Source organism: Dermochelys coriacea, chromosome 6, assembly GCF_009764565.3.
Source record: "Dermochelys coriacea isolate rDerCor1 chromosome 6, rDerCor1.pri.v4, whole genome shotgun sequence".
NCBI classification, from domain to species: domain Eukaryota; kingdom Metazoa; phylum Chordata; order Testudines; family Dermochelyidae; genus Dermochelys; species Dermochelys coriacea.
The window spans coordinates 68490426-68634604 of NC_050073.1; the positions used below are offsets into that span (position 1 = coordinate 68490426).

General features: G+C 43.6%; 2 protein-coding genes across 6 annotated transcripts; both read right to left on the reverse strand.

The window, feature by feature from the left end:
• Positions 1–2093: 2093 nt before the first annotated feature.
• Positions 2094–62825, reverse strand: PAK6 (p21 (RAC1) activated kinase 6). 4 transcript variants are annotated; one of them, XM_038405938.2, is made up of 11 exons: positions 62758–62825; positions 30484–30801; positions 29300–29374; positions 15619–15827; positions 12144–12767; positions 7665–8156; positions 7212–7345; positions 5867–5993; positions 5440–5565; positions 4542–4676; positions 2094–3322 (listed from the first exon to the last, which is right to left on the reverse strand). In XM_038405938.2, the coding sequence occupies exons 4-11, from the start codon at positions 15820–15822 to the stop codon at positions 3155–3157; spliced, it is 2010 nt and encodes a 669-aa protein (XP_038261866.1). In that variant the 5' UTR covers positions 15823–15827; positions 29300–29374; positions 30484–30801; positions 62758–62825; the 3' UTR covers positions 2094–3154. The 4 variants fall into 4 exon arrangements, with proteins under 4 accessions (XP_038261866.1, XP_038261867.1, XP_043373301.1 ...); XM_038405939.2 differs by lacking the exon at positions 62758–62825 and adding an exon at positions 49154–49442; XM_043517366.1 differs by lacking the exons at positions 30484–30801; positions 62758–62825 and adding an exon at positions 49154–49443.
• A 1304-nt stretch (positions 62826–64129) lies between these two features.
• BUB1B (BUB1 mitotic checkpoint serine/threonine kinase B) lies at positions 64130–108911 on the reverse strand. Of its 2 annotated transcripts, none has more exons than XM_038405941.1 (23): positions 108667–108911; positions 107152–107302; positions 106000–106059; positions 105593–105737; positions 103138–103334; positions 102863–103035; positions 101568–101767; positions 98264–98358; positions 95439–95665; positions 93141–93253; positions 91807–91952; positions 91402–91454; positions 90513–90597; positions 89988–90090; positions 86325–86611; positions 85636–85814; positions 81102–81245; positions 80058–80170; positions 79625–79786; positions 78417–78559; positions 70588–70759; positions 69903–70009; positions 64130–64721 (listed from the first exon to the last, which is right to left on the reverse strand). In XM_038405941.1, the coding sequence occupies exons 2-23, from the start codon at positions 107289–107291 to the stop codon at positions 64544–64546; spliced, it is 3222 nt and encodes a 1073-aa protein (XP_038261869.1). In that variant the 5' UTR covers positions 107292–107302; positions 108667–108911; the 3' UTR covers positions 64130–64543. The 2 variants fall into 2 exon arrangements, with proteins under 2 accessions (XP_038261869.1, XP_038261870.1); XM_038405942.2 differs by lacking the exon at positions 108667–108911 and adding an exon at positions 108208–108422.
• Positions 108912–144179: the final 35268 nt, after the last annotated feature.

Consider the following 144179-nt stretch of genomic DNA (forward strand, 5'->3'; position numbering starts at 1 on the left):
GGTTGGGCAACAGAATTTGGCTTGCAGGCAGCCATGGTAAGGCAAAGAGTTTCGGCTTCTTCAACCTTCATAACGTGGGAACGGTTTCAAACAGCAGCACCCTCCTTTCCCATATCAAGCAAAACCTGTTGGGTTGGCCATTTAAAAGAAGGGGCTGTGGTTTTAGGGTGAATGTGCAGCACATTTCAACCCAAACCCCCCCCCCCCCCATTCTCTGGGATGATCGCCTCACCACCACATGGCTAGTATCAGGGAAGATCCCTGTCAGCCAAACAGGAACAGCTCAGCATGAACGAGCCTCCCCACACTATGTGGCTAACAGCAGGGATGATTTCTTTTCAGCCAAAGGCAAACAGCCCAGCAGGAACGGGCACCTCTGAATGTCCCCTTAAACAGATTTGCCGTATTTCATGACCAGTGGTGGGGAAGTGGTAGGAGCTCCTCCTAGAATTGCATGCAGCTCATCATAGAAGCAGCATATATAGGGCTCTGACTCGGAGCGACCGTTTGCATCCTTTGGTTTTTGGTAGGCTTGCCTCAGCTCCTTAACATTCACATGGCACTGCTGTGTGTCCCTTTTGTAGCCTCTGTCCATCATGCCCTTGGAGACTTTGGCAAATATATTGGCATTTCATCTTTTGGAACGGAGTTCTGCCTGCACAGATTCTTCTCCCCATACAGTGATCAGATCCAGTACCTCCCATTCAGTCCATGCTGGAGCTCTTTTGCAATTCTGGGACTCCATGGTCACCTGTACTGATGAGCTCTGCATGGTCACCTGTGCTGATCAGCTCGCCACACTGGCCAAACAGGAAATGAAATTCAAAAGTTCCCGGAGCTTTTCCTGTCTACCTGGCCAGTGCATCTGAGTTGAGAGTGCTGTCCAGAGCTGTCACAATGGAGCACTCTGGGATAGCTCCTGGAGGCCAGTACCGTCGAATTGTGTCCACACTACCCTAAATTCGACCTAGTGAGGTCCATTTTAGCGCTACTCCCCTCGCCGGGGAGGAGTACAGAAATCAATTTTAAGAGCCCTTTAAGTTGATAAAACAGGCTTGGTCGTGCAGACAAATGCAGGGTTAAATCGACCTAACGCTGCTAAATTCGACCTGAACTTGTAGTGTAGACCAGGGCTCAGAGTTCAGCCTCTGTTCCCCTCTACCTTTTTTAGACAGTATTGGGCTGAAGCTCAAATCCTACTATTGAATTTGAACTCTCCAACCTGTATCCAATCAAGCCCTCCTTTCAAGGTCCAGTTTTCTTGCTGTAGTCCCCCCAATTATGAAATCATCCCCTCTAAAGTAGGTGAGTGTATTAGAACACATGTGGGTCATTCACTTATCTGCCTCCTTCCATCTCAAAACTCTAAGCACATTTTAAAAGATCTCAAAAGTGCAACTGCTTAATGAATAGATCAAGATCTACTTTAATTTAAAACACAAGTGCAACCAATTAACAAACAGACGGTGTTTCAAATTATAGGCCTCTTTAAAAAGGCTCTGCTCTTTTGCATAAAAAGACAGGATACTTGGAAGTAGAAATTTTTTGCATCGAAGTTTCATCCAGGCGGCTAGATGATTTCAGGTTATTTATTACAGCTAAAAGTCTATTGCAAAATCTGTAACAGGGAAGGTGCTAGAGGGAAAGAGGGGGATAAAAAACATCCTAAAGAAAATTCAATAATTAGGTTAATTTTTTAGGCAGTTGGGGTGCCCTAAAAAAATCCAAATTTCTATGATTTTTATAATTTGGCTGCAAAATGATATCCCAGTTTCACAGATAAGACTAAAGTCATGCAGATATCTGGAACTTAAACACATTACTGTACATGTAAAAACCTGACCTAGGAGTCAAAATGACCGTGACTATCTCACTGATCAATGAGCTTATACAAAAATTCTAAATTTACTTTAAAAAAAGATTGAAGGGGCTCCTTACACAAACAGAAACCTTCAGACATATCAAGGATGGGGGACATGCCAATTACAAACTACACACAACCGCTCCCTCCCCTCATCACCCTTCACTGTAACAAAACATGGGAGGTGGAAGCCAAACATTCTCACCAGGAAAACAAACATCTTCCAATGGGATAGACAGGACATCTTCAATTTTTTATTGAGCCTTGTTACAGAATTCACAATGGTACAAAGTCCTACCTAACAGCTGTTTCAAGGCAGCATTTCTTGATATGAATCCAATGTACCCAGGGGGACCTAGACCCTGGGACAAGCTTTCTTAAACCCTTTCTGCTGAGAACACCATTTTGCCTCCCATTCGAGTCAGTGTTGGAAAAGGCAGTGGTGTTACCTGTTATGAAGCTTCAGCCATAGGATTCTGGTGGCAGGCAGTACTTTCTCCATAGAGCAGAGAGAGAGAGAGAGAGACACTTAGAGAAGGCCTGTGCCAAGGATTGTCATCCCTCCACATATCTAGGATCATGCGGTCGAGTCAAGACAGACCACCTTTTTGTCCTGTTAAACCACATATATTCTCCATAAAAATGAAGCAGTTTGATGCAAAGGAGGAAGTTGGAAAGCAACCAAACATATATTACATCTGTCCACCAGGTAGCTTTTTCCAGGCCCAATGATGTTCACACTTGTGGAATGAGATAAAATAATAAGAGAAAAGTCTCAAAAAAAAGTGTTGAAATCCTTGTGCATTGTTTAAGATAGGATTTTTTAGAAGGTTGGTGCCCCAAAGTGCATCTCTTTTGGGTCAGCTCAGGACTCCAGTGTACAACTAACATTAAAAAACAAAGATCACATTTTTGTTTGGGGAATACAGTTCCAATTTGATAGCCAGTAGTTAAAATTTTCCAGAGTTTGCAGACACTTCAATATACAAATTCAAACATCTTAAAAATGCCATTCTTGTAAGAGAAATATGAGATTCCAGAAGCCATGCAATGCCTCTGTTTTGTTCTTGAGAGATACTGGGTTCTGACTTGATTGTCTTCAGCAAAAGGGAAGCAGCTAAAGGTCTTGGGGGAATTTTCACATTCATCCTTTAAAAAAAAAAAAATACTGACAAGTTCTAAGCACTGTTCGCAGAGTGACACTGCTTGAGTCTTGGTCAAGTACAACCAATGTTTCCAACAGAGAACTTGCATTTCTAGTGCTGGGATACTGGCTTTTCCCCATGCTCAGATTCAGCAGGTGGAGGTGCACTTCCTGTACTGCTGAATAAGGGGGACCAGGCACTCTGGAAATCCAGTCTGGAGCAAGAAGGGGTGATCCAGAAGCTCTTGTGCTGTTGCTCTTTCTAGGGGATCTTGTGTCAACATCCGTTCCAAGAAGTCTCTCAGAACTGGAGAAGTCTGTGGAAAAAGAACCAATCAGGTCAAGCAACTTACGGAATCAGGTCAAAGTTTATACAATAGTGGGTTTAAAAAAAAAAAAAAAGATTCCTGCATCTGATTAACTATAGGTGAAAAATCAGATGTTCCCAAACAAAAATTTAATGGGGGAAGGATTCCTTATGGATATTCTGCAGTACTTCATGTTAACACTAGGTGCTATATTTTCACATTTGTGTAGGTCATGATTTTTATTGGAGTTGGCAAATGGGGAGCATGGGATTGTCTCTCATTGTCCCCAGATTTATGTTAGTTTTTGCCTCTCTGTTCTTTGCTCTACTGTGTGTGGATTGCAAGGAAAAACTCATTAGAACTCTTGTTTTCTGAAGTGACAATATATATCCCTTCAGAAATTAGGATTTTAGTAAATTAAGCCTTGTTCCTGCTGGTCACAGAAAGGAACTGGGGGAAATGGCACAAGGTAGCAAAAAAACAATTCAGAATCTGGAGTGGAAATCTGATACAGCTGGTATTTGAAGATAAATACATCTGCACACACTTAAAAACATTAGATCTGAACACCATTGCAATGTTTTAATAATTTCTAATAGGGGGACATGTTGATATGTACAATTCCCATTAACAACAGGAACTGGATGTCTAATGTCACGTGTTGGACATTTACTTCTCTATATCAACATCAAAAGTAGGTAACAAATAATCACACAGCAGGATTTTTGATCTTGACTTTGCCAGGACCAGGATTTGGTCTAATCATATAAGGCAAGCAGTGCTACAGTAACCAAAGATATTTTACTAGGGATAGGTTTCAGAGTGGTAGCCATGTTAGTCTGTATCAGCAAAAAGGGAGTCCTTGAGGCCCCTTAGAGACTCCCCCAAATAAATTCCTTAGTCTCTAAGGTGCCACAAGACTCCTCGTTGTTTTTACTAGGGATAGTAGCCACTAGGTGTCAGTACCTTGCCATGGCATTGAGAGCTGAAAGAGACCCTTGAGTAGTGTCTATTGAGCTGGGCAGAAGCGCTGAGATAAATCCACCAGCCTGTGGCCTCCACAGAACAGGAATGAAAGTGCCTCCCAAGAAACAATGTCCTGGTGGGATTGGGATTCCATGGCCAGATGTGATATATTAATAAACAGTCTATCCGGACCTCAGCTACCCAGTCCCCACATGGCAATCAGGGATTCATCAGATGCCAAAGTGCCCGCAGACATACTGACCGTGTGAGAATTTTTCAGTTTGGGAGGAGAACTGTCACGGAGTCTCTTCATTGCTTGGACTGGGGAGTCACTGAAATAGGGGGGTTCTCCATCCACCATCTCTATCACCATGATCCCTAGAGACCAGATATCCACCTGCAGCAGCAGAGTATTACATCTGTGAACACATCAATAGCAATAGCCAGCTGCTCTCTATTCTTGATCGCTTTGGGGGTGAAGAAAAGATTGCATCTCTAAAGCAAGTGCTGTAACATCTCAGATAGCTCTCTGATCTTACTGAAAAAGTGAAATATTAACCCAGATTCACACTAACTGGACCCCTTGCGTGCTGTTTTAGCATAGATTGTGAAGACTGAATGGACTATGGAGACTGATCCTCCCAAGAGGCTGCTCCTCCCAGGCTGGGACTGAGCCACAGTGACGATGTAGTTTGGAGATAGTCTGAGCAATGACTATGCAGTTATCTGTTCCATGGATAAATAAGAGCTTATCAGTTTGGAATTTGTCACCTGCAGTGCTGTTTCATAAAACGTGTGTGCATGTTTGTGCATGTTTCCTTTCCCTCATCTCTCCTGGAAAATAGGATAAATTAATTCAGTGATTCCAATTCATGTCCCAAGCTTCTCCTTGCTAGAATCTGTCCACACATGCAGGGTTGTAGCAAGATTCAGTAACAGTTAAAATTTAGTTACACCCTGTTTACATTACCAGACTGAACCAGGTTTTAACCATGTCAGGGAATAACTATGTTGTAACCAAGTTTTCTGTCATAGGTGTTTATGTTGGTATGGGCCCTAACTGTCTCCTGAGAAGAGGAATAGATTGTTATCTCAGTGAGTCCCTGTAATATCTCAGACTGTTATTTACTAGCTCTTGCATTAGGAAAGCGGTAGATTACCTCAGTAGCATATGGAGCCCTTGAAATAACCTCCGGAGCCATCCAGTATGGAGTTCCTACCAAGGACTTCCTTTTTGGTACATCTTTACTGATCTGAGCACAGAAGCCAAAATCTGAGAGTTTCACCTGTGTGAGAGGGGGAAGAAGGAAGATCACTGGAATCTTTAAACAAAGGAGGGAGTTGACAATGGGACAAAGATAAAGACCAAGTGGACAGAGACAAGATGACTGGATAAGAAAGAGAAAAGCAAAAGAGTAGAAAAACAGTAAGAAGGGTAGGAGACTAAATAAGGTTACAGCAGCAGAAGATAAAAGAGAAGGTAAGACTAGGAAAAGATGAGAAAGGGAAGGAGAGGCTGATGGGAAAGGTCAAAGGAAAGAACCTGGGTGAGTTGGACACGGAGGAAGTTAAACAGAGGAAGCCTACCCTTCCATCAAGGGTCAGGAGAATGGAGTCGCTCTTAATGTCTCTGTGAATCACACCCTGGGAATGCAAGTATGCAAGGGCTTGCAGCACCGACTCACACACTGTTGCAATTTGTTCCTCGTTTAGCCTGAAATAAAACCCAGAATTGTAAAGCTGCCTCACATTTGACCACACAGGTTAAATCAATGAAAATCTCCTAAAAGTGCAGTGTGACCCTTCAATCAACTTCCCTTTCTGTTATCAATTTTTCAAGATGTTTACTTTTAGTTCACAATGATCAAGTGTCCATATCACAAAAAACATGAGCGCAATCGGAAGTGGTACTGTTATGGGTAATTTTTTGGGGGAAAAAAAAAAAAGCCAAGAAGCAGATGAGCCAGAAGCTTGAACTACTTTATAATTTCACCCCTATATGGTTCCTCCAGCTCAGGGTTGAAGCAGGGCAATGTGGGAAAGCTAGTATTACCAGTGCCCTGTGAATCCCTCTTGTATCGATAAGTAGATTTTTGTCTCAAGGGCTATCAATTCAGAATCTTTCACAAGCATTAAATTCGGACAAATCATGTTTGTAAAACAGATTTTAGATTTAAACAAGAGCCGTGTCCCCAAATTCATATTCCAAGCTGGTATGCTAAGCCGGTATGCTAAGCCAGTGGTTCTCAACCTGTGGCCCAGTCAGAACACAGCTGCGGCCCAGGCAACATCCTCAGTGTGTGTACACACGTACACACGTGTACACACATACAGAAAATTTCCTTACCTTGTCAAATCTTTTTTTAAACTTTCCCTTTATTTTTTAGTTGTTTGTGTTTAACATAGTACTGTACTGAACAGCATTTGTTTGTTTTTTTTGTCTCTGCTACCTGATTGCTTACTTCCAGTTCCAAATGAGGTATGTGGTTGACCAATCAGTTTGCAACTCTGAGGTTCTACTATATTATGCTCAAATCTAATTAAAACACAGAGTTTTTGTATTTGCAATATTTCAAATACTGGGTCACCAGCAGAGCCAGCTTTGGGTCTTATGAACCTAGGTGCTTCCCACTTCCTAGATCAGAGGAGCCACCACTTATTTCAAAAGAATTGGTGGCTTCAGTTATAAAATTTTATAATTACAGGGCATTGCAATCCGAACCGAACAAAAAGAAAGTTCTCCAAATGAATTTCATGACACAGGCCTATTGCCCATTGGGTAGCATTCGATGAAGTGAGCTGTAGCTCAAGAAAGCTTATGCTCAAATAAATTTGTTAGTCTCTAAGGTGCCACAAGTACTCCTTTTCTTTTTGCGAATACAGACTAATTCGGCTGCTACTCTGAAACCATTCTTTTCTTTGTAGTTCATACCTGATTTGAGACACAATGTCTGTGAGAGCTCCTCCTTGCAAAAATTCCATGAGCACCCAGAGTTCCTCTCCCACCAGGTAGCTTTTATACATCTCCACCACATTGATGTGCTGATAGTCTCTCATTATCACCACCTGAGAAAGTAGGAAATATGTTTCACCACACAACTACATCACCCATAACCATAAAGCAAAAACCTCCCCCCAAAGATCTAGGTGGGCTCCATTTGTCTGTCTCACATGTGACGTAGGCTCACTGAAGCACTCTTATGCCCCCTCTCATTCTTATTACCAGACTCACTTCATTAAAAAGGAAGATGGTCCTTCTCTTTCCTCCTTTTATTATCCTCATCTCCTTACCATTTTCCCTCCATGAAAATTAAAGATGAGCCTATCGCTGTGCTTGCTTCATTACAGAAAGAACAGTCCACTGCTCGCCTATTACCATTCTCACCTCATTAAAAAGAAGTTCCCGTCGCTGCTGCTTTCTCAGATCCATCATCTTTACTGCCACCTGTCGCCCAGAGTGCTTCTCACAAGCGATGCAGACAATGCCTGTGGACCCTTCGCCAATCTTCACATAGTTCTCCAGCAATGTCCGGGGATCACCCTGGTCCACCACCATTCTGAGGGCGGCCTTGAATTGCTCATGAGTCACGATCACAGGGTCTTCATTGGCCAACTGTCCTTTAGCAGAAGAGTCTTGGGACAGGTGAAGGTTGCTGGAACTGGTCTGAGTGTGTCTGTTTCGGGGGGATCCTGCTGGTGATGGCCTGCCCTGTGGCAATGTAGTTGCCTTCTCAGTTGCTGGGCTCTTTTGGGGGGTACCAGCTCCTGAAATCATCCTGGTTAAATCTGGTGCTGGCTGATCAGGCGGAAGAGACTGGGCTTTGTTTGCAGGACTGCGTGGAGAACCCCACTGCTGGGGCCTGAAGAAAGCATTAGACTGAGAAGTGTGGATTAAAAAAATGTTGATTAGATTAGTAAGAAACAGAAGGCTGCAGAGATCAGAAGTATGTTATGCCAGTGTGGTCTAGTGGATAGTGCACCAGACTAGGAGTCAGGAGAGCTGGGTACTATTCCCTGTTCTGCCATTGACTTATGAGATGACTTGGGACAAGTCACACAGGCCAACAATTTCAAAAGTAACTAGGGATTTGGGTGTCCATCTTGAGACACCTTCAAGGGGCTGACTTTAAGAGGGTAGGAGCTAAGCACATTCTGAAAAAAATCAGGCGCCTAGAAAGTGTCTCAAATTGGACACCCAAATATGGAGGCACCCAAAATCACTAGGCACTTTTGAAAAATATGGTTTGCTCTGTGCCTCATTTTTTTTTTCAGTCTGTAAAAATGGGGGATAATGAGTCGTACATACTTTGTAAATCACTTGAGGTAGATAGATAAAAAGTGCTATGTAAGTATTCAGTTACAGGTGCAGGGAGAGTTTTAAGTAGGCAGAATGTAATTCCCCAAATTGGAATTTGGCTAAGACATCAGAGTTAACACGCTTTGTTTTGGGAAAAGTGCCATGGGATTTTTAATAGTGTAAATGGGTAGCGTCTTATTGGAAAGATCAGACCTCCAGCAGCACAGAGTCATGTGACACCTTATTATGCCACTGGTTCAGGTCTGACTCAAAAGGAATCTGAATTACCAACACTCTTTCCTGCAGTACTCGGGGCTCTCTCTGGAGACCTTTCACTCAAGTCCTAAATAGGCACAACCCTATTCAGGTTATGAGAGCTAATAAGATCACAGCTTGCAGTGATATGGCTTCAGAATACACACACTCTCACTCACACTAATAAAATGGATAGATCTCCAGAAAGGATAAATTCTATAGGATTTAAGATGTCTAAGCATCAGCGGTCACCCAGGCGATGTTGACTAATTGAAATTCAACATAAAGTTTGGTCAGCTGCAAAATGAGAGAGCCTGTTCCAGCTATTCTTCACAGTATCAGCTTCACCGGAAAGTGCTTAATCAAAACACTTTCCATTGCCCATCAATAGCAAATCAATCATTTATAATTTATAGGTAAACAAATATTCAGTGGCAACAAATCTTTATTTGTCATTATTTAGTTGGAGAGTTGAAAGCTGATGGTACAGGCATAGAGGGAAATGCAGATAATAGTTACTGCTATAGAGAGAATTCTTCACTTTAGAAATCTTCTTAAGACACTCAGAGAGAGACTAAACTAGATCTTAACTATATAAGCCTGAATTTTTATTAAGGATTTCTGTTGATAATAAAAACTACAGAAGTGTAACCTTTCCATTCGCTCACTCTTTTCAGGCACTCATATACAGACACCCATGTGTGCAGCCATGGCTGTGAAGTCACAGGCACACAGAGAGCACAAATACACACAAAAGTAACTGCCTGTTAGCAATGACTTCCTGCTCCCATAGCAGCTCTACCCCTGCATTCCAGCGCAGACATGCTCCTGACAGGAAGGTATTTATTTGTGAACTCTTGTTTTGTTGCACAAAAATCGGGGTGTGGTTTTTTTTTTTTTTTATAACATAAAGCACACAAAAGACCTTTATATGCACACAGGCTCATACATGTCTGTCTAACCACATGCACATGCATTTCCTGCTCCAGCCTTCTATCACCCCACGTATACAAACATTTGTAGGTCGGTAACTGTGGGTGTTCCCTAGGTCCATCTATCTGGAGGCTCACAAGCCCACACTATTCCATCCTTACATACTGTTCCCTGTCTGTCTGTCTGTCTAGGCATACCCATTCCCATTTTTATCCAACTGTATTCCCATGTCAATCTGTCCACAGTTGCACATTTCCCTAGGTGTACATGCTATTTTTCCCCATTTCTGCACACACTTACACTTCTGTGAGAATATAGAGCAAGGTATCTCAGACAGGTCCTTTTTCTTTCTACAGGGGCGGGCAGAAATGGTCATTCCTTACAGAGGCTTAGAGCCAGATCTTCAGCTGATGTAAATCAGCATAGTTCTATTTACTTCAGTGGAGCTAGGTTGACTTACACCAGATGAGGATCTGTTTTTCTTTCAGTGCCACTCACAGACAGGCAGATAGATTTGTGCACAAAATGAGAAAGAAATAGGCCCAGAGAGAGAGAGAGTTCTGTAAAGAGACAGAGTGAAGGACAGAGAAAGCAAGAGACACAGAGCTGTATTTGAAAATTAAGTGTCCGTTCTTTAAGAAAATGGAAGAACGTTCCTGTGATCGTTCTCATTTGATTGAAGGGCACCACCTTCCAGCATGTTATAGCAAATCAGTTCTGCTGGGTCAGAGATTCCAGTCCCCATCTGCCTTTGTCACCTTCCTCAGAATAAAAGAACATACCAATAACTCAGAACTGACCTGCAGGGAACCAACCCATCTTACAGAAGGCACCAAACAGTTATTAGATGGTAATGACTTTTGAAATGACCTCAGTTGAATTGAAAACAGTCATCTAGAGGTTTTCTATTCTATAGCCATTATCAGTGCCTTGAGCCATTGCACCAGTTGCTTTTTATTCTAGTCATACACTCAAAACAAAGAGGCTTCCAGGGAATGGAATAGTTGTGAATCATCCCATCCCCATCAACAGTATTGCTTAAATAGATTAAAGTCAGAGTTTAAAGTCAGAAGACACCACTAAATCTTCCAGTCTGACCTCCTGTCTATCAAAGGCACCAGCATTATCCAGCACCCACACACTAAACCCAGCAATGGAAATGAGACCAAAGTAAGAGAGACCCCAGGAGACTAGACTATTATGTGCCACAGGCAGAGAAATGGAGGGACCAAGGTGCACCAGTGCCTAAGGCCCCTGCAATGGCAGGGAGATGATTAAATGACATATACCATATAATCCTGGTAAGTGACCCACACCCTCCAGAGGAAGGTGAAAAACCCCCAAGCTCACTGCCAATTTGACACCAGGGAAAATTCCTTCCAGACCCCACATATAGCCATCAGTTAGACTCTGAGGAAGGGACACCAACCAGCCAAACGCCTGAGAGAACCCTGGCCCACCACATCCAGTGTCCCATCTTCAGCCATGGCCATCACTGATTCTTCAGAGGAAGGAGATAAAAAAACCCTCCCGGAATACACTGCAGGGGAATCCCTTCCTGATCCCTGGTGGTGGCGGCTGGCTGACACCCTGAAGCCTGAACTACAGGAACAAAAGATATGAACCTGATGTGAGCCCCAGCCCTGCCCAGTACTCTTGCCAGAAAGGGTCGGTTTGCATCTGTAGGCCTAGTCTACGTTTATGGCTTGTCTATATCAACCGTGTGTGAAAAGCTGGGGTATAAATCTATCTTGCATTAGTCTGCTGTGCACTAAGTGTCCAAATGGCCCCTACTGCCATGTGCTAAAAGTTCTCTAGTATGCTTTAATCTACTCCCATTTCAAAATGGAGTAAATTAAAGCACACTAGAGAACTTCCAGTATTTGGTAGCAGGGTCCACTCAGACATTGGTGGGCATACTAGTGCAAGGTTAATTTGTACCCCAGCTTCCTGCACACTAACTGTTCAATTAGACAAGCCCTGAGAAAAGGTTTGCCAGTATAGATATACCAACATAGCTATCCTAGTAAGTCCTCCTTGTAGATATAGCTCCCAGGAGAGTGCTTTTGCCAGTATAAGTTATGCCCCATCAAACTAAGTAATACCGGGCAAATGCACTTTATACCTGGCATACCTGGCTGTAGTTTTGAGCTATGCTCAGCAGCCTATTTTCTGAGGAACATCATCATTTGTTTTTTCATGGACTAAAAACTCTCCTTCCACTTTGGTTCTGTATTTTTGGCCAGGACTTCTTTGACTCCATCATTAACCTAACTGGAGGGATGTTGTTTTTCTTCAGAATTGTTTGAAGGTGAAAGTAAACCGCAGCACTATAAAAAGTCATCAGTGTATTTAGGTATAAGCAGTAAATAAATGTACCTTTATCTGCAGGGTGGGACCGGACTTATTTGAGTCGCCAGATGATGGTAACACACTTCGTAACAACCTCCGTTTCAAGCTGTTTTCCCTTGATTTGGGGCAAGGGCTTCCCACCCCAGAAGGCCTGGGATTCACTTGTGCCACCAGGCAAGGCTGGGGCCAGCATTCTGAGCTGCTTCTTTCTGCCTTGTCACTCTTCCCAGCCAGAACACAGGTGCGCTGTTGGTGCTGCAAAACTGAAGTGAGCTGGATGCAGCGCCCACCCTCACCTTGGAATTCTAAAGGCCCAAGGGACTTTGCTTTCATTACCATAACATTGGGATGAGATTGCCCATCCATCCTGGGTTTATAATCTGGCCACATAGTCTGCCTTCGGGCTGCTTTGCTTCCACCATTGCAGTTGAGGTAGTTTCCATATTTGTCTTCCCAGTCAACCTCGGGGCTCTGAAGATACATGTCTGGGAGCCTGTCTTCTCCCAAAAGTCCAAGTGACTGGGCTCTCCTCCTGCTGGTCGGGCTCTTTCCCCTTAGAGTATTGGAACTGATGACAGAAAGTTTCTGAATATCATTCAGTATCCCAGAGATATATCCCTCCACTTTGATGCTGCTGCCCCTCACCACAGTCTGTCAAACACACAGAAACAAAAGGCAAAGTTAGAGCTTTAACCCCTGAGGCTCAGGACGTCAAGGGCAGGGGTTGAACTTTGTGTCTGGCTCGTCACTGAAGTTCAGGGTAGGGGGGAATGTTTGGCTTCTCCTTTGTTTTTACTTTCTTAAAGTTTGATGAACCATATATTGCTGTGATAAAGAGTGGCACTAGCTAAAATAACAGAGCAGGGAGGCACCGTGTTCCTCACACTGCTTTTCTAATGCATCTCAATCCTGACTTGCCACACTCCTACTAGTTCCAGGAGTGGGCATCTACTTCAGTCCTGAATTTTCTATTCCTGCTGCTATTCTGGGCTCCACTTCATTCTGTAACCACACCTCACTTGTGAACTGCAGCCAAAGAAGCTATGAACACACACACACTTTTAAGATATCCTTGTTGGCAAAATTTTGCATTGAACTAGCAATGAGTCCTGAGAGTTGGGTGTTAAGAACTTTGATTTTGAATGCACTGGACAAAGGTTTGCTCTTTATTTATTGGGGCACTACTTCCAAAACTGAGTCTCAACAAATCTCAGTGCATCTTAATCTCTACCTACAAATCTTTTTTCAGTTCCAATACAAGGTTCTCCTCTTCCCCTACAGGTCTGTCAATGCACACATAGCTTAGTACCCACCAGCAGCCAAGCTGCCCCCCCGCCCAGCACCTCCTGCCTGCCAGCGGCCCGCCAATTAGCTCCTCCCTCTCCCTCCCAGTGCCTCCTGCCTACTACAGATCAGCTGTTCTACAGTGTGCAGGAGGCGCTGGAAGAGAGGTGAAGGAGTGGGGATGGTGCGCATTCAGGGGTGGGGGCAGGGAAGAGGTGGAGAAGGGGTGGGAAGAAGCAGGGCAGGGATGGGGCTTTGGGGGAAGGGCTGGGGGGTGGAGCAGGGTGGGAATGAGGGGGTGGAGGGGGCTTTGGGTGGAGTGAGGGTGGGGATTGAGGCTGAGCAGAGGTTGAGTGCCCCCGGGAAAAATTGGAAGCACATTCATTGAATGCACATTCAAATCCTGCCTTTCTTAGTCTGCTTCTAATTCTGGTTCCTCACAATTTTTGCCAATGTTTCTTAATCCTGACCTGTAAAACCCATGCTGTTCCATTTCTGGGTCCCTCCTCTGTTCTGCCAAGCCACTGCAATTATAAATGGTGAACACACTACTGGAAATAAAAGGATTGCAGCAGTTCATAACTGCCTTGTAGGCAAATGAAGGATAAGGCATCCATCCAAACAACCACAATACTGTACGAGTGTCACGCCCTATACACTCAAAACAGCAGCCTAGCCAACTTATTTATTTTGGAAGTGAAAAGCTTAAGTACTAGGAACTCAAACCATCTATTCTCCACAAGAAGACATAGTATAATATCACTCCTACCCCTTGTGTGAATCTCAGTCTGTATGAGGAAATCTTCCCATGGAGTGAGAGGTAATCTCCTGTTTGTTATCTCAACTCGGGTTCCTCCAACCATGCTGAATTAATTACACTGGGCCAGATCTTCAGTTGGTGTAAACTGACACCGCTCCAATGGAGCAAAACTGACTTGCAGCGAGCCTGATTCTCAGCTGGTGCGAGTTAAGGAAGGAAATACAGGAGAGAAAGATCCTATCAATTACAGGCAAGTTGAGGCCACTCAGACTCGTTTAATTGTGTATCCAATAGCTCAGACGCAGGCAAATTCATCTCTCCACTCCCTGCTATGGTAATACATCTTCTCATGTGTATACATGCATCTCTTGTTCTGCCTTCAGTTTGAACTGCTCTGTCAATCACCACTTTGATTGGGACATTGACTGCAAACTGGTTCCACCACCTTTACACAAAAATAAGGAAAAGGAAAAGCCCCACCTCCATGCAAAAAAAAAAAAAAAAAAAAAAAAAAAAGGGTCAGGAACCCAGCTTCAGGAGTCTATTCAGTAGGGTGAATAAGCCTAAATTACCATTTTAGTTCACTCCTAAACCTCAGCAGTCTGTGTTTATAGTTTACCTCAGCAATGCAAACTTGGATAATAGTAATAGTTTCTAAATGATCCACTAGCTTAAGCTAATGACAGGCTTCAGAGTAGCAGCCATGTTAGTCTGTATTCACAAAAAGAAAAGGAGTACTTGTGGCACCTTAGAAACTAACAAATTTATTTGAGCATAAGCTTTCGTGAGCTACAGCTCACTTCATCGGATGCATTCCATGATGTATATAAATCTCCCCTCTGTTTTTTCCACCAAATGCATCCGATGAAGTGAACTGTAGCTCACAAAAGCTTATGCTTTAATAAATTTGTTAGTCTCTAAGGTGCCACAAGTACTCCTTTTCTTCATGTTTATTTTTGCCAGTCTCAGTGTTCTGATTGAGCTGCAGTTCAATGTAGCTCTTCAGCTGCTGAACAATCAAGCCCTCTAATGTTGTCTCAGTCCAAGGAATGGCCTTAGGGAAAATGGCACTCTGGGCAAACTTCTATTTTGTCACCCTTCTTTTGGAGCCAGAGACCTGCCATGCGCGGGGCTGACAGCCTGTGACCCCCACGTAATAACCTCATGACCCCCAGTTTGAGAACCCCGGGTTAGTTTAACTGCAGTAGTGAGTTGTTATAGTTATCGCTGAGGTTCTACTGCTGACCCCGTTTTTTCTTTAAAACAAGAGAGGTTTTACTCTGCCTTCACAGAAGATAAAACTTGATCAAAACCTATACCTTGACCTTCCCTGGACTCCTTACAGATCACCCTGTAACATTAACAGGACATTTTTATTCTGAAGAACATAGGAGGCATTGCTTCACTTGGGCTGCACTGCATTTGAGAGAATGGGAAGGATTAACTTTCCTCTCTCACCTTCATAGGTTGAAGCTGCATCCTGGTGATTCTTGAAGGGTCTACGACTGGCTTTGGGCGTTTCAGGGTGTCTAGAATGTTCTGCCATTGAGGGGGCAGGCCAATGAATTTACCCTCCTTTGGATCGAACGAGGTGTGGACCCGATGCTGGAAGTTCTGCGGAGCAGAGATCTCCGGTCGTTTCTTTTTCTTTTTGCGGAACATGATGCCTGAATCAGAGAGATCAAATACATTAGATCTAGTCATTTATATGGTCTTCACAGTAGTTATTGTACTGCTCCAATTAGGGTTGCTAATTGTGGTTGGACATATTCCTGGAGGTTTCATCACATGCATAATCTTTAATTCCTGGAAACTCCAGGACGATCCTGGAGGGTTGGCAACCACACCTACAGTAATAGCTGCATTCTAATTTCCAGTCTAACCCTTCTTTTTCCATTGCTCATACAAATTCCTTTTAGCCTGAGTTTTTCCAACCTTGGTCTTTTAGCCTAACTAGCTGAGCTTACACTAGGATCCATAAATCACCACTGATGTAGCTACCCTGTTGGGAGTAACGGGGGAGAATGTAGATAGCCGTTTTTTATGACTTTGCATTTAAATCTACTCAGAATAAGGTTAGATAACAGAGAAAAAGAGCCTGAGCCCTATCTATAGCTAGCTAGGGCAGCTCCACTGCCATCACCAGAGGAGCTGCATAGGCAGTGAGTTATTGCTCCTATTCTCCCTAGAGCAGAGAAGACCAAAGAGATTTTTTTTTTTAATTTAAGCAATGTAAATTGAGCCAAATTTTTATCTGCAGGTAACTTTAAAAGTTGATATAGGCCTGAACCAAAAGCTCAGTTTTATTTGTATTTTTAAAGGGGCTTTTTTTGGATGTGGGGAGGAAGGGTATTAAATCCAGAGCTGGATTTGATTTTTGTGAATGGCCCCTATTTTTTATAATAGGCTGAGAATAAAGCCACAAGTCCAATACTTTTGAACTTTGAGGTGTTCAAAAGCTGAATCCCAAACTTGCAGCTCATGACCACCTCAATACAAATAGCTAGCAAGGTCAAACTTGCTGAGGAGATTTTATCAAGTCTGGAAAAAATTAGTGAAAAATTGGTTCTTTTGGTTTCAAAGTTATAAATGTTTAAAGTCAGCAATTTCATGTGTCTGACCTAGAATGTTTTCTGTTTGGGGCTTTAAGGGCATGTTAAGCAGGGACACTTTACTGTCCTCCTAAAGCTGCTTGAGCCTGTAAGTTCCATAAATCTAGTATCTCCAGTTCAAGAAAGTTACAAACTGTCAAGAATGCCACTGTTAGAATGATACTATTAGAAATGCAGCTTGTGAAAGGTCATTACGAGAGAAACAGCTGGGGAGCGTTCAGCAGAGGCCTCGCATTTTAGATAGCTCAGTCTAGGTAAAATGCTTCAGCAGAGGCTCAGAGCTAAAGCTCTGTAGCATAAACTGAGCAGCCCTAGTTTAAGCAATTTATAATCCCCACTGAAGAAAATCCCTGGTTTTTGTGCCCCTTCCTCTGTCTACTTGGCTATCTGTCCTTAAATTGTGAGTTCTTTGAGGGCTGGGACCGTCACTTCCTGAATGTCTAAAAAAGGCCTCACACACAGTAGACTCTGTCATGAACAAATAATAAATGGGTGAAATTTCTGCCGGGTTCCTCAACAAAGTTCCTGAGGGTTACTCACCAAAACACAAACTTGAGCCTAAACTTTCTCTCCAAGCTTCACTGTCCCTAGGGTTTCCTGGCAGGACTTCCTCTGTCCTGGTCCTCTGCCTTTTTCCCCTCAGAAAGACACCCCAATCACTCTTGTATCCCATTTAGAGCTAACAAGCATGAGTCAGAAGTAATTATTCTGTTCCTTTATTCAAGGTATTATCACCTGAGGTTAGGGTGCCTCAGCAAAGGAACACTGCATTCTGATGCTGAGTTCTAGAAACTGACACACAATTAGTTTCTTAAGCCAAAGAACTCCAGATCTAGTTATTTTATTATTTCTTCATTTTTCTAAATTCTTAACTATGTTAAGGTGGAAGAATCAAGCACTCAAAAAGACATCAGTCCTGCAAATTAAAGTTATTCCCAGAAGTTTATTATGTTGCATACATAGAATTTTCTTTATCTCTTTCTCTTGTTCAATTTAAACCTTAATATATTATTGTTTGTTGATAATACATACCGGAAATACATAGGATGGGCAGTTACCATCTTTTACTTATGTGTTTGTATAGTGCCTAGCACATGACTCGGGCACCTAGATGCTACTGAATTACAATAAATACATCATAATATTATTAACATTGTGGGAGAAAGTAGAGATTCTGGATTTTCCTAAATTTGCGGTTCAATTTCCAAACCTTAATATTACATTAATGCTGGATGCACTATTGTATTATCTGTACAGAACCACTGGCGTACATAGACACTTCCTAATCTTTCCCTCCATCCAACAGCAGATTTTGGACCCCCCCCCAAGCTCTTACACTTCAGAAAGATCTTTCTCCCAGTATCTCAGCTTTAGATTATTTTGAGGGAAAAGTATTTCATGGGTCAAAGACAACAGTGAATACAGTGAAAATAATTTGTTTCACAGTAGAGAGACAAACATTTCTGGTGATATTTTCTTTACATGCTATACACTTCAATATCATGCTCTCTTAATGGTATAATGCTGTACATAATTCACATTGTTACATTTAGAGCTACGTTTAAAGCAGTGTACAGTGGTTAAAAAATGATTATTTAACATACTGCTGTATTTCCTGTACTTAGTGCAAAAACGTATGCACATGCTTAACTTTACTACCATGCATAGTTCCCTTGAAACAGTAGGGAGGGGATGGAATCAATCAACTTACAGTAGTAAAGTTAATCATGTGCATTAAGCATTTGCAGGATCGGGGCCTTACATTGTATATCACAGCAAGACATTTATACAGACTTTTCAAATGCAAACACAGCATTACTGTGCTGCATCAAAATGCTCACAAGAGACCCCAGACTTATTATTCCATCTGAAAAACAGTGAAGCAATGTAGAGAAAAGCCAGACAAATAAAAGCCCATTTAGAGAAGCACTGTGAGGCCACACTTCTGCACCTGGGAGGGTGTGCTGCCAGAACCATCTTTGCTTTGGAGGTAGTTCCAATGGCACCCAGGGCACATATGCTCTAACGGTGAGCTCACTGGGGCAGTGATCGTCTTTGTTCTGTATCTGTATAGAGCCCAGCACAGTGGCATCCTGGTCCATGACTGGGGCGCCTAAATACTACTGCAATTCAGATAATAAATAATGAGAAATAATCATGGAGACAATTCTTGAAGGAGAAGAACTACAGAAGATTTCCTTGAAAAGGGAAGTGACCTGCTAACTACTCGTTTTGGCACTGTTCAAAGGACAGGTGGGGCTACTAGAGAGGCTCCACAGCATTTGACATACATCAGGAAGTGGGAAGCACTGGATAAAGTGCTGTAAATCTCAACTCTCTGCTGGGACAAGACGTGTGTCAATAATTATTAAATAAAACCTCTTCACTGAGCCATGAGGAAGGAAACATACATTCCTAAACTGAGTAACCAAGTGATCTTATTGTTTTAACCCTTGTTCTTCCTCATCTACCCTCTCCCTACTCTTTGTAGCCTCCCTCATTGCATCCATCCATAATTATACTTTGGGCCCTACCAAATTCACAGCCATGAAAAACGTGTCACGGAGTGTGAAATCTGGTCTTGTGTGTGCTTTTACCCTATACTATACCGATTTCATAGGGGAGACCAGTGTTTCTCAAGTTGGGGGCCCTGACCCAAAAGGGAGTTGCAGGGGGGTCACAAGGTTATTTTAGGGGGGTTTCAATATTGCCACCATTACTTCTCCACTGCCTTCAGAACTGGGCGGCCAGAGTGTGGCAGCCATTCGCCAGGCACCCAGCTCTGAAGGCAGTGCCCCGCCAGCAGTAGCGCAGAAGTAAGAGTGGCGACACCATACCATGCCACCCTTTACCGCTGCACCGCTGCCTTCAGAAATGAGTGGCCAGAGAGTGGAGGCTGCGGAGGCCCAGCTATGCAGTCAGCCGTGCAGAAGTAAGGATGGCAATTCCATACCATGCCATCCTTACTTCTGCGCTGGTGCTGGCAGTGGCTCTGCCTTCAGAGCTGGGATCCTAGCCAGCAGCTGCCGCTCTCCAGCGGCTTGCCCAGCTCTGAAGGCAGAGCCGCCATCAGCAGTAGTGCAGAAGTAAGGGCAGCAGTAGTGCAACCCCCCCTTCAATAACCTTGCCCCCCCATACACACACATTATTCCTTTTTGGGTCAGGACCCCAACAATTATAACATCATGAAATCTCAGATTGAAATAGCTGAAATCATGAAATTTACTATTTTTTAAATCCTATGACTGTGAAATTGACCAAAATGGGCTGTGAATTTGGTAGGGCCCTAATTATACTGTAAGATCTACAGGGCAGGGACAATGACTTTCTATTTGTTTGTAAAGCCCCTAGCACACTTTGGGGTGCTGTAAAAATAAATCCATAAATAATAACTAGTTGCATTCCTTTATGATTCAGTATGATTGGATTTTATATGTGAATTACTGAATAAAAATGTCCACTTTTCCATTTGGGGCGAAATTTTCAACCAGGTTTCAAAAGTAGATCTACCCCAGCATATCACTTTGCATGTACATAAACAAAACATTGGTGCATTCACATTAGATAATTGTGCCTGCAAATCACCCTTTTGAAAGAACTTACTGCATTGGTATACACAAAAGTATAGTTCACATATGCAGAAACATATATCCATTAAGTTCATGGTCACATTTACAGCAGCTGTCTGAAAATTTGGCCTTTGTGTCTTTTTGGCTAGTAGTATGAGTATTATAATGATAAAATGCATCCAACCCTGTACACCTACGTGTACCTCTGGGTTTCCAATGACATTTGCTTTACATTGATTGCTTTGATTATAAATACAGTCTGATATTGGACAGGTGATTATAGTTTAAATGAACACAGGATAAAAAATCATATATTAAAAATAGGTATTTAAATTCCCATCATCTTTAATAATCCTTTAGGTTTTCCATTTCACTCAGCTTGGGCAGTGAAATGAGAGTGGTCAATTACACTTGTTGTTCTTCTGTATTGGCTATAATATTTGAGTTTCCATCAGGAGAATGTTTAAATAAGAAAAACTAAAACATGCCCTTTGTTATCCAAAAACAAATTAATAAGAATATTTTTATCATATAAGACTTAGATTTTGTAAATAAACACAAAACCAAACTTTAGCCTTAAACTATTAGACAACATCCCCTTAATCTGCCATACATATCCTAGGACACTGACACCATAGTAACCTACTAGACTCTAGTCTTTTAATTCACTCCTGATAGCCCTACTGGTAGAAATGTCATAAACATAAATAATAAAAGTCACTACCCTGAGACAAAAGCAGCTGGAGATTTAAATTCTCTCAATGATCCATTTCTGCTGCCTGGGAAACCACGTCAGATTTTTTAACGCCAGATATAGCTTTTCACAGATAAGATAGTTCCAAAAGCTGTCACATCTGCTAGCGAGCAGGAGAAAAAAATCACAGACGGCAGATTCAGAGCAGTGGGAGGGATCAGCTGGAAAGAAGGGGCAAGGAGAGAGAAGGGTTAGGCTCGGATGAGAGGAAGGGGGAATTGGGTTGGAAGAAGGAAAGGAAATCAGAGTTGTAAGAAGGGATTGGGAGACATCAGAGAAACAGAGGGGCATAGAAAATGATCAGCTGGTCAGAAGAAAGAAGGAAGTAAATGGTAGCAGGAATTGTTCCTTGTTATCACACAGTATTTCAGATACTAAAGCAAATTTGCTCTTGTGCTTTGTTATTTCATCAGCTTCCCTGATATAATTATAATTTCACTGGTGCATAGGGCAGGTATATAAGCTATGACTGTCATTGTGTGTGTGCGTGTGTGTATACACACACACACACACACACACACACACTCTCTCTCTCTCTCTCTCTCTATGCGAGTGAGAGAGATAGGTAGCAGAGTGTCTGAGGCTTACTTTGTTATTTTTTATTTAAAACAATTTCTTACAGCAACTGAAACACCGTTCTGGCTGAGAAGTTCTACCCTGTGGGCATCACCATTCTGCTCCCAAGCTTGGTGGGTCATGCCCTCCCTGGACCAAGAACACAGCACTCTTAGATATTGGATGGGAAAAAGTATCAACCCAGTGTCCCCAAGCGACTCCTCAGTTGTTGCTCTGAAAAGTGTTGAAGGACTACAAAGAGGGGCTGTGGGAGTTCATCCAGTCCAGCCAGGCTGCAGGCAGAGTCACTGTGATGGAGGGAGGAGAGAGTTGAAGTTGGAGCCAGAAAGCACAGGGAGGGATCCCAGAGAACCCCCCAAACAAAAGGAAAACCCCATTAAAACTCACTGAGATGCAAGTCACAATAGTGCAATACATTTCAAGTATGGTGTATGCTAACTAGATAATTACCCATGTGTTTGGGTATGTATAATACACACAAAATATTTTATTGCATTCCAAGCCCTATAGTATCCTAATGTTTACTGTCCTGACATGATCATTATTTACCCCATGTCATAGCACTTTGCAGACAAACAAAACTGTCAGGTTCCTTCCCTAAGAGTTTTCAAATCTAAATGAAACTTTATACAGCCAGGGATAACAACTAGTAAAGAGTGGGTGGAGGGGAAAAGGTGGGGGTTAATGGCAGGAGGCCAGACGACCTCTCGAGGTCATTTCTCACCCTACATCTCTATGATTCTATATTTGAAATGGGATCTGAGAGTGCGGTGTCCTGCCATGATCCCTCTCTGCACTTTGATCTGAGGCCCTGGGCTTAGGAAATGTTGGTTTACGTGCTTTGCTTCCCTAAAGGCAGAGATTATGTTTGCTGCTGCACTATAACTTTCAGTGTTTCAAGTCCTTCATTTTTTTCTGATAATAAAGCTGTATGTCTGGCAAGATGGGTGCACCATGCAACCTAACAGCACTGCAGACTGATGTAATGCTCTAAATCCTGTGTGAACACGTACCCAGGAGTACAGATTAATATTCTGTTAGAAATAAGATTAGGAGAGATTTATCTGTTATGTTGCAGATGAGAAAGGAAATGCAAACTCCCAACATTTGATGCATGGCTTTTACCAAAAGGATAGGAAGGACCATGAAACTAAATCGTTTTTTTTCTTTTCTTTTCTCATCCATTAAGAGCAAAAATAGGCCACATAATAAATAAGTCTTTCCTGAGCTTATTGTGAACAGTATTTATTGTCATGCTCCTCTGTGGTTTTTAGACATACTGGGCCAAATTTACATCTGATGACATAAAAGCTCTTCGAAAGGAAGGAGCTTTTGCACTGTGTGAATCTAATACTATCACAACCCAAATGTTAACGAGCTTCTTTCTTTATGAAATAATAAGGCTGTATTTGACTGACAAAAGTTGGGAGAAGGGGAACTACTATCATCCTCATCTACAGCTGAGACAGAGATTAAATGACTTATTCAAGTTCACACAGGAAGTCTGTAGCACAGCCAGGAACTGAACTTTGATCTCCCGAGTCGCAGCCCAGTACTTTAGCTGCAAGATCTAGAAGAGTAGCCTCATTGGGTACACCTACACAGGGATAAAAGACCTGCATTGGTGCAGGTCAGTTGACGCAGGCTGGAAGGGTTTGGGCTGCAGGGCTACAAATCACCATGGAGACCTTTGAGCTCAGGCTCACGCTGCAGGGCTAAAAATCACTGTGTATATGTAGATGTTCAGGCTCAGGCTGAAGCTGAGTTCTGGGACTCTCAACCCTTGCATCTACACATCGACTTTTTAGCCCCTGAGCCCAAGCACCGCGAGCCCAGTCAGCTCACCCAGGCCAGCCACAGGCTTTTTATCCCTGTGTAGATGTAGCCTTTCTGTTCCTCTTATTAGATCTACTGGAGGATTAGGGTTAGCAAATACCAATGTAGCACCAGCAGCAGCACTGCTTTTCCCCGGCTCAGACTCAGAGATCGATTCACAGGACTCACTCTCAACTGGCTCTGCTTTCAGAGCAGGGCACCTTTCAGCCACCTCTCTCACTTGCCTCTAATCACAGATGGACACTTCCCTACATTCACAGTCCCATTCCATTCACAGTGGACACTCCAGGCACCACACAGCCCACCTGTAGATTCCCTGAGGTGCATCCAAAAATGAAGATGGATTGTTTTCATTTTTAAAATATCATGTTTTTTCACATGCTCTCCACTGGCCATCATAACAGACTGCTCATTAATTCAAGACACTGTGGAGACATTTGCTAAGCTTGCCCTTCCTTGGGACTCACTATAAAAGGGCAGGAAGATCCCAAGCCCTGATTCTCCATTGTCCTGCACCTTGCAAAGTCATCTACATCTGTGCAAAGGGGGTGAAAAATGCTACCAAATCAAAATGGTAGCATTTTACACTCACTGGGCCTAGATGTAACTGCCCACACAATGACGACTCAGGCCTCAGGATTCTTGCCTTAGCAATGTGGTGGAAATGTGCTGAGATGGCAGGAGCATGCCACCTGATCATGACGACACCAGCAGCTAGGCTAGCAAGGTTTTGGAGACTATTTTAACTACTTCCAAACAATAATAAAGACAAGTTGATTCCCCGCTTGTCATGATGTAGGTAACAACACATTGCTTTGCAGTCACACAGTTCAAAGTGCTCTATGAAAACACTAAACCTGCCACCAGCCTGTGACACTGGTCAATTGTATTATCCCCATTTTACAGATGGAGAAACTGAGGCACAGAGCTGTAAAGTGACTTACCCCAAACCTAGGGTGACCAGGTGTCTGGTTTTTGACTGGCATGCCCAGTAGAAAAGGGACCCTGGTGGCTCCGGTCAGCACCACTGATCAGACCGTTAAAAGTCCTGTCAGCGGTGCTGCGGCGCTAAGGCAAGTTAGTCCCTACTTGTCCTGGCTGAAACCGCACTGCGCCCCAGAAGCAGTCAGCAGGTCTGTCTCCTAGGTCCACAGACCCCCCTCCGCCCCTGAGCACTGGCTCCACACTCTCATTGGCCAGTGGGAGCTGGGGTGGTGGTGATGCCTGCGGGTGAGAGCAGTGCGTGGAGCCTCCTGCCCGTGCCCCCTCCCCTCCCCTCCGCCTAGGACCCGGACCTGCTGGCTGCTTCCGGGGCATGCACAGTGTAGTGCCAGGACAGGCAGGCAGTCTGCCTTAGCCCCCGCACTGTACCACTGACTGGGAGCTGCCCGAGGTAAGCCCACGCCCCAAGCCCCTGCCTCAAACTGCAGCCCCTTCCCGCACTCCAAATCCCCCTGCTCCACCCCCCAGCCTGGAGCCTCCTCCTGCACCCCAAACCCTTCATCCCCACCCCCACCCCAGAGCCCGCACCCCCAGCTAGAGTCCTCACCCCCTCCCACATCCCCACTCTCTACCCTGAACCCTCATTTCTGGCCCCACCCCAGAGCCCTCACCCCCAGTTAGAGTCCTCACCCCACTCCTGCACCCCAACCCCTGCCCCAGCCCAGTGAAAATGAGTGAGGGTGGAGGAGAGGGAGCCACCGAGGGAGAGGGAATGTAGTGAGCAGGGGATGGGGGCCTGAGGGGAGGGGCAGGTCTAGGATTTTTTTTTTGTGTGACTAGAAAATTGGCAACCCTACCCAAACCATACAGTGAGTCATATAAACTGAGCTTAGAACCTAGACCCCGACTGATCCCCAGCCCCCTGCTGTATCCACTACACTAAAATGACCCTGCAGCCACAATTCAGACCACACCTCCTCTCAGGTATCGATTATTTTGTCACCCAGTTCTCAGACTGTAGAAGGGATGGGAAGGGAAGGAGCCTCTGATTTGCAAGGGCAACATCATCATCATCATATATAGGGCGAAGACACATTTCTTATAAAGGGTTTTGAAGGGAACAGGAGCCTGATTTTTATTTTATCCAACTATGTTAATGTTTGATTCTTATGTAAGACCAAGGCAATCAATCTAAAAACAAAAGTAGTATCAATACTGCTCAAGGGTTAATTCAGCAATGTAGCTGCAACAAACATGCTGCCACCCAGGAACCCGAGTTTGTCCTTTAGATACCATACAAGAGCTACATTAAATGGATATGGCCTGATTCTCCCCTCCATTACACCTGGCTTACACTGTAACCAAAAGGATAGTTTGGATTAAGAAGCTAAGTAGAAGTTAGGCTAACGTGGGTCCAAAACCTAGGTGTAGAGGAGTAGGGGAAATTGAAGTTGCTAGTGTGAGAAAAGGCAAAGATAAGTTGGAGACAGTGTGTTATGGGAAAGTAAGAGTTAGCAAGGACGTGACCCAGGGCTTTGTTACCATTATGTTTGGATCATAACTGGTTTAAGCAACGTTTTTAATAAGTGTTTATGAAAATTGTGAATGGTTTATTAAAATGTTATCTATATTGCTAGTATGCGAAGGACATTGGTGCAGATGTCAATTTAAATAATATGCAGTGTAAAGAGCCAATAAGAAGTGGAAGAAATATAATTATGGTAAAAGGACAGTTTAATGTTAATGAGTACTATAATAGAGTATAAAAGGAGTAGTTTTGCTAAATTGCAAGGGAGAGCTGCAGTTAACATCCAAAGGGTACCATTATGCCAGCAGCGAGTGGAGGGGGGATGTCCAGTGGCCGACGATGGGGGTGGGTGTGCAAGGCTGATGGTGGAGTGAAGATGCAGCACACAGGGTTGGCCGCTCCTCATGCTGGTCCATCAGCGCAGCCCCCACTGCAAGCCAGCTCTCAGCTAGCAGGGCCCTGCCCTGCATCCTGTTTCTGGCCAGCACTGGCTGCACACTGCGAGCTCTGGTGGCTGGTGAGAATGGGCAGGTGCCAGGCAGCAGCCATTACGTGTTGCCTCTGTTGCCCACCCATCAGCCCTTTACGTGCTCCCCCTCTTGCTGTCCTCTCCCTGCTTTGTCCCTGCACCGCAGTCCCGCTGTTCCCTCATAACCCCCTAGCGGGGCATTTCCCGCTCCCAGAGCTGTGCAGAGAACCAGCCTCTGGTCAGAGCGCTCAGCTCACCAGCAGCCTGGCTGGCAGGCTCCTTCCTTCCCCCACTGCCTCTGACTGGGCCGGCACCCTGAGAAAGCCCAAGACCCTCTGGCCTGGGATGCTGGCCAGGAGGAGCCGAGCCTTGCATGTGCCAAAGCCCCACACAGCGCTGGTACGGGGAAGCCTCTCCGCCCTTCAGCTAAGCTCTGGAGTGGGGCAGGGGAAGCAATTTCCAGCCTGTTCACACCCTGAACCTGCTGACTCCACAGCAGCCCCGGGGCAGGAGCTTAGCACACTCTTCACCCCCCTTCCCCTGCCCTGGGTCCTGCCCCGAGGGAGCGCGGGGCTGCTCCATCCCCTAGGCACCCTTCCCTACTGAGCCACCTCTCTGGCCCGTTTTCTGAAGTTCCTGCAGTCAGGTTCCCTGAGCTCTGGTATACAATGCAGCCTTAGGGCTTAATCCCTTCCTGCCCCTTCCTTCTTGTAGCCAGTGGGGAGGTGGTGGCGACAGGAGGAAGCTGAGTTATGTCGGTGGCCAGCAGCAACCTGGAGGTGTTAGCTGCCTTTTGACACTGTATGGGCAGGAAGGAACATGCTGTTTGCAGCCGGAGGTGGACGGGGGAGAAGAAGAGATGAGCTCTGCAAAGACACAAGCCAGGTCATCCCTTCCTCCTCTCCTCCTCCCCAGCGGCTGGAAGCAGCTCCCATCCCTTCCCTCCTGAACAGTGCCAAAAGGCTGCTGCTGGCCACATTCTGGTGTAAACCCTGGTAGAATTTGGGGGCCTTCTCCCCCCTCCCACGTTGCCTTGGGAAGATGCAATGCCAGGTACCAGGAGAGGCAGGTCCATCCCAGGGTCCCAGCCAGGCATGGAGGGCAGAGAGCGCCAGGCAGAGAAGATCGGGTCGGTGGCCCCCCCGTGTGAGAGAGGTGTACGGGAGTGTGTGTGTGTGTGTGTGTGTGTGTGCGTGCGTGCCTGTCACCTCTCCCCATGGAGGGGGAGGAGGTTTGTGTGTCACCCCTCCCTTTGTGAACCCTAAAGACTTAAAGGTAAGAAGGTAAATAAAAAGAATCTACCTATGCAGTATTTCTTTTTAATGGGGGCTCAGTCAACTTCATGTTAATTTTAACATTTGTACTGCATAGTTCTGATTGATTGCCGTTGAACTCACTTGAATACGAGTAATTTTACCAGGTGTCCCATATTCAGCAGAGGGAAATATGGTCACTCTACTTTTTAATAAAGTTTGGTTGTATCATTCAAAGTGTTGCCTAGTGATCCTACTAAACAGTTTTTCTTAAACCAACCTAGAAGCTTGAATCTGAAAAACAAGCTGGGTTTTCTTGGATCTTTATGTTTAACAAGTCAGTATTAATTGGGAACATTTCAGCATAAAGGTTAACAAATGTTTACAGCATTGGTATAACCCATTCATATCAACAGAGATGCACAGGACCAAAGTTATGTGATAGAGTGGAGAATTGGTCCCATGGTTTAGATCCTGACCTGGCAGGGTCTGAGATTGCTGTGATGATAAATGTGCTCTCCCCTAACCTTTGGGGCTGAGGAGGGTAGCATCTTATGTTAACCACCAGAGATTCTGTCACTGACTGAAGAGGAGTGTTAACTAGATTCCCAGGGCATTATGTCTGGGCCAGATCAAGGGAGCGTCATGGTGATATGGGGCCTTAGATACCATCCTTCTACAAAGATAGATAAACCTTGATTATCAGGAACAAAAATCATGGACTCTAGGTCTGAAAATAAAATATTCTATGAGCCAGGGGAATGGGATGTATGTAGTTAAATGCATTTTTACTTACAATTAGAGCTAATCTGTCTAATTGTTTCAAACAGTTTACTCAACATATTTAGCCCTTTCTCTCTGCTCATGAATTGTCTTTGAACCGATTGTGATTTTTACGAACACATAAAATAGTTTTGACAAACATGTTTGACCTGTGGGTTATTCACAAACTGTTCACAGCAAATATCCATTTAGGAATGGATACTGAGAATTCGTTATTTGACGTTTGGGACTGGTCACCCCGCTCGCATGCTATTGTTTCTATTCCATGGTAGGATGCTGAACTTTTACCAAGTACATACGCTTCCCTCTGGAAGGAATTTTGTTTAGTCACAAAACAAATTGTTTCTCAGTTAACTGAATCTCACCTACTGGGCCCCAAATTCTCTCTCATGAACATTCTTACACACAAAATGTTTTTCACATGGATGTTCACAGGGAGCACACCACAGAGGGGCACTTACAAGCTGCTTTGAAGCCCAGTTGCTAATATCACAAACAGATCTTTATACTAGTTGATCAGCTCTATTTACTATTAGCTTATTTATAAGCCATTGTTCTTACAAATCAATATGCTGCACAATGTGAGCATCAATACACAGTCTTACCACTTGATTACTGACTTGACTGCTTAGGAGAGAGAGAATTTATACAATGCCAGTACAGCAGCACCCCTTTCACAAGCAGCGATTTAGGGATTCAGCTGCACTGGGCATTGTCTTATGGATGGGCTTCAGAAAGGGGGACTGGCCATTTATCTTTTCAGCAAATGCCTCATTTTGTACATATTCCCAAGCCCCACCTTTGAGTACTCACTTACCAGCTATGTGCTTCTCTTCTTCTTCTCAGACTACTTCACTGTTCGGTCCTCCAGTACATTAAGTCATTTAATATCCTGGCAAACAAGAGGAGAAATGGATCAGTAAATATTACTGGACAATTGCCACACACACCTACCTTTTCCGTGTGTGTGTGCGCGCGTGTGAGAGAGAGAGATCACTTGGTTAAAAGAGATTGTGTGTACATTGCCAATGTAAATTTGACAAATGGTTTTCAAATAGTATGAAGTTAGCCAGTTTCCTGATACTTCAGATATACATAGTGTTACAACACAATATGTCAGCAGCTGTGCTGAAAGGGTCTTAGCTGACATAGCAAGGAAGAAATCCAGGGATACGGTCATGAGGCGTTTTAGCTGGTGAATCAATAAGTATCTCCGATAGGTATGGTGAGGGTCCCTGCAGATATAAGGGGCTTCCTGGAGATATTGTTACATCTTGCATACAGACAGCAAATAGGCATGTTCCTGACATGGGCTGTCTGCTTTCCCAAGCATCATCAGGGGTGACTTTAACCTTCCTTACTAACTGCCAAGTCTAGCAAGGCATTTTCATTCCATGCTCCATGTTGTTGACAGCTTACACTAACAGGTCCAAATGCCACGTCCCCGTAAGAGACACACATTCTTGCTTGTCTAAAGGGGACGGGGAGGTGAAAGAAAGGAGATCTCACTGACTGTCCCACTGTGAGAATGCCAGCAGAGGACAATTCTGAGAAGAAAAAGGGCTGCAGGGAAACTACCACTGCCATCCAGCAAACCTGACTGGTGGACGGTGTTGCTGGGCTATAGGAGCAAAGATGGAGTAAATTCCTTCCCAAAGGAGCCCAGCTCCCAGTTTTCTTTCCCTTCCAGAACCAGACCTGAAGGGAAAAGCTCCACAACCCCCACTGCTTTCCTCTCACATTGCCCTAAAGTGGTATTGCCAACACACAAGAGCTCAGCACATGCATTCCTGGCACTGCTAAGATTGAAAATGCAGCTCTGAAGAGAAGGGGTTAACCCATAGAAGCACAGCCACTGAGAGATTAGTTTAAACTGACAAACCTAGTCCTCTGTAAACAGAGGAAACAAATCACATGAAACAGCAGCCATTAGAATGTTGTTGTTTTAAATACAGAAAGCAAACCCAGTGACCGTCCCCAGACCTGCGATCTGAAGCTTACCCCAGATTTCTCACTGCTCCGGAACCAGTGGTGAGGTAGAAATATTCTCACGCTGGAATCCGTTGACTCTCCGAGAAACTTGAGAGAGAAAGGAGAAGACAAGAGAGAGCGGGAGAGAAGGGGGCGGAGGCAGCTCTGACATGTTTGTACAGTGCCTGGTTCACCTAGCTGTGAATTTGATTTCAGGGTGTGGTGGTAGATGAGACACAGAAATGTTCAGCGCTGGAAAGTTTCAGGCTTTCATTGCAAAGAGCATGATGAATGTTGACACTGGGGCCTCATGAGATCCTCCTTCTCATCACCATCTCCCTTTGGACTCTGGAAGAGACAGAAGAGAGAAGGTGCTCAGAGTCAAACTAGAGCAATGAGGTTTGCTGGGTCTCAGACAAGAACCTCTGCAAGGTCGCCACCTTGCAGCCCTCCTCACTGGCTGACCTGTTAATGCTCTGACTTGCTGTTACCGCACTTCTCTCATTTCTATTGCCTTGGGGCCTAGAGCTGCTGCAGTTCCTAATGAATCCCGATGTCTCCTGCTGTGTTGTGAATTTCAGGACTTGCCACAAATTCCTAGTCATTCCTGCCAGGGGGAGCTTTGATCATTTGATACTTGTCTGGATAGATGATAATTAATTTGCATTGCAGATGTGCAGCACATGACCTGGTGCCAATACTTTTCCTCTGTAGCTTGCCACGAGTCAGTGCTGTGTGGTTTACTGTTTAGTATCACCCTATAATCCTGTTGCTGATTGTGCTGTGGCTTGGGGCTTATTGACTCCTGGAAATGTACATTTCTGCATCAGTGACTTCTGTCTGCTGGAACATCAGTCAGCAGAGGGGGAGGGGAAGAGGTGGAACGTGGATGAGGAACAGGAGGAGGTCAGAATACATGTCTGCCAAAGCCATCAACAGCTCTTTCCCTAGAGCAAATAAAGGGGAATCTTGCCTTATTGCAACAGTCTATTGCAAACAATACCAGTCTAAACACTAAGATGATTAGGTCCAAAGAGCAAAGATAAAAATACCCCCAGCCCACACTGTGTAATTTACTCCCTTTTGTGTGTGTGTGTGTGTGTGTGTGGGTTTTTTTGCTCACATGGTATTAAATTAAAAAAAAAAATCCATGATGTAAGTAACCCTGATTAATTAAACTGACATGGGTACCACAGACAGATATTATGGCCCAGTAGATGGGGCAGAGAAGTGGCACTCAGGAGACCTGGGTCCTAATTCTGACCCTGCCACTGACTGGCTGTGTCCCCTTGGGTAAGTCACCTCCAATTGCCTCAGTTTCCCCTCCCACTACTTCACTTGTCTATTTAGATTACAAGCTCTTCAGGCAGGGTGTCTTTTACTATGTGTATGTACAGTACCCAGCACAATGGGCCCAGGATCTCAGCTGGGATCTATAGGAACTACTGTAGTACAGAGAATCATGATGATAATACTGAAAGCAGGTCTACATTAGAAGCACTACATTGGTGCAACTGCATCATTGCAGCTGTGCTGCTGCAGCGCGTCTGGTGAAGACACTCTATGCTGACAGGAAAGCGCTCTCCCGTTGGCATAATTACTCCCCCTCCATGAGAAGCGGAAGCTATGTTGGCGGGAGAGCATCTCCGCTGATACAGCACGGGTATGGACAGCGCTTAGGTCGCTGTAACTCCTATCGCTCAGGGGGGTGTCTTTATCACACCCCTGAGCGATGTAAGTTAGATCAACTAAAGTGGTAGCGTCAACCTGCCCTTAGACAGAGTGAGGACATGTACGTAGGGACTGTGGTCCGTACTGGAATAAAGTTTGATGTTGTATTACAATGACTGGGATCAATATTCTCTCCTCTTCTTTTCACAGCTTCTAGCAGTCTGCCAAGAACTCATAAGGAGGTTTTCTGCTGGAGACTGGAAGTGCAGTCACTGCTTCCCTACATTTTTCTACAGGTCCTTGTCTGCTGAGGCCTGCCGAGGAGATTTCCTACTGGTTCCCTACAGCAGCCTCTCTGGTGTCTAGGAAGTGAAGTTAGCCAAGACTCTTTCTATTTGGGGATTAGCCTGCCTGCTCCTATTGGGGCATGTAAAGTTGGAGTCCTGTGAGCCATTGTATCCAAGAAAGGGAACTTTTTTTTTTTTTTTAATGATAGCAAACACCAAACAGGGCTCAGAAGAGAGAAGGGCCAGCATTAGCCTCCCAGCAGCTCTCCCTTCAGAAGATAATAGCTCATCTTAATTAATTAGCCTTTTACAGTTTGTATGGCAAATTCCACCTTCTCGGTATGTATATACATATCTTCTTACTATACGTTCCATTCAATGCATCCGATGAAGTGGGCTGTAGCCCACGAAAGCTTATGCTCTAATAAATTTGTTAGTTTCTAAGGTGCCACAAGTACTCCTGGTTTTTTTTCAGAAGACTGCAATTTGAGCTGCAAAGTGCTGCCATGTGAAGGATCAGAGCTTGATCCCTTATTTGCCAGGTTGGCAAGGGATGTGCCTGCTGCTGAGATACGTCTGTTACACTCTTGCATACTCTCAATAGCATCTGCTACTTCTATGCATCTCCACTGTGCCAGGCTGTGAGCGTCGGTCTATGTGGGTAAGTTTGGGAGAGTAGCACAAAGAAATCTCACTTATACTGGACAGGGAGTCACGCAGGTTTGGGACTGGCTTTAAATCGACACAAGACTCGTCCCCCATGGCTTTAAGTGTTTCGGGAGCATTGCACAAAGCCCTTTAAAACAAGAGGCACCTCTTAGTCATGGAGACAGGCTTTGCCACAGATGGAAGGGCCTGGCTTTCCTTTCCAGAATGAGGACTTTGGATGGAGCCAGACAAGCCTGCCGACAGCAATTCTGAGCCCAGGACAGAACAGTCAATGGGCCCCACGCACGCACAAGCCACGCCCATGCAGACGTGGTCCGCCTGACATTTGGGCGGTGCTTCGCCTGTGCTGGCTGGTGCCCTAACAAGCTGCCAGCTGCGCTGCTGGGCGCACTGTTCCCCCACGGCCAGGGCTTCCACGTGCCCGCCTGGTACGGTTGCCAACTCTCTAATCGTGCAAACCCAAAGACCCTTGCACCTGCCCGGCCCCTGAGACCACGCCCCGTCCCACCCCTTCTTTGGAGGCCCCTCCCCTGCTCCCTCCATCCCCACTTCCTCCTCCATTGCTCACTCTCCCCCACCCTCACTCACTTTCACCAGACTGAGGCAGAGGGTTGGGGTGCAAGTTCTGGGAGGGAGTTTGGGTGAGGGCTCTAGGCTGGAGCTGGGGTGCAGGAAGGGGTGTGGGCTCTGGGAGGGAGTTTGGGTGCAGGAGGGAGTGCAGGCTCTGGGCTGGGACAGGGGTGCAGGAAGGAGTGCGGGGTGCGGGCTCTGGGCTGGTGCAGGAGTGGGTCAGTGCTTACCTCAGGCGGCTCCCACAAGCAACTGGCACACCCCTCTGGCAGCAGCTCCTAGGCGGAGGGCCCAGAGGGTCTCCGCACACTGCTGCCTGCAGGCACTGCCCCCACAGCTCTCATTGGCCAGTGCGGAGTCAGCACTCAGGGCAGGCACAGCACACGGAGACCCCTTCCCCAGGGGCCACAGGGACATGCCAGCTGCTTCCAGGAGCGGTGCGGAGCGAGGGCAGGCAGGAAGCCTTTTAAATTACCCGGGCCCCTGGCCAATTGCCCTCCCCTGTCGGCAGGCCTGGAGCCAGAGCAGCTCAAAGCCTGAAGTGAACCTCAGCAGTCTTGGATCTTAAATGAAGACCAGGAGCGTCTTTTAGGGTGGGCTGGGGGCGGCTCTAGCCCTCCTCTGAGTTTTGTACCTCCTCACAATGCATGCCCTACCTCAGCCAGGAGCTCTTAATTGCAACACATCTTGAATCACAGAATCACAGGGTTGGAAGGGACCTCAGGAGATCATCTAGTCCAACCTCCTGCTCAAAGCAGGGCCAATCCCCAATTTTTGCCCCAAATCCCTAAATGGCCCCCTCAAGGATTGAACTCACAACCCTGGGTTTAGCAAGCCAATGCTCAAACCACTGAGCTATCCCTCCACCCCGATATTGAGTGTGATATGTGATGAATTCTGTACTGCTCCCAGCTTCTGCCTTTGGGGCAGGGAGTTTGTTTATAAACAGAAGCAGGGTGATTAAGATAACAAAAGCCTTGTCATTAAATTAAGGATCGTTAGATGATCCTGAAAGCATTGCCAGGCACTCCAGTTAAAAGATAGGAAACAAAGGGTAGGAATAAATGGTCAGAGTGGAGAGAGGTAAATAGTGGTATCCCACAGGGCTCTGTACGGGGACTGGTGCTGTTCAACATATTCATAAATGATCTGGAAAAAAGGGTAAACAGTGAGGTGGCAAAATTTGCCAATGATACAAAATTACTCAAGATAGTTAAGTCCAAAGCAAACTGACAATGGTTATAAAGAGATATCACAAAATTGGGTGACTGGGCAACACAATGGCAGATGAAATTCAGTGTTGATAAATGCAAAGTAATGCACATGGCAAAATATAATCCCAACTACGCATACAAAATGATGGGGTCTAAATTAGCTGTTGCCCATCAAGAAAGAGATCTTAGAGTCATTGTGGATAGTTCTCTGAAAACACCCACTTAATGTGCATTGACAATAAAAAAAAGCTAACAGAATATTGGGAATCATTAGGAAGGGGATAGATAATAAGATGGAAAATATCATATCACCTCTTGTGACAGGGCAAGGCCAGATGGCTATAGAAAAGTAATGGGAGGTAGATATAGTAGCTCCAGGCTAAACAAATCCCTGGTACCAGGTCAAGTGAAATGGAAGCTGCTCCAGGTCAATTAAGACACCTGGGGCCAATTAAGAACTATCCAGAAGGCAGGGAGAATGCTATGTTGATTGGCATACGTGAAGCCAATCAGGGGCTGGCTGAAACTATTTAAAAGCCTCCCAGTCAGTCAGGTAGGTGTGCATGTGAGGAGCTGTGGGAAGAAGTTGTGCTGTTGGAGAGGCTGAGTAGTACACACCATATCAGGCACAAGGAAGGAAGTCCTGAGGAAGGGTGAAGTGGAGCTGGAGGAAGTGAGGGCTGCTGTGGGGGAAGTAGCCCAGGGAATTGTACATGTCATGCTTCTAAAAGGTGAGCTACCATAGCTGATACTATTAGGGTCCCTGGGCTGGAGCCCGGAGTAGAGAGTGGGTCTGGGCTCCACCCCCCCCCCCTTTGCCCCCTGTCTAATCACTGAGACTGGGAGACAACAGAGACTGTGCAAAGAAGGATAATTTCTCCTCACTGGCTTATGTTGAAAATGGCTCAGTAGACTGTGACCCTTGTCTCTAGAGAAAGAAGGGTTACGTGGAGGGTCACAGTGAGTCTCTGAGGCTAGCGAAATCCACCAGGAAACGCGGGACCCACGGAGGCAAGGACAGAGCTTTGTCACACTCTATAAATCCATGGTATGCCCATATATTGAATACTGCTTGCAGATTTGGTCACCCCATCTCAAAAAAGATATACTGGATTTGGAAAAGGTACAGAGAAGAGCAACAGAAATGATTAGGGGTATGGAACACCTACTGTATAGAGAAAGATTAAAAAGACTGGGACTTCTCAGCTTGGAAAAGAGATGACAAAGGGGAAATATGACAGAGGTCTATAAAATCATGAATGGTGTGAAAAAATTGAATAAGGAAATGTTGTTTACTCCGTCACAACACAAGAACTAGGGGTCACCCAATGAAATTTATAGGCAGCAAACTTAAAACAAATAAAATAATGTATTTCTTCAGTTAACCTGTGGAACTCTTTGCCAGGGGATGTTCTGAAGACCAAAACTATAACAGGGTTCCAATAAAAGCTAGATAAGTTCATGGAGGATAGGTCCATCAATGACTATTAGCCAGGATGGGCAGGAATCCGACACCATATTCTGCATGTCCCTAGCCTCTGTCAGAAGTTGGGAGTGGATGACAGGGGACAGATCATTTGATGATTGCCTGTTCTGTTCATTCCCTCTGAAGCACCTGGAATTGGCCACAGTCAGAAGATAGGATACTGGGCTAGATGGACCATTGGTCTTATGTAGTATGGCAGAATGGCCATTCTAATGTCCTTGTATAGAACCCAGATGTATCTGCCCCCCGCTGTAACCCACTAGACCCCACTCCTCTCCCAGAGCCCAGGAGTCCTGATGGGGGTCTCTCTCTCTCTCTCTCTCTCTTCACAGAGAGAGTAGCAAAGTAAGTTGGTCTTTAAGGTGCCACAGGACTCCTCATTGTTTCTGTGGATACAAACTAACACTGCTACCCCTCTGATACTTAGCAAAGTAAGAATATACATTAAAATTTTAAACCTAACCAGTGTCCCATAAGTGATTTGCTACAAGATGTCAGAACATGTTAGTATTAAAGCTGAGTGGGTCTAATATTTATTTCATTTTCTTTTATATAGGAATTAGATATAATGTGCCCGTCCGCTAATTGTTATGTTATCTGCCAAAAAACTACAGTTTTCAAGCGCCTAAGTAGTCCCTGGAATCATGGTTAAGGTTGCCCCTCCCCCACACCAAAATCTGAAGTGGTGCCCCTGCTGAAAACTAGGACATTTTCCAGGCTTTGTAGGTAAGACTTGGATTCCTAGCAGCCCATGCACTTTTGAAAATAGACGTTCCCTGGGATTGAAGTTATCTATATTTTCCCTCCAATTACAATTTGTTCCTTTGCCTCTTTCCAGCACATTGCTGCTGCTCCCCAGTCAACTGCTTCTTGTTGGGGAGAATTACACAAGGGGAAAACAAAAATCACTCTTCCCGCAGTTGCTCTTTCAGACTGCTTCTCCCAACCCCAGGACTGCCTCCCCTATGGCAGCCATAACTGGGGAACAAGACTGCAGGGTATTGGTTACCCTCACTGGCTCAGCCTGGTTATTTGATTTATAAATACAGCAAATTATCTGAATCACTTCATACCATGTCTCCAAAAGAGATAAACTCATTGCCTTATTTCAATCGGATGCTGTGGGTCTCCTTTCTATCTCTCTCCCTGCATAGCCCAGCACAAAAACCAGCACCAGTACTCACCACCTGCTGCCGCCCCCACGCTCTCTTTGGTGGATCAGACTCAAGGACCTTTCTATTGGAGCAGGTCCAAGATATGTGCTGGAGACTGGGAGAGGCAATCCAACAGCAGGTTTGGAGCTCAGGTGCAATTTAGATAAGCATTCTAAAGTTTCAGAGTAGCAGCTGTGTTAGTCTGTATTCACAAAAAGAAAAGGAGTACTTGTGGCACCTTAGAGACGAACAAATTCTAAAGTTGAGGTGCTTACCCAAGACTTATCTGAACCATGCAGACCTTGAATCTGTACAGCTGGCCGGGAATCTCACAAGAAGAGCCTCTCACAGTGTTCTCATTTATTTTACTTAATTATATTATTTTTTGCAAGTTTGCTTTCAGTTCTAGCTAGAAATAGTGTAAGAACAGCCTCTCCTGGGCTATTTCAGCACTTGCATCTAGCTAAGCAAGACAATCCACACCTAATTCTTTGCTATTTGTATTACAGTAGTGCCCTGGAGTCCCAAGCAGGACAGGGCCCTATTTGTGCTTGGTAAAGTAAAAACACACAGAACAAGGCAGGGACTGTGGCTAAGAGTTTACACTTTAATCCTGCTTCCATTTCTTGAAATGCAGAAGGATGTAAGGATATGGGTTGTTTTAGTCTAGCAGAGTTTGCTCATCCCTGTTGGAGAACCGAGTTCTGTCTGGAGACCACAAGACATCCACATTCAGCTGTCTCATGGGCTGGGGGCCCCCCCAAAGTTATTTACAGAGGAGCTGAAGCACCTGACTACTGAGAGTTTTTCAGGCTTGGGCCCTTGTACTCACACAGCAGGACCCCCATCAGGAGCACAAAGAATTTAGATAAGGAGACAGATTTGCTTCAGAAGGGACAAGAAAGTAACCAGCTTTACTTTAGAGCTGTTACTCCATCCAGCCTGGACATGACACTCAAGCAAAAGCTTGAGACCATCACTAGGACAGCATACATGGCATTTTGCTATTGGTAAAATGCCAGTAGCTCAGCAAATGGTTCCTGTACATAAAATTGCCCCAGTTTGGTTCTAAATCACTTCCATACACTCGTTCAACATCTTTTTCCTTAAAATAAACTCGAAGGCTGGTTGAATTGCAATAGAAATAATGTAATATTTAGTCCCAAAAATGTTCCAATAGGTTTAACCACATCAATGCTGCCTTACACGCCAGATATGGGTGGCAGGAGTTACACTAAAGGCATATCTGATGCTTCCCTCGACTATCAGATAAATCATCCTTTCACTGCCAAAGTTACTACAGAGGGTCAGTACGTTCTAGCTCTCCCATAGTCTCATTGTGCCACCTTGGGCAAATCCCTTCTACTCTGTTGCTCAGTGTGCAGATGTGTAAAATGATTCTATTAACACCTACCTCACCCAGATACTAGACTTCATGTTAATTCATGTTGAATTCATGTTTCTTGAAGTGCTTTGAGATCCTTAAAGGTGCTACAGAAGTACAGACTGAAATCTTTCGCAAAGGAAACAGGGACACAGATTATAGTAACCTCTGTTCAGAGCATCTATTCTAGGTCAATCATCTGAAGTAGAGATATTAATCAAATTCAGATACAGTATAATCTATCTACTTTATTAGCCAGCAAAATGGTAACACTCTGCTAATAGCTATAACATATTAGTTATTATTCAACCTCCAGCTTCAACTTCTACTTAAACCCTAATTTCTTCAAAAAGAAAAGGAGTACTTGTGGCACCTTAGAGACTAACAAATTTATTTGAGCATAAGCTTTCGTGAGCTACAGCTCACTTCATCGGGTGCATTTGGTGGAAAATACAGAGGGGAGATTTTTATATACACACACAGAGAACATGAAACAATGGGTTTTATCATACACACTGTAAGGAGAGTGATCACTTAAGATGAGCCATCACCAGCAGCGGGGGGGGGGGGGGGGGGAGAGGAGGAAAACCTTTCACGGTGACAAGCAAGGTAGGCTATTTCCAGCAGTTAACAAGAACATCTGAGGAACAGTGGGGGGTAGGGTGGGGGGCAGAAATAACATGGGGAAATAGTTTTACTTTGTGTAATGACTCATCCATTCCCAGTCTCTATTCAAGCCTAAGTTAATTGTATCCAGTTTGCAAATTAATTCCAATTCAGCAGTCTCTCGGTGGAGTCTGTTTTTGAAGCTTTTTTGTTGAAGGATAGCCACCCTCAGGTCTGTAATCAAGTGACCGGAGAGATTGAAGTGTTCTGCGACTGGTTTTTGAATGTTTAATTCTTGACATCTGATTTGTGTCCATTTATGCTTTTACGTAGAGACTGTCCAGTTTGACCAATGTACATGGCAGAGGGGCATTGCTGGCACATGATGGCATATATCACATTGGTAGATGCGCAGGTGAACGAGCCTCTGATAGTGTGGCTGATGTGATTGGGCCTATGATGGTGTCCCCCGAATAGATATGTGGACAGAGTTGGCAATGGGCTTTGTTGCAAGGATAAGTTCCTGGGTTAGTGGTTCTGTTGTGTGGTATGTGGTTGCTGGTGAGTATTTGCTTCAGATTGGGGGGCTGTCTGTAAGCAAGGACTGGCCTGTCTCCGAAGATCTGTGAGAGTGATGGGTCGTCCTTCAGGATAGGTTGTAGATCCTTGATGATGCGTTGGAGAGGTTTTAGTTGGGGCCTGAAGGTGATGGCTAGTGGTGTTCTGTTATTTTCTTTGTTGGGCCTGTCCTGTAGTAGGTGACTTCTGGGTACTCTTCTGGCTCTGTCAATCTGTTTCTTCACTTCAGCAGGTGGGTATTGTAGTTGTAGGAATGCATGATGGAGATCTTGTAGGTGTTTGTCTCTGTCTGAGGGGTTGGAGCAAATGCAGTTATATCGTAGAGCTTGGCAGTAGACAATGGATCGTATGGTATGATTTGGATGGAAGCTAGAGGCATGTAGGTAGGAATAGCGGTCAGTAGGTTTCAGATATAGGGTGGTGTTTATGTGACCATCGCTTATTAGCACAGTAGTGTACAGGAAGTGGATCTCTTGTGTGGACTGGTCCAGGCTGAGGTTAATGGTGGGATGGAAATTGTTGAAATCATGGTGGAATTCCTCAAGGGCTTCATTTCCATGGGTCCCGATGATGAAGATATCAATGTAGCTCAAGTAGAGTAGGGATATTAGGAGACGAGAGCTGAGGAAGCATTGTTCTAAGTCAGCCATAAAAATGTTGGCATACTGTGGGGCCATGCGGGTACCCATCGCAGTGCCGCTGATTTGAAGGTATACATTGTCCCCAAATGTGAAATAGTTATGGGTGAGGACAAAGTCAAAGTTCAGCCACCAGGTTAGCCGTGACATTATCGGGGATACTGTTCCTGACGGCTTGTAGCCCATCTTTGTGTGGAATGTTGGTGTAGAGGGCTTCTACATCCATAGTGGCTAGGATGGTGTGTTTAGGAAGATCACCAATGGACTGTAGCTTCCTCAGGAAGTCAGTGGTGTCTCGAAGATAGCTGGGAGTGCTGATAACGTAGGGCCTGAGGAGGGAGTCTACATAGCCAGACAATCCTGCTGTCAGGGTGCCAATGCCTGAGATGATGGGGCGTCCAGGATTTCCAGGTTTATGGATCTTGGGTAGCAGATAGAATACCCCAGGTTGGGGTTCTAGGGGTGTGTCTGTGAGGATTTGTTCTTGTGCTTTTTCAGGGAGTTTCTTGAGCAAATGCTGTAGTTTCTTTTGGTAACTCTCAGTGGGATCAGAGGGTAATGGCTTGTAGAAAGTGGTGTTGGAGAGCTGCCTAGTAGCCTCTAATCTTCGTTGCTTTTTAAGACTCATCTGAGAGCTTTTGCTCATGTATATGATTGGCCTACACCTTTCCCTAGTACATATAAAACATTACAGGGGCTGCGGGACAGTTACATCTGCTTATGAAATATTCCTGCTGGCCATATTTCAAACATCTACATTCAACGTTTAATGCCAAGTCAACCCCACTCTGTCTCTTAGGGCACCACTACACTGGCAGAGTTACAGCGCCACTCAGAGCACAGAAGGGAAACAGTTGTTGTGTGTTCACACTGACAGCTGCCTGCGCAGTAGCGTGTTCACACTTGTGGCACTTGCAGTGGTATTCGGAGCGGTGCACTCTGAGCAGCTATCCCACAGAGCACCTCTTTCTCTACCACAGAGACTTGCGGGGGTTGTGGGGCATCCTGGGTCCTGTCCCAATGCCCCATGATGCATTGCTTCACATCCCAGAAAACCCTGTGCTTCCATCTGTATTTGGTGCCATCTTTCAACGGTTTGTGCCCTGCACGCCCTGCCTCTTTCAGGCTGCAGGAATGGATCCCAAACTGCTGACCAGTATGCTGCTCACTCTGAGAACACGTCATGAATGGCAGTCGAGTTATTCCTTAAACTACAAAGTCAAGAGGAGTGCAACGTTGATCTCATCACACATAGTGGCTATGACATGAGATCGCTTGTGGCTTTCATGGAGGTGCTGACCACAATGGAACACGGCTTTTGGGGTCGGGAGACAAGCACTGAGTCGTGGGATCACATCACGATGCATGTCTGGGATGATGAGCAGTGGCTGCAGAACTTTTTCACGAGGAAAGCCACGTTCATGGGACTGCGTGATGAGCTCGCTCCAGCCCTGCGGCACAAGGACACAAGAATGAGCACTGCCCTGTCACTGGAGAAGCGCGTGGCAATTGCACCGTAGAAACTGGATACTCCAGGTTGCTACCTGTTGGTTGCAAACCAGTTTGGAGTGGGAAAGTTGACCGTTGGAGTTGTGTTGATGGAAGTGTGCAGGACCATTAATCACATCCTGCTCCAAAAGACCGTGACTCTGGGCAACGTGCCTGACATTGTGGATGGCTTTGCACAAATGGGCTTCCCTAACTGCAGAGGGGTGATGTTCCAATTCTGGCACCAGACCACCTACCCACCGACTACATTAATCACAAGGAGTATTTCTCAATGGTTCTCCAGGCACTTGTGGATCACCGTGCGCATTTCACAGACATTAACGCAGGCTGGCCCGGAAAGGTGCATGACGCAGGCATCTTTCGGAACACTGGCCTGTTCAAGAAGTTGCAAGCAGGGACTTTCTTCCCGGACCAGAAGATCACCGTAGGGGAAGTTGAAATGCCCCTTGTGATCCCGGGAGATCTCGCCTATCCCTTAATGCCGTGGCTTATGAAGCCATACATGGGGCAACTTGACAGCAGCAAGGAGTGGTTCAACAATAGGCTGAGCAAGTGCAGAATGACTGTTGAGTGTGCAGTTGGCCGTTTAAAAGCCCACTGGCGATGCCTGTATGGGAAGCTTGACCTTGCAGATGACAATATTCCTATGCTTATAGCTGCGTGCTGAACACTCCATAATATTTGTGAAGGGAAGGGTGAAAGTTTCACTCAGGGCTGGGCAGCAGAGGCTCAGCACCTGGAGGCTGAGTTTGAACAGCCAGAGACCAGGACTATTAGAAGGGCACATCGCAGGGCCATAAGGATCAGGGATGCCTTGAGGCATCAACTTGAAGCTGAAAGCCACTAATATTGGCTGCTATGCTTGGGATTGCAGTACTTGTAATGCTAGGAGGTGATTGGTGCACATGATGCAAGAAGGGGCCTTAACATAATTGTATGTTACTTTGAAGTGCTCTTTTTGCTTTCACTTAATAGAATAAAGATTGCTTTCAAACCAACACAATTCTTTTAATAAAAGACAACCACCCGAAGAGAGTCACACAAAAAAATTCATCAGTAGGGAGGGGAATGAGAGAAGGGGGAAGGGAAGGTCTCAAGGGGAGGAGGAGGGGTTCCGGGACAGTTACAGATTTGTGTAGGTCCAGGGATCATACTCAACCTTCTCCTTTGGAAGACAATGCAGCGGGTGCTGTACTTCAGCAGGGCCAAACTGCAGAGGGACGGGTGTTGAGTGCATTGGGTAGTGTTGGACTATGAAGAGGGAGGAGTGGAATGCTGCAGGTAGAGAGTGGAGCCAGGAGGTTGATAAGAGTGTGTTGGCAATGTGTAGGGAGCGCATGGGAAAGAGTTTTCCGACAGTGGCTGCAGGGGAGGGCAGGTGTGGAGCTGCTTGGTTTGAAGAGCTAGTATCACCTGGAGCATGCTCACTTGGCGCTCCATAACATTTAAGAGCTGCACCATGGCTTCTTTCCAGTGTGCCGCATTCTCCTTTCGGTCCCTCTTCTCGCTATCCTGCCACTCCTTCAATTCCTGTTTCTGAGCGGCGGAATGCATCATAACCTCACAGAGAAAGTCCTCCTTAGTTCTTCGTGGCCGCTTTCTAATTCTGCACAGCGATTCTGCTGCCGATAACAAAGAGGGAGGCTGGGCGTCCAAGATAATCTTTGTGAAGTTTAAATGCAGCATTTTACAGAAGCAATATTGTTTGCAACACAGACAACACTGATTCAATGCTTCAAAACATAGCCAATACTCTCATACTTGTCACTAACTGGCTGACCCCAGACAAGTACACATGAGCCACAAAACCTCCAAAATGGTGAGTAGCTGCAGGGGCAGGGTAAATCACTCTTCCTGGACCTTGCTGTACACTAGTCACGTGGCTCTTAGGGAGAGCCAGCACTGTAGGGGGGACCTGATAATCTCCACACTTTCCACAGGATGTGATCATTATGGAAGATCTCTCACTGCTGAGGGTGAACAGGGAATCCAGGGAGGGTCTTCTCCAAGCCTGCAGTTTCTGCCCTGGCCCCTATGAGGCTCACCTGTGTGCAGCAATGGTTCTTCCCGTCCCCCGGCCCATGATGGCAAAGTGGCGTGGGAAAGTTACCATTAACGGGGCAAGAAACAAAGCAGCTCTGCCAAGGAACCTGCGGTAGCGGATTGCCCAGTATATCCACAAGAGTTTCCAGGAGATCTCTGAGGGAGATTGCCATGAAGTGAGGGAGTCTATCAACAGCCTGTTCTGCCGCTCAGACTAGGCATGGCAGTGGGAGACCAGCCTGCTTTCTGCAACCCTCCTGCCCCCAACGATTCGCTTCAGCAATTCCCAAAATCAGATCCACTTACTAGCGGCCTCCTCTCCTGTTTGCGCTTCACCAAGATCTGACTGCTGTGACTGGATAGGCTCCTCTGGGGTAGAAAAGAGCTCCTGCATGCATCTCTGGCTCCGAGTCATCCTCTGCTTCTGGTTCCCCCTCCCGCTCTTCGTCCAATACTTCCTCCTCTTGGTTCTGTCCACTCTCAGCTGGTGAGCCAATGAAGTATCCACAGTGGCCTTCACAGTGGAGGTGGGGTCACCACTGAGTATCGTGTCCAGCTCTTTGTAGAACCGGCAGCTTGTAGACACAGCACTGGCGCGGCAGTTTGTCTCCCTCACCTTGTGGTAGACGTTCCGCAGCTCCTTCACTTTGACCCTGCACTGCAACTTGTCCTGGTCATGGCCCCTTTCTGTCATACATTGTGAAATCTGTCCGTAGGTATCATAATTCTTAGGACTGGAGCGCAGCTGGGACTGATCAGCCTCCTCTCCCCAAATGCTGATGCGGTCCAGCAGCTTGGCTTTGCTCCAAGCAGGGGATCACCTGGTGCGTGGAGCAGGCATGGCCATCTAGAAGATGCACTGAGACTACTATATACATCACCGAGCAAACAGGAAGGGGACTTTCAAATTTGCAAAGTAATGTACAGGGTGGGACTGATGGTTGGACACCTGAGGTCAGGGCGGTAGAGTTCAAACTGATGACCAGAGAGGTGAGAACAGGCATTGTGAGACACTTCCTGGAGGCCAGTCGCAGCACTGTAATCACCACAGTCTACAATGGACCGTAGCACTGTAGCCCCAGCGCAGAAAGCTCTACGCCCCTTATCAGGGTGGTTTTTTTAGAGCACTACAACTGCACAGTTTCTGTGCACTAAGTGGCTTGGCAGTGTGTACACCTCAGGAGTTACAGCGCAGAAAGCTGCTTTACTGTGCAGAAACTTGCCAGTGTAGACAAGGCCTTACTCGATTTGACATCACTCCACATATTTCTAAGAGAATACATTTTAATTCAGTAAGGGTAGGCTTGCAAAGGATGCATTGGTTGCACTCATCACTTAAAGATTTGTATATACAATTACATTTCAAGGGGCTTTTGTACACATCTTTTGTCTGCTCTGGAAACTGCTACATAAGATCTACGTAAAACCTAGGTTCTTTATATGAAGTTTTGGTCCTTCCAGCAAATATTTTCTCCTCCATTGCCACTAAGGAGTTCTCTGTCTCACTTTGGAGCTCTGAGAATCCCTTTGCTTGCTTTTTACCCTCTCCCTTCCTTTCTTCTCCAACTCCGATCCAAGCTACCAACTGTGAAGTTTAAATCCTGGAATACAGCAAACACTGCTTGCTCCAGGGCCCATTACTTTAGCACAATACTGGTTGTTGCATGGTCGAGTTCTAACCTAACCTACGCCAAGGCAAACAGACTCTCTGGCACCTTCACCTAAGATGCATGTATTGTCAGATTCCATAGATATAGTAAGTGCATACAGGTTATACAGAGTATGTCTAGATGTTGTCCCCAATTGGTATGGCCCAGAATAAAGTATGTGTATTCATGAGCATAGCATTCTGCTGAGCGGGACAAGACTGAATGCACCCATGCTAGTTGTTTAGCTATTAGGTTGTTGCAATCACTGTTTAATGCCTTTAGTTGCTCCTTCCCCCAAGAAGCAAAGTATTCTTCCTTTGCAGCAATTCTGGACCCTGTTGGCCTACTGTGGGAAGAGAGGTTAGGTACAGGAATTGAACCAGTATCTCCTTCAGCACAGTACAGAGCATGACCGTTAATCCCCTTTGGATTCTCTCCAGGTAAATATTTATATTACAAGAACATAATCAGGTTCAGAATAAATCACATTTGAAAACACCTGTGGCAGCTTTGAAAATGTCATCAGTTTGAGTTATGAATGGGAACACCTGCAACATGTTCTGCTGATCTAGAAGTTCTCATTGTGGCTAATTTGTGGCTAACTAAATATTAATTTAGTTAGGAGAGTGATAGTGTTTCACCTAATAAGTATGTAACCATTTTTTAAAATTCATGTTAATTTGTATATCCTCAGTAGCACTGAATATTATAAAATTATATTCACAAAAATTAGTTTAAATTAATAACATGAATTTGCCTCAGTGGTATTTATGACACTTTTAGATTTGTTTGTCACTGACATTCATAACAAGTGAGAGTGTTTTTGTTCTGCAGAATGTTCATGGGAAGTGAAAATCTGGCAAATCATCATGGATTATATCCAAGTATTGAGCAAAGATTCCCTCTAGAAATATTTGGGTGGCCATCTTGAACAAACCATGTTTGAAATTAGCCGTGAAAAGCTCCGTCCCATTTCTATTCCTCTGAGCCACTGCACACACACCCCTTTTATTACATTTGTGTAACCGTGTTTGATATTTGAGAGGTATTCATGTCCTGTTATTATTTACTTTAACTACCGGACTGCCTAGTTTTTAGTGGCAGTTTTCATTAAGGAGGACGATCAGTATTTAATTAAAGGACACTTTTCCAGGCTTACCACAATTTATATTCCCTAGAAATAAGATTCTTTTCCTTTTAATTACTCTAGCTCTTTCAGGACCTGCAATAGGCCGGAAATAAAAGCTGGCACCAAAAACAAAAATGTAGAGAGAATTTTGCTGAATAAGGGAAATCTCACCTGCAACATAATGCTGGTGCTGAAAATTATTTATGCAGAATTCAAGTAGGTTTAAAAGATGTCAAGTAATAGAGTTAGTGGTGGTGTCTATACCTTCTATACTGTCCCTCTGACTGACTGCAATTGTCAGTGCTCCCTTGCCTGGCCACAAGTATGCTCCTGATGGGTCCATCTGCAGAATATCCTATTATAAATTAAGTAAAAAGATTACCAGGGCAGAATTCCTTTAAATGTTCCAAGCACACCCAACAAGGAGATACCCTGAACATCTCTGCTTTTCTGAAATCTCAGCTGCCTTATGCCATCATTCTGCCCTGGTTTATTTCTAACCAGTCTTCAAGTGAACAGGATACTTGGAAGCTGCCCTGGATTAATGCTTAAGCGTATACATTCATTCAATCTCCCCCAAATAGACTCTTCCTGATTCTAAGGTTGGCAGTAATTACAATGTCTTAACTATGGGCACACAGTGGACTCAAACTGGCAAGCAACAGCAAACAAACGGGCATCAGACTCCCTACCAGAAAGCTGGGCACAAGATCCCTTCCCTGGGCAATCTCACCCAACACCCTCATACCGCCATATACAACGTGACTGCACAGAACCTTGTCTCTGGGCAGTATTCCCTCCCTCACCACAAACAAGCTGGGGGAAGAGAAGTGGCAACAAAGAAAGACTGACATTGCCCCACAGAAAGCGGACTACAAAGCTGTCTCTGAGGATGTCCTTTTTTAGCCAGTTTCTTCCATCCTAACTTAAACTACTGTAATTTGCCAATTATACTAACTTCTTTGGATCCAAACAGATCCATGTTCCTTACTGTGTCCAAGAGTGAAATTGGTTCTGTTTGCAGATGTGTGTGTGCGCACGCATACGGATCAAGTCCACAGACAGGAAAAACAGAATGCTCCTACACTCTGCTCTCTTTCCAGGCTCAGCAAGTGTATTCCTTAATGGCCCTGGCACCTTGAAAAAGTGCAGCAGAACATGATGTCTCATGCAGGATTATAATTTATGAAAAGGCAGCAATCAACCACAGCATACATTTCCCAGCCTCTCTTCTGTTGTAGGAGAGCTTTCAGCTTTACTTTTTTTTTTTTGGATATGAACTACAAAACATGCTTTTAGGAAAGGTATTTTAGAGGTAAAGTACCATTGCTTACTGATTCTTCTTTGAGAGTTACCTTTGTGCATTCAAATCCCATTTTGTTCCATCTTGAAATAAGGATATGGGATAGTAAAACAAACTGTCCCCACAAAAGCCCCCTTCTGCTGACAGAGAGATCTGTAGTGTTTACTGGCCCCTCCACTAACAGTTGTCAGCATAGCAAAATGCTAAGTCAGGTGTACAAATAAAATATTTTCAAGCTCTTGTTTCAACAGCATTTCATCACGTTATAGTCTCAAAATTAAGAACCTTATGTTAGCATCACAAAAATCTTTTAGACATATGCTCCCAAGGCAGGGACCATCTTAACTTTGCATTCTGCAGAGCACCAAGTACCCTGCCCATGTTTAAAAAACACAAAATACATTAAACAAAAATTCTGAACTGGTCTGTTTGCTAAATTACATTTTCTCTCCGAATCCTACAGTTCCGTGCCCTAGTATCTGAATCCTGGTACCTAGCATTTGAATTAGAAGTGTAGTTAGCCAGTATTGTTCACCATTTGCCCAGGCTGAAGGTAGACTCTCTAGGGTTAAAAGTCTTTCCCTGTTTGTGGCTTCAGGCCAGAGAAGATGGTTCCTATTGGTTGATTTAAATTTCCAGCCTGAAAAGGGAGTGTCAGACAAGGGCTTAGATCTGTCTCAGTATTGTGATCTTCTAACCTCCCCAAGCTTTAAAATAATCTCATCACACCCAGTGTTCATATGTGGGGGAAGCTCATGCTGGACCATATTGCCCACTTCCTCCTATCGCAGCACCCAAAAGGGTCTTACCTTGAGAAGATCTGTGAAAAGTCTCTCTTCTGGACTGACTTTAGCCACGGCTTCTCTCTGACTGCAGGCTGCTGCTTGTCTTAGATTAGGGAAACATCCCTCGCTTCAGGCAAAAATTCTCAGCAATTTCATCTCAAAGCTTTTTCAGAAAGATCCTGGTTCAATGTCTCACACACACGCAAACACACATCATCCTTGCAGCTGCTTACTCACCGGCACTAGCCTGATGCCAGCTGCTGTGGAGGAGTATATGAAAGTGCCAGACGCCCCCTCTCTCTGGCAATAAGCAAAGGTGTTTGAAGAATATAAAAAAGTTATGAAGTCCTCACATTGGAGCATGGATGAGACCATAGTGAAAAATCCCATTAAAGTCTTGCAGCTAAAACTGAATGGATCCCATTGTAGATATGTGCTCCTATTAAGTTTTGCATTGCAATGAATAGACATTTGCTGGGACTCCTTTGTATTATGTGCCGATTTTGTGATCTCAGAAGAGAGGATGGGAGTAGGGGCTGAGTGACATTTTGTGCATCAGAAGCAAGGACAATATTTTAGTCAAGATTCACGGATATAAAGATTATTCATGCATCTCCGTTCAGCTAAGCCTTGAAATCAGAAGATGGCTGACTTGCGCTCCACTCCAAGTGGAGGAGGGTTAAATGGTGGAACGTGACCTCACACTTCTAGAATCTGTGATTATAGATTCCTTTGCTTTGCACACTGGAAAAGTGGAGAACATGAGCACTTGTAGGTTGCTTTAGGTTTTCTCTAAAACAGAGAATGGGGCTCCATTACCCTCCTTGGAGAGATGGTGGGTTTCTTTTCATTTCACTAAGTGTCCCTGGATATAAGAACCCAGGAGAAGACATCATGGACATCAGCTCTTGATCTCTCCTCTGTTTTTTCCACCAAATGCATCCGATGAAGTGAGCTGTAGCTCACGAAAGCTTATGCTCTAATAAATTTGTTAGTCTCTAAGGTGCCACAAGTACTCCTTTTCTTTTTGCGAATACAGACTAACACGGCTGCTACTCTGAAATCAGCTCTTGTGTAACTGTCCTGCATCTGTCCCCAGCAATTTTTAAAATCAGACATGCAATATGGAGTTGACATTTCAGCAAGCTGAATTTCAGCAATAGAGCTTGGAATGCCACAAAACTGCAATATAAGGAAGGGATACTTTCCCAGGGTCTTAGACACTGACCCAGATCCTCCACTGATGTAAAGCAGACAGCTCCATTGAAGTAACTGGGGAGACATTAACTTGCACCAACCTGAAGATCTGCTTTCATATTTCAGTTGAAGCCACTACAATCCCGATATAGGAGGCCCAGTTCAAACCCAACACAATCCAATTCTATAAACAAGGCTCCAGGTAGAACAACTTCTACTTAGAGCAATTACTGTAGCAATCAAGTTAAAACCAGTAGACCTGCCACTGGGGCAATGATGTATTTTCCACAGGTAGGTTTACAAAGAAACCTTTCAGTTCACTGGTGTGTCAGACATATTAGTTCTTCCTGGACAAAACTCAAAGCAAAAACTATTTTTAATAAAAATGTTGCTGCCAAGAGAAAGACTAAAGATTAATTTTTTTGACATTAAGGTTTGGTTTTATTTCATTTCCTCACCTGTATAACCACAAGCACATATTTTCAGGAACATTAGGTAACAATAAAGCCTGCTGCTAATTCTGTCTCATTGGGGCCTGGGGAAAAATATAAGCTGCAGGCCAAAAGGTAAGAACAAACAACGAACAAGAGAAAATAATTCAGGAGTGCATCAGTCTGGATCCTGCTGCTTTAGTCACCTGTAGTATTTCTCTCCAGGCCACTGGAGATAGGAAAAGAATATGTCCACCCACCTCCTTCTTTCGACAGGGATAGTTATAAAAGGAAGAGTGACTGGTCAAACAGAGTTCTAAAACGCATTCACAGATGCAAGCTTTCCAGAGGATTAGAGCCGAGAGAAGCCCATTTTCTCCCATTCACACCCCCTTTTGCCGCCCCCTGCTCTGTTTTATTTTCAATTGGAACATCCTGAATCAACTTGTTCATTTAGCGCTTTAAGTTTCTCAAATAGTGCCTGGAAATTTTGACATCGTAGGGAGTTGCCATGGAGAAGGAGGGTGATGTCAGTGACACAAAAAGCACTGAATTTACAAATAGGACAGGAACCGAGCTATTTATAAAGAACTGCTTTTTCCTCTTCTGTGCGGGAGTGGAGGTGGAAGGGCAGGCAGCAGTTCCATTCTACATGTTCCTGTCAGCAAATCTCAGAAATGAATCTTTTCACCTAAAAGATACATACAGCACCACTAAAATTAGCTGCTGCTGCCCCTCGCACCAGAGGTGGCTACAATAGTACACTGCATGTTACACAACAGTGAAGAGAGAGGAAATTTCTGACAAGGCCACGGGGTCAAACATCTTCTCTTATCCGAAAGCGTCACAGGATCTATAAAGCAATTCTTTACCCTACCCTATTTGTGTGAGGTGCTATCCAATATTTATACAAACTAGTAGCAAGTTAAAACAATATTTAAAAAATAGAGAGAGAAGTCCAAATACCAGGATGCCAGAGAGAAAAGGATGGGAGGGTAATACATTTGGGGCATGACTGAGTTCATTCTAAAGGACACTTTGAGGTGCATTGGAAGATATAAGGAATAATTTGAAAACAGGAAAATGGAAGGAGGGGCTAAGACGGATGTCAAGGGGCTGAGATTTATATACATCTAAGGCTCACAACAGAAGTGCAATCACCTGCCAACTTCATATGTAACATGATGGTGGGATCCCTAAAAGTTGGGCGCTGTCTAAGCAAGGATATCAACCAGGATATCAAGATCTTAAATGTAGCCTATGCACTCAAAGCAGATAGGAGCTTTGATTTTAAGGTCTCAAAAGTGGGGGTGCATGGAACTGCATAGAAATTAATTATGAATACAACAGTAACATTCAAACTTATGCAGACAGAAGAGTTAATGCTAGAGAATCTCCCTGCATCTCCACCCTTCCATACCAATGATCAAAATCCTGAACATCTAATTTACATGAGAAAGTCCTTCCACATATATATTATATAATCATACCTTTTCCACTTTCATACATACCCCTCCACCTCTTTGGTGGGGGAAGGAGGAGGTGAGAGCCCCATCCAACTTAGGGATACAATTCAGCCTCCCAATTTAAAAAAGCACTTGATCTAATGAGCAGGTGCTCTATATCAAATGTCAATCTAAATTAAAAGAGTTTCCAATTGTTGGGTGATTTGTTGCATTATGTAACATCTATACACATGGAATGGATGAATTTTAGAAGTCAAATTCCAATAAATGAATGAAATCAACTTAATTTCAGGGCCCTGGGATAAAGTGTACAAAGCTGGGGTGGCCTGGCCTGATGTTATTGGAGCACTTGACGGTCATTCAGATACCTTTATTCACAAAAAAAACAAGGTTCAGATACCAACACAACAATCTGGTGCTACAGAGGGGGACAGAATGTTAAACTTTGGAATTTCTTCTCTGGATGATAAGTAACATCACAAGCAAAACACATGGCTGCTTGTGAAATGTCACTGAATGCACTGCACATGTTAATTGCTCAGCGTTTCTGTAGCGTTAGGAGCAGCAGAAACCAAGAGGCCAGAGGAGGACTAGAAAATGAGCATGTACACTTTTTATCCACTGAGGTCGAAGCACTTCACAAGGTGGGTAAGCATTATTATTCCAGATTCACACATAAGAAAACCAAAGAGGTTAAATGACTTGCCCAGTGTTACCGAGAGTCAGAGCTGGTAAAAGAACCAAGGTCTCCCAATTCCTAAGCCAATGCCCTATCCATTAGACTATGTTGCCTCCCAGTAAGTTTAACTCAACTGCATGTGCTGTAGATATTAGGTGGGCTCTTCCAAAACCCTCTGATATCCAATGAGAGCTCTTACAATCAATGAAACATCAAGGTGATTCTGGGTGAATATTCCCAACTCTTGTTGCCTGATCATATGAAGAGGGTATGACACGGTTTCTAGCTACTTCTTAAAGTTGAGTTTTTCAAATTAAAGTTTCATGTATGTCATTTATACCACAGGTTCAATCCGCAGAAATCCCTGCCCCTAAGAGCTTACAACAGATATGAGTCTGGAATGTTCCCTAGTATTGTCTGTTGTATAGTAGTCTGTCCATGCTTCAGGTAACAGGTTTAGTCCTTTACTAAAAAAAAAAAAAAAAAAAGACCATGGCCCTTTATCTCAAGCATTGTTGGACTAATACAAAGTAGCCCAAACTGGGTATGTTCTAGACACAAAGCAACTGTAAGCTCTTAGGGCAGGGCTTTGCCTTCCTTTGTTTGGAAACCAACTGCAGTAGTATTCACAATGTGCTATCTAAATAATAAATAGATAAGAATAAAAAAGATACATATGCTATTCAAATAACGGGGTAGATTTTTCCTTTTGGCACAGCCTTGAGCAAGCGATGGCACATAAGCTGCACCACCCCAGGCACCACTGTATTCAGATACACACCTTTGAGTCCAGTTCCTTTTTGTTCTAGCCTAATGAAGGTAGTAATTTGCTGCTAACTTGTTCCAGCAGCGGATTACGATACCCCTCTGTATAAGCTCAGCTGTGCGGGCCAGCAAGAAGTGGTGGTGGAGCCAAGGCACTGCAATCCACTGTTGGGGATTGGTCCTGCTTTGAGCTGTGCGTTGGACTAGATGACCTCCTGAAGTCCCTTCCAACACTGATATTCTAAGTTACAACCTACCCCAATATTCAAATCAAAAACTTAAAGACAACTACACACTGAGTGCTCAAGGACAGGTATGGAAGCTAAAACAAGGTCACAGAAAAACATGAAAGTCTCTTTTAGCCTTGGAAGAATGTTCATGGTGTTTTAAAGATTGCAAATGTCCTTCAGTGACCACAAACACTATTTCTTCCAGTGTAACATGACAGCTCTTATTACCAGTTCATAATATTATTCAGGGATCCAGTTATATTTGAGACTATGGCAGCCTACAGAAAGAGAAAGTTCCATCTCTTCCTGCAACTGAACGAATGAGAAGGGATGGTTTGTTCCTTGGAAAGTGGTAGCATAGAGAACGAAAAGACATAGAAAGTTAGTTGCCTTCAGGTTTAACCCAGTTACAACAGGGACAATCAGAGCAGCACTGCTCTGTGCTGATGCTATAAATCACTAAGGGTACTGCTGCTCGTACAATGGCCTGGTTTGTGGGGTTCAGTCTTTGCGCTAACCTACCAATCTAGTCCACTGGCATAACAGAGAGCAGCTTTAAAGGGCTATTCTGGCAGCCAAGGATTGCCACGGCCTAGGAGCTCCTAAAATAAGAGTCCTTTCCCAAAGCTACGCCCACTGAACAAGGGAGCCCTCCACTGGTCACTTAAGCCAACTTTAAGGCTGCTTTCCTTAGAGGAGTGCAAAGCAACCTTAACGGGACTGAGGATCTAGCCTAGTATTGCACTTCAGCAGGAGCCCTCCATAAAGAGGCCCGAGCTCCACAGTCAAGACTGTTTGCTAAAGGTCATAGCTGCAAAGACCTATATCAGATACATCATAGGAGACCCTCAGGAAATGCTTAGAGACCTCTCAGCCCTCCTTGAAAATGTTGTCCTCTGGGATGAATTGGGCCCAAAAGGTCATCCTAGATTATAATGAAAAGTTATGTCTGCCCATAACAGCCTATTAGTTAGCAGGCCTCAGAGAAATATGCCTTTCTGCCAAATATGTCCAATTGCTTGGAGTCCTTGTTGGTAAGAGTAGATGACACCTTCCAAGTTTTAGCATTTGCAGCACACTGCCAGTCACAGCATCAGCCATGGTGAACATGGCCCACCAAGGGTTGAGGAAATGAGGAGGGAATTGCTCAGTTGCAGGATTCTACTAGTATCGGGTAGCGTCACTGAATATTGGCACCGTTTTCCACAGGAGGTGGTTATTTTAGCTGATATCTCACTCTTGAGGGTAACAAAGGCAGAGACAACACAGCTGCAGCTGGCATTCTGAAGTCCTCCAGGCCCATATGCTGCTAGCCTGTGTGCTGCAATGGTGCCTGCTTAAGTTATCGCTGAGTGGCGCGGGAAAGCATCCTACCACAGAAAAAGAAACAAGGCAGCTCTCCCTAGAAACCTTTGGCAGAGGAACGTAGAGTAGCTCCATGAGATCTCAGGAGGACTCAAGGAACATTTCTGTGTCTATAAACACGCTGCTCTGCAACCCTTCCCGCCACCTCCCAACTCTAGAGGGGAATGAAAAGCAGCTCTACCTCTCTTAGTTGTACAACTACCTCGTCTAGCATGAGTAAATTAATTAAAAGACAAAAGATTGTGTCCTACTACATTGGGGTGCCATCCCTGGAATTGAAAATTTATCTACACACTTACCTGAGGTTCCTTCCCCTGAATCAGGCACTCCTGTGCTTGACCGGTGGGATTGACTGGAATCAAAAAACAGGTCCTGGCTCACTGTGCAGTTGAATTCCCCAGTTGCCTGTCCCCCATACTCTTCCTTGTTCATAGCAGAGGCTTTTGACTTGGGGTCCTCAGGAAATATTCATGTTGGTGTGGGGTCTCCACTGAGGATGGCATACAGCTCTTTGTAAAAGCAGCAGGTCTGTGGCTTAGCACCAGATCACTCTGGACTTCTGGTATACCTGCTGCAGCGCCTTGGCTTTCACATGGCACTACTGCTGGTCCCTGTCATAGCCTCTCTCCTGCACCCACTGAGCAATCTACTCATAGATGTTGATGTTTCTATGGCTGGATAGGAGCTGTGCCTGCACAGCCTGTTTTCCCCACAGACTAGGAGAACCAATATCTCCTGTCTACTCCAGGCAGGAGAGCAGCTGGAGTGTGTAGCCAGCGTGCTCAGCTGGGCAATTGCACCAAACAATGGAGAGCTGCTAGAGGTGCTCACCAAGCCGGGCAATCAGGAAAAGAAATTTCAAAAATTCACAGGGCTTTAAATGGAGTGGGGAGGGGGGGGCTTCCAGTCTGAGACCCTTGGGGGCTGTGGGGTTCTGTGACCAGAGTGGTCAGTGTAGGGCACTGTGGTATAGCTACTGGAAGATAGAGCGCCATAACTAACATTGTGTTTACACTCACACTGCATCAACTTAAGTACATTGACCATGGCATTACTATGTGGGCATAGCGGGGTGGTTACAGCACTGGGAGACCAATCTGAGTGTTGGCACATGCACAGCTAGGTTGACGTAAGCTGCCTTGTGTTGACCTAACTGTGTAGTGTAGGCCAGGCCTTAGTGTTGTAGCATAGAGTGCTACGCATCAAAAGTTGGAGCTTAGCCCAAATCCAGGTAGGCATATTTATTATTTGGGAAATCAGCTGCAGTGCTGAGGATAGATTTAGAATCTTCAGATAGTTGCATAGGCAGGGACAGAAGAGCATTGTATAAGAGGTAAAGCCCCTGCCCCATTTTAAAGTTTTCATAATTTTATAAACTAAAGAAACCATTTGTTTTAGGTCCTATGGTTAGATTTTTTTTGGTATTTTTTTTTTTAATAGAATATATTCATAGTAGGGTATTTCTTTTTTTTTAAATTTCAGGGAAACCATTTTATTGTAAACACACTGTGATAGTGTAATGAGCCAAAACAGCAGTGCTAACCCATGAGAAATGGAGGTTACTTACTTGTAACCAGTCTGCTTCAAGATGGGCTCTGCAGCCTAAGCAGTGGAACATTCTTGTACCAGTGCCTGGTTAAGAGTGCTCATGCATCCCTCCTGCTCCTTCCTTTGGCATTCCTGAACACCCTGACAGCAAAGCTATAAGAAGCGCTGTGATGCTCCCTGACACCTCAGTTCCTTTCATCACTTCCTCAGTCAGGATTTTAAAGAACTCTGAATAAAAGAGAAGGTGAGCAGGGGAGTGGGAATATGCAGAATTCATCTTAAAGAACTCTGGTTACAAGCAAGTAACCTCCAGCTTTTCTTCAAGTACCTTCTCCGTATTCCTACTCCTGGAATAGTTTGGCAAGCAGTACCCCATGACTAGATGGTGGAGCACAGACAGCCTCATTCCCCAATTTAGAAAAGCATCCAGTGTGGACTAAGCGTCTCTATCCCCCAAAGTAAAAAATAGGAGACACTTCACATTCTATGTGGTTGTGAAGAGTTCTATGTCCAGAAACCCACACAGGATGAAAGTGTTTTATATCATTGACTCCTTTAGAAACCATACATGTAATTGTAAGAGATCTCTGATGACATGATCTACATTGTGCTTGCCCGCTAAATGCAGGACAATTGGGATGATAGTGTAGTGGATACATTAATTCCATATAGCTATTGCTTCCTTGCACAGCTGGGATGAGTGAGCTCCTTCCTGCTTGTTTAGGTAGTGCCCACTGCAGTCATGTTGTCTGTGATGACGTGCACTGCTTTGTTCTGAATGTGAAATAGGAAATATTTAAGAGCTAGAGAGACAACTCAACTCTGGTACATTCATATATGGTGCCTTTCTTAGAAAATGTCAAACTGATAGACTGTTCAGATACACTCTTCACCCATTCTTGGAAGCATACTAAGCTAAGGCACTACTAAGCAAAGGATCAGATCTAAACAGGTTTGTGCCCATGCGCTGTTGTGGTTGGAAGAAAGTGAAATGACAGGGAGTGCTATGCTGACACTCCCTTTTATAGCTACACTCTCAGAATGGAGGGGTAAGAGGTGTGAGTGAGTGTTCTAACAGCACCACTATGAGAAGGCTCCTTTATGTAGGCTGCACATCCCATGAATGGAAATATGCAGAGGACATGCAAAGAACCACCACAATTAAAAGGGCCAGTCTAGTTTCATTGACCAAGCTAAGAAACATGCAAAATGTAAACAGATAGTGTAATGGATGAAAAGTAAATTTTACAATTGTTTTAGCTTTAATCTAAAAATGAGACTAGTAACCCAACTAATTTTTTTTAAAGGTATTTATCTTTACTTTACTGTATCCCTGCAATTAAGATAGCAAAAATTCAGTGGTGCCGATGAATAGACTGTGCTCATACAAAGAGACCATTATTGTACAGTTTGGTAAATGAAACTCAATAGGTAGGAAATGGAAAAATAAGGAATCAATTAATAGTTAGAGATAGAAAATTATTGTCTTAGAGAAAACTGGAATAATGTCTCTCTATTGAATTCAAAACCTTTTTACCACACAGACTCAAATAAGTACCAGTATTTATGATATCCAGAATATGTCTCTTTCAAAACAATAGAAAGCTGCCTCTAGTAGATTTATCCAAAACAGGTACTCATTGAGGCCCTGATCCTGCTAAGTCTTAAATGTATGTAAAGTTACACAGGTTCTTAAATCTTTGCAGGATTGAGGCCTGAGAGAACAATGAGCATAGCGGTCGTCTTTGGTTCTTGGCTTGAAATGGTTTTACTGATCACCTTCGTATATTTAATACGTATATATGTATATTTCGTATATATTTCGTATATTCTTATAATTTAGTCAACCAAATTAAATTAAGTTAGCAACAGATAAAGGTATTTTAAATTTTTACTGAATAGACTACTGGAGTTACAAGAATCTATAACAGAGTGTATACATAATGACAGGTTTCATAGTAGCAGCTGTGTTAGTCTGTATTTGCAAAAAGAAAAGGAGTACTTGTGGCACCTTAGAGACTAACAAATTTATTAGAGCATAAGCTTTCGTGAGCTACAGCTCAGCTCACGAAAGCTTATGCTCTAATAAATTTGTTAGTTTCTAAGGTGCCACAAGTACTCCTTTTCTTTTTTTAGAGTGTATAGTTACATCATTCTATAAAAAGAGAGACTGTACATATGTGACATGGGATTTTATGCACCAACCCTCATAAAATGCCATCTTCTTATCCATCAATAGAATTTATATACTAGGCAATGATTTAGGTAACATAGGCGAATAGGCATTGAGCCTAGTTTTCCTAACCTTTTCTAAAGCTTGTTTGGTAACTAATCTGACTTATTTGACAATACCAAGCACAGCCACACCTGACAAAGTACCAAGCAATAGCTGCATATTTCTGCTGCTGAATTGCTTCATTACCTTATACTCCTAAATCTACTGAAGATCTCAAACACCAATGCTTTTAGAAAACCGAGTTTGTGCATATGACAGAGGGACAGAATTTGCAGCTTTATCAAGATCTGAGTTTTTGGTGTGTGTATTACACACTTGAACTATACAATCTATTTTCAAACCATGCAACAGATGAGTACTACTAGCTAAAACAAGATTTTTGTTTTTGAAGGCATCTGGGAAATGAAGCATTAACAATCTAGTTTCTGGGGTTGCTTGCAGGCAGTCTTTGAAAAGATCCATTTCAGCGCTCTTATAATCAAACTTTCTGTTAGATGATTTCTAAGCTCTCCCACCCTGTTGGCTTAATACAGCTCCTTTTAATCTCTTTTCTGTTCTGCTCCTAACTGTCCATGTTTTTACTCATTCATACTGAGATTATCAGGTGGAAGTCATAAATACATAATACCATACTGGGATTTTCTGCAATATTTGTATGTTGGCAAGCTAATCTTTTCAACATCATTTCAGCTGGTTGCAAATACAAGGATATAATCTTGATAGGTCCTAGAAAGGGTGAAAGCAGCACCTTTTAACTCAGTTGCAACTGCCTAAATTTAGGATCAACTCTTAAACAATAGCTGAGCAGATTCAGAGCACAGTCCAAATCAGTTTTCAAGAGGAAGCAACAGCTGCAAGACAGCTAGCTCAGCAAGATGGTATCGAGACTATGGCAGTCATATAGTTTCAAGGACCTTACTAAAGCATCAAAGTTCCAGGAAAGAAAAACCATCCTTGTGGTTTTAAATACAGACGTTATTTTGTACTCTTTCTTAAAGACTTGGCACCAGTTCTTTAAAGCCTCCTTCAAATCCACCAAAGAAGAAAGTTTTGAAGAACAGTTTTTGCCTTGCAATAACAGTTGAAGGTGTTTTGTCTGTGTGGATCCCACTTCTGGGGCATATGCGCTTTAGGCCCTCTCGACTGGAATCTTTTGAACTGCAGTGCCTATTGGGGCTGTGCCTGCCTCTGCCTGCCCTTGTGCCCTCCCACTAAGGACATAAAGGGTAGAATGGCTCCAATTTAGTTCCCCGATTAATTCAGAATCACTGCAGAGAGGGACTCTGAAGGAACAGGGTTGGAGGGTGGGTCATGGGATCCACATGGACAAAACGTCTCAGAGAACCATGATTACTGAGGAGTAAATGTTTTCTTCAGTCTTTGTCTATGTGGATCCCACTTCGGGTGACTAGCTAGCAGTTCCCTAATTAACAAAGGGGTTGAGCTACAATTGTCTAAATATGGACTGCAAAAAAGTGCTCTCCTGAATTTGGTCGCCAAACTCGTCACCAAATCCAGGGCATAATGCTTGATAAAGGTATGGTCTGAGCGCCAAGAGGCTGCCCTGCAGATCTCTGATACAGAAATATTTCTTCAGCATGCTGCAGAAGCTGACTGGGCTCTCACTGAGGAATAATTGGGAGCACATTGCAATGCATTGAGTGATCTATTTGAAGAACTGCTAGGAAGGGTTGGCTTATCCTTTCACAGCCTTCCCTAATATGGCAAACAGGATGATTTTCTTAATGGCCTTGTCTTGCCTAAGTAATAAAGGAAGGCTCTGGAGGCATCTAAAAGGAGCTTGGGTTTCTCCAGGTTTGTGTGTGATTTGGGAAAGAAAATAGGGAGTTTGGTTTGAGTGGAAGAAAAAACAAACACTATCTTGGTGAGGAATTCAGGGTGTGGTCTCAGTATCATCTTATTCCTGTGGAAGACAGTTTGAAGCGGGGGGCGGCGGGAGGAATTGATGTTTGCCATTAGTACTTGAATTTCACAAATTCTCCTGGCTGAGGCGATAACCATCACGAAGGCAGTTTTGCTTGCAATATGCAGAAGTGCACTTAGAGAAGAGGTCAAAGAGGGACTCCATAAGGGCCCAGGAAGAACTACAGTAAAGTTTCAGGATAGGGGAGGTTCCTGAACAGGGAGAGGCATCAACCAATTCTTTTAGAAATTAAAACAAAAAACAAAACAAAAAAAACAGTCAGATGAGATCACACTGTATACGTTTGAATAAGAGGGTGGCAAGATGAAATGGCATCTAAATTGAGGTTGATAGAACTGATGGTGAAGCCTGATAGCTAGAGCTGGAGGATGTAATCCAGAATCTCGGGGATAGAAGCTTGCAATGAGTTAAGACCTTGTGAAGCCCAGGTGGAAAAATCTCTTCCACAGAGATCCTGATACAGATCAAAGTGGAACAACCCCCTCTGTTGTGCTCAGCCAGCCAAATTCTAGGTAGTCAGATATGAAGTTTGGGTGAAGAATATATGTCTTTAATTCTGATAGAGTAAATCTTGCAGATTGAGTAGAGAAGTTGGCAGCTGTGTAAAGAAAAACTGGAATGCACCCAGGAATTACTTTGTGAGAGAACAAACAGCCTAAATGCTCCTCCAACATCAATTCCTTAGTCAGATTACAGCTTCTGCTTCCCTTTGAGCTCTGGCTGATTCCTGCATGCAATATGATGCAAGTTTATAGTGGACATGTACCAAGGCTGCTCCTTAGGGCTGTCTCCCAACCCAATAGTTCAGGTTCTATGTCTGCTGCATTCCTGCAGTATCAACACATGTCCTTTCCCTGACCCTGTGAAGTCTCCTCAGTAGCATTCCCAAACTCTAAAGGAGAAGAGCTGGCAGCAGGAAGTAAGGGTGGGATTTCCTGCCTACCAACCAGCACAGTGGAAGGGGAAACCTAGCTTCTATCTGTCCAACCTCTAACTAATCAGGGCTCTGTGGTTAGGGCCGGCATTAACAGCACTGCTACAGACATGTGGAGTAAGGATTCAGCATGAGAAATCCACTTGTCATCGCTTTTTTCCACCATAATTCCATAGCACTACCCTGTTATGTCAAACACTATTATATTGCTGAAAGACTTCGGGAAGTACAACAAGAAAGCTATGTGTAAATATATAACTTTATCATTGGCTAGCAAGGTAAACAGAAAAATGCATTAGTTAACTAGAATTTAATATACTACTATTCCAAATGCAATGTTTTGTAGGCTGCTCAAAATTTCTTCATATTGAAGAGTTCCAACTCACCTCCTAGTACTTAGCACAAATTCACTTGGACTATATTCAACCTAGTAAATTCAATAAAGAAAATTTATTTCTTAGTATTCCACCTATTGGCACAAGTGCCCACACAAGAGCACAACTGTCTGAGGCCAGCGGTATATTTGTGGTATATAAAAACAACCTAATGAACAAGTGAAAATATTAAGATATTTATTGTAAAGTAAGCTAAGAAGCAGACAATTGCAACGGCTAGAGTCTCAGGCAGACAACAACTTACTTTTCTGCAAACAACTCAAAGGAATTTTGCCAATTTTAAGGAATATTTTTGGAGGGCCTTTAAAGAGTCAAAAATGTTATTGATTTTCCAATAAACTCAAACATTAGCATTACTTCCATCAGCCTGTACTTACTGTGCAAGACCACAGACCACACAGAAGTGTTCACATTCTGAAATTTTACCACAAATTTACCTGATCCAATGGATGACTTCTGCTTATGCAACCTTTCATCCAAGGGCCTCAAATCAGTTAAGCCTTACATCACATATCTGCGCCTTGAGTGTGGCGGGAGAGAGGAAGAGGAAGAGAGGTATCATGAAATGAGTGACAGTGTCAATGACTTAGTCAAGATCATACAACAAGTCAGTCAGTGGTAGAAATGGAAAGAGACCCAGAACCATTTTGAACACTATTTCACTTTCATGTGCAGCATACAATTCGTAGCTGGAGAACCCAACACCTTACATTAAAAATCTCCCACAGAGTAGTAGACTAATTTACTTAACAAGGTTAGCATTAAGATGATTCCAACTCTGCTTGGTACTATTTTTTTTTTTTATTTATTAGATTTTGAGGTCTTTACCTCACAGAGAAGGGTGGGACAGAACGAGGAATGAAGGGGAATGGCTGTGTCAGATTTACATTGTATGCTATTTTCCCCTGGGGTTATGAGTCAACTTTGCAACTCTAGTTGGAGGCCAATGGCATTAGTCACCAGTTTGCACATATTATTGAAGTATTTAGGTGGAAAAAATTTATTCTTGCTGAGTGTGGCCAGACTGATCCACCTCCAATTCAGAGTCCTGAATCCTTGATTTGGACATTAGCCATTTTCTGCTATCTGATTCATTCAAGATCAAAACACTGCTGAGACCTTGGCCTCCGCGCCAGTCAAATGGGTCTTAAGTTCTTCCAATCCCCAGGAGTTTGAGGCAGTCATCATAATACTTTTAACTACTGGTGGTGAAAGACAGAACATGCCGGGATAGGTGCCTCACCAAGACATCACAGATCAACAATAGGGCAGGCTCAAAGCAAGAGAGCACCAGTTTTGCCAGTGATGCCTTGGAGGCCGAGCAGGCCTCGTACCTGCAAGGGGAGGAGTGGGGGGTGGAGGAGCAGACCCAATGAAGCCAAGTGCCAAAGCAATAGCTGCAATGAAGAGCAAAACATTTTAAAAGGAAACCTAACCATGAACTATAACTTTTAGATCGTGGTAGGCCTCAATTTGCTGGGCATTCTACAAACATGATGAGAAGGAAGTGAGGCTGCTTTATAATAGTTCATGAATTCTGTATTTTAACTTGGTTAGTGGGATGTTTACTGTATGTGAGGCATTTCTTCTATTTCAATGATCCATGAGCGTTTCCAACTGGAATATCAGCTCAAGATAAAAAATGGATGATTGTAAAAGCCACCCAAAGGATAGCTATATGCATCTAGTAAAACCATGAACAATCCCCCAATTAGTCAGAAATGTCACTCAGACTCAGTCCTATGACTCCAGAAACCAAGTCAAATATGTTCTGAAGGCCACTTGGCAGTAAAATTTCACGAGACAGAGTTGCTTACAAAAACATAGGTTTATTACTTAAGCAGTGATTAACAGCATATATAGAGAACAGAACAAAAAAACAGGACAAAGGTGGAGGAACTCATGAATGTGCTTTAGGTATTAAAACATACATTTAGTAGTCATACATGAGGCTGGCTGGCATAGAACAGTATGGTAAAGAAAATGGCTAAAACATCTTCTGTACATATCTAGTTAATGCACCAGGTTTAAGAGACATCTAGATATTATATAGAATTTGTTAAATGTTTATTATGAGTTAAAGTATTGAAGAAACAGTTGCAACCAATTTTCATTTTTAGCACTGAAGATATATTGCATACTCAGTATTAACAGCAAGTTCCCCCTGAGATGGGTAAAAAGGGGCTGCTGGTTGCCTTTCTACATGGGATCAGAGGAAGTTCTTCAAGTTGAAAAAGTTTCTTCCAATTTTGCTAAGGTGCCACAAAACCATTCTTGCACAGAGCTGTTAAACATGCCACTCATTTCCTCTCTTAGTTCCCTCAGCATAGGCACTGTGGACTTACCATCTGCATTCAGAATCCTCCTAAAGAATTTATTCCACAAATCACTGTCAACAGTCCTAAAAACATACAAAACAGTTTTCAATGAGAACAGCATCCACCCACATGACAGCTCCATCACAATTCCTGCTTCAGTTCAGCTCTGCAAGCGCTGTGGAGGCTTGGCAGTCTAAAATAATATTCAGCTCCACTCTCAGATGAGCTTGTGTAAAGAAAAAGTGAGGGGTGCTGTCAAGCTTGTATATGCAGGCTCTTTACCCTTGACAAATGGACTTGCGTGCAGGAACTAGACAGAGCCAACCTTAGCATTTCGGTGCATGCCAATGAAACACTTTCACCACCTCCTACCCCAACATATCTTATACCTATTTACCATTTTACATAGGGTTAGCCTGAGGATTTTGGGAAAAGTTAGTAAGGTAATTCCTTGACATCACCAAACTTGGCAGATCCCTTTCATGGAGACAGGCTGGATGTGGATATTGAAGAACCTTAAAATATTCCCCAGCTCTCAGCTACAGGAGCAGCAGAGCCCAGCTAGGTCTCTGTAGGATTACCAGCATTTAAAAGAGAGCTCTGCAAGAGACAACTGTCCAAATAAGCTAGTGGCTTGATTGCTGCTAGAAGCCTCCATTCTGCCCATCTACCAGAACAATGTGCGTGCATTCTCGCAGCCAATTGTCTGTGAAACACTAGCTGTCAAGTCCCCTGTGGGGTAATTTCCCGATATCTAAAATAGATATTAAAAACAAAAACAAAAAGGCTGAGTGACTTTACTAAGGCCAAGAAGGATCAGTGTCAGAGCTCTAATTCAAATAAAGGAATCCTTTGCTTCTCAGTCTTGTGAGGAAGTATGTTTTTTTTTTCCCCATGAGGCCCTCACAACATGCTATAAAAATCCAAGGGTCCAGCGGGGGGGGGGGAGGGGCGGCGAAGGGTAGGGAGAAGAGGCCCACAGCTCTGTGTGCGTGTGTGTGTGCGCGCTCCCAGCTTTAGCTCTGTGGGACTGGGGGGGAAGAGAAGGAGAAGAAGAGGAATGAACGCCCTGAAAAACTTAGAGCCCCAGTTAAGAACTGCACTAGAGAATGCTGCCTCATGTGAAGCATTTCTTCCTTCAAGCTAGAAATTACATTGGCTGTTCAAAAGGGACAGCTCAGCTGCAAGCAGCTGGCTAGAAGAGAGTTTACAGCAGCCATATTAGCAGCAGCAGTCTGAACAGCACTATGTCATGCAACTGTGAATTGATATGGGGTCTTCTAAAACAAAAAATCCCCCCCCTCCAAAAAAAAAAAAAAAATCTATAGGCAGACTGAGCCCAGTAGGTAGGGCTGAGGAGATTAGATAACTTGGGATCTTTAGAAAAAGATCAGTGGCAAACATTCTACCCTAATGATCCATTTAACAGGTTTACATGACAACCAACATCAGCCTAGATATTTCCAGTTTCCCAGAATCCCATAGTGGGAGGACATGGTACACACAATTCTGTGAGATTCATGGGCCCCAGAGATAAGTTCCAGAACTAAAAATGCAATTGAAATATGCTTTTAATAAAAATAGCACCAACTGTGTTTACCATAAGGGCAGGAGATTTTAGTATGTTAATAGTCAATTCAAGGGATTCTTAAAGATGACAGGAGAAGAAATGGTTTCAAGCCTATAGCTCCTTATCTAGACAAACACTCTAGCAAAATAATAGATTCCAACTTTTCCCATACCTTTGTTACTAAATCAAGTCAGCAAGTTAGGAATGCAAGTTGTCTACGTTTTCAGAGATTTCTACTTTATGTTTAAATCTTATCTTTCCTCCAAATCTAAATTCTGCGTGTGGTCCTGGAATTCCAAACATCTCTGTACTTTGAGAAAGTAGCTCCATCAACTCAACATTTTTACCACCAGTCACTCACCCATTTATTCAGCCCAAAATTTTCTTAATCAAAATAGCTCTCGAGTGAATTTTTAAAAGGGAACTAAACTCTGAGATCTTTCAGGGCCAAGATATCCAGCATTCACCACAAGCTTTTGTGTAAGCAAGTCATTTTCTCCTTTTACTTCTTATTCCCCTACATGCCCAGAGCACTTTTCCAGGAAAGCAATCCTCTAATTATTCCTCTCAAGTAAGTTCTGAAACCACTTATGGCACCTTTGGTAGGCAGGACAGAATAATGCCTTCTTCCTCCTCAAAAAGCCACATGCAACTGGTAAAAACCACTAGCATAAGCGCTCTCCTCACAGGAATTACAAGTATCACTACCACGATGCTCCTGACCCATGCTTGAATGGGCACATGGGACCATACTGAACACTAATCAATATCCCTCTGCTGAAACTTACTAAATGAAAGTTTTTCCATCTGTGCAATACCTTCTGAGGGCAAAGGGTCCCTGCAGTGGGAAACTGGCATTGTCAACAGCAGTCTGCAACCATAGAATGTGTTGAATGGCCCATATAACCAGAGAAAGACTTACACACTCTGTATGCAAAAGTAGGACACACTAAAAGCTGAGTCTGCCTTCTTTGGCAGATCCTAATATCCAGACTCACTGCAGATTCCTCACTCCCACACTATGAGCCGCACTCCTGAAGGTATGCTGCTGCTGCTACTGATTTAATACTTCACCTTAAAAATATATAGTTATAATAGTATGGTTTACAAAAATATTACTGTAATTCTTGTTCTTAGAAGATACATAATGCAACAGATCACTTGTCCACAAGTCCTCTCATGGCAAGTCACATTTAATTAGCTCAAAGACCTGAACTGCCAGAATGTCTGAGAGCAGAGAGCAAAAGTCAACCTACATCAATGATTCAGTCAGTAACTCCCTTTTGGTTCTTTTTGAAACTAAAGCACTCAAAGAAGTGAATTCCTCTCCACCTGAAGGAACAGTGGGTGGGTAAGTGGCACCCATAGGTCCACCACATGTCTCTCTCTTCAGAGAACAAGAATTCCAAGTAATAGTCTCATATGAAAACTGGTGCAATAAATTGCCACTCAAGATTAAATAACTTCAGGGGTACAATGTGAAAACACTAACACAATATATAGGAAAACAGAAGTGTTTGAAATGTATCAATCTATTGACAAATCACTATGGGGGGAGGGATAGCTCAGTGGTTTGCGCATTGGCTTGCTAAACCCAGGCTTGTGAGTTCAATCCTGGAGGAGGCCATTTAGGGATTTGGTGCAAAAATTGGGGATTGGTCCTGCTTTGAGCAGGGGGTTGGACTAGATGACCTCCTGAGGTCCCTTCCAACCCTGATATTCTATGATTCTAAAGAAAAAACTTTTTTTCTGCTGTACAACTCAAAGGACAGATTTTTCAATGTACACGAAGAGGCATCACAAACAGAATCTTGGTGGCTAGAGACAACTCCCAACCTGTGAACAGGTACTGCAGTTCCTGTAGACTAATTATCAATTAGCATGACAATACTGCATCTAAGCAATGGTTGTATAAACATATGCAGAAGCCAAAGAGATAACTGATGCAATGAGAAAAGACGTACTTTCAGAACAGAGAAAGTGGGCAGATGAAGGAATAGCAGAAGTAACTTCTCCAAACTAGTCATTAAAATAATGTCCAGGAGAATGAGATATTAGGAGGGGGAAACTCAGTTCACCAAAATTTGTGGCATACTGGTATGAATGGCTACCTCTAGTCACCTTTGGAGCACCCTTTGAAGATGCCCAGAAAAGGACACAATCAAGATATAGCAGAAAAAAATCCTTCCTGGATCCTTTTTAGTGGAAAAAGTCAAGAATTCCAAGTGGATAGCTGCTTATCAGCAAGATCTGTAGAGGAGATAGTAGAATCTAAGGAAAAAGTTAGACTTGGACATCAGGCAATAATTTAGGTGTCCACTTCAGTTACAGAAAACATTGTTCTGCTGCTGATTAGTTACAAGCAGTGGCAGTAGGGACATTAAGTCTTCTGCCCACCTGTGCCCAATTCTCATTAACAATTTCTAAAGCAGCAGGGAGATGAGAAAAAGGGAACAACCATTACTGGAGCCGCTACAGAAACAGAAAAAAAGAAACTTTGGGTCAAGTTGAAATTCAAACCCTACACATGAGGAGGTCCAAATAAAGAAGATTCACTGTGAGCTGGGCACTGTGCATGAGGATCTATAGCTCCCTCAATACTGACTAATTCATCTAATTCTTTGAAGGGTCAGATGGATTAGGATTCATCGAAGGTCAGAGGCCAAACAGTGACAAACTAGATGTCTCCAGTATGGGAAACAAAACTGTGTGTCTAACAGTAACCAGACCCATTGTAGGAGGAGCAGGACAAGTCACTGAAGAACACATTGGGGACGAATAAGACTAAGACTAAAGAAAAACCATTATGGACTTTGGTTCAAAATGTTGAGAAATCTCTACTCAGAGACAGTACCTAGGCAGGAAACCATAGCTGATGCAGAAGACTGGAAGTGACAGCCTGGGACCAGCTCCAATGCCCATAAGATGGCTGAATGGCTGGCTCAGCAAGTTGGAACTCCCTGAAGGATTAAAGGCCTTTGCATAAGCTGTCCCTTTCCAAGACCTTGACTACAGGAGGTGAGGAGGAAAGCAGGTTCTTGCTGCCTGGAAGTTAACAGGTTAGTGTGCAAAGGGGAGCTGCCCATGCAACCTTAATTCTGCCCCTTTTGTGTATGCATGATATAATCTTTAAATTGAATTATACTATTTCCCGCCCTGACAGGACCCCTGAATCAGTCTCTTTCACCCTGCCCACACTACAGCATAGCACACAGCACAGTGGGAAAGACTGAAAAATGAAATGGTAACAACACAGAATCATGCCCACTTATTAATGTGTAATACCCTCCTGCCCCCCCCCAGCTCCAAATTGCCTACTGACTCAGAGGGAGTCTAAGACGGTGTAACTCATATTAAGAGGACAGAAAAGGGGTATAAAATTATGTAATAAATTAGACCACACTAATTTACACATTCTTTCAGCTCTTTGGTGAATAAGTTACTAACGTGTGAGGGTGTCTAAAGTGTAAATAGGTGTAAGGGAGTCAAGAAAGCATTAATGAGTCCATGTAGTTCCATTACAATAAACAAGTCCATTAGATTCGAAACTGAATTCTCAATATACTGTAGCACTACTGTTACCAACTAATAGCATTGAATTTATGTTCAGCTTTGACAAAAGCTGCAACACAGAGGTGAGGGAGAAAGCTAAAGCTGCCTTTACCTACTCAGAGATTCCTGATGAAACACTTACTTGGAGAAATTCCGACTGATTTTCCAGAGGGAATCTTCTTGATAAACCTGGAGGTGCTCCCCAAACAGCATCAAATGCACTATTTCTGCAATACCAACCAAGTCTACCTGAAACCACAACAATCAGGGTTAGAAAACTGCTTCTGCTGATCTCTGCAGCCATTTCGCCATTCCTCCACATCCATTCAATACAGCACAACAGCATTTTTAATAGCAATAGTGCCACTAGAGATGTCCTACAACATCTTCTGTACCCATTAACCCTGTATTGTGGGTTTGTGAGGATTTCCAGCAAGCTAAATTAAGCTAATCAAAGGAAAGCAAAGCAAACTACTATAGGAAGCAAAATCCTTGTTTAGCATTTCAGATTGAGATGCAGTCTAGCCATTTATAATGAACTCTAGCTATCAGATGAATGTAGGTACACAACTGCCCTAACTTAACAATGCCAGTTTCTTCAGCTAATGTAGAATACACAGGGTCCAGCTGAAGGGTTTTTGTTGAAGAGTTATGGCAGTTGTGAAAGATGTTGCTTAATTAGATAAGATCTATAAACACAGGACACATATCCAACAAAATTCAGCTTAGAATATTAACTCTCTCAGTCTCCATCTCGTTTCTTCAGATAAGGAAGACACTTGCCAATGGGCATTCATAGCAATCACCCTGGGTTAATATGTACTTACCTGATAAGGAAGAGAGCACTTGGCTAGGATCTGTTGTCCATGCTGGGTCTGAGCTATTGGGAAGCTGTTGAGTAAACTCACTCTAGGCTGCAACCTCACATCCAGGCTGTAAGAGAAGTCCACTATCTTCAAAGCAGTGGTAATCTCATTATTAGCAAATGGATCACAGATCCTAAGGAAAGAATTCGAAGGAAACATAGAAGACAAAGAAGCTGAACAATTTCCTTTTATTATCTTGTGCTGCAGGTAAGAATCTTAGCCATGCCAATGGCTCCCTCCAATGGTTAGTTTAAGAATGGCTACTAAAAAAGGCTCACCCTGATAATACTAGGTTTCAGAGTAGCAGCCGTGTTAGTCTGTATTCGCATCTGTTTTTCCACCAAATGCATCCGATGAAGTGAGCTGTAGCTCACGAAAGCTTATGCTCTAATAAATTTGTTAGTCTCTAAGGTACCACAAGTACTCCTTTTCTTTTTCCTGATATATTGGCATCTCCAAGCTTTGCCTACAGGGGAAAATTGCTTTACACAGATAATCCCATCTTGGATATACGTGTATCACAGTGAGAAGGGTCTGAAATAAGAGATGCTGTGACAAGAGGAAAATTTAATATAATGCTTTGAACTTCTTTATCTCATTCTCTCCAAGGATCTCAAAACAATTCAAACATGAATGGGGTATTGTGAAGTTTAATCCATTAGATATATTCTCCGTTTTACAGTTAGAGAGAGACAGACACAGAGAGGTGACAGATTAAGTGATTTACCCAAGGTAACATATGTAGCAGTACCAGGAATAGAATCCAGATCAAGATCCCTAGTCATTCCTCTTTCAATACTTGTACATTGTGGGCCTACTTCATAATTATGAGTCCCTTTTCTTTAACTTTAATATTAATGTTGTTTTAGCATTAAAGGGGAATCAGTATTTTCCCTATAAATCATGGATTTTCTGTGTCTTATATGCAGACAATATTGTTCTACTATCACAACATCAGTGGATTGAGGTGTTTATTAAATGTGTTTGGTTTATACTGTCAACAGGAGGGCCTTTGATAAATTACTCCCAAAACTTTAGTCAAAGACTGAGGTTACACAAATGCAGGATTTATGGGCAATATATTGAACAAGTTAGTTCTTTCCACTACCTGAGTATCCGGTTCTCATAAACAAGGGCTGCAAGATAAACATATTCAGGTAGCAAAAAAGAAGGATTCAAATCAGTGTTACATTTCACCTGGCTCATGAAAGCAACTTAATTGCACCAGCCCTTAGAGTGTTTGTGCTAAGGTATGCACTCAAATTCTAAATGGGCATGGAAATATGGAAATGGAATGATACCACAGGAATGAAGTGATTCCAAAGAGATTTCTTGGTTCTCTCAAATAACATTCCAGCTGCTCTCATAGAATATCAGGGTTGGAAGGGACCTCAGGACGTCATCTAGTCCAACGCCCTGCTCAAAGCAGGACCAATCCCCAGTTTTTACCCCAGATCCCTAAATGGCCCCTCAAGGATTGAACTCACAACCCTGGGCTATCCCTCCCTTAGAGCAGAGACCTGCATAAATTCTATTCCGTCCAAAGTGCAATACTGTAGTATCGATTTTTGACTTAGTATTTATAGTATGCCAATGTTTGCCAAGGCTATGCCTAGAGGAATAGCTCAGAAGGGCTCTTTCAGTAAGTTTCATTGGTTAAAATTTCATGTATTCTCTCTAGGCTTTTCAGAATTGGAAACAATTAGATTTAAATCCCTAATCAAGTTGAGATTAGAGGACATTAATAAGTAGCTAGACACAGCGGTTGTTTCCACTACAGACGTGTCGATTTGGTTTCCCTTGTTAAAAGACTCACCAGGTACACCAGGTATTTAGAAAGTTTGTCCAAAAACAAGTTAAGGAAGGCTTTTACGGCTCTCTGATTTCAATCTATTGTGACAGGGTCAGGCCAGATGGCTACAGGAGTGTTTTTTTGTTTTGTTTTGTTTTGTTTTTTGGGGGGGGGGGGGGGGCGGGGAGAGGGGTTTGATGCCAGTAAGATTTTATTTTTCCTATTAAGAAAGATAAAAAGACGACATGCTCGTCAACGAAGACTGGAAATGATATTGATCATTATCTTGATCAAAATGTTCCAAACAGTATCTTTAATGAAAAAGAGAGAATAAAAATATAAGTTTAAATAACTGATTTTAAATCCTGTGCTTAACTGCCGCTTGCTAATCAATCTTCTGTAGCTAAATAAATACAGTAAGAATATAACCTTAAATTATTATACAATACACTGTTTCTTTGAGAAACAAGTTATAATCTACCAAGGCATTGAGAGAAGGCAGATATATTAGCCCCAGGTAAAGTAGGTCCCTTTTCCCTGGGTAAGGTAACAGGGAAGATTCCAGAACAATTAGGAACTTTCTGGAAACAATTAAGGCAGACAGGCTGATTAGAACACCTGCATCCAATCACGAAGCTGCTAGACTCAATTAAGGCAGGCTAATCAGGGCACCTGGCTTTAAAAAAGGAGCTCACTTCAGTTTGTGGTGCATGGGTGAGGAGCTACAAGAAGCTGAGAATGAGAAGTTGTACTACTGGAAGACTCAGAAGTACAAGCATTATCAAAACAACAGGACGAAGGTCCTGTGGTGAGAATAAAGAAGGTATTGGGAGGAGGCCATGGGAAGTAGCCCAGGGAGTTGTAGCTGTCACACAGCTGTTACAGGAGCCAACTGTAGACAGTTGCAATCCACAGTGCCCTGGGCTGGAACCCGGTTAGAGGGCGGGCCTGGGTTCCCCCCATCCCTCCAACTCCCTACTTGATACCGGAGGAGTTGAACTGGACTACGGGTTCCACCAAAGGGGAAGGTCTCTGGCCTGTTCCCTGATCCACCTAGTGGATCAGCAGAGACTGCGGGGATTGTTCTTCCTTTCCCCATACTAGCCAGTGATGAGGCTGAGTGAATGGCAGATTGAGCCACGAAAGTGGCCAAACTGAGGACTGCCATAAACCTCTGAGGTCAGAAAATCGACCAATAAGTGCAGGACCCACCAAGGCAGAGGAGGAACTTTGTCACACTATGCAGACAGCTTACTTAGAAGGCGATATTACTGGCATTGAGAAATGTAAACCCTCTCTTTCCCTGTGGCTCTGGGAAAGTGGAAGACCTACCCCATTGTTATATTGTAATTGCAACTGCCACTTGAAGGTCAAAAAGGCTTGCCGTGTTTTTGTCCTGGATATCTTTTTCCTACAACCGCTCAGAAAATAGAATAAATGTAAATATTTATTAGGCATTGACAGCATATTTGTGACCTAAACGATTGCCCCGTTTGCACGGCCAGCCACTAAAATAAGGAAAAGGCAAGAGACAGTAATTATATGGCTTACTTGGTTGTTTTTTTTTTAAATTTGCATTTGTGTATTTTAATACTTCAAAATTCTGGATTTAGTTTTAAGTTTTATTGTAATATATTGTGGTTTTGCCACATTGGCAATGTTACTATTAATACACATGACTAGTAATTATGAGCTCACACACTTATCCTAGTGAATTATCAGTTGGAAGTGACAGAGGAGGAGAAAGACCTGGGTGTATTGATTGATCACAGGATGACTGAGCCACCAGTGTGATGCATCAGGCGAGGTATTTCCAGTAGAAACAGGAAGTGTTTGTACCATTATACAAGGCACTGGTGGAACCTCATCTGGAATACTGTGTGCAGTTCTGGTCTCCCATGTTTAAGAAAGATGAATTTAAACTAAAACAGATGAAGAGAAGGGCTACTAGGATGAGCAGGGGAGTGGAAAACCTACCTTACCAGAGGAGACTCAAAGAGCTTGGCTTGTTTAGCCTAACCAAAAGAAGGTTGAAGGGAGATATGATTGCTCTCTGTAAATATATCAGAGAGATAAATACCAGGGAGAGAGAAGGGTTATTTAAGTTAAGCGGCAATGTGGACACAAGAACAAATGCATATAAACTGGCCATCAATAAGTTTAGGCTTGAAATTAGGTAAAGGTTTCTAACCATCAGAGGAGTGAAGTTCTGGAACATCCTTGCAAGGGGAGCAGTGGGGGAAAAAAACTTAACTGGCTTCAAGACTCAGCTTGATAAGTTTATGGAGGGGATGGTATGATGAGTCTGCCTACAATGTCATGTAGTAGATCTGCGACTGTTAGCAGCAATATTCCAATGGCTGGTGATGAGACACTAGATGGGGAGGTTGTGACACTCTGTACCCCATAGCAACAGCCTGGCAACCCCAGATACATCACTCTTATATAAATTAGGTCATTGAGGTTTCAATGGAAAAGCTATGGTTTGCTGAATATGATTATCCTATTTGTATGCATGCATCATTTTTGTATCTGATGTTATGAATATTAACTATGTACCTGTATTTCAAACGTGTTCGCTCCTGTGGTAACTCCCACAAGGTAGTTTATATCAGGTCTAGCCAGCATATTGTAAATGGACTAATCAAGTTGATGGCCCATCAGTGAACACAATTGGCCATGGAAGAAGCTTATCTCCACCTGATGAACTTTCCTGTGGATGTTCTAGCCAGAATATGGATAATGGCTAAGGCTACGTTTCAGTCATGGGTATTTTTAGCAAAAAAGTCATGGACAGGTCACGGGCAGTAAACAAAAATTAATGACTCGTCACCTGTCCATGACTCGTACTATATACCCTTGATTAAAACATGAGTGCTCTGGGGCAGAGGGTGGCCCAGGGGCACCGCGGGTGCTCTGGGGCAGGGGACAGCCTGGGGGCGCTGGGGGGGCATGTGGCCCAGGACCTGTGCTGCTGCTGGATGCACGGGGAGGGGAGCTGGTAGGCTCCCCACTCGGCTCTGCATGGCTCCCGGAAGCGGCCAGCATGTCCCTGTGGCCCCTACCTAGGCGGACACGGAGGCGTGGTCAGGGGGCTCTGTACACTGCCCCCATCCCCAAGCACCCGCTCCACAGCTCCCATTGGCCAGGAACCACGGCCAGTGGGAGCTGTGGGGACCGTGCCTGCAGGCAGATGCAGCGTACAGAACTGCCTGGCCATGCCTGTGCCTAGGAGCTGAGGGAAGGACACGCTGATGCTTCTGGGGAGCCCCCCTGAGGAAAGCGCTCCCGAGAGCCTTCACCCCCTCCTACACCCCAACCCTCTGCTTCAGCTCTTAGCCTTCTCCTGCACCCAAACTCCTGCTGCTGTTGGAGGGGAGGCACGCAGTGGCGCAAGACTGTCCCAGCAGCGATTGGTGTGGCCGGCCAGGGGCCGCCCAAGCTGCTCAGATGGCCCCCAGGCCAGCCACAAGGACCGCTGCAGAAGTCAGAGGTCACAGAAAGTCATGGAATACATGACAGACTCACAGTCTTAGTAATGGCCCCTGCTATGACTCATCAAACCATGCAAGGGCATGTGACCAGCTCATGTGATACTGAACTTCATCTTGTGCCTGTACTTTTCTACTAACTGTGCTTGGCGCTTTGTTTGGGACAATGAAGTTCCCTCCACATGGCAAAAGCTATAAAGGGGGAAGTGACATCACCACTTGGCCTCACTTCCCCCACAACATGACTAGAGTACAAAGACTGACTGGAGAGGTAGTCGTCCCAGGCTGAAAAGGAGGAATCCCAGCCTGAGTATGGAAGATTAGTGAACTGTTTGTACCGTCATGGTGAGAAACTGCTTGATTCAAATCCTGTCTAGTTTATAGACCTCAAATTGCAATTTTGTTTAATTTCTTAGGTAGTCTACTTTGATCTATATACTTATTAATATAATCATTTAAAATCTATTTTTCTGTAGTTAAAATCGGTTTGTTTGGTTTTTTTTAAATCTAAAACAGTGTGGTTCAAAAGGGAAGTCTGCTCAGAAACAGGGGCTGGTGCATTGTCCTCTCCATATTGAGAGAGGGATGGACTGGACAATAAGCTTACACTGGTCAAGCTTCTGACCAGGGCAAGATGGTACACTTCTGGGGTCTTAGGCTGGGGAGCTGTGGGGAATTGGCTGGAGCCTCTCTATTGTTGGTACATGAATGCTTTCACCAGCCACTCATGAAACTCAGCTTGGGGTGTCCCTGCCTGTAAATGTTTGTGAGAGTGCAGAACCTAGAGGGGTTTTCAACTTGTCACAATCACAGTGCGAGAGGGAGCCCAGATTGGTAAAACAGAGGCCTCAGTGGTATCCTAGTTCCAGGTTGCACTCCAGGGAACCCATCAGAGGATTCTGAGTTAGTATAGAGAATTCTTTCCCAGGTGTCTGGCTGGTGGGTGTTGCCCACGTGCTCAAGATCTAACTGATTGCCATACTTGGGGTCGGGAAGGAATTTTCCCCCAAATCCAACTGGCAGAGACCCTGGGTTTTTTTTACCTTCCTCTGCAGCACAGGGCACTTGCATGTTTAAACTAGTGTAAATAGTGGACTCTTTGTAACTTGAAGTCTTTAAATCATGATTTGAGGATTTCAGTAACTCAGCCAGAGGTTAGGGGGCTATTACAGGAGCGGGTGGGTGATGTTCCTTGGCCAGCAATGTGCAGGAGCTCAGATTAGGTGATCACATGGTCCCTTCTGACATGAAAGGACATGAGACTTGACAATGGTGGGGTGTTTTAGGGTTTTTTCTGGACCTAAATTTGTTTTGCCACTAAGGAGGTTTAAAAAAAAATTAGTTGCATTTATGGGGTTTAGTCATTGGGCCAGATTCTGATCTCCATTATACCAGTGTACATCCAGAATAACTCCACTGAAGTCGATGGAGTTACTTTCTTATATTAGCGTAGCTCCAGAGTTACTTCAGTGTGTTGGTGAGCCTATTCAGGATTTATGCTACTGCAGAGATCATTATCTGGGGGGTAAAAAAAAAAAAAAAATTCCACCAGTTCACAGGTGAATTTGTGTTTAGGCAAGGACACAATCCTAAAGAAGCTGGGGAGGAGAGAAAGGGACAAGGACTGAAGTAGCTTGTATGAGTCATTATAAAAGTACAGATGTTGCTCCTTAGCTCCCTGCTTCTGAGTTTCATGTGGGATCTAGACAGCAAGGCCATTGAGGGGGATGAGCTGAGCAATGTGCAAGAAAGCAACCTCAGCAACAATGTGAAGGAGCTATACATTTGGAAAGAGGCTTCCTTCATCAAGAACCTGAGGAGGAAAACTGATGTCCTCTGAATCAATGTCTACATACTACAGTGGCATAGTTTACAGCTCTGCTGCTGTAGCATTGTGGTTTAGATACTTCCTACATCAGTGGAAGGGGTTTTTCCACTGACTTAGTTAAATCCACCTCTCCGAGAGGCAGGTAGTCAGGTCAACGGAAGAATTCTTCCACTGACCTAGCTGCATCTATGTGGTGGTTAGGTCAACCTAACTACATTGCACTATGGCAAAATTTTTCACATCGCTGAGTGATGTAGGCCAGGCTTTAGAAGCTGGCTGCAAAGAGAACTGACTAATCTATTTCCAGACTAGAATATTCATGTTTTTTAAACCTCAGCCTTCTACATTTCTTTTCAGATATTTAATCACAATGGCAAGTCATTTTACTTCCACAATTTTGATTTGTTGTAGTGTTCTAATACATCTGTATGTGAACTTGCTAATTTTAAAATAGTAACTATATAATGGAGTATTTTCTTCAGGAATACCCCCTTCCTTCATATATGCCTTTTATAGATTTCCACATCAACTTTCCGAGCCTGCTGCCCTCCTACTCCTGAAATAGTGAACCACGTCACTATTCACCTGCATAGGAGAAAGGGAGTTACAACAGCACAAGGCTCAGGACAGAGCTTGAATATAATGCATTTTTCCAGGTCTCTGAAAAGAGGCTACCAACCTGTCTCCCAGGAAGAGAGCATCTGGACACAAGTTTCCATGGACAATCTCCGCTTTGTGTAGCTTCTGCACCACATCCAGGATATTGTAAACAACCAGCATAATCACTTCCTCAGGGATATCTTTACAGCACTGGATCATATCCTGAAGACAGAAAAAACAAATATAAACCACTATGGAACCATTCTTCTGTCAAGAGATAGAGCAGCAGGCAGGAACAATCCTATGATACAAGCTTTCACTTTTTCTAGACAGCTCTAAGGAGAAGCCAGGAAGCTTCTCCAGTTCAGCCCTCCTTGGTCAGACACATACATGATCAGTTTTCCAACCAGACAACAAACCCAGCAGACATTAAGTGACTGCAAGTTCTCAGCAGACTCTACTGATAAATAGTTGAAGAATCTGTGTGGAAAAAGGTTTCACTGAAGGCTGAAGTTGGCCTTTATTTTTTAAGCCCTGTATATGCTAAAGCTCAAACTGTGCAAGTCAAAACTGCATTTAAACATGCATCCTTCCAGCAAGATGCTAACACTACTCCCCCCAGCCAGAGCAGACTGGAAATCTAGATGAGAGTTCTCAGGGCTGCAGTTAAAATTAGATGACACTAGTTCTGGGGGGTGGGGGTGGTGTGATTCATGCCTCAAGTCACTACTGATGCCCCTAGCGACCAAGAAGTTTTAGGCCACATCTACACAGGGACATTCAGGAAAGTTAAGGCAAGGTCAACTAAAGGCGTGAAATTAATGTGCATAAATTAAAGTGTGATAAACCCTTGTGTAGATGCTCTCGTTCAGGACCAAAGTGGCCTTTGCAGGGTTAAGCTACAGCAAAACCCTTGGCCACTTTACTTCTGAATGAGAGCATCCACCCAAGAGTTTCACACACACTTCAATTTATGCACATTAGCTTCACACCTTTAGCTGACCTGGCCTTTACTTTCCTGAGTGTCCCTATGTAGGCAAGCCCTTTGAACTCCTTGTCTCATACTGAGGAGCACAAAACCCAGGAGTGAGAATGCTTCTTAGATACCACCTTTGTAAAACTAAAAATATTTATAGCAAACATACTTCTTGCTAACATACATCAAAATTGCATTTAGCTAGGGCCCTATGTTTAATCTAACATTCCAGGCCCCTTGAATCTGCTTCACATCCAGCAAGAACCAACATCTCTGTCTTCCTAGATCATACATAGATTGTTTGCACTGACCGAGAGAGTAAAGCGATTTATCTCCCTATGCAGAATAGCACAGCCATCCAGGTATAAGAAACAGCTGCAGTTCTCACTGAAGCTTTGGTCAAAGTCAGTACTCAGACGCTCCTGCAACTGGAGTGTGATATAGAAATCCCAAGGCACAGGCTGAGAATACACCTATAAAAAGGTACATTTAAAAAAAAAAAAGTTATTGTTGGAGTAAACCTAAATGCCCATCCTCACATACAGCTCAGGAAGCTCTTCCCATTTTACTGAGAAATCAGATTACACAGGGCCAGAACTGCTATTCTATTGCAAGAGCAAGGTGCAAGATCTTAAATAATTCTATATTCCAAACTCATTCAACTGCCATGATCAGATTTTACCCTGATGAGCTGATAGTTTTAACTCTTTAAGGTTCAGATGTGCATATGGTGACCAGTCTTACCTTTATTGCAAACCCCTTTGCATCCAGTTCGGCAAAGCTGGATAGAATACCAAAGAACATCTTGTAGTCTTCATTGGTCCAGTATTCCCGTTTGATGCAGTAAATCTCATTCCCTATCGTGAAAGTTAAGTTTAGAAGAGATCACAGGAAGTACATATATGGAGAATGTGGCAAATTTCTGTATCATCTTTATGAAAAAAAACATTCATATTGGTTTCCCCACTCACTTTTGAGTTTTGATCCAATGGGACTGAGGAGATTGGCCAGAGACTGGTGTTGGCCATGTAGGCATATTTGGGTTGGTGTGAAAAAAACTGAACATATGAATGGGAGTTACAATGGAAGACCAATGACAAGACATTAACCAAGGAAGGGAGAGAAAAAAAAAAGCACACATCTGAAGACACTCTTCCAAGCTCTAATTATGATGATTTGGGTTGCCTAAACTGTATTTATAATTCTGCTGCCCTGTGAAGTGGGAGAGATTTGAATCCTGGATGCTTGGACAAGAAAGGCAGTTTGGACTGCCAGCAGAGACATGCACATGTTTTGCTTTTTCATTCAAATTTAAGGACCCTAAAATACTGTATTGCAGTTGACTAATAAATATTGGCTTATTTTGAAAAGTGCCTTGCATTGCTGAAAATATCTGCTGGTTGCATAGCTCCAACAGGGATAAGCCTCTGATAGGAGTCTAAACTCATTTAGACCTACTGGAGGAGCAATGGTGACAAAGAAGTGCTGAAGCCAAAGGGCCCAGTCTTGAGCTGTGGGTCTCTTTCTTGCAAAAAAGTGGGGGTGTCGAAGCTAGTGCTAATGGGGTACTCTTCCAGAGAGACTGCACAAAGGACAGAGGCAAGCTTGCCCTTTGGATCCATGGCATGTCCAAATTAAGATCTCTGGAGGCAACATGCTAACACTTTAACTGCAATATCTAACTGCCAGGTTATTTTTCAAAATTTACAGTTTGGAATCCATTCTGAAGGAAAAAACCTAAGCCAGTTTGAATAGAATGCCAGCACACTAGGGTCTCTTACTGCTTACCCAGCTCTATTTCTTTCTCCAGCTCCATCACAGGCAAGGGCCCATTCTCTGAACAAAAACCTGGAGAATTACTCAATGAATCTGGCAGAGGGTCCAACAGCCTTCTGCGCTGCTCTGCACTCCACAATATTTGAGGTGGGTCATCTAGAAACAAAAAAGTAATAGAGTTACAGATAGGCAGGATTCAGATGTGGATTTCATCTGTGAAGCCAGCATGTGTGATTAGATTAGCCTATGGATCTCATGTGACCTTGCTTGTATTCCCATTCTGCTACTGATCTTCTGCAGTATCACTTTGGGCAAGTCCATTAACCTCTTATTTATGGTTTCTTCTTTTGCTAAATTTTTACAGAGTTACATTTACTCACCTTTGAAGATACTTTGAGGTTCTGGGATGAAAGGTACTGAATAAGTGCAGATCATTTAAATTAAGGCTTAGTCGTCAAGTTTTGTACTTCTTAAAAACCAAGTTTTAAACTAGTGGGTATTTGGATTTAGTGCATTTATCTGAACACTACAAAATCCAGCCAGGACATGTTCCAGTTTTGACCCATTTCTAGAGTAGATCAAATTCGTGAATTTTTTACTAAAAGATTTACTGGGAATGTAACCCCTCTTCCAGGCTATGACAAAATTAAAAGGTTACAGATGAACTCATCCAGCCACATTTACCCATAATCTGTTTATAGTAAAGTTGGGGCCACTAAACCACTTTGAATGGTCACGAATAAGGCTACGTTTTAGTTACGCGTATTTTTAGTAAAAGTCACGGATAGTCAACAAAAATTCACGGCCCGTGACCAGTCTATGACTTTTACTAAAAATACCAGTGAATAAAACTTGGGGTGGGGGGCTCCTGGGTACTGGGGGAGGGCAGCCCAGGTGCTGTGGGCAGGGGAGAAGCTCCCTACCTGGCTTCACGCCTTCTCTCTCCCCCCCAGCAGCAGCAGAGCTTGGATGTAGGAGGGGGCAGGGGCACGCAATGGGAGCTATACGTACAACTATACACGCACGCACGCATACAATATATGATGGGGGCTAATTTAGCTACAACTAATCAGGAAAGAGATCTTGGAGTCATCATGGATAGTTTTCTGAAGACGTCCACACAATGTGCAGTGGCAGTCAAAAAAAGCAAACAATGTTAGGAATCATTAAAAAAGGGATAGAAACTAAGACAGAATATTTTATTGCCCTTGTATAAATCCATGGTACTCCCACATTTTGAATACTGTGTACATTTGTGGTCTCCTCATCTCTAAAAAGATATACTGGCATTAGAAAAGGTTCACAGAAGGGCAACTAAAATGATTAGGGGTTTGGAACGGGTGCCATATGAGAAGAGACTAGGACTTTTTAGCTTGGAAAAGAGGAGACTAAAGGGGGGGGCATATGCTGGAGGTATACAAGATCATGAGTGGTGTGGAGAAAGTGAATAAGGAAAAGTTATTTACTTGTTCCCATAATATAAGAACGAGGGGCCACCAAATGAAATTAATGGGCAGCAGGTTTAAAACAAACAAAATGAAGTTCTTCTTCACACAGCACACAGTCAACCTGTGGAACTCCTTGCCTGAGGAGATTGTGATGGCTAGGACTAAAACAGGGTTTAAAAAAAGAGAACTAGATAAATTCATGGAGGTTAAGTCCATTAATGGCTATTAGCCAGGATGGGTAAGGAATGGTGTCCCTAGCCTCTGTTTGTCAGAGGGTGGAGATGGATGGCAGGAGAGAGACCACTTGATCATTATCCGTTAGGTTCACTCCCTCTGGGGCACCTGGCATTGGACACTGTCAGTAGACAGGATACTGGGCTGGATGGACCTTTGGTCTGACCCGGTATGGTCATTCTTATGAGCCTCTGCATAGCCTAGCAGCTGAGCGAGGGGGATGTTGCCGCTTCTGGGGAGCCCCCCACGTAAGTGCCACCCAGAGCCCCAACTTCCTTCCAAACCCAAACTCTGCTGCTGGGGGGCAAGGGGAGGGCCACAGTGGCTTTAGACTGCCCCAGCCGCTGCTGGTGCACCTGGCACAGTGGCTGCCCGAGTCTTAGTCATGAATCTTGACATTTTCCATTCTACAGTGCAAGTACACAGGAGGAGTGCAAAGATATGGGCTGAGATTCCTCCACCCACCCCTATTTACTGGAAAATAAAGAGTAAATTCTGAAGAAAAAAAAAAGTCTTATTCAATAGTTCTATTCAGCTGAAAGAGAAATAGTTTTGAAACAGTTTGAGAGAACGATGGACAGAAAAATTGACCGTCTATAATTAGGAATAGTTCTATACAACAGAAGAACTAGACAGAACTAGATGGTTTTGAATACAGTTGACTTTCCTGATAAACATGCATAGCCATACAGATCCAACGGTCTCTGAAACATTACACTTCAGAAGGGCATTAAATATTTTCCAGTGCTCTGCTGAGCTCACTGGCACCAATTCTAATTTATGCTTCCAAAAACAACAACAACAACAAAAAGCCATCCTTTGATCACTCTGAAATTAGAGTGTCACAAAGAAAACTATTGAGGCCCAATTATAGGAGTATTAAACTTCAATGGAATGATTGGGTTTTTACTCAATAACTATTCAGTAATTAGTATAATTCAGGAGCTACCACACCTCAGTCATTTGGAGTAAAATTCACTTTTTGTACCTTCGTTATACGGCAGTTTTTCCAGTGGAAAATATAAAAATTTCAGCTCTGATCCTGCATACTGAATGTGCATGGATGAACCCCTGTGCCAATTCAGAACCCTCGACTTCACCAGGGATTCCACACAAGTGGAAAGAACTGCTTGTGTGAATCTAATTTGCAGAACTATGGCTTAAAACAGTATCTAACTTTAAATTCCCAAGCAAGCCTTGCAACCTTTGCACTCCTGTTAATGTAAGTACAAAGGATTTCCTTACAAAAAGATTGGTATTTCATGGATCCATTTGAAACATTTCAAAAATATCTTCTTATCTTGACACGATTCTTTTCCCATCCACATTTTCATCTCACATCCTGGGGATGCCTTTTAAACAGTGATGCCTAATTCTAGAAACGGACAGTTATCACAAAAGACTTACTGGGAACAAATTTTAGGTATGCCTACGCTACAATTAAAACCTGCAACTGGCCTGTGCCAACTGGACTTAGGTTAAGGAGACTGACTGGCTTGTGCCAACTGACTTAGGCTGTTTAATTGAGGCATAGATGTTCGGGCTTGGGGTGGAACACTGGCTCAGAGACCCCACCAAACATAGCCTAAATGATCTATGCTAAGGAAGGATCGTTCCCAGTTTACTAATTTAGTATGCTAGTAAATTTACTATCCACTAACTAAAGAGTAACAGTCAACTTACATGCTTCTTCCTGAAATCAAATGGGAGATATGGATGCTCAACACCTTTGAAAATATAGCTACTTAATATGGATTTAGGTACATAGCTATACATACCCACAATATCGCAAATTTTGGCTTATTACAACATATGAGATTACTCTGACTCTAGAAGTGTAGTTGTAGACATGTTAGTCCCAGGATATACGAGAGACAAGGTGGATGAAGTAATATCTTTTAGTGGCCCAACTTCTATTGGTGGGGGCAGGGGAAGAGAGACAAGCTTTCGAGCCACACAGAGCTCTTCTTCAGGTACCTTTCCCAGACCTGAAGAAGAGCTCTGTGTGGCTCAAAAGCTTGTCTCTCTCACCAAGTAGAAGTTGAGCGACTGAAAGCTATTACCTTATCCACCTTGTCTCTAGAAGAAAAATTTCTTTCAATTACAGCAGCCATTTCAACTAGAAGAGGAAAGCAATCGAAGTGACTCTATACAATCAGTCCTCATAGTTTGTGTTTTCCAAACCAACAAGGGAGGAAAGACATTCAGAAAAACAGGAAATTGTGATTGTAAAAGCAAAAAAAAGTTGAAGCAGAACTTAAAGGGCAAGTTTAAGGCATTTCCAAAATCTGTTTAGATTTCAAGTTGGATGATGGCCTTTTCAATATCCCAAACTATGGCACTTTGACTACTTTCCTGAGAAGACTGTTCTACAGCTAAAAAGATCTTCCGGTAAGGAAGCTTTCCCTGCGATTCAAGCTAAGGGTTGTCTACAGAGAGTTATTCCAGACTAAAAATGTCCACACAAGGAGTTAATCAGGAATAGTTAATGTGCTTTAAATTTAGATCCTATCTTATTCTGAATTAGTTTTCATGTGTAGAAAAGCCCTCATTTTTCCAATTTCTTAATTTCATCCAAATACTCTTAATTATATTCCATTATATTACCTTAAATGATCCCTCTCTCCATTTAATATTAACATCCTTCAAATTTGTTTTACTTATATCCCTCACACTGTTGCTTAGCCTAGTTATAAGACAGGGTATCACAGCTCACTGCATAGACTTAAGCATATAAAACCATAAAGCCAATGAGACGTTTACACAAAGTACAGAAGAATACAGGACATACATACTGAAGAGTCTGCAGCTGAGCTCAAATTTAAGACATGTTGTCTCAAGTGAAATTCAGACTTGGTACTTACTAGTTGTGTCTTCATTGCCTCCAGTGTCGCTAGTCATTTCAACAGGCAGACTCTGAGCCAATTCCAGTTTCTCAGGAATATGCAGGTATTTAATAGTGGAGATATGTGTAAGAGAGGAGGCTGACGAAACAGATGAACCAGAGGAGCGCGTGTCTTCCTGACTTGCTTCCATAATTGGGCTGTAAATGAGAAGATCATCAGCTACTCAACTTTCCAGCTGCTGTGGTGCCTGGATGCCAATCTCTTAGCTACAAAAATATGTCAGACATCCCCAGTAAACACTGAATGAATTCACAATCCCCTTTTCATCCTGAAATGGAGACTGGAGAAGCCAAACCATTAACATATTAACAAGAGAGTAGGAAACCCTGAAATATAACAGGAATTGGTTATTCTCTCTAATTTTTGGCTAAAATTTTTACTCAGCTTTAATTTAGATACACAGAGCATGAAGTTAAACATTGCAGCAATGCTGTGACTGTTGGCTGAACACTGACTTCTATTTTATTGGTGTAACATCTCAAAGAATGGCAAAATGCAACCCAAATCCTGGACTGTGCTGGAAAAATGGTGTACTAAGAATATTTGTTACATCTAATCTTTGGAGAGAGACTCCCAGCAACCAAAGACTCAAAACAGGAAAAAAGGGCATAAAGTATTTGATGTAGATGTGATCCACAGAGAATTACCTCAGCTTCTTAATGCAAAGAGTTTCATTGTAGATACCCTCACAAATAGGGATTTGCTGGCTCAGAGATGTGCTCTTAGGCTCTGGACACTCTTCCTTCAGGGTACTCTCTGGGTTGGTAGGAGGTTGGATTCTCTGTGCCACTACACCATGGAAGGGAGTGGATGCCAAGTGGGCAGCCCTAACAAAGTCACAGGTATCTTCTGGGCTGGGGCAAAGGGTTTTGTTCTTGTAGGAGCCAGTCAAAATTGCATCTTCAGCTAAGGGTTCAATTCCATGGAGCTCATCCTGAAACAAGTAGAAAGCAGAACAAATTAGGTGACAGCTACCACCCAGCCTCTGGATTTTGTTTTATTTTTGGTCTTGAACAGTTTCTATTAAAAAGCCTGTCACATATAAAAAACCTCTGACGATATCTACCTCCCCCTACTCTCCAACACAAAAAGCACAAGTAGTAATATAACTTGTTACTCATTCTTAGCTTCCTTCCTGAAAACTTCCACATGGCAGACTACTGGATGTCCTTGGTATTTATGCTGATTAATAATGTAAATTGTATATCATTCTGTTTTCTGAGAGTTTACACAGTTACGAACTGACCAGCCAACCAAACACCTCATTTGGAACAAGTAGTACGAAAAATCAGACAGCAGCAGAGACCAAAAAAAAAACAAAACAAACAAACACAGTACAGTACTGTGTTAAACTACTAAAAAAAAAAAAAAAAAGGGAAAGCAGCATTTTTCTTCTGCATAGTAAAGTTTCAAAGTTTTGAAAGAACCACCGTAATGTTTTGTTCAGTTACGAATTTCAGAGTTACGAACAACTTCCATTCCTGAGGTGTTCGTAATGGAGGTTAGACTGTATATGCAAATATAAGATTAAAATTGGTCTTCACTTTTTAATTTTTAAACCCGTTACTTCCTCCAATGCTCTGTCCCCTTTCTCACTCCTTTTCCAGTTCATGCTGTTCCCATAGCCGGTCGAATCATCTGATCATCCCCTTCTTCCCCCTCCACAATCATCAAAATTTGTATTTCTCTTCCCTTCTGGCTCTTCTCATCTTGGATGAAAGGTATCTCTGGCACAGGCTTCAGATGCTCCTCCTATATCATACTTTTAGTTTCAGTCAGGTAACTGAGTTCTGCCTACCTAGAATTATGTCATTTTCTTTCTGTCCTGAGCTATTGTTTAACATAGTGCTGCTGAGAACTGTTTAAAAGCTTACTACCATTCACCTGGGAAGCGGGTGAATTTCGGTGACTAGTAAGGTGACCATGGAATAAAATTAATTTCCATCTAAAGCTGTGTATGCTCTGTAGGCACATTATAAAAAGTTAAAAATCAAAAGCATGTCAAACATTAAAATCCTTCCCAACTCAAGACAGACAGCCCTCAAAACCACTAATGACTTCTGCATTCCAAATCCCAAAGATCTCTTTTTAATAATCATTCACCTGCAACTCCCTGAACCTTTGACACAATCACTCTTCCTGTTTCTCCTTGAGACCCTCAGTTTCTCTGGACTTCAGGACTGTCCATTCCCTGTTCTCCTACCTTGCTAACCAAGCCTTTGTAATTAGAAAAGGAGTACTTGTGGCACCTTAGAGACTAACAAATTTATTTGAGCATAAGCTTTCGTGAGCTACAGCTCACTTCATCGGATGCATTCGGTGAAAAATGCGTCTGATGAAGTGAGCTGTAGCTCACGAAAGCTTATGCTCAAATAAATTGGTTAGTCTCTAAGGTGCCACAAGTACTCCTTTTCTTTTTGCGAATACAGACTAACATGGCTGCTACTCTGAAATTTGTAATTAGAATTGCCTCAGGAGAAAGATTTCCTCAGTCTTCCCTTTTGGGCATGCCCTAAGGCAGTGGTTCCTAAACTTTTTAATAAAGGTGACCCACCAAATGCATTTTTGTCTTTTGAGGGCCCCCATTTCTCCTACTTCCTCATCTCCCCTCCTACTCCACCTTCCTTCACAGCTGTCCAGCCCTGCTCCCCCGCACAACCCTTTCCTCTCCTCAACCCTACCCCCTCCTGCAGCCCCTAACTGGATCCCCTCTCCCCCATGGCCAGGCCACTGTCCCTCAGGGTATTGTCTGCTTGTTAGCTCCAGCAGCTTCCTCCGTACTGTTGCTGCTTCCCAGATCCTGCTCCCCACTCTGCTGCCCCTTGGAAGTGAGAACAGGATCCAGGCAGCAGCCGTACTAAGGAAGTGGCCTCCAGGCAATGCGCAGGGCAGAGAAAGGCTGCTGACTGACTGCTCGCTGGCTCTGGCTGCTGCCGCCATCTGGATCCTGCTGCCCTTGTCGCTGTCCGCTGCTCAGGGCAAGCGGGAGCAGAAGAGGACACACATGACCCATGATGTGGGAAACACTGCCCTAAAGGCCAGTCTTTTCTCCTTTCCATTAGCCTTCTGGTTGCCTACATGTACAACCATTGTTATTTTTACCCTTCTACCCTTTCTGTACAGGCTCCCATACCTTCTCAGAGGTGTCTCACCAGTTACACATGGCAAAATCTAAACTTTTCATCTTCCTTTTGAAGCTGCCCTGCCTACTTTCTCCATCATTGGTGACAAATCCAGTCTCATTCCTATCGCTCAAAGTTGCAACTTTGAGGGTCTCTTTTACTCTTCCCTCGACATCTTGGCGCTCATCAAATCTAAATGCTTCTTTCTCTATCACACTGCCAAAAAAACAAAACATGCCCTACCTCATCCTCTCTTCAGCCAAGCCCTGGTTCACATCATGATTATGTATCACATGAACTCCTATAGTCATCTTCTCAGTTTTCACTGATATTCACCTCTCTCTTCTTCAATCTATCCAGCATTCACCCTTAACCACATCTCTGGCCATCCTAATTTATCTTCCTCTCTCAAATCCCTTCACTTGCTCATTACCTACTTCCGCATAAAGTTCAAACTCACCTTGACTGCTAAGACCCTGCTCAACTCTGCCCTCTGACTTGTTATCCCTCATTCCCCACTTTGTGCCTTGTCTCTTCTTGCTTTTTTTTTAAAAAACTGTTTCCCATCTTGCCCTCTCACCTTAATGCCTTTTCCATTCTGTTTCTAACCACGCATCAGTTATTTTCACTATGCCCACTTTTATAGCCTTATTTTCTGTCACCAACCTCTATTGCTGTGCAGTGTCCTCCCCCCTACGTCTCACTCCCTACTTTAAAAATCATCAGAACTTTTATGATTTGCTTGCTATACAAGTGATTTTTGTTCACTTCAATCCTCCTTTCCTTTTGTCTGCATTCCATGTTTGTCCAATTAGACTGTAAACGCTGAAGCAAGGACTAGGTCTGTTAAAGTTGTATAAGAAATGGTCATTAACATGCCATAACTGCACGATGCTTTAGTGTTTTTTAAAACATCCCTTCACCCCAAAAAAGCTGCACTCATCTCCTGATCAGCTACATCTTAAGAGAAAGCTAAAAAAACCTAAGTCTTACAGTGTGATCTGAAAGTCACAGATGAAAATGGCTCACAAACGAAAGAGAAAAGCCAGGGATCCCTTTCAGAAAAAAAGTATGGTACTGCTAGTTTCCATCAAGGACTCATTAGTCCTTCTATCACACCATCACCAAGTTTGGCAATATTGCCTTCTACACCTCTTCCTCGAGCGGATAGAGAAAATTTCTCCTTACGCAGACTTCTGGCAGTATGTTTTCCTTGGCAGTGATACTATCTGAAGGTTTACGAACAGCAAGGGGACGTCGGGCACTTTTCTGTGGGTGGCCTGCAGGATGACTAAACAAAAGTGACATTGCATTAAATATTGACAAAAATAATTTTTCTCTTCAGGAGACTTAATTCACTCAACACTTCAAGACCACTTTGCTTCCTTTTTAGGTTAGAACTACAAACCAACACAATAAACTACTTACCAAGAATGGAGACAATCTTGTTAAGGTAGTAGGGGTGGGGGTATGGAGAGAAGATGCACCATGAGAAAAGAGAATAAGTGTGTGAAATCAATAAAAGAAAGATTTAGGATGAATATTGGGGAATTGTTTTCCTGACCATGAGGCTGTGGAGTCTCCCTAGAGCAGTGAGACAAAACTAGACAATACATAAAAAGGAATACTGTCATGAATAGTTGTGCTGTAGAGGAAGTGATATGGGGGTAGTCTAGGCAATTTATTATGTATATGTTTCAGTTATTCTATAACCTGACATTCTGGTTTTCTAAAGCAGACGATTCATCAAATATGGAGAAAAACGTTGTAGGATCCAGTGAAGGAGGGAGATCTGCATCTGGAATTAAAAACAAAGACTGGGTAATAGACAAATACTGCTGCACAGCACATACAATGGTGCTTCAGACCCATATAAGACAGCTCAAAGTGCCCTGGCCTAGCAGGAAGTATTTGGACTCATGCTTAAAAGCATCCCATTTAAAACACAATAGAGGCTCATAGCATTAAGATAGTTTGGTTTTGCCATGTTAAAGAAACTCAGAGTAAAAGCAAGGCTCTTCACGAGCCAGTGTGCTCTGTCTGGAATTTTCTTTATAGCTTGTATCTTTTTTCTTAAGCATGGTCTCAACTTTCTGCTCATCCTGCCCATCCAAAAACACATTGTCTCTCTAGATTTCTGAGTGCCCAGCTAGAGGTTGGGTTATTTCTGTTAATAAGGAATAGTAATCTCATACCTGACCATCAAGAAGATGATTTAGTCAGTTTACACCCTTTCAGGAACGAGTAGGGTACACAAGGTCTGAGAAAAAGCATTCTCACCTGCAGCAGACCAACTACAGAATACTACCAGCTCCTCCAGAAGGCACTCTAAACTGATATCAGTCTCAAAGAGAATATGAAACTCTAGAACTGTACTCAGGAAAAGGAGGAAGGATCCTCAGCTATTAAAATTATTAGATTTGAAAGTCTCTTTAAATAATCAACAACACACTGAGCATGTGAGACCCCTGAACAAGACCAACGCCAGTTAAGCATGTTCTTTTCACTATTCTAATCCACACAGTTCAGCTATTCATTTGAATGACTACTTCCCATCAGCATAGCCATCTCTCAAAATGGTATCAATGCAAACAGAACTTACCCTTAGAGCACGGCTGTTTGTGCTGCTGAGCATATTCTGCCAACTGGGACTCACTGTGAACAAAATATAGGCAAGTTTTTAATGCATGCATGCAGCCCCCCAACTAGACTTAGTAGATGAGCAAGCTGAACTCAGCTATGATACAACGTTAAACATTACTCTTCTCAAAAAAATTATTAAAATCCTCTGAAGACAGATACCCGATTCTGTTCAGAGGCCAACACAGAGATCAGGGTATATTTTGAGGTATGATGTTTTTGGAAAAAACATGAGGAAAAACTAAAAAAAACAACAAAAAAAAACAAACAGGCTTCCCAGAAAGTGACACATACTAAAAAAAGCAAACAAAACCACATTGAGGTAGAGACTCTCCACCTTCTGCTCCCAAAGCAAATCCTGCACTACCTTTGCAATCCAGTCAGTTTTTTCACAAGAGATTCTGCAGTGAGTGCTAGTGCGCTGGAGAAAGCAACTTCTCCTTCTGCTTCAAGAGGCTCTGAAGCTCCCACCAAAACCGATTCCATTCTTGCAAGCTCCCTCTCTTCTGTTGGCTTTGACCATGAAAGGGGGAGTGGCAGAGGGGAGAGAGAGAGAGAGCACTCAGTGAATAACTCACAAGCCATACTATCAACTTCCAAAACTGTATGGGATAACACTCTGTGTGCACTTAAAGTCAGGGTAGATTGATCACTGATTTAAAATCACCGATTTTAATGATGATTTAAATCAGAAAGCAGATAACTTATTTGAAACAAATTTCAATCATGCTTCCTGTATGCACTTTATTTTTCTAAAGAAAGGTTCATTCTCACTGGTTGGTATAATAATGATGTGCTGATTTTATTATTTACAATTACGTATAGTTTTTACACTAAATTTGGTACTTGGTTAGCCAGGCGGATACAGCCTAACTACTCACATTTATTTCAGCAATTACATAGCTTAGTATAGAAATTAAGAGTGTGAATAAATGTAAGAAAGTGCATGGTTAGAAAGTGTATTTACTAGATAATTAACTGTTTTTTCATAATTTGTGTCTCGCTGTGTTTGGATCGATATTAGAATTCTATTTGGGCATTTTTAAACAGCATTTTTATTTCTAGTTAAAAAACTACCTTAATGCATTGGATACATAAGTATTTCAGCTAAACTTTCCGGCAAATTGCTAACATTTGGAAAAAAAAGTTAGAACACCAACATTCACTTCACTTTTAGGACTGAAAATTATATAGAAATTTAGCGCAGCATATGAAACTGTGCCACATTTATAAGGATTGACATCAGAAGTGAAAAATGTTTTCTTCCAATTCAATATGTAAAAAGAAGCCTTTAAGTAAATAAGTTTAAGGTGGGGTCTTGCATTTAGTACATTTTTATTTACACAAATTTTAACAGAAGCTCAGGCTTTAATGTAGGTCATCAAATTTAGTTTTAAAAGGGGAAAAAAAAATAAAATCAGATTTAAATAAATAAGAGTCAGATTTTTTAAAGCCATTAATTTTTATACATTGTAGTTAAAATAAAACTGAAAAAAATATAGAAAACAATATTTCTCTCATCTTTGTTATTAGGGTGGTGGCCTTATGAGTTATTTATACCAAACATTTAAATATCCCTTCTGAGTAAGAGGGAGGAAACTACTAGCCAGATAAAAAACAGAGGGGTCACTATTCCATTAGAGCTTTCATCTGCCTTCATACAGGTAGGCCATTAGCACAAACGAACAAGGAAGAAGATACCTGCTCAGATGTTCTCTTCTGCTGGTCATCATCTTTCTCCTTTAGCTTCTTCTCCAGCTCTTCAATCCGCCTCTGCATCTCTGCTGTCTGCTGTGCTATGGCATGAAACTCATCTAAAAAAAGGAAAGATGTATTCCTTAGGAGCAACCCTGTAGCCAAGCCCAAAATCTGCACACCCCCCGTAACAGACACCAGATCCTCTTGTAAAGAAAAAGTTTCCCCATCCTTCTTCCTGGGGAGTGGTATTTATTTAGGCTACTAACTAGGGCTGTCAAGTGATTAAAAAAATTAATCGTGACTAATCGCACTGTTAAACAATAATAAAATACCATTTATTTAAATATTTTTGGGTGTTTACACTTTCAAATATATTGATTTTAATTACAACACAGAATACAAAGTGTACAGTGCTCTATTTCTCGTTTTTTTACAGTGCAAATACTTGTAATCAAAAATACAGTATTTTTCAATTTACTTAATACAAGTACTGTAGTGCAATCTCTATCGTGAAAGTTGAACTTACAAATGTAGACTTATGTACAGAAAAACTGCATTCAAAAATATAAAATATAAAATTTTGGAGCCTACAACTGCACTCAGTCCTACTTCTTATTCAGCCAATTGCTCAGACAAATAAGTTTGTTTACATTTGCAGAAGATAATGCAGCCTGCTTCTTGTTTACCACGTCATCTGAAAGTGAGAACAGGCACTCTCATGGCACTGTTGTAGTAAGCATTGCAACATATCTACATGCCAGATGCACTAAAGATTCTTATGTCCATTCATGCTTCAACCACCATTCCAGAGGAGATGCGTCCATGCTGATGATGGGTTCTGCGCGATAACAATACAAAGTAATGCAAACCGACGCATGTTCATTTTCATTATCCGAGTCAGATGCCACCAGCAGATTTTCTTTTCTGGGGGTTTGGGTTCTGTAGTTTCCGCATTGGAGTGTTGCTCTTCTAAAGATTTCTGAAAGCATGCTCCACACCTCATCCCGCTCAGATTTTGGAAGGCACTTCAGATTCTTAAACTTTATGTCAAGTGCTGTAGCTATTTTAGAAATCTCACATTGGTACCTTCTTTGCATTTCGTCAAATCTGCAGTGAAAGTGTTTTTAAAATGAACATGTGCTAGGTCATCATCCGAGACTGCTTGTAACATGAAATATATGGCAGAATGCAGGTAGAACAGAGCAGGGGGACATACAATTCTCCCCCCAGGAGTTCAGTCACAAATTTAATTAACACTTCCCCCCCCCTTAAAATGAGAGTCATCAGCATGAAAGCATGTCCTCTGGAATGGTGGCCAAAGCATGAAGGGGCATACGAATATTTAGCATATCTGGCATGTAAGTACTTTGCAATGCGAGCTATAGAAGTGCCATACAAATGTCTGTTCTCACTTGCTGGTGCCACTGTAAATAAGAAGAGGGCAGCATTATCGCCTGTAAAAGTAAACAAATTTGTTTGTCTTAACGATTGGCTGAACAAGAAGCTGAACTGAGTGGACTTGTAGGCTCTAAAGCTTTACATTGTTTTGGTTTTGAGTGCAGTTATGTTACCAAAAAAATAAAAATTCTACATTTGTAAGTTGCACTTTCAGGATGAAGAGATTGCACTACAGTACTTGTACGAGATGAATTGAAAAATACTATTTCTTTTAACATTTTTACAATGCTAATATTTGTAATCAAAAATATACACTTTGGATTCAATTACAACATAGAATATATATGAAAATGTAGAAAAACATCCAAAATATTTCAATTGGTATTCTATTGTTTAACAGTACAATTAAAACTGCGATTACTTTTTTTAATCATGATTAATTTTTTTTTGAGTTAATCACAATTAATCATAGCCCTACTATTAACAGAACCAAAGAGGATCAGGTAGGGTAAAAAGGCCCATTCACCAAACAGATCCAGTTTAATCCCTGCTGTTCCTGGATAAACCCTATAGTCGAGGCAGACAGCACACATTCCTTTCTAGAAACAGCTTGAGGAGGAGTACTCTCATCCACAATGGTTCACCTGTTAACACTGATGAGCCAGTGAATCTCTTTTTCCCCTACCCACTGCCCATCCTATTATAGACCTCCACATAAGTCTTCTCAGTCCTTGGTTGCTGGTTTTCTACTCTTAGTATCAACAGGTGCGAAGCAACAGTCCTACCTGACACTTTGCCTTCACCAGTGGCAATAATGAAGGCTGCTACACTTAATGGGAACTGCAAGTGTAGTTTTCTGAATCAATCTGAAAAAACTTCAGGTCATCCCATTTTGATGCATACCTTCCCTTCTCTTTTTTGCTTTCTTTCTATATATTTCAGCTCTGATCTCTTCCAAGGAGAACTCCTCTACTCCAGCGTAAACTCTCTCTTTACAATACATTGCAACCTCTTTCTTCTCCTGAGTGTCCTGTTGATGATTTTGCACCCGTTGTAGTGGATCCTCTTCCTTCCCAGGCTTCCGAGCACTTAAAACATGGTTTATGCTGGACTCAATTTTGCAGGGAGTACTAAGAGAACAAAAGATAATTAACATTCAGCACATAATCCCCCAGAGAGGGGAGCATGGGTAGAAGTATAGATAATCTCAAAGGATCCATTTAAGTTCAGAACAGCCTATGGGCAACATAAATCAGCTCATGAAACAGGAAAGGCAACAGAAAGGAATGGAATGTCAGAAAATTTATAAGTAGACACCTATGGGTAAGTGGTAATGAACACAAGCCCCAGTAAGGCCCAATCAAATAGTATACACCTGCTATACAACACATGTTCTAGAGTGAGAGTTTTTGCCTTTAGCTCCCAAGACCCTTATGGATGCATTTGCCATCTGCATCTTCTTGTCACCAATCACCTCCCACCACTCTCATTTTGTTATCTAAGCAAGAAAAGCCAGCCTTAGGACAACAGTTCCAACCGTCACCACACAGTCAATGCAGACTTGTGAACAACTGAATTTGTGAAATCTGTTTAACCCTGTGCAAGATGATGCTATTGAAATTCTAGTGAAGAGTTCTGTGGAAAAGATCCTAACGCAGAAAGTTAAAACTTGCGTTTTCACATTAAGAAAATACTAAACTGAGAGAATCCTGAGGCCAGCATGAAGATTTTTGGAGCATGAAAGATATAGGCTTCACAGTTGGGTTTGGCCAATTTGTTAAAAAGAGTCACCTATTTAGGACCCTTTTACCCCAAGCTTTCACATTCTATTTTTCACTCTGTAAACACAGTTCCAGTTAAACTCTTTCAAGCACAGTTTGGGGCGGGCCAATGCCCACAGCATGGACAGAACAAGACAGACTTTTCTAAACTGTTCCCATAAGGTATAACCTCATCCAAACCAACTGGCCAAACCACTTAAAAGCTAATTTAGGTGGAATCATATTTAAAATATTTCTCAATTCCCTTTAAGTGTAGACAGGACCATACTGTGCAAACAGCAAAGATTCAACCTATACTATAGAAAACAACCATGTCGGGGACCCAACTATATAGTACAAGGCGACTCCTATAACAGGTAAGATATGTTTAGGTCTTTAGCAAAGGACCTTGCCTTGTTATAAACGTGTTCCTGGATTATGATACACTTTTGGACACAGCTAGGTAGCATCGTTCCATGACACGGCTTAGATTCCATGCACAATATACAAAACTATGGGCTTAGCTACACAGTGCAGTAATGCACAACAGTGCGGTGTGAATTCTAATGTGCATCAACATTTTGTGCATAGAATCTAACTGGCCCATGTAGACTCTGATGGAGGACACTAAAAGTTCCCTAGAGAGCATTAATGCAGCACTGTTTATATTGTGTAGACAAGCCCTTTGAATTAGGGAAAAGCTGTGCTGCAATCAAGCCCTTGATGCTCTTGCTTTTGTATTTTATACATAGTCAAAAAAGAAGCAATGTTCCACTCACTTTCCCTACTGCAAGATAGTTGTGGCAAGCATAACTAACACCAGTCACCTTCTCCAGAAAGAGGTAAGCAACCTCAACATTTTTTTTAAATTTTTTTCCTGATTTATGAAGTGAGAAAAACAGAGGAATTTACAGGCATTTTAGTGAGCAATGCACAAGCAGGAAGCTAGATTCAAGCCAAGTAACTTACTCCTCCATACTTGTCATACAAACTTTTTAAAAGCTTTTCTCAAAAGAAAACTCCTTTTTAAGCCGACTCTAAAGTTCCAAAAAACACTAGGAAATATAGCTACAAACCTGAATCAGACTTGGCTGCTCCCTAACATCACACAGACAAAAAGGCCATAGACTTATGAAGTAGACTTTTGAGAGTACAAGACAGCTGTGTCCTTCTCCCTAACCCTGCCAGCTCCCACTACAGTAACTCCTCACTTAAAGTCGTCCCTGATCAATTAGGGAACATGCTCGTTTAAAGCTGTGCAATGCTCCCTTATAATGTTGTTTGGCAGCCACTTGCTTTGTCCACTGCTTGCAGAAAGAGCAGCCCTTTGCAGCTAGCTGGTGGGGGCTTGGAACCACGGTGGACCAGCAGCCCCCGTATCAGCTTCCCGCTGCCCTAAGTTCCCTGTGTCTCAACTTCCTGATCTACTTAAAAAGGCAGTATACTTAGAGTGGGGTCAGCATACTTTAAGGGGCAATGTGCATCTCTCTCTCACACACACAGACACATACACACCGGGGGAGAGGGGTGTCTCTGCCATGCTGTCTCCCCTCCCTCCATTCATGCTGCCTTGTAGAGTATGAGGTTACATTAACAACAATATGTTAACCCTTGAGGGCTCAGTTGAGTTCTAGATCATCATTTAGCAGTAAGGCATTCCCTGGGAAATATCCTACCCTCTTCCATCCTCTGACTCCACCACCTCAACCAAGCTTCACAATCATCTTTGCTGGGTACAGTATTAAATTGTTTGTTTAAAACTTATACTGTGTATACATATATATAATATAGTCTTTTGTCTGGTGAAAAAAATTTCCCTGGAACCTAACCCCCCTATTTACATTAATTCTTATGGGGAAATTGGATTCGCTTAACATCGTTTCGCTTAAAGTCGCATTTTTCAGAAACGTAACTACAATGTTAAGCGAGGAGTTACTGTACAAACCTTCTGAGGAGATAGAAACTCACATGACTTGTTGCTGTGCAGACTCTTCCACATATGGGGTAAAACTGGGCAGCATACAGGGTACCTCTACACCAGAGTTCATGTTACCGCGAGGACGCTGAGGGAGCAGAAACCCAATGTTAGCAGTTTAAATATTCATTCTTAAAACACCCCCACAGGATGATTTGTTCTCCTTCTCTGCCCAGACTTTTTGATGTCCATAATGACAACTCGTTCCTTAGTCCTTAAAAATCCTGCCTCCATAGAACTCCATATTTCTCCAGCACTTCAGTTTCCTTCTGCTATGCAGTCAAGTTACAAAATTTCCAAATGGCCATCAATGCCTTGAAAAACTATGACACATGCCCTTTCTTTTCTACTCCTATCTCATTTCCAGAGATGCAGAGAATCCTCACTACCCAGTCAGTATCTTATTTTTTTCTCCTCTTCCACCCACTTTTCGCTTAAGATTGGCCCAATACTGCAGCAGCATCTCTACTCTCATCCGATGATTCCTAACTTCCCCATTTTCCTCCCTTGCAGATTATGAACAGAAAGTCAAAAAGCATCAAGTTAGCAACCCTTCTTCCTTCTCATTTCCCTTGACAATTAGAAATAGGGCTGTCAAGCAATTAAAAAAATTAATCGCTATTAATCATGCTGTTAAGTATTTAAATAAACAGTATTCTATTTTTTATTTAAGTACTTTTAGATGTTTTCTACATTTTCAAATATATTAATTTGTATTACAATGCAGTGTACAGTACACCCTTTATTTTTTATTACAAATATTTGCACTATAAAAAAATGAAACAGTATTTTTCAATTCACCTCATACAAGTACTGTAGTGCAATCTCTATCATGAAAGTTGAACTCACAAATGTAGAATTATGTACAAAAAAAATAACTGCATTCAAAAATAACACCAACAATACCTCTCAGTCCCGCTTCTTGTGTATGTCACCGGACAGTGAGAAGAAGCGTTCGCATGGCACTGTTGTAGCCGGCATCGCAAGATATTTATGTGCCAGATGCGCTAAACATTCATATGCTCCTTCCTGCTTCAGTCACAATTCCAGAGGACATGCATCCATGCTGATGATGGGTTCTGCTCGATAACGATCCAAAGCAGAGCAGACCAACGCATGTTCGTTTTCATCATCTGAGTCAGATGACACCAGCAGAAGATTGATTTTCTTTTTTGGTGGTTTGGTTTCTCTAGTTTCCACATTGGAGTATTGCTCTTTTAAGACTTCTGAAAGCATGCTCCACACCTCCTCCCTCTCAGATTTTGGAAGGCACTTCAGATTCTTAAACCTTGGGTTGAGTGCTATAGCTATCTTTAGAAATCTCACACTGGTACCTTCTTTGTGTTTTGTCAAATCTGTAGTGAAAGTGTTCTGAAAACGAACATGTGCTGGGTCAGACTGCTATTACATGAAATATATGGCAGAATGAGGGTAAAACAGAGCAGGAGACATACAAATTCTCCCCCAAGGAGTTCATTTACAAATAAGTTACAAATTTAATAAACGCATTTTTTTTTAAAATGAGCATCAGCATGGAAGCATGACGTCTGGAATTGTGACTGAAGCAGGAAGGGGCATATGAATGTTTAGCATCACTGGCACATAAATACCTTGCAATGCTGGCTGCAAAAGTGACATGCAAAAGCCTGTTCTCACTTTCAGGTGACACTGTAAAAAGAAGCAGGCAGCAGTATCTCCCATAAGTGTAAACAAACTTATTTATTTGTCTTAGCGATTGGCTGAACAAGAAGTAGGACTGAGTGGACTTATAGGCGCTAAAGTTTTACATTGTTTTGGTTTTGAATGCAGTTATGTAACAAAACAAATCAAAAATCTACATTTGTAAGTTACACTGTCAGGATAAAGAGATTGCACTGCAGTACTTGTATGAGGTGAACTGAAAAATACTAATTCTTTTATCATTTTTACAATGCAAATATTTGTAATCAAAAATAATAATATACAGTGAGCACTGTACACTTTGTATTCTGTGTTGTAATAGAAATATATGTAGAAAAACCATCCAAAAATATTTAATACATTTCAATTGTTTTTCTATTGTTTAACAGTGCAATTAATTTTTTTGAGTTAATCGCATTAGTTAATTGCGATTAATCAACAGCCCTAATTAAAAACTTCAGATACTGTTAACCACACTCCATTCACTTGGACCAACATGATAGCTATGCAAGCACGTTTCATTCTCTTAATCAAATTGCCCTTTAACTAGTGGCAATTCTTTTCTTAGGGTTCCCATAAGTTGAGTCCTTTGCTCTTTCCTACTTTTCCTTCTCAGTTGTTTGAATTCTAATAACTTTCACTCTGATAATACTCAAGTGATCATATTCTCTACTGCCCTTTGACTCTTCCACATCTATTCTCTCCATCTGCTCTGATCAAGTCACTCTGGTATTGGAGCGATGGAGGCCATAAGTACCTATATAAATAAATTTTTGACTTCATTTCAGCTGCTCTCAGCTAACATCTGAGACTAAACTGCTTCTTTTCAAAGAGGAGCAGCCTGAAGTACATACCCTTTTCCCCCCGCCTCTCCCTGTCTGTCTGCAAGCCTCCCTACATTGCTAGAGTACTGCCTCGATGCAACTTCTCAATACCTTCTTGATGCTTTTGGTGTATCCTCTTGACTGTCACCACCCTTAAGTCTCAGTTCTCCAGACACTAGACCTGTGGAATGTTTCTGACCACCTTCCCATGTATATAAGGCTGCACAACCACACCCTCAAGCTGTTGCACAGGTTGTGCTGTACTAAGCCAATTTAGCTGCAGCTAATTAATTAATCTTAAGCTTTGCTCTCATCTCATACTCTGGACTAACCAAAATTTGTGTACACACACACACACACTTTCCTCCCATCCCTTTTCCTACCCCACCCTTGGCCAGCTTCTCCTCTCTCCTTTCCACACCACCCTAGCTCCATAATAGGGTACCAGGTCTCTTCTGTTGCACCTTCTCATTAGCAAGGATTAGACTCAGCAGATATCTGTTGATTTCACAGTGGCAAGGGGACCTTTCTTATAAATCAGTGGAGTTAAGGGGCTGGAAGCAGAGATGTGGAGATAGGAAGTTACAGAAATAGCCTGGCTTAGGAAGAAATCTTAGGTTGAGGCTTTTGTTATTGTTATGCGAGTTACAATAAAGCTAAATCCTAAAAGGAGGGAGGTAAGTTTGACTTCATATATAGCATGTGTAGACTTAATTTGAAAGAAACTGAGAAAAATCACCTACTTATACCCTCCCTCCTCCCTTTTTAGCCAACCAGCCTTGCTACTCCTTACCCTGCCTGAGTTCCATGGTCCTGCCTTCAGTTCATTCTCTTTGGCCCTTCCTGTTGGGGGTGCTGCCCATGGCTGTGGTGTAAGTATAGGAAGCTCAGCTCTGGAGACTGAGGCTGTGTTTTCATCAAACACAGCAAAATTTGGGCCATTTGACACCTGTTGAGATGTTGAATTCTGGAAGCTTCGGCCTCGGTTTGCAGCTAGATATAAAAAGGAGACAAGTTGTATATGAATGATGTTAGGAATGTTGGATCATATTAAAGAAGTTCTGTATTAAAATCACAAACGAGTTTGATTCCCCATAGTTTAAATTCCAGGGTATTGCTAATTAAGAGGTCTCTTGGTTTTTGGTACTGTTTCTCTCCCTCTGTGTGTGAAACTTGCAAGCTGCTAATTGTGTTAGTACATTCTAAGACAGAATCTGTTCTCAAAGAAATTCTTTGTAACAACAACTACTAACACAGAGAGAGACTCAAAGCAATACTCTGTAACAACAGAAACAGCACCCAGAGACTCCCAGTCCTTTTGTTGTATTCATCTTGCTTTGTTAACAATTGTGATTAAAATAGAGACAAAGGATGTATGTGGATGGATGCTTGGTGTGGATAATAACTGAATGATCAGGGAGGTGCCAGCCTAAGAATCCAGTGTCCATCGGCTGAAGAAGGCGTCAAGCGAAAATAACCAGAGGACCCCCGGAGGGCAGACTGGAATCCACCCAACAGCCTCAAGAATGGGAGAACCAAAGAACAAGATAACGTCTGGCTGCACGGAACAGTCAGGAATGTGCCATCTGCTGATTGATTCAGCAACAGCATGATGAAGCAATTCCCATAGACTGGCATAGGAAGAAATTCCTATAAAAATGGACTCTAGAAAGTAAGGACTTTGGGGTCTGATTCTGCAAACCAACTTCCAGGATCATCAGCTGAGCATCTGACAAGGCCCTGCTCCCGCCTCATGTCCAGGCCACCTGGCCAGTGGCTTGGCATGAGCAACTCTAAGGCTGGTAACTATGATAACAACCTTGCAGTGCGTGCGTGCGCGTGAATAAATATGAAATTGAATGGAATGTTATAGCTATAACTGCTTACTATGATTCTTTCTGTAGTCACAATAAATATGGCATTTTGCCTTTTCCCCTTTAATAAGATCATGCTGGTTTTTATTTTATTGGTATAACAGGAACACTTAACTACCATTGTCAGCTATTTGCATACTATACTCAAGTGTATTTTTGACATCACAAGATTACTGTTTTTCAATAAGCATAAGGATTGACCAGCCGAACTTACCTTTAAGAGCATCTCCTACTCGACTGATTGGGGCTCTCACATTTTTCTTCCCCTTGCCTTTCAGTTCTGCCAGTGAGCTCCTTTGGGTTTCAGTGATAACAGGAAGATCCAATTCCTCCTCATCTTGCTCAAGTCCCAGCAGGGTCTGTCGAGAGACACGGGCCTGAAACTGCCTGAAGAAATGCAAAAGTCAGTGTGAATTTCACTATGCAGGTTGCCTATTCAGAGCCATACAAAACAAATCCATTTCTCTTCATTCCAGGGGCAAATTTTACCTGTGATGGGACTGTAGTTTGTCTTGAGGCTCAGCCCTGCGCTGAAGCCCTTCCTGGAATATTAAATCTGCTTTCTTATAACTACCTCTCGCCTCAAGCGCCTCTGCCCATGTGATGTAGAATAACGCCAGCGATGTGCCAATTTCCTGGCTGTGTAGATAACTGTAGAGGTCCAATGGTTCACTACAATAGTTTCCCTGCAATAGCCCAGAAGTTTGTGATTTACTGCACCAAATTAAAATATAAAATAAAAAAATAAAGACAGACTCTGGGTCATTTGCTGCCCTTTGATGCACCTGCAAGGCTTCTATTGTTTTCAATTCAAGTTCCACAGGAGCAGACCCAAGGTTAGACATAACTCTTCGCATTTAAGAGAAATATCATAGTTCACAAGATGAGGAAAGCAATTGCTAGAAGATTCAGATATAGTGCTACAAAGCATGATTGCTTACCTATGACTCCATACATATACTTCATGGGTGATAGTACCGTTCAACTAATTCCAGCCCACAAACTTACATATGGGTATTTTTTCTCTTTAATTTTTCTTTATAATAGCATTTAAGAATGGTGTACGGTGCCAGACTAATGGCCCTGGAGAAAAAAGTCCTGTTAATCCTCAGAACAGGAGCACACTACTCTGTCAACAGCCTGACATTTGGGGAATCGGAAGAGAAGCAAGAATAAAGACTAACTAGCATCCAGAAGGAAATTGAGGATTTAGGGAATTCAGTTGGTACCTAACTCAATTTGGTACCAACTAAGATGCAAATTAGTGGTAGTTTTGATGTGTAATTGAATGGGCATCCTATTGCATTAACTTTAAAATCACTCCCGAACCAGGCTAGATTCAGATTGGTAACCTACAAGCCACCATTACTAACTTCATGCTGTCCAGATGCAGTCGTTACAACAAACGCACCTTGTAAAACCAGCAGAGCAGTGCTAATCAACATTTATTTTGTTAAATTATTTCAGGTCTCATATTTTGTAACTTGGGTTAGAGAAGTTACACTAAAATTAGAGCCCTTCCTTCTGCCTCAGAAGCAAGCAAAGCTTTTTACTGGTCTGATCTTCATTGGAAGGAAAGCAGAGTTGTTAGTATTACTGTAATACCTAGAAGACCCAACTATGGACCAAGCCCCCACTGTTTTAGGCACTGTAGTTACAGACCAACCAAAAAAAAAAAAAAAAAAAAAAAAGAAAAATAGTCCCTGCCATAAAGATCTTACATTAGTTTTGGAATTAGCTACTTTTCATTGTAAGGCAGGTGAGTGGCAGCCACTCTCAATGCAGGATTCTCACTTCATCTTAACTATAGATGTTGGACAGGTCAGGATCACTCATTTTCCTACTTGAAGAGACCACTGAAATCACCACTCTGAGGGACAAGGAAAAGAATACGAACTTTATGAAGTGTCCATGTGTGATAGGAAGACAGTCTCCCCCTACTGGGGTGATGCAGGAGAGAGGATACTAGGCAGAAGGAACCTGGTTCTGGGAAGCAACAAGCACTTCAAAGTACATCGGACCCTTGGCAGAACGAGCATCTATATAGTGTGAATTCGCATAACGCAGTCTCGGCCATGGATCCCAAAACGTAATTACTTTAATTGGAATTCATTTTAACGCGGTATTGCGCATGAATCCCAAATCCCGCGTTCTAGCAAGGGTCCGGTGTATGTGCTGCCTCTTACCAACACACAGGGTATATGCAGTGGAAAAATGAGCCATCTAGAGAAGCATGTGGACTGCTGTTGCATACGGTGCACTTGTGCCTTTAAAAAAAACCAAACAAAATATTTTTGAAATGTTTTTGCCTGCTATTGTTATAAGTGACATTTAAGAGGACTAGTAAAAGATTACAGGAGAAAATTGTCTTCTTTCCATTTATTCGGTGTATTCAGTTTCACTGTCAGTTTCCTCCCTTTGGGTGTGCCTTCCATGCAGCAACAGAGGAGAGAAGAAAAACATCAAAGGATAAAAAACCATGAGTTGTTCTGAGGCTTAGGGACAGATATAGTAGCTGACACTTCATTTACCCCTCACTTTTTTTTTTATTTACTAGATTTCAAGTCAGCTGCAATCCTTTAAGCTTCTTCTGCTCTGTTTAACTGATCAGAAAATCAAGCTGCATCAGTCTAAAGAAATACCTAGTTTTTCAAATGAATACTTCTGAAGAAAGTAAGGTACAATTTTTGTCCAGGCTGAATGACACCAGAAAACTCCTGAAGATTCCCTCAGAAGAACAGTCTTTGAATGATAAATTAGTATATGAATTCTACATTGTGAACAGCTGTCATGTGCCTGACAGAAGTGCGAAGAGCTAATCCTAAATTTGCACTATTAGCAGAGTCTCAGAATGCACTGTACAAAGAAAAGCAGTTCAGGGACATCCAAAAGCTTCAGAAAATGCTTAAGAAAGTACCTAAGAGAACATCAAAGGGATACTTACAAATTTGAGCCAGAGACTGAGATAGCGAGGGTCTTTGTAGTATCTCTGCTGCTCAATCAGTGCTTTTACAGCTCTCTCCAGCACTGCTGAAAGGTTGCTCTCTTTTCCACCTTGAGGGAATGTTTGCTCTGTCCATTTGATGTACCTGTAGATGGCATAAAAATAGAGGCATCTTAATTTCTGTACAGTATGAGGAGAAAAGAAAAATTAAGTTCATAGTACTGAGAACATATAGATTACTACAACAACAACAAAAATCTTTATACACCATACCCCCTCGTCAATGGGTTTTCTGTTAATAAAATGAAAGCACTTTTTTCACTTCGTGACATTCCTACATGAAACTCTACAATTTCCAACTATTAGAGATTTTACTGCCCCATTCTAGCAAAATAAAGATAGCCTACCTGTCCCAGACATCCAATGGATCATCTCCAGAGTAAAAGCGGATTTCAGATTCAAATTCCCTAGAAGAGATATAATAGGATATGTAAACAGTAGCTCAGTAACTACAAAGATATTGTTAACATGGCAAAAAACAAGATCTTCACTCCTATTCAGAGCACTGTGAATATTTCTTCAGAGACAAACTTGTTTATTTCTCCTGCAGCAGGACCCAATCCTGCTCCCACTGGTGTCAAAGGAACTAAATTATGATCTTAAACCACCCTTGGACACAAAAAGATTGAATACTCTTACATTTAACAAGGAGGCATTGGAATAGCCTTTCAGTGTGCATTTCCAAAAGTTACTATCCTGAGAGTCATATGACCCCATCAAAGAGAATTCTCGTACCCTGTTATAGGAAGTTACTAGGGAGGGAAAGATAATGAACTGACAGGTAGCCCATTTTGACGGATTATTATAGTGACAGGCATTTTTCCCTGACAAGCAGCCACCATCACTAGATCATTATGGTAGGAGTTGTGCCTTCCCTGATCAGTACTTTCATTTGGAAGATTACTATAAAGCAGAGGGGGTTGGGAAAAGGAAGGACATCCTCCTGTAATTTTTGTACATTCCTCTTTAGAAGAATATTCAGACACAAGAGATTCTCCTTAGTGCAGTGTTCTCAAACCTTTTTTACTGGTGACCCTTTCACACAGCAAGCCTCTGAGTGCAACTCCCCCCCCCCCCTAAATTTAAAAAAAAACTTGTTTATATATTTAACACCATTATAAATGTTGGAAGCAAAGCACTATTATAACTGTTGGGATGGAGACCGACAGCTTGCAACCCCCCATGTAATAACCTCACGACCCCCTGAGGGGTCCTGACCCCCAGAGTTTTAAACTGCAAGCACTAAGACAGGGGTTCTCATGTTCTACTATTGAACCCTGAAAGGAATTCCCTCTGGCACCAGCCCTTCATCTATACATCGCATAAAAGGCAAATTGCCTTTGACAGCTTTAGTGTGATACAAGCATACACAGCAGCATTAGTAAAGATTCAGATTGTACTTCTGCTCCCTATGCTCTTCTTATAACCAGGAGACTAATAGTGGAAACTCAACAGGAGGTACAGAAACACTGATAAAAATAGGTCAATGTTTTACTCACTGTTTTTGCTGCTGAATAGCTGTGTGGCTGGAAGTCTCCTGCTGAGCCAAGACTTCCTGCAGGGTAGACATGATTCGCCCCTGTCTCAGGGGCTGCACATTCTCTTTACTCAGCTCCCACTCATTCCACTCCTGTGACATGTTGACCTCTCCTGAAACACGGCACAAGAGAGTAAACAATAGAGAAAGGATGGTCCAGGGCTTCGGGTGCTAGCCTGGGACTTACTTCACACACCTAAGTCTCTGCTCTGCCACAGACTTCCCACAACCTCAGGCAAGTCACTTACTTCTCTCTGTGCCTCAGTCCCCCAGGTGTAAAACGGGGATAACAGCACTTTCCTGCATTGCAGAGGTGTCATGAGGATAACTGCATTAAAGATTGTGAGGCACTTAGATGCTACAGTAAAAAGGGGGTGGGCCAGAGAGGTAGAATACCATGGACTCCTGTTATATTAAAGCTGCAATTTGAGAAAAGTGATGATGAGCTAGAGGACCTTGATGGGGGTATTAACTAAATGAACCACCAACCTTAAATGTTGGCTACAACAGCACAGCCACTGTGGCTTTTTCATAGACTTGGCAGAATCCCATGTTTTATCATTTTGACGGATAATATAGATGCTTATTTTAAGCATTTTTCCTATTTAAATGTTCACAGTAGCATTCAATTATGGGTTTTAAGCATTTTGATTTTTATCAATTTACATTTTCACAGTTGCTGGAAATGATGGGGGGGGGGAGTGACAATAAGGACAGTAAGTACTGAGTTCAGAGTAGCAGCCGTGTTAGTCTGTATTCGCAAAAAGAAAAGGAGTACTTGTGGCACCTTAGAGACTAACAAATTTATTATTAGATGCATCCGATGAAGTGAGCTGTAGCTCACGAAAGCTTATGCTCTAATAAATTTGTTAGTCTCTAAGGTGCCACAAGTCCTCCTTTTCTTTTTAAGTACTGAGTGATAGCAGAGATGGAGGTTCAAAGAGGTAAAGCTTTATAACCGTTAAAACACAATCTCTCAACATCACAGGACAAAACTCTACAAACTAAACATCCTTACATCAGAAGCTCTCGGGCTGTGTTTTTCTTCCTTTGCCAATCCCGTACGGGGCAATAAGGCTCGATGGAAAGAGGTTTCTGTGGGTTGGCCGGTGCAGGGTGAAATGCAGGCGTGCTGACATTTCCCCATAGCAATCTAAGCCTGCCAAGCCAAAAAAGGGGCCGGGAGGGAGGCTCAGCAGCGGCCCCCAGTCGCGCAGGGCGGGCGGGGCCGTGTCTGCGCTGGTGCATCTGCCACGAGGTGGTTTGTAGCCGCCGCAGGGCGGGGGGAGCCCGAGGCGCTGAGATGGCTGGGGCACGTCCGAAGGCCCAGCCCTTCCCGACGGCCCCGGGGCACCCCGCTGACCCAGCAACGGCTGAGCCACCCCGGCGCCGTTCTGCCTTCAGCGTTCCCCGGGCCGCCGCCACCGCCCCGCCGAGCCCAGCCGGGGCACCCTCCGCTCCAGCCGCGCTCACCCACCCAGTGCGGCAGCCACAGGTCCGCGGGCCACGGCCACCGGCTCCGCTCCTCGGTACCTAAGTCCCAACAGCAGCCAGCTCGCCCGCTCCGTTCGAGAGTTTAAACTTCAACCGCCACCAGCCTCGGCCCCATTGGCCGGTGCCTAGTACCACGGACACATTGGATTGGTCCCGCGGCCCGCCGGAAGCTGCGTGTGTAAAAACGTAGTTTCCGCTGGGCCCGCGGCCGAGCTCCCGCTTCCGTGCAGCGGGAGCCCGAGTACGGCTGGTCTATAGGGGCTGCCGGCCCCAGCGTCACAGGGCTCAGGCTGACCTCGGCCCGTAATTTAGCCCCACAAAATCGCTGGTCACGCTCTGGCCCTCAGCCAGCAGGGACAGCATTAGGGTTCAGAGGAGCAGCCGTGTTAGTCTGTATCCGCAAAAAGAACAGGAGGACTTGTGGCACCTTAGAGACTAACAAATTTATTAGAGCATAAGCTTTCGTGAGCTACAGCTCACTTCATCGGATGCATAACCATCGAATCGCGCAAGACACCCTTACCCCGCCCACTCCATTCCCCTGCTGTCCCTGCCTTGCTTACCCCGCCCTCATTCGCTTTCTCCGGGCTGGGGCAGGCGGTTGGGGTACAGGAGGGGGTGTGGGCTCTGTGAGGGAGTTTGGGTGCAGGAGGGAGCTCAGGGCTGGGGCAGGGGGTTGGGAGGGAGGAGGGGGTGAGGTGTCTGGGCTCCTACCTGGTGGCGGTTAGCTTGGCTGGCTCCCAGAAGCGAAAATGGGAGAGATTCCAGAGAACTGGACCAGGGCAAATATAGTGCCTATCTGTAAAATGGGAAATAAGGACAACCCAGGGAATTACAGACCAGTCATCTTAACTTCAGTACTCGGAAAGATAATGGAGCAAATAATTAAGCAGTCAAGTACAAGGGACACTAAAGAATCCACACGCACAGGAACATTTACCCAGCCTGCAACACAAAAACAATATTTGGACATTCAGGAAAGCTTGGTTAAGGTTACCCCACCCAAAGACAGGTTTCAGAGTAGCAGCCGTGTTAGTCTGTATTCGCAAAAAGAAAAGGAGGACTTGTGGCACCTTAGAGACTAACAAATTTATTAGAGCATAAGCTTTTGTGAGCTACAGCTCACTTCATCGGATGCATTTGGTGGAGAATGTCTCAAGATGGACCTACATCCTCCAACCATACTTTTGCTCTTCTTACCTGCAGTGGCAAACCTTGGGGGGAAAGAAGGAGTAGGTCTAGGGAACAACCATACACCTAGTGTTTGGTTGATCCTCAGAGTCTGACTGAGTAACCAGTTCTCTTCATTCATGCTCAAAATTAACTTCTGAGAGTTGCATTCAAATCCCTCCCACCATGACTGAACCATTACGCTCTCCTTATGCAAAAGTGCCACACTATTCCTCCAACAGTGCTACTAAAGTGTGCAGGGTAACTACTCAGTAGAATACTGTCAGATTTTTTTAAATAAGGGCGAAAGGGAAATTTAAAGAAGGATCTCATGTGGTTGATGTTAGGATATAGCTATTCAGGCCTGTGTGTAAAGGCCTATACTCTAAGAATTTAGGTGTATTCTTATCACTTGGCTGTTAGAGGTATAAAGAAAGAATCAAAATCACTGTCTGCTACTGTAAGGTCCTTCTCTTACTGTGACAATCTGAGGCCCTGTTCTTAGGCTAAGATCTTTGGCTAAGCAACAGAGGCAGCCATAAGCTGGGAAGCGACCGGTCCCATCCTCACGTTCCAAACTAGTCGCATTGAAAGAAGGTGCTATTGGGCTGTTAGGAATACACTCCTGTCCTGATAATGCCTGTCACCTCCAGAGAAAGGGAAGTGCCTAGAAAATGTAAAAGGAAACCTAGTTTGATAGCATCCTGTCTGGCAAGAACTCACTTATCAATAGCTGGGATGTGAAATCCTCATTTCTTTGTTATTCTATCACTGTAGTCCCCATTTCCCTATTGTTTGTCTGTATAATCTCTGTCTGGTTTCTGTCTGCTGTATAATTAATTTTGCTGGGTATAAACTAATTAAGGTGGTGGAATATAATTGGTTACATAATCATGTTACGATATGTTAGGATTGGTTAGTTAAATTTCAGGGAAATGATTGGTTAAGGTATAGCTAAGCAGAACTCAAGTTTTACTAAAAAAGAAAAGGAGTACTTGTGGCACCTTAGAGACTAACAAATTTATTAGAGCATAAGCTTTCGTGAGCTACAGCTCACTTCATCGGATGCATTTGTTTCATGTTCTCTGTGTGTGTGTATATAAATCTCTCCTCTGTTTTTTCCACCAAATGCATCCGATGAAGTGAGCTGTAGCTCACAAAAGCTTATGCTCTAATAAATTTGTTAGTCTCTAAGGTGCCACAAGTACTCCTTTTCTTTTTGCGAATACAGACTAACACGGCTGCTACTCTGAAACCTGTCAAGTTTTACTATATAGTCTGCAGTCAATCAGGAAGTGGGTGGGGTGGGGTGGGGTGGGGGGAAATTGGAATCCTGTTTTGTTAAAGGGGGAAATGGGAACAGGGAATGGGGGTGGGGAAATTGGAATCATGTTTTGCTAAAGGGGGAAATGGGAACAGGGAATGGGGGTGGGGAAATTGGAATCATGTTTGGCTAAGAGCAGGAATGGGAACAGGGACACAGGTGTAAGGCTCTGTGGTGTCAGAGCTGGGAAGGGGGACACTAAGGAAGGAAACTGGAATCATGCTTGCTGGTAGTTCACTCCAATAAACACTGAACTGTTTGCACCTTTGGACTTCGGTTATTGTTGCTCTCTGTTCCTATGAGAAGGACCAGGGAAGTAAGTAGGTGAAGGAATAAGCCCCCTAACAGTTGAGATTTTCACCTTGCTACACTGAGCCTTTTACATTAAAAAGTATCAGATCAAAAGAAGCCATGCGGGGTGCTGCTGCATCAGAGACGGCCAGTCATCCCCAGTTGATGAGTACTGATTGGACTGCAGGGGAAACAAACTGCTTGGGTAAGCCCAAGAGAACTGGGTCCCTCAGCTGGGGAGTGAGATATCTCTTCTTGCCACAGCCCCAGAGCTGGGAGAGAGGTGTCTGTCCCCACCACAGCCCTGGGCTGATGGGAGTCCTCTCTCCCCGCCGCAACCCAAGCTGGGGGAGAGCCCTTTCTCCCCGCTGCAGCCCCAGGACTGCGGGAGAGGTGACTCTCCCCACTGCAGGCCCAGAGCTGGGGAAGAGGAGTCTCTCCCCACCACAGCTTTGCATGCCCCAAGCTTCCTCATCACTATCCCCCCACCTCACCCCACTGATCTACCTACCTATACATTCTCCAGGCCCATCTGTGGCTACACCCCTATGTGCGCGCCTGTACTAATCAGCTGCACAGCCCCTGATGACCTCTTGTGTGGCCGCACAAGCACACAGTTTAGAGGGAACACAGGTTGCAAGTGCTTTGGAGGATAGGATCAAAATTCAAAATGATCTGAACAAACTGGAGAAATGGCCTGCAGTAAATAGGATGAAATTCAACAAGGGCAAATGCAAAGTACTCCACTTAGGAAGGAATAATCAGTTGCATACATACAAAATGGGAAATGACTGTCTAGGAAGGAGTACTGCAGAATGGGATCTGTGGGTCATAGTGAATCACAAGCTAAATATGAGTCAACAGTGTAACGTTGCAAAAAACATCATTCTGGGATTTATTAGAAATGTTGTAAGCAAGACACAAGAAGTAATTCTTCCACGCTACTCTGTACTGATTAGGCCTCAGCTGGAGTATTGTGTCCAGTTCTGGGTGCCACATTTCAGGAAAGATGTGGACAAATTGGAGAAAGTCCAGAGGAGAGCAACAAAAATGATTAAAGGTGTACATGACATGACCTATGAGGGAAGATTGAAAGAATTGGGTTTGTTTAGTCTGGAGAAGAAAAGACTGTGAGGGGACAGGTATAATAGTTTTCAAGTTATTACAAGGAGGAGGCAGAAAATTTGTTCTCGTTAACCTCTGAGGATAGGACAAAAGCAATGGGCTTAACTGCAGCAAGGACAGTTTAGGTTGGACATTAGGAAAAACTTCCTAATTGTTAAGGAGGTGGTTAAGCACTGGAATAAATGGCCTAGGGAGGTTGTGGAATATCCATCATTGGAGGGTTTTAGGAGCCGGTTAGACAAACATCTGTCAGGGATGGTCTAGACAATACTTAGTCCTGCCATGAGTGCAGGGCACTGGACTAGAAGACCTCTCAAGGTACCTTGCAGTCCTATGCTTCTAACATTCAAGACAGGCAGCTTCATCCTTCTCCTCCATACTGCCTGTGTGCCAGCAGGAGGAGCACTGAGTACCGGAGAGCAAGTCACCCTGCTCTTAGTTCCAGTCCACAGCAGCTGGGAGGAACAAAAGGAAAGTTCTGATCAGCACCTGCAGCCTTGTGTAGTATGCTCAGTCACACCATGGGGAGGCAGCCGCATGCATAGGCTGATGAGCACGGGGCACTATAAGGGGATGGAGCACTCTCAGTGCAGACGGAATCTGTGGAGAATGTAGCTGCCAAACTTTAAGAAGTCTCTACTTCATACATACAAATTGAGGGTTTTTTTTTTTTTTCAGGCTTATGACTTGGCCAAATGTAGGTGAATTTTCACTGGGGCAGCAAAAGGCACATACCTGATATCAACTGCCCTGCCAAATTTCAAGTCCCTGATCCAAATCCTGGAGTCACTAAAGCTTCTCACCAAAGCAGTAGTAAGAATATTTTAATATGGGCAAACACTGTATTTTTCTCTAACCTCATTCTTGGCAATGGCTGTATGATTTGTAGCTGAAACTTTCCAAAAAAAATTCAGGCTTAGGTAGACACTTGGCATGTAGAATGTCAGCCCAAACGTTTTAAGTTTGGCAAAGTTGTAAGCAGCTGAAAGCAAGTTCTTATCGTGGAAAGTGTTCGGGAATCTAAACTAGAGGTGTCGCTACCTGCTCTGCCTATAAAAATAAGTGGTCATATTAAATCAGATAAGGTTGGGAATTGAGATAAGCACACAGAAGAGCTTTCAGAGTAAGCAGCCATGTTAGTCTGTATTCGCAAAAAGAAAAGGAGTACTTGTGGCACCTTAGAGACTAACAAATTTATTTGAGCATAAGCTTTCGTGATGAAGTGAGCTGTAGCTCACGAAAGCTTATGCTCAAATAAATTTGTTAGTCTCTAAGGTGCCACAAGTACTCCTTTTCTTTTTACAGAAGAGCTTGCAATTATGGTCCTGATTCATCACTGTGTTAATCCATTTTTGCACTGGTGTAGCCCAACATAAAACTGTAATATAGTGGAGAACCAGGCCCTCTATCAGCACTTTTTGTGCTGGGAATGTGACTTCCATTTGGATCATTAATTTGACCTTTGGATGCCTTATTAGCTATTGGATTCTTCTGGGTTTCTAACTAGTAATTGGTGCCAAAGGCCCTTTGCTCCGGCTGGCATAAAGAGTGCAGCTTTTCTTGACAGAGGTGGAATCTTGCTACAATTATCGAGACCTTTGTCACCTTGAATTTAATTTATTTTAATGCACTCTACATGGGGCTAATGTATAGTGGGGCTGCCTGCTAATTAAGCATTATGCCACAGAGAGAGCACTTCACACTGGTGCTTTCAATGGAGGTACATGTGTTTCCACCAGCTACGAATCTATCCCAGTTTCTCCTGCTTTTGCATTCACATAGCCCAGTATCTCAACTTTTCATTATTTCCCAAATTTTACTGCCATTTTACTGATTTGCCCATAAGACCTAGCAAAGCACGCTTGGCTATCATTCTATCTAACCTTCTGTCCTCACCATCCATACTGTACATCATGGGGAGCAATTAAAAACATGTACATTGGGCTTCCTTATGTTATCCTGAACTAGGTGTCTCCACTGCCATTCCTCTGTAGAGTAATTGTGTGGGGGAAATGAAAATCAAAGTCACATGTTCCCTTTATATTCATGAGACAGAGGAGCAATGGCAAGACAGTTTGCCTGTGATGTGAATTCACTAGGATTATTAGGAAGTTTAATTTTGGAGAAGATTACAACACAAAGATGGTTCCCTTGATTTGGTTTGCTGACCTTAGTCTCTATTCTTAGCATAACAGGGAGCTCAGAGTAACACAGTGATCCCCAACCTTCTCTGATTGGCTCCTCCCCTTTGTGACAGGTTGCCACCCAAGCCCAGCCAGATCTACCCATATCCCACCAATCCCACATGCTCTGCTTTGATGAAGTTGTTGTATCTCATTTACTTTTTCCTCCATTCCCTCTTGACTTTTTCTGTATGTTCTCCTTTTACTTCCTGTCCCATGTTTCTTTTCTGCTTAAAATTTGACTGTACTTTCTTCTACCAGTCTGTCTCTGCTCAGGGCCAACCCTAGTCCAAATGGCGCCCCCAAACCCATTTGTTAAAACTTTTGAATATCTTATTTTTTATTGCATTTGTAGCCCATTTCACGCCTTGGATGCATGATTTGCATGCATGATTTATCTCTATCATATAAGACAATAAATTTGCATGCTAGGATTTGTAAATCTGTATTTATTCATGCCATATATAAGCAAATACAGAATGCCTGAACCATGTTACTTCAAACATTCTATTTTCCCTTTTGTCGCTAACAACATAAACAGCACCCCGAGCCCAGCACTCTCCAAGCCTGGCACCCCAGGCAGTTGTCTAGGTCGCCTGCCCCTAAATCTAGCCCTAGCTGTGCTAATCCACCAAGTAGACTGCAAGGTCACATAATACTGTATTCCATACCCAAACATTCGGCCCTATTCTGCAAATGCTTACTTGTGTGAGTAGTATTATTAGCCCAGATCAGGGGTAGGCAACCTATGGTACGCGTGCCAAAGGCAGCATGTGAGCTGATTTTCAGTGGCACTCACACTGCCTGGGTCCTGGCCACCGGTCCGGGGGGCTCTGCATTTTAATTTAATTTTAAATGAAGCTTCTTAAACATTTTAAAAACCTTATTTACTTTACATACAACAATAATTTAGTTATATATTATCAACTTATAGAAAGAGACCTTCTAAAAACATTAAAATGTATTACTGGCATGCAAAACCTTAAATTAGAGTGACTAAATGAAGATTCAGCACACCACTTCTGAAAGGTTGCCAACCCCTGGCCCAGATCCTCAGGTCTGTCCAAAACACTGGGCACCAAGCTGCTTGCTTCTTATACCCTCTGCATGACCCCTTTATACACCCTTGATGATATTTACACCTCTCCCCCATGATATAGGGACCCAGCACAAAGCTCTCCAGACCCTTATATGCAATAGAAAAGGCCTCCACATCCTCTGGGGTAGAAGGCTGGAAGGGGAGGAGGCACAAGCAGGCCATTGGAGGGCTCATGTGATCCATGTTTACATGGATCCAGTGGCCCCAACAGTCCATGGGATTGGTGTGGAAGGGTCATTGGGGATGCTACTCCAGTATAGCTTAGGGAGGTGGGGCAGGGTAACAAGGACCCACTCACTGGATCTGGATTAGGATGGTAGAATTCTCCTTCCCAGCTGCCCTACATTCCCTCACGCAGAACCTACTTATTGTGGTTTTCTGTGGATGGAGTAAAAACAAAAGGAGTACTTGTGGCACCTTAGAGACTAACAAATTTATATGAGCATAAGCTTTCGTGAGCTACAGCTCACTTCATCGGATCCGATGAAGTGAGCTGTAGCTCACGAAAGCTTATGCTCTAATAAATTTGTTAGTCTCTAAGGTGCCACAAGTACTCCTTTTCTTTTTGCGAATACAGACTAACACGGCTGCTACTCTGAAACCTTTCTTTTCCTTGTCTCCGGATCTCATTATTTCTTCCTTTCTTCCCATGCCCCCTGGTGGTTTTCCCCCTTGTGTTCCTCCTTCCTGTCTCCCCAACTCCCCTCAGGGAAGTTGCTTTCTTTGCTTAAGGTTGATGGGGTCTGGTAACACTCTTTGAGGTTCCATTGAAACCTTAGAGCAGTGGTTCTCAACCTTTCCAGTCTACTGTACCGCTTTCAGGAGTCTGCTGCTTTGTCTTGCGTACTCCCAAGTTTCACCTCACTTAAAAATTACTTGCTTACAAAATCAGACATAAAAATACAAAAGTGTCACAGCACACTATTACTGGCAAATTGCATATTTTCTCATTTTTGTCATATAATTATAAAATAAATCAATTGGACCCGATGAAGTGAGCTGTAGCTCACGAAAGCTCATGCTCAAATAAATTTGTTAGTCTCTAAGGTGCCACAAGTACTCCTTTTCTTTTTGCGAATACAGACTAACACGGCTGCTACTCTGAAACCTGTGGATGGAGTGGATTTGACCATCCCCATTAATATTCCCAGTCAAGCACCTCTCAGAGAACAGTTCCCATGATGAACCCCATGTGAGTGTGCCCAGCAGCTTGTAATATTTTTCAAACTACTGAATAATGTACTGTTAATTACACAGGTTTCAGAGTAGCAGCCATGTTAGTCTGTATTCTCAAAGTGAGCTGTAGCTCACGAAAGCTTATGCTCAAATAAATTTGTTAGTCTCTAAGGTGCCACAAGTACTCTTTTTCTTTTTGTTAATTACACAGGCAGCAGGACTTGTAATCAGTGGGAAGAAAAGCCTCACCTCAAATGTGGGAGAGCTCTTCTAGGGCTTTTTTAGCTCAGGTATTTTTTACTGTATCAGTTGTCTCTACTCAGTAGGACGGACCCATTAATTTACCAAAATATATATCAAAGAATGAGTTTGAGTGGTGTGAGGTAATCCCAAGAACCCTAACAGGCAGAGATCAAAGCAGCTGGAAATGTTGGAACTAAAAGACGAAAGCTGCTGTCTCTTTGGAATGGAGAAGAATCTAATGGGGCTGGAGGTAGCATCTATAAAGTTCATAGTTGTGGGGGAAGAGGATGGTTTATTTAATTGCTTCTCAATGACATACCTATCTTAGGTGTTTCTAGGAAGCCCATCCCAGTCGTATCTGAGCTCCATCTCAGCTGTCTGGGAGCTAGTAACAGAAAACTGCTATTTGATCTCACTCCTTCTCCTTTATCTAATCTCATCTATCAATAGCATGCGCAGTGTGGTATCTGAGTGCCTCACAGAAATTACACAAAGTCAACAACCTTCCTTGGAATCTTCTTTCTGTGTGAAATAAAAGACAGGGTTTAAAGAAAAAGGAAATCCAAATGGGTACTTCGTGATTCACCTATACCCACCCCTGCAGCTGGCCAGATGGTGAATGGCATATCCTGTGTGCAGAAAAGGAACACTGTTTTATATGCACGAGTTCTAATGCTCATAAAATAATAATTCATTATTAATAATAATAATAATAATAATAATAATAGCATTTATATAGGGCTCACATGTTCAAAGCTCTGTGCAAATACTAATTAATCCTTACAGAACCCTTGTGGGACAGTGTGATGAGGTATACAAATCCCACATTGGAGAGCAAGGGGTTAAGGAACAGCTCTGGGCTTGGTCAGCCCTGCCCAGACACACCTGCCAAACCTGCACAAGCTGAAGGCAGGGCTTTAAAAAGGGGAGAAAAGCTCAAAGTGGGGGGCAGGTGGGTGGAAGGGAGCAGATGGCTGCTCTGAGATGAAAGTGCTGCCCAGGAGCTCATTGCCTGATACTTGACATCACAGACTTGTACTAACCTACAGATGAGAGGCTGGGGACTGAGTGTGCAGGTCGGAGACTAGACTGAAGTGATTTACTCTGGAAGCTAAAGGAGGTTAGGGCAGGAAGTGGTCCATGGGATGGCTGATTAGCACCCCAGTGTGTCAATTGGAGACACCCACACATTGGGCTCTGGACCAGAACCTAGTGGAGAAGGCAGCCTGGGCTCCCCTACCCATTCCAAGAGAATATTACAACAACAAAGAGCCTTCACCTAGGCTGAGAGGCTAGCTGGAAAAGACTGACTGTTCAAGGGCCCAGTCCCCCAAATTCCTGTGCTATAGGGGAGGACTGGAAACCCTTGGGGTTGACAAGTTGCTAGAAAGACTGGGAGCGGCCAAGTATATCTCCACCCTAGACCTCGCAAAGGGGTGTGGCAGATCCCTCTGATGTCAGAGTCTCCGGAGAAGACCGTTTTCTCCACCCCATTAGGTCTGTGCCAGTTCCGAACTATGCCATTTAGCCTCTATGGGGCAGCAGCCACTTTCCAGAAAGTCATGGACCAAGTGCTGCGGCCACATAGCCAATATGGGGCAACATACATAGATGACATAGTAATTTACAATCGTAATTGGGATGACCATGGTGCGTCATGTCATGTCCACCCTCCAAGCCCTTGAGAGTACAGGACTCATGATGAACTTGGCCAAGTGTAGGATAGCGAACCGGGAAGTCACATACCTTGGCTATACCATGGGGTGGGGCAGATTACGACCACTAATTGCAAAGTTCAAGCCTTATAACTTTTCCCACCTCAACAACCAGAAAACAGGTAATGAGCTTTTTGGGTCTAGTGCGTTATTATAAATGATTCATAGCAGACTTCGACGCTATTGCAATACCCCACACAGATCTTGTGAAGGTACTAGTCCTAAAAAGATCATTTGGTTGGAAGAGTGCAACAGGGCATTCAGGATTCTAAAGAACCATGTGTGACAGGACCGTGTACTTTTTCACCCAGACTTTGAAAAAAAGTTTATGTTGCGAATTGATGCCTCTGCAGGAGGACTTGGAGGAATCCTTTCTTAGGAAGTTGAAGGAGAGGAGAAACTTGTCCTCTATATATGCAGGAAACTGTTCCCCTGGGAGATGGCCTATTCACTCACAGAAAAAGAAGCTTTGGCTGTGAAATGGGCTATAGATATTATTTAGTGGGAAACCCCTTCTCATTAGTGATGGACTATGCCCTTCTGTGTTGGCTGAACACCATGAAGGACATTAACCTCTGGATTATGCAGTAGTAGTACTTCACTGTGCTGGGAGGACCCACCAGAATACAGATTTCTTTTCCCACAAGGGTGGGGTCGCAGGGCTGGAGAACAAGATGCCAGGTCCTGTTTTGAGGGGGTCGATATGTGATGGGCTATACAAATCCCACACCTGGAGAGCAAGGGATTAAGAAACAGCTCTGGGCTCAGGCAGCCCCACTCAGACACACCTGTCAAGCCTGCACAAGCTGGAGGCAGGGCTTTAAAAAGGGGAGAAAAGCTCAAAAAGAGGAAGGGGGTGGAATGGACTAGACAGCTGCTCTGAGGGGAAAGTGCTCCCAGAAGCTGATTGCCTGAGGCCTGACACCACATTTACAAAGGAGAGGCTGGGGACTGAGTGTGCAGGTCAGAAACTAGACTGAAGTGATTTACTCTGGGAAGCTAAAAGAGGAAGTGGTTCAGGGGAGAGGCTGCTTAGCACCCCAGTGTGCTGATTGGAGCCACCCACCCACTGGGTCCTGGACCGTAGGCCAGTGGAGAGGGTAGCCCGGGCTCCCCTACCCACTCTAAGAGGATGTTACAGTGACAAAGAGCCTTTACCTAGGGTGAGAGGCCAGCTGGAAAAGACTGACTGTTCGAGAGCCCAGTCCCCCAAATCCCTTTGCTAAAGGGGAGGACTGGAAACCCTTTAGGTGAGGCACTGAAGGACAGGACTGTGTTTCCACAGGGAGATGACCAACCAACCCCTGCATGATCACTAAGCAGCACTGTCAGTGGCTGTGCATCTCCTATAGGCAGGTAAGTAAGTATCATCCCTATTGAACAGATGAAGTAACTGAACTACAGGTGAAATGACTTGCCAGAGTCCTTAACCAGTCAGTAGCAGAGCCAGGGCCCCAGTCCTTGGGTCTGAATGAGCTGTTGTTAGTACAGGCCCTGAGGGGAGAAGGCAATGTTGTTTTATGCTATCTTGGCACTTCCTCAATCCCAAGGTTGCCACAGAGGCCAGTTTGGCTCCCCATATAAGTTACAGAAGTCTCAATGTTACTCTGATGGCCACATGTAACAGCGCCCAAGGGGTTGTTGTGGCAACTGTGAATCACCAGAGAGGAGAGCACTCCCCATGTATCCTCTACACCAGCAACTATGAAGGTGGTGGCGGCTTAGAACCAGGGAAATCTCCAGCTGCCTGCTTAGGCTAATTCCAAGACTGCTGTGTGTTGCTGGAAGGGCGCAAAGGAGCTGTCAGTGGGCTCAGGATCTGGTTCCAGGACTCCCATATACTGATGTGCATCGGGATGCCTGCTTGTTTCATCTCCTGTTGCAGCTTCCTTAACCTGGTCTTCTTGTTAGACAAGGAAGGGGTCACTCGCCAGGCAGTGTCCTACCATTTTCATGGTTCAGATTCATTTTAAGCTCTTCCATGGTAGTACAGTGGCAGACCCCAATGTGTTTAAGCCTCATAAGAAATAATAAAACCCTTGGTGTATACCCTTAGTATTCCCTTTAAGAGCGGTCAAAGGATTTGAAGAGGGGCTCTCATTGGCAGAAGTACAGCTTCAGGTCCAGACTTCATATCACATAAACTTGACTATTTCTCTTTCTGAAATGGGTTGCTTAATATTTCTGTGGTATTACTTACTTCATAACTTGCTGCAGTATCAGCCAAAGGGGCCTGGAGCCAGCACTACAATATCTCAAGTCAGGCTAAACTAACTGCCTGCAATTAATAGGGGATAATGTGCCCAAGTCCTATAAATAAATGAAAGGGACAGAGTCATCCTTCGGAGGCTCGTCACCTTTTAGGCACTCATGCATACCTTAGATGCACTGGGCCAGCACGACAGCTCAGGAACAAAATGAGCAATTAATTAAACAAATGTACGGTAACAGAGGTAATGGAGTAACTATCTACACTGTGGGAAAGTTTCCCAGAGCCACGTCATCTGACTAGAGAAGGCTGAAAGAGGAAAGGAAAGAGTAAAAAAGAAAAGAGGCTCTAATGAGTTGAGAAAAGACCAATATGGTTATGTCTCAAACAGAGGAGGGCCTGATTTTGACCTCACTTACATCAGTAAGCAGCTGGGGATACTGTTTTGGGTTCTACTACATAGATCACTGGTCAGTTTTTGGCTGACTTGACGGCAGTTGTATTGGTGACCCGAACTCTGTACCTCAGCAGCAGTATCTTCATGCCAAACAAATCCTGCTATTTAGCATAATGTGCTTTAGTTCAGCCACAAGTTATTGGCCTAGAGACAGGAATCACTGGGAGAAATTCCCTGGCCCATGTTATGCAGGAGGTCAGATTAGATGATCATAATGGTCCCTTCTGGCCCTAAAAACTACAAATCTGTGCATTTTATACTGATGTAGCTCCACTGACTTCAGTGGAATTGCTGCTGAGTTGCACCAGATTGAGATCAGACTCAGGGCCCACAACTTCAGCCCTGCAGCCCAGGTCTAAAGTACTGAGGTGTATGTGTGAAGAAATGACAACTGAACCCCTTTCCACATTGCTTTCAGGGACATGGATTAACAACATTTTTGCTTGCAAGAAAATTCCCAAGGCCTCTTGCAACACTTGGGCCTTTTCCACAGTGGGAAATTGGCAGTGTTTGGAAACAGGTTTCAACACTGATTTTTAAAAATGGTCAGTCCCTGGATTGATGATGCAGGCAGGGCTCAGTAAGCAAGAGAATCATCTCTATTTATTACTGGCAGAAGATACAAAGGCAGTTCCCCACCCAGGGCTGTCCTTAGGATTTATGGGGCAGTATTATTAAACTGGTGCCCCTATGCTCCACTGAAGACGGTCCCCAGCTGGTGCCGCTGACCTCAGTGTGTCAATGAGGCACAGCCGCCACCCCCTCCCGCGGACCCCCAGAACCTTCCCCCATTGCTGACACACCCTGAGCTTCGTACGCAGCAGATGCTGCAACAGTGGCTTAAGGCTGGCTTCGCGCTGTCACAAGGGGGCTGCATCCTGCCAGAGCCCATGGCCCTCCTGCAGCCCCTAGCCATTCCTGGCTCACCACAAGCATTTTGACAGGAAGTACCAAACAATAACAACAACAACAATAATACAAGTGTGTTGTGTGTGTGCATGACAGTGTGTGTGTGTGTGTGTGTTGTGTGTGTGTGTGAGAGAGAGAGAGAGAGCGCCAGTGTGTGTGACAGTGTGTGTGTTGGGGAGTGTGAGACTGTGTGTGTATGACAATCTATATGGGGGACTGTGACTCATGAGAGGCAGAGTGTATGTGGGTGTGAGAGACAGTGTGTGTGTGTGTTGAGAAGTGTAAGAGACAGTGAGCAGACTGTCATTTTAAGTCCCCTCCGCCTCCAGTCCCCCCCGCAGACTCATGTGGAAGTTTCGCTCCTCCTGTCTTGGCCCCAGCCCTGCGCCCACTGGAGATCAAGCGACGCAGGCAGGCAGGGTACAGGGAGGGATTCTGCTCCGGGTGGCGGTGGGTTGGGCTGCTGCGCCACCAGTGACTGGCCGCGCTACTCTGGGCTCCCTGGGACTGGGGCAGCAGAGCCAGAGGCTGGAGCCATGCTGGCGGGTTGAGGAGAGAGGGAGGGAGGGGGCGGGAAGAAGCCTGCCAGCCCAGTGTGGGGGTGGGGCCAGAGAAGAGAGAATTCCAGCCGCAGCCAGCGAGGGGAATGGTGCCCCAAATTTTTAGGTGCCCTATGTAGCTGCATATGCTGCGTATGCCTAAGGATGACCCTGTCCCCTCCTGCTGCTGATGGTACTGCTATACCAGAAATTCCTCTTTCTGCGCATGCAGGAAGCACATACCCCCGCAAACATCCTTTCAGAGGTACTTCCCTCTGCCAGCAGGGAGGTGCCACACCTTTAGGGGACCAAGAAACAGCTGCTCCTCCAACCAGCACAGCAATTCAATTACAATAATAAGGCCCCCATCCACCCCAGAGTACTGCAGAGCTCTCTTTCATAGATGTATAGCATGGGTATCTATCACATTTTAATCTGTGTGTAGCAGGATGCAGGCATTTCCAATGCCATGTCAGCTAGCCCTGCTCAAGGTACGCTCAGATATTTGGGGGGTGTAAGAGGAGATTACAGGATTCTCATGTCTCCTGTGCCATCTCTGTCTCAGAAATCCTGGCATCCTTTCCTCAGAGGGAAGCTTTCTTGGCATCATCGAACAATCACTTTGTGAGGCTGTGTTTAGGCCTTGGACTGGTCCCTGGTTTTCAAATCCCATATACTTGGTGTGCTACTAAGGGGTGCCTCCCCTAACCTTGGCATCTCTGTTCCACAGTGGACTGAGACTACAGAGCTTTGGGCCAGCAACTTCTCCATTACCTCTCAGGTAACAGTCAGTTCTTCCGATCAGATGCAGTCTCCAGAACTCCCCGATAAGACGGTGTGCATTCCAGATTCCACTTCAATTATTCACACTGGGATTGTACTGCAGTATATTTCCCTCAGATAGTTTCTCTCTCACTTCTCTTTTAAATAAGACCTGGTCTAACCATAGAGAAAGGTTTCCAGGACTGACATGTATTTACTCTAAGGGTACATCTACAGTACGAAATTATTTTGAATTTATTCTATTCAAATTTTCAGAAGTGATTTTATACATTCGGTCTTCTGTGTCCCCACTAAAGCGCTTGAATTCATCGGAGTGCATCCACAGTACCGAGGCTAGCATCGAATGTCGGAGTGGTGCACTGTGGGTAGCTTTCCCACAGTCCCCACCGCCCATTGGAATTCTGGGTTAAGGTCCCAGGGCATAATGGGGCAAAAACATTCTCGCAGGTGTTTCTGGGTGTGTGTCGTCAGTCGCTCCTCCCTTCTTGAAAGCTATGGCAGACAATTGTTTCGCGTCTTTTTGACATGCAGATGCGATACTGCTTTCAGCAGATGGTGCACCACTGCTCTCCTGCTACTATGAATCCACCTCGCATTTCCTCTCATCTTCCTATGTAATCTCTAGTATCTACTCTTTCTCTTCCTCATCGAACGCTTCCGCTGCCAACTCTGCTTGGCCATCGTGAACCGAGCAGTACAGCTTCCGCCGCCAACTCTGTTCTCCCGCTCTTGCCGTGCTACCAAGCTTCTCCATGTTGTCTGTCTGGGCTCCCGCCTCCAAGAAAGCTACAGAAGACAACCATTTCCCACCTTTTTTCGGCTAGCGTGAACCAAACAGCACCTCTTCCGCTGCCACTTTGCTGTCCTACGTTTCGCGCCCTTTTTCCAGGATTACCTATGCAGGTGCCATAGCCATGAAGCCCATTCAGATCTTCGCTGCAGTTTTGATCTTTGTAAATACCTTGCGCATTATCCAGCAGTATGTGCAGTACCTGAAAAACCAGGCAAGGAAGCGACGACAGCACAATTATATACTGATGAGGACATGGACACAGACGTTCCTAGAAGCACGGCATGTGGCAATTGGGAGATCATGGTGGCGTTGGGCCAGGTTCATGCCGTGGAACGCCGATTCTGGGCCCGGGAAACAAGCACAGACTGGTGGGACCGCATAGTGTAGCAGGTATGGGATGATTCCCATTGGCTGTGAAACTTTCGTATGCGTAGGGCCACTTTCATGGAACTTTGTGACTTGCTGTCCCCGTCCTGAAGTGCAAAGACACCAACATGAGAAGCTTTGAAAGCCAGTTTCATGACTGGCCAGGGTACAGTGTGACAGTTGTGTTTGTTTCTCTTAAAGTTACCCGTCCCCTATATATATGAAAGGAAATAAAGTCACAATTGTTTAAAAAACTTTCTTTATTAATTGTTGCACAAAACATTGAGAGAAATCAGAAGCTAGACGGGGGGTGAGGGGGGCATTGGTTAGGGGGGTGGAGGAGGAGGGAAGGACAAGTCCAGAAACCAAATCAAAATTTCAGATATGCCAGCTTTCTGCTGCTTGTGCAATCCTCTGGGGTTGACTCTGTGGGTCCCCGTAGCCTCCCCCCTGACCCATGTTCTTGGGTGTCTGGGTGAGGAGGCTATGGAACTTGGGGAGGAGTGAGGGCAGTTATACAGGGGCTGCAGCAGCAGTCTGTGGTCTTGCTGCCTTTCCCGCATTAGATCCACCTTACAGCGAAGCATGTCAGTTTGCTCCCCCATGAGCTTAATCATAGCATTCTGCCTGCTCTCATCATGTGCGTCCCTCCTCTCTTCATATTCATGTAATGCTTTATGCGACTCCGCAATTGTTTGCCTCCATGCATTCAGCTGGGCCCTATCAGTGCGGGAGGACTGCATGAGCTCGGCAAACATGTCATCCCAAGTTCATTTTTTCCGCCTTCTAATCTGGACCAGCCTCTGGGACGGAGTAGATAGGGGCCATGTGGAAACATTTGCATCTGTGGGAGGAAAAAAAGGGAGGGTAGTATTTTAAAAGATACATTTTAGAGAACAAAGGGGACACTCTTTCTCAGCGAAACAGGCAATTCATAGTACACAGCACATGTTCTTTCTGTACAAGGTCGCATTTTGCCTCTTATACTGACGTGCCTGCCACTTTGGTGTGAGTAAGCCATCACATGAGGCCGGGCAACAGAATTCAACTTGCAGGCAGCCATGGTAAGCCCTACAGGCACACGAGGTTCTGCTTTTTCTGCATTCATTTCAATGCTTTCAAACTGCCGGGATCTCTGGGATGATCGCTTCACACAAAACCCTCCCCCCGCCCACCACCCACCGCATGGCTCCGATGAGGCTCTGAGCAGGGATGAGCCCTTTAAACTAAACACGAACAGCCCAGCGTGGCTGGGTTTCCCTCCACCCCCCACCGCATGGCTCCAATCAAGCTCTCACTCACCAGAAGTGCTTTCTCCAGGGTCATGGTCCGGGAGCATGCCTTGGGAGTGGGGGGAGGCTATTGTCTCCAGCGTTCAGAATAGTTCCTGGCTAGGGGGGAAAATGGATTTCCCACTTGCCACCTGTGCACTGTCCTCCTCCTCCTCCTCTTCGTCCTCCAAAAACTCATCCTCCTCGGTCCGTGCTACTCCTCTCTTGCAGGTGTCCATGGACAGTGGTGGTGTCACCCCGCATAACTGCATGTTGCTCACGGTAGAAGCGGCATGTATGGGCTTCACCTGAGACCCAGAGTACCCGTTCACCTCCCTGGCTTTTTGGCACGCTTGCCTGAGTTCCTTGATTTTTATACGACACTGCTCTGTGTCCCTGGAGTAGCCTCTTTCCGTCATGGCCTTGGAGATTTTAGCGTACGTATTTGCATTTCTTTTTTTGGAACATTGTTCTGCCATAACAGATTCGTCTCCTCGATATATGAGATCCAGTACCTCCTGTTTGGACCATGCCGGAGCTCGTCTGCAATCCGGGACTGCATGGTCTCTTGTGATGGTGGACTCTGCATGGTCACCTGTGACGGTGAACTCTGCATGGTCGCCTGTGATGGTGGACTGTGCTGATGGTCACCTGTGCTGATAGTGACCAAACAGGATATTCAAAAGTTCTCAGGGCTTTTACTGCCTACCTGGCTAATGCATCAGAGTTGAGAGTGTTGTCCAAAGCGGTCACGAGGGGGCATTCTGGGATAGCTCCCAGAGGCCAATAACGTTGAATTGCGTCCACAGTACCTGTAACCTGGAACTGCAATCTCGATTTTAGCACCACTCCACTTGCTAAGGTGGAGTACAGAAATTGGATTAAAGAGCCCTTTAAATCGAAAAAACTGGTTTGGTCGTGTGGATTGAATCAGTTTTATTTCGAAGTAACTTGGCTAATTCTGAAATAACTGCTTACTGTAGACCAGGCCTCACTGGGACTCTGTTTCCTACCCCTTTTCAAAAATACCTCCTGGAACTGTAAGGGATCAGAGACAATTCCTATAACATTCCTAAGGATGGTTTTATTAAAGAATAGCAAGAGAAGAGACTTGCTCCATTTCACAGTATTTAGCAGTTAAATGGGAGTAAATCTTCAGCTCTCTATAACCCCAACCTTTGGGGACATTAGGCTCCAGATCTGAGCTTTGAGGCTTGGGCCCAGCTCTACATTTAAAATAATAGTATAAAATCCTATGCCCATAAAGCTTTGATTAATCTTCATTTACCTGAAGATTCCTAAGAGAACTATTCAAAGTTCTTTTTCAGCATCCTGAGGATTACTTCTGAACCACTATAAAACTGTCACACTCATGCTCACACAGAATGAGCAAACATTCCCCAGACCAGAGAGGATCCATAACTCATATTGCTGATTCTAAACCAGAAGTAGCAGATTCCCCAAACCTAGGCTCTGAGTAACACTGATGGCAGACAGAATTGGGGGTTTCTGAATATATGAATAATCAGATTATGACTCCTCCTTGACTACTAGATGTTGAAGGTCATAAGGATATATTAAAGAGACAAGATGGGTGAAGTAATATATTTTATTGGACCAACTTGGTCCAAGATATTACCTCACCCACCTTGTCTCTCTAATATCCTAGGACCAACATGGCTAAACAACACTGCATATAAGGATATATGACATTCAAAAGCGGATTTTCCGTGGACTCCCAGTAAAATCTCAGATTTGACCTACAGTATTCTTAGTTAGCTAACATGACACTGAATGCAATTTTTCCAGGTCTATATTGATAATTCAGTCATGGACATCATCATGTCAGCTCATCTGATTCTTCACAATTGCATTCAAACACAAAAATTTGTAATGCAGACACGCCCCTAGCCCTTTCAGCTGTGCAAGACTAATGGGTAAAAACTTTACTCCTGGGGGCATTCTGCACCAAAAAATTAAAAATTCTGCGCACAATATTTTAAAGTTCTGTAAAATTCTGCAAATTTTATTTGTCAAAATAACACTACATAATCAAGTCAGTTTCAATTATTTTGGTAATTTATTTCAAAATACCTGTCAGCAAGTATGTCTGTAACAATACACAAACACAAAAATCCCCCCAGGAGTAGAGAGTTCAAGAAATCCCTATGACAACCCAGTTCCTCTTTCTCTGCCCCCTTTTCTCCCCAGAGTCCAGCTGGGGGTGACCAGACACCCACAACCCCTCCCCCCCAGAGCCCACCTGTCGGGGGCCCCCCAGCCAATACATCCACACCCCTTTCGCCCACAGCCCAGCTGCAGGGCCCCCCCAGTCCAGATACCCACATCCCCTCCCCCCATTGCCAGACACCCCTCCCCCGCTCCCGAGCCCAGGGATCCAGAGGGAGAAACAGCCTGATGCTCAGTCCAAGGTTTGCACAGAGTTTCCTGTGTGTCACCCTCTCCTTCCCGCAGGGCATGCTGGGAACTGCTGCTGCTGGGAACCCTCTAGTTCCCTCTCCCTACCCACAGCAGTGTCTTCTATGTTCGGGCTGGGCTATGCTGAGTCCAGTGGCCCCTAGTGGCAGCTATCAACACTGCAGCTCATTTCTGTCGGGGAAAAAGGAAACTCTGCACGCACAATGTTAATTTCTGCAAAATTCTGCATTGCGCAGGGTCGCAGAATTCCCCCCGGACTATAACTTGCTTTTGTCAGTGAACTAAGTCTCTCATGAAAACTGGGATCATATTCTGTAGACTAAGAAGGTGTATTTCTACACATACAAGCTCCAAGTAGAACAGGGATCACTGAGAGAATTGATTCGATGGAATGTCCAGTTCTATTCTAGATGAAGTCTGCTGTTGAAGGAGAACAGCACTGGGACCAAGGGTCCACTTCACAGATGTCAAATCACAGATGTCAATAAGAGGACAACATTGTGGGAGCAGCTTGTGAGGTACAGAGAGGGTAGATTGAAGCATATGGTACAGTGTGCTTGAATCCCAGCAGCACACATCTGCTTCACAGATCTGGCACAGCCCTAGACCTCCAACCAAAGTTTGTTTTAGCTCCCATGAGAGTACCTCAGAGGAGAGTCCAGTAAAAGTAGAGTTCACTTCAAAACTGTGTATAGACAATGATATTGGAATAACATGAGGTGGAGCAGGAATTTTCCTGTATTTGGAACAGAAGTTCTTGCTAACTCAGTCTTCCGAGACTAAGTAAAGCTCAACCCTCATATACACCTCCTGCCCAGCATTACTTGAACTTGCCCAATAACTGAAGGAATGTTGCTTTTGGTAGAAGCCTGGGGTTTTTAGAGCAACTCTTTCTAAATCTCCAGCTTTTCAAAGTCTGTGCACCCAGCCCACCCTGCCTGCTTTGGACATAAGAATAGAAAACAAAATATTGTATAACACCCATGACTCATGTCTTGCTCACCCAACTGATCACAAAATCTGATTGTTTCTACCACCCTACCCTCATATTTGTCATGGGATGCATAAACAGGGGAATCTCGAATAGTAGAGAGATTATTTTACTTCTATATTTGGCACTAGTGTGACTGCTTCTGGAATACTGTGTCCAGGTTTGGTGCCCACAATTCAAGAAGGATGTTGATAAATCAAAAAGAGTTCGGAGAAGAGCCACAAGACTGATTAAAGGATTAGAAAACATGCCTTACACTGACAGACTCACGGAGCTTAATCTATTTAGTTTAACAAAGAGAAGATTAAGAGGTGACTTGGTCACATCTATAAGTACCTACATGGGGAACAAATATTTAATAATGGACTCTTCAATCTAGCCAAAAAAGATATAACATATTCCATGGCTGGAAGTTGAAGCGAGACAAATTCAGATTAGAAATAAGGTACAAATATTTAACGGTGAGAGTAATTAATCATTGGAACAATTTACCATGGGTCATGGTGGATTCTCCATCACTGACCATTTTAAAATCAAAATTGAATGTTTTTCTAAAGCTATGCTCTAGGAATTATTTTGGGGAAGTTCTATGGCCTGTGTTATACAGAAAGTCAGACACTAGATGATCACAATGGTCCCTTCTGGCCTTAGAATTTATGAATCTCTCTCTTCCTGTTGTTCTGGTTTCAATTTAGGGCCCATTCTCTCAAACAGTTAAGTTTTACTGGGACTACATCTAGGAAAAACAGTATTGTCAACCCCAAGCATTCAACATCATGAGTCAAGCCACAAAAAGTCATGACAGGTTTCAGAGTAGCAGCCGTGTTAGTCTGTATTTGCAAAAAGAAAAGGAGTACTTGTGGCACCTTAGAGACTAACAAATTTATTTGAGCATAAGCTTTCGTGAGCTACAGCTCACTTCATTGGATGCATTCATTGGAAAATACAGTGGGGAGATTTATATACACACACAGAGCACATGAAACAATGGGTTTTATTATACACACTGTAAGGAGAGTGATCGCTTAAGATGAGCTATTACCAGCAGGAAGTGGCGGGGGGGGGGAAGGAAGAAAACCTTTTGTGGTGATAATCAAGGTGGGCCATTTCCAGCAGTTGACAAGAACGTCTGAGGAACAGTGGGGGGTGGGGGAAGGGAAATAACATGGGGAAATAGTTTTACTTTGTGTAATGACCCATCCACACCCATTCTCTATTCAAGCCTAAGTTAATTGTATCCAGTTTGCAAATTAATTCCAATTCAGCAGTCTCTCATTGGAGTCTGTTTCTGGAGTTTTTTTGTTGAAGAATAGCCACTCTCAGGTCTGTAATCGAGTGACCAGAGAGATTGAAGTGTTCTCCGATTGGTTTTTGAATGATATAATTCTTGACGTCTGATTTGTGTCCATTTATTCTTTTATATAGAGACTGTCCAGTTTGACCAATGTACATGGCAGGGGGCATTGCTGGCACGTGATGGCATATATCACATTGGTAGATGCGCAGGTGAATGAGCCTCTGATAGTATGGCTGATGTGATTAGGCCCTATGATGGTGTCCCCTGAATAGATATGCGGACACAGTTGGCAACGGGCTTTGTTGCAAGGATAGGTTCCTGGGTTAGTGGTTCTGTTGTGTGGTGTGTGGTTGCTGGTGAGTATTCGCTTCAGGTTGGGGGGCTGTCTGTAAGCAAGGACTGGCCTGTCTCCCAAGATCTGTGAGAGTGATGGGTCGTCCTTCAGGATAGGTTGTAGATCCTTGATGATGCGTTGGAGAGGGTTTAGTTGGGGGCTGAAGGTGATGGCTAGTGGCGTTCTGTTATTTTCTTTGTTGGGCTTGTCCTGTAGTAGGTGACTTCCGGGTACTCTCCTGGCTCTGTCAATCTGTTTCTTCACTTCAACAGGTGGGTATTGTAGTTGTAAGAATGCTTGATAGAGATCTTGTAGGTGTTTGTCTCTGTTTGAGGGGTTGGAGCAAATGTAGTTGTATCATAGAGCTTGGCTGTAGACAATGGATCGTCTGGTGTGATCTGGGTGAAAGCTGGAGGCATGTAGGTAGGAATAGCGGTCAGTAGATTTCCAGTATAGGGTGGTGTTTATGTGACCATTGCTTATTAGCACCGTAGTGTCCAGGAAGAAGATCTCTTGTGTGGACTGGTCCAGTCTGAGGTTGATGGTGGGATGGAAATTATTGAAATCATGGTGGAATTCCTCAAGGGCTTCTTTTCCATGGGTCCAAATGATGAAGATGTCATCAGTGTAGCGCAAGTAGAGTAGGGGCACTAGGGGACGAGAGCTGAGGAAGCATTGTTCTAAGTCAGCCATAAAAAGGTTTGCATACTGTGGGGCCATGCGGGTACCCATTGCAGTGCTGCTGATTTGAAGGTATACATTGTCCCCAAATGTGAAATAGTTATGGGTGAGGACAAAATCACAAAGTTTAGCCACCAGGCTAACCGTGACATCGGGGATACTGTTCCTGACGGCTTGTAGTCCATCTTTGTGTGGAATGTTGGTGTAGAGGGCTTCTACATCCATAGTGGTCAGGATGGTATTTTTAGGAAGATCACCGATGGATTGTAGTTTCCTCAGGAAGTCAGTGGTGTCTCGAAGATAGCTGGGAGTGCTGGTAGCGTAGGGCCTAAGGAGGGAGTCTACATAGCCAGACAATTCTGCTGTCAGGGTGCCAATGCCTGAGATGATGGGGCATCCAGGATTTCCAGGTTTATGGATCTTGGGTAGCAGATAGAATACCCCAGGTCAGGGTTCCAGGGGTGTGTCTGTGCAGATTTGTTCTAGTGCTTTTTCAGGGAGTTTCTTGAGCAAATGGTGTAATTTCTTTTGGTAACCCTCAGTGGGATCAGAGGGTAATATTTCCAACACACCTCTGAACAACATACTAACCCAAAGACCTTCCTACCAACACTACAAAAAGAAGGATTCTGGGTATACTCCTCCTGAAGGTAGAAACAACAGACTAGACTTCTACATAGAGTGCTTCCGTCGACATGCATGTGCTGAAATTGTGGAAAAGCAGCATCACTTGCCCCATAACCTCAGCCATGCAGAACACAATGCCATCCACAGCCTCAGAAACAACTCTGACATCATAATCAAAACGGCTGACAAAGGAGGTGCTGTCGTCATCATGAATAGGTCAGAATATGAACAAGAGGCTACTAGGCAGCTCTCCAACACCACTTTCTACAAGACATTACCCTCTGATCCCATTGTTTCATGTTCTCTCTGTGTGTATATAAATCTCCCCACTGTATTTTCCAATGAATGCATCTGATGAAGTGAGCTGTAGCTCACGAAAGCTTATGCTCAAATAAATTTGTTAGTCTCTAAGGTGCCACAAGTACTCCTTTTCTTTTTGCAAAAAGTCATGAGATTGTTTTAAACAATCTGAGATTTTAAAAAATAAATGTGGGGATCTTTTTATTTGCCTTTCAGTGTCTGCACCTATAGGGTTCATATTTTGAAGCTTGTCTTCACAACCACAATGGCTAGAAACTTACTGTTTTTTTAATGAAAGCTGAGCTTCTCACAGAATCACTTGACTCCAAGAGCTGGGCCTTTAAGAAAAACACCAAATATCATGAGACTTTTTTAACCCCCACACCTCTTGGATGTGGTGCTCTGTCCCCCTCTAGTGGCACCTAGACCACTTGAGATTAATGAGTCTGCTACAGCTTTAGCTACCAGGCATGTAACTTTTAATTCATGCAGTAGAGCAGTGCTCTTCACTATTTTTGAAGTGGGGGCCACTTAGGCAAAAAACCTTCAATGTGAGAGCCACATCAACCCAACACAGACGGTTGAACACTCCGAGTTCTTTGTTGGTTTGATGTGGCTCTCACATTGAAGTTATGGGGTGTGGGCTATGGAAGGGGGCTCAGGGCTGGGGCAGGGGCTTGGGGTGCAGGAGGGGTATGGGGAGCTGGCTCCAACAGGCTGCAGGTTGGGTGGTGGAAGAGCTATTCAGAACCTGCCCGTTGAAGCGGGAGGCACTTACTTCGTGCAGCCCCAGCCCCACGCCGCTCCTGGAAGGGGCCAATGTGCCCCTGCGGCCCCTGGGGGGGCATGTGGCTCTGTGCGCTGCCCCTCTCTGCAGGCATTGCCACCACAACTCCCATTGGCCACAGTTCCCCATTCCCATCCAATGGGAGCAGCAGGGGCAGTGCTTGATGGCAGGAGCAGTGCACAGAGACCTCTGCTCCCCCCCTTATCCCACATGGCCATGCTGGCCACTTGCAGGAGTGGCGTGGGGCAGGGGTAGGCAGGGAACCTGCCTTAGCTGCAGGCCCACTGCACCACTGGAGAGTATGATCAACAGGGAGCTGCACTTAGGGTCCATGGGAGCTGCCACTGGCTCATGGGTCTTGCAGTGAAGAACACTGCAGTAGAGGCTCATGCATTTAGCTGCGGTGATCCTAGGTTTGATCCTGCCTGATGACAATTGGGGTCTGTTGACATTACCAGTGGGGGCTCAACTAGGAAGTCTCTGAAGCGCAGGACGTGCTTCCTCAGCTAGGGGAAGTATGTAACCACACACCTCCTGGGTGTGATGCTCTGTCCCCCTCTAATGGCATCTAGACCACTTCAGATTAATGAGTCTGCTACAGCCTTAGCTAATAGTCACATGATTTTTAGTTCACGCAGTAGAGGCTCATGCATTTAGCTCTAGAGGTCCCAGGTTCGATCCTGGCTGCTGACGACTAGGGTCTGTCAGTGTTACACTTGCTATAAAATCATGAGAGTTGACAACATTGTGTAGCTGCTTACTAGGTTATATAGCCATTTACATCTGTACAAAGTGGGTATAAAATGCTACTGGATCAGAACATAGGTGTAAGTAACAGAAGAGGATGAATGGTCCACTGGCTAGGATGCTGGCCTCACACTTGGGAGACCTTGCTTCAAGTCACTCCTCTATCACAGACTTCCTGTGTAACATCAGACAACTAACAGATTTGCCTCAGTTTCCCCATCTGTAAACTGGGGATAATAGCACTTCCCTTCCACATAAGGAGTATTGTGAGGATCAATACATTAAACATTGCAAGTAATTCAGATCCTACTGTAAGATGTGGAGACTCAGGGTTTGGCTAGATTAGGCAATCACAGACTCAATAACTGACCGTTAAAAGTTCCAGATGTTCATCTAAATCAAAAACTGCTCCTCTGTTAAAAATGACTCAGGAAGCCACAAAGTAACACGCACTCGGTTTTTTTAATGCAAAACAAAATCTCAGCTAGTAAAGTCTGCCAAACATTGGGAGCTCTGATGGGCTTCGTAATGGGTCGCCATGTGTCACAGATGGTTATTGCTTCCGGAGCAGGATCTACTTGTTGGGCCAGATTCAGTGATTATTCACACTAATCTAAAGCCAGTGTAATGCAACCCCCTGCTCCAGATTCCCTAAACCTCCAAATGCCAGAAGGTGAGAATGGATGACGGGATAGATCACTTGAAATTGCCCTGTTCTGTTCATTCCCTCTGAAACACCTGAATGGGTCACTGTCAGAGACAGGATACTGATCTAGATGGACCATTGGTCTGACCCAGTAAGGCCATTCTTATGTTCTTAACTCCTTTGAGTTCAGTGGAGTTATTCTTAATTTATACTAGTATAAGTGAAAGAGACTCAGGCCTAAGATGACCAGATAGCAAGTATGAAAATCCAATATCGGGACTGTCCCTATAAAATTGGAACATCTGGTCACCCCACTGGTCACCCTGCTCAGGCCCCTTCTTCTTCTAGAGAGTAAGGAAAATGGTTGGGACAGAATGTTAGAGAAAGCACAGATCAAAATGTAGCAAAATATCCAAGAAACATATGTTACAATGAATTTTAAGGAAAACTTGTTTGTCTTTTAAAATATATTCTGTTCTGAAATATTTTTCTATTGTTGATTACAAAAGTAAAGTAGCTACAATAGCACTAACACCTTTATTGAGGTGTAGTGTAAAGCTACATGGCTGATGCGAATTGATGGGCTCTCAATTTACCTCTCTTCCCCCAAGAGTCAGTAATGATTGTGGGTTACAATTATATAGTGAAGAAGGATATGGAGAGAAAAGATTTCAATAGTCAGTTCACATGGTTCAGTATGGCTTCAAAAGATACCAAATTTAAAGCAGGCTAATAGGAAAAAAGCCAACAGACCTTGACAACCACAGGGCCTGATCCTGGGAAGTGATGACTATTTCACTGAGCTCAGGCTATATTATAGCATTACCCCTCCGAACAGTTCACTCTGTGTTCTGCAAGGGAAGGAAACCACAGAGCTTTGGTTTTGTAAATCTGTCAACTGAGATTTTGCTTTGCAAAACCAAACCCCAGATAATGTAGATCCAGGTCCTGTTTTCTAATCAAACCTCCAAAGTTTTTGTGGATTCACAAAATGATCCCAGTTTTGACTCATCTGTAGAAATCAGCTTCCTCACTGTGACTACCAAAAAGGTGAGCCAACCCAGCCCTGACCTGCAAGCCTGTCTGATAAAACGCCTGAATCAATCCTGCCTACCCAATTTTAAGGCAAAGTGGACACTGGTCCTATTCTCTATGATACGGGCACACAGTTTGTCTATATGCTGTAAGGCTGCGTAAATATTTTTAATGTGAGACTCTGAACATGACCAGAATTCTGAACGAAATCTTTGTTGTGAAGCTAAAAGGTATTTTAATGCACCATCTGTGTCCATGTCTCTCTGTCTGGATAGAATGAATCCTTGGTGCTGGCGCTTCTCACCAGTCACAGATAAGCTCTAGAGAAACAGCTCATTTGATTGACAGCTCATTAGAAACTGCAAGACCAGCGAAATCCAAACTACAGACCATCTCTTTCTCTCTCTCTCTCTTCCTCTCTTTCCCCCTCCCCCCATCTGTCTAGTCTGGGAGTCGTGCTGGTCAGCACTGGCCTGAGTGGAACAAAGAACTCAGGAGACACAGGAGGAAAACAACATCAAATTTTAATAGCGTTCTAGAAAGGCTGGGTGTAATGGATCAGGGCCAAGGGCTCCCCCGCCCCTACTGCCTAGATGCTTATATTTACTTACCATATATAGACATGCAGAGAGCATAGACTGTGCCATGCTGCACGTACACACGTGTGTACACATGTGAATACACAAAATCCTAATTTATAGATTCTGGAAGGCACAGTGCTATATAAACCCACTTAAAAATAAAGAGTTATGTATAATACAGGCATTGAGCAAATACAATGTTAATAGAGGAGGCTGCGGTAACTTTGGATGAGGTCACATAATGGGCCAAATTCATCCCTGGTGTAAGGCAGGGGAGTTACACTTGGGGTGAATTTAGTTCAGTGTGTCTGTCTACAGTATATTATCAAAGCCTGTTTATGCAAATCCTATTTATCCATCATGAGATCATAATACCCCATATTTAGAAGACTTCTACTAGTGATAAGCCTGTCAAGTCCTGAACCCATTAACTAGAATGCCAATTTCTTCACCTCCCTCAAGGATCCTCCAAGGATCTCCCCGCTCACTCTAAGGCTCCTGCTCTTCAGGGGAGAATGAAGCTCCCTCTGGAATATACGAACTCTAAAACTGAGTAAACAATTCATAACATATAATGTGATGCATTATGCCATTTTTTCTATTCAGGGGATGTCATTTTGCAATGGCCTCAAATGGACTTGTTATTTGAAATTATTCAGTAGCATTTTCCACAATTTTCCTCTACTCCATAGCGTGGTACTTGAGTTACGTTGCTTAGTTGTGATTGGTTCCCAAAGATACATGGTATGGTTTCTATTCTTGACTGCATGAGTGTAAGCCATACCATATACTGTAGTCAGGTTTCTGGTATAAATTCTCAGCGAAGAGGAAATTGTAATCCACTCTCCATGCGTATTCAAATGCGTGAGCTTCATCTTCTGAGAGTTTTGGTGTTAGAAAAACTGAATCATACCACTATTACAAGACAAGAATTAGATAAAGAAAGTAGACACAAATGGGCCAAGAACACAGCCAAACTGAATTTGTTTAAAAATATTAGTGAATATTTGTAGATTTATTTATTTTTTGCAAGATTCTCCCAGCTTTAGTCAACACAGTGAAAACTGAAAAAGAACTTCAAAATAGAGTATACAAGTTGAGGGGACTAGAGGATAAGTGCTGTAAGACTATTTAATCTTAGAAAGGCTGTGACTCTAATGGAATTTAGATAGAATATTTGCACAAAGACTACATAGAATTAATGGAGGTATTAATCTGTGAAAGGGATGGAGTGAGAATGCATGTGTTATTGTGGCACTGCTTTCACTGGTAAAATCTGTGACCATGAGCCTGATTCTCCTTTCAGACTAGTGTAAATCCGGATTCACTGAAGTCAGTACAGTTACCCTGTTATAAAACTCCAGTAAGTGAGAAGATTATCAGACCCTTTATTCCAAATCTAGGAAAAATTACCTTTCCAGTGACATAATCATAACAATAAGGTTTTGTATTTATATATCACCTTTCATCTTTAGATTTCAAAGAGCTTCACAAAGGTGGGTAGGTAAAATTATCCCCATTTTACAGATGGAGGAACCAAGGCTTGATGAGGTGATGCGACTTGTCTAAGATCACATAGAGGTTCAGTAACATAGCTCAGAAAAGAACCCAGGTCTCCTGATTCCCACTCCCTTGCTCTAGCCACTGGACACACTAGGCCTGATTCTCCCCTCACCTACACCAGTGACCTCATATCTGACTGTTCAGAATCATCCGCAAGTTATTGTACATTAAGATAAAGTACTAAGCACTATGGACTTAGATGCTGTAAGGTCTTTGCATGCAGAACTCCATTTACTTCAGTGGAAGTTAGCCATGCAGAGGGCTTGCAGGATTGGGCCCTCCAAGAAGAGCAGGTGGTTTATAACTATTTTAAAAGGATTTATACATGTATTTGGAGGACAACAAACCTTCCAAAACTAGGGGGTACAGCTACAGTACTGACTCAGTACAAAGAGAGAGCTTAACCTTCCTCCAGTCTTAAAATACACCCCTTTCCTTAGTAAATGCTACCCAAGTTCATGTGAATCAGAAGGAACAATTGAATCAAACTGCAAGTGCTTTTGGATTTTTGTCATTTAGCTTTCCTAGAGCACTATGCAACACAAAGGAAAGTAGGATTCTACAGGTACCTGGCATCTTAATGGGGTTTCAGACAGAAGCCATCTTATCGCTCAATTGTAATTTCCCTTTAAAAAGAAATATATTTATTCTACAGTAAAGATCCAAACATTCCAGCTTACAATAGTGTTGCTACAGAAGCTTGGACCAGTAGAATATTGGAATTTTTTTTAAAGGTTTGATATTAGAGGCAGCATTGTCTATTGAACTGAGCACAGGGCTGCAAGCCAGAAATCCCTACATTAGTGTTATTATTTATTTGTTTTTGGTAGCACTCAGACTTTGCTAGGTGCTTTCCAGACATTTGAGTGCTTGCTTCTGGAAGCTCACAGTCTAGGGACAGACAAATCCTAGATAGAGGCTAGAGAAAGGGGAATCACCAAATCTGTTTACTTTCTAATCCTGGTTCTACCACAGAGCCATTAAGTGGTCAAATCAGTTAAATCACTTATGGTGCTTAGATATTAAGGTGATAGGAACCTTAAAAAAAATTCAGATAGATACTGAATTTGCCTAATTTTCAAAAGTGGTTAACTATTTTGGGTGCCCAATTAAAGCATCCAAATATGGAGGCCCCCAGAATAAGTGGCCACTACTGAAGATTTAACCTCTCTGCCTCAGTCTCCACATCTGTAAAATGGAGATAAGATATTTGCATCACTACCTCTCATGGACACTGTGAGGTTTCACTAATGTTTGTAAAGTGCTTTGAAGATGGAAAGCACTAAGTATTATCATTAACCCAGAGAGTAACATTGGAAGTGAGCATCTCCCAACCTCATCTCTGGAAAAATTATTGGGAGTAAGGGAAAGGTTATGTGAAAAATTGAGCAGATGGAGGGAGAAAAGGGAGATGACCGGGAAAAACCGGGGTTGAAAGGATAAAAAATTACAGAAGAGAAGAGAGACAGCAGGAGAAAACAGAGGAAAAGACACAGGAGAGAAAAACTAAGAGAAAACTCTACAAGAAAGGGAGAAAGAACAAAGAATGTGAAAATGTATCTGGCCAGAAATAGCCCCTAATGTTTTAACCAACGGACAATGCTTCCTGCGTGGGGAAACTTCACTTCCATCACTGGACATGTTTTAAGATTTGCATGACAGAGATGTGGAAATGAAAAGAGATTGAAAGAAAGAAGGTGAAAGAAGCAGGCCCAGTGAACCTCTCGCCAGATTTAAGGAGGAGTCTTTACTTGGGTTTTGTAAGAGGATCTCCTCGTCTCTTTAATAAATAAAGAATTTGGGTGACACAGGACCTTCTTGTCTCCAATGGAGGACATTTTTTTCCCTGGGAACCTGAAGCTCAGTTATTAAAAATGAAAATCTGTCTCAGCCTTTCAACCCACTTCCTAGAAACATCAGGTAGTATAAAGGGAGGAGGAAGAAAGGAGCCAAAGCGAAGGACCTTTTCCCGATGAAAGCATTGCTGCCATTGGGATCTCGGCATCAGAAGTGCTGCACCTGAGTACAGAGGGAATGGGTAAGCTATGATGTTTAGCATATTTCATGTAAGAAATATGCAGTTTCCTTTTATATGTACAGTGTAGCACAGGGGCTGCTGATAAGAAGCTTCAGTATTATAATCCAAAGAAAAACTTTTTGAAATTTCCAGCAAATCTGCTGCTTATTCTCTTGGTCTGTGTTAGACTTGAAGTTTTCATGAGGGGAGAAAGGTTTCATAAGGAGTTGGTGAATATTAGCTGCAAACATTCCGCTAATTCTGAGATTTCATTTTTGATCTGTTTTTTTTTTATTTTGTTTTTCAAGTTTATTTTCCAGGATTGGGGATTTTTGTAGGAAAACAGTTTCCTCTAAAAATGTAGGGTCTGATCCTTCTCACATAGAAGTTTAAGGGGAGACTTCAGGAGGAGCAGGATTAAGCCCCTAGTTTTTGTGCTAATCCTATTCATTATCTGTCTGAGAGAAAATTATACTCAATTTACATTGAAAAAGGTGGATAAAATCATTATTGTACACAAAAATTCAAAGGCACAAAATGAGAATCTCTCCCTATGCCCCTTCAGAAATAGATTTAGTGTCTTAATAATCAACCTTTAAAACCTCTATTATAATAAAATTTTCTACACTACATAGAGTAAATACTGCAATTAGCTAAAAGCATTAGACACTTTTAAAAAAAGGTTCTAAGGGATGCCCATAGGTGATGAAAAAGAGAAGATAATTTTACATGGACAAATATAGGTCCTACAAAGCCTTAAGTTTGCAAGATCAGGCCCATAGACTATTCAACAGGCTGGGTGCCCTCCTATGTGAAATTGTCAGGAAAACACAGGATCATTGCAACAAAATCAAACCATAACATATTTATTTTCATATTCACTTTAAAGAAATAGATCAGAAATGTTAATCAGCTGGCAGGTATCAGAGCTAGATGATTCCTTCAGAATATTAGCAGGACTGGGCAATAATGGTTCTATTTTTACTTTGCTGTCTCACTTTGGTTTTGATTTTATTGTCTTAGGACCTAATTGTGCATGGTGCTGAATACCCAGAGTGCTCACAAACTTCAGTAGGAAATTAGGGTACTCAGCACTTCCCAGGATCGAGTCTCTATGATTTAATTTTAAATTTACAAGAAGAAATCTACAGCAATGCTGTCATTAATACCCAAAATATATTTTCTGGTATGAATGTTATCGTAGTCAATCTGAAAGCAAATGGTTACCAAAAAAAGCAAAATACTACCATTCTCCTGATTTGTAAAATGGGGATAAGATTTCCTTACCCTAACAGGGGGTGAGATGAAGTTTAATCCATTAGACCCTGATCTTTCAAACACTTACATATTTTATATACTGTGAGTAGTACTGGGATTAATCAAAATGCATAAAGTTAAGCTGCCACATACATGTTTATAGGCAAGTGCTATAGATATGCAAAGTATTAACTGTTATTATTGTTAATTGACCTGCAGGGAAATGAAGTAGACTGGAGAAATTTAAAAAATCTATTAAAAATATTCCAATTGTTCCCTTTAAGCCTGTCACTGTTCTTAAACCAGATTTTTCTCTCCAACAAGCTTTTCAGTTAGAAAGAATTTTTGGGCCCCCAATTTTACAGACCTTATGCAGGCAAAACTTCCATGGAAATCAAAGTTTGGGGCGCAGCGTCAGGCCCCATATGTTAAGCATTGTCCAAATATGACATCTAACAACAATGTATTTTTCTATATTTAGGTGTAAAGAGCCTGATCCTGAGAGGTGCAGAGTGCCTCTGGCAAGTGCTAAGCACCTACAATTCCCATTTTTAATTTTTTATTATTATTTGTTCTACAGTATCACAATTAGGGCCTGATCCAACACTCACAGACAGCAGTGGGAGCCTTTCCATTGACTTTAATAAGCATCTAAACAGGAACCTAGAGAGGGAGGGTCCAATCCTGTAAACATTTATGCACATGCTTATCTTTAATACAGAAGTAGTTTCTTTGAAATCATGGTAGCAAAGTTAAACCCTTATGTAAGTGTTTGCAGGATTAGGGCATAAAATGAATTTAGCTTGCAGGATTGGGTCCAGACAACAGCAAGGTGGGGACAGAATAGGCTGTCAGATGAGAAAAGAGACGACAGCTAGTAAGAAGGAGAAGTGGGATGGTAAAAAAAGGATGAGACAGGTTTAGAGAAGCAGAAGGTAAAGACAGGAGATGGGAAACAGAAGGAGATAGATGAGAAAGGGGAGGGGGAAGAATAAACTGCAGTTTATATAACAGTAAGTTAAATGTAAATGAATCATTTTCTGATTCCAGATTTTTTTCCATAGGTGAAGTAAATGATGAGAAATCCGTACTTTCTACAGAAATCAGTAGCATGCTATAGAAATTCTACTCTATAAAAGTCTCTACAGAATTGGGCCAGTTCCCTATAGAAAATGGAATTCTACAGCAGAAGTCTGTGAGAATAGGGAGGAGGGAAAGAAAAGGCAGAGGAGGGAAATCAGTCTGACTGCAGGGGGCAATGAATGACATGTACTACCCTGACACACACACACCACAATCAGAGTTGTATAACTTCCTTCAACAAGTTGCTTTTAGGCTTTTTAGGCTGTGAGCTTGCACTGTTGCAGAAGAAGAAGAGAAATGCTGAATGGACATACAAGCTTATGTTTGCTCAGCTGACAATACAAACTGAGGGCCACTCCTCAGGTCTCATTTATCACAGGGCTTTCTGCCTTCCTTGGGACAGAATGAATGGCTTTTCAAGGAGATTTCCATGGCCTTGGAAAAATTAGGGATACCAACTTCCTAATCACACAAAACTGAAAACCCTTGCCCCGCCCCTTCCCCAAGGCCCTGCCTCTTCTCTGAGGCCCCACCCCCATTCACTCTATCCCCCCTCACTCCCTTGCTGGCTCTCCCCCACCCTCACTCACTTTCACCAGGCTGGGGCAGGGGGCTGGGGATGCGGGTTCCGAGGTGGGGCCAGAAATGAGGGGTTCAGGGTGCAGGAGGGGAGCTCCAGGCTGGGGCAGGGAGTTAGGGTGGGGAAGGGGGGGGAGGGCTCCATCTGGGTGTGCAGACTCTGGGGTGGGGCCAGGGATGAGGGGTTTGGGGTACAGGAGGGGGCTCTGGGCTGGTGTAGGGGGTTGGGGTGCAGGAGGGGATGAGGGGTGTGGGCTCTGGAAGTGAGTTTGGGTGTGGAAGGGGGCTCAGGGCTGGGGGGGTGGGGTAAGGGCTCTGGGAGGGAGTTAGGGTGTGAGAGGAGGTTCCAACCTGGGGCAGGGGATTGGGATGTGGGAGGGGGTTCAGGGTGTGGGCTCCAGCCAGATGGCGCTTACCTCAGGCGGCTCCCGGTCTGCAGTGCTGCGAGGCTAAGGCAGGCTCCCTCCCTGCCCTGGCTCCACGCGGCTCCTGGAAGCGGTGGCATGTTCCCCCTCCAGCTCGTAGGTGGAGAGGCCAGGGGGCTCTGTGCACTGCCCACGCCCACAGATGCTGCCCATGCCAGCAGGCACTGCCCCTGCAACTCACATTGACCACAGTTCCCAACCAATGGGAGCTGCGGAGCTGGCGCTCAGGGCTCAGGCAGCGCACGGACCCCTGTGGTCACCTGTGCACCCAGGAGCCGGACTCACAGGCTGCTTCCAGAAGCCATGTGGAGCCAGAGCAGGCAGGGAGCCTGCCTTAGCCTGCTGCGCTGCCAACTGGACTTTTAGCGGCCCAGTCAGCAGTGCTGACCAGAACTGACAGGGTCCCTTTTTCACTAGGCATTCTGGTCAAAAACCAGATGCCTGGCCACCCTAG

Coding starts and splice junctions, on each gene's coding strand:
- PAK6 (XM_038405937.2), bottom strand. CDS start 17,445: ATGGGATACAAGAGTGATTGGGGTGTCTTTCTGAGGGGAAAAAGGCAG. Junction 15,828..17,312: donor AGGCTCAAGTTTGTGTTTTG/GTGAGTAACCCT, acceptor TCTCTGATTCAG/GCATCATGTTCCGCAAAAAG. Junction 4,677..5,439: donor GGGCTCCATATGCTACTGAG/GTAATCTACCGC, acceptor CTGCTGCTGCAG/GTGGATATCTGGTCTCTAGG.
- BUB1B (XM_038405941.1), bottom strand. CDS start 107,291: ATGTCACAGGAGTGGAATGAGTGGGAGCTGAGTAAAGAGAATGTGCAG. Junction 85,815..86,324: donor CTTTGCATTAAGAAGCTGAG/GTAATTCTCTGT, acceptor TCTCATTTACAG/CCCAATTATGGAAGCAAGTC. Junction 70,010..70,587: donor AGTGCTCTCTTCCTTATCAG/GTAAGTACATAT, acceptor TTGTGGTTTCAG/GTAGACTTGGTTGGTATTGC.